This window comes from Pithys albifrons, chromosome 6 (genome assembly GCF_047495875.1).
Source record: "Pithys albifrons albifrons isolate INPA30051 chromosome 6, PitAlb_v1, whole genome shotgun sequence".
NCBI classification, from domain to species: Eukaryota; Metazoa; Chordata; class Aves; order Passeriformes; family Thamnophilidae; genus Pithys; species Pithys albifrons.
The window spans coordinates 41,820,029-41,963,572 of record NC_092463.1 but is presented as its reverse complement, the minus strand read 5'-3'; the positions used below and the strand labels follow the sequence as shown (position 1 = coordinate 41,963,572).

Below are 143,544 nucleotides of genomic sequence, written 5' to 3'. Positions count from 1 at the left end.
ACAAGCAAGGTCTGCAAGGACAAACAGTATCAGCATCACGCAGTGGATACCACAAAAAGAAACTATGAATACTCTGTTAAAGGGCACTGAGGTGTCCATCTGCCAGCCTGATGGGGAATAAGGAGAGATGTGGTGCCTTTTGGGAGCTAAGGCCTGAGACGTTGCTGAGAAGGTGCCACAAATTATCAAGAACACAGACTACCATCCACTGCAACTCTTTCTTGCAGGCATGAATAACACCACAAGCCAGAACCTGGCCAGGTAATCAAGGAAGACTACAAAGTCCTCAGGGTGCAAGTGAAAAATGCTGTTTCCCAAGTTATACTTTCTTCCATTTTACTAGTCAGAGAAAAGGGGGCAGCCAAAAATAGACATATAATACAAATCATCTTCTGGCTTCATAGCTGGTGCCATAATGAGGGTTTTGGCTTTAAGATAATGGGACATTCTTTAATAACTATGGCCTTTTAGAGAGGGGTGGGATCCACCGATCTAAAAGAGACAAAGGAATTTCTGGTAGCACGCTGACCAACTTGGTGAAATGGTCTTTAAACTGAAGGACCCAGGGTGTGGGCTCCAAAGTAGTGAAGCTCACACCAAATCTACCTGGGGAACAATACAGGCCAAACAAAGCAGTTCCTCATCTGCCTCCCAAGATGATATTCAGAAGGCAAACCACCTCAAGAATATGTATGGCATCTAACTTGGGAAATCTAAGTGCTCAATTACCTCTCTGGAACGCCGGTACACCAGCACATGCAGAACGGGAATAAACGGAAAGAATTAAGAGATCTGTGTATGGTCATAGGGCCATGATCTCATTGCAGTTACAGACACATGGTGGGATAGCTCACATGACAGGAATGTTGTAGGAACTTTTTAGGAAAGACAAGTCAGCAAACCAAGGGGGTGGAACTGCTCTTTGTGTGAGAGAGAAACTGGGATTTATTGAGCTCTGTTGAGGGGTGAATGAAGAAAGAGTCAAGAGCACAGGGGCAAGAATTTTGGGACAGGCTAACATGGGTGACACTGGTGTGGCTGTTTGCTACAAGCCATCCCACCAGGAAGTGGAAGTTCTAGAGACAGCTGGAAGGAGCCTCACAGTCACAAGCCCTGGTGCTCATGGGGGACTTCAGCCATCCTGATCTCTGCTAAAAAGACAACACAGCCAGGCACACACTGTCCAGGAGGCTCCTGCAGAACATTGATGATAATTTTTGGACACAGGTGGAGAAGCCAAAGAGTAGATGTGTGCTACTTGATCTTGTGTACTGACAAACAAGGAAAGACACATTGGGAATGTGAAGGCTGGGGTCAGTCTTGGTTGGAGTGACCAGGAGATGGTGGAGTTCAGGATCCTGCAAGGACGGAGCAGGGCTAGAAGTAAGATTTGGTGGAGAGGAACCTAAGGAAGTTCAACAAAGGCAAATGAAGGGTCCTGCACCTGCAGAAGAATAACCCCCTGCACCAGTACAGACTGGGGGCCAACCTGCTTGGAAAGCAGCTCTGCAGAGGAGGACCTGGGGGTTCTGGTGGGAGAAAAGCTGTCCATGAGCCAGCAGTGTGCCCTTCTGGCCAAGAAGGTCAATGGTATCCTGGGGCTCATTATGCAGAGCATTGCCAGAAGGGTGAAGGAGGTGATCCTGCCTGTCTACTCAACCCTGGTGAGGTGGTACCTGGAATATTGCACCCAGTTCTGAGCTCCTCAGTTCAAGACAATCAGGGAACTATTGGAGAGAGTCCAGCAGAGGGCTACAAAAGTGATTAGGGGTCTGGAGCAACTCGTATGAGAAAAGGCTGATGGAGCTGGGCAAGTTTAGCCTGGAGAAGAGACAACTGAGAGGGAATTTGTCAATGCATACAAATATCTTAAGACTGAGAGCCAAGAAGATAAGGCCAGATTCTTTTCAGTGGTTCTCAATGACAGCATAATGGGAAAAATCTGAAGTCTAGAAAGTTCCGTCTGAATATAAGGAAAAACCATTTCATGCTGAGAGTGACTGAGCACTGGAACAGGCTGCCCAGAGAGATTGTGGCATTTCCTTCTCTGGAGATGCTCAAAACCTGCCTGGACACAGTCCTGTCCAATCTGCCCTAGGTAAGTGCTCTAGCAGTGGAGCTGGATCACATGATCTTGACAGGTCCGTTCCAACCCCAAGCATTCTGTGATGTAAAACTAATGGGAATAGCAGTCCCCAGTCACAGAAACTCTGGTAGAGTGTTAAACCTGAAAGGGCTGCCTGTCTGTTGACAACTTAAATAGGCACTAATCTGCACCTGAATGTTGGAACAGTTCTTGCAACAGACTGAGAACCAGAAAAAAAGAGAGCAATCAGAGGTGGTGAATCTTGAATAGATTTTGCCCATCTGAAACTGAAATTGTTGGTAAGACAGTCGGGCCAGCTTGCTTAAACAGGTGGTCAGGTTGAATCATCCTGTGTCTTCTGGGTTTGAAAACTTGGAGTCTATAAATACAGAGGAGAAAATCACATGATAAAATGAATTATCCTTTTCATATTTTTTCTGCCATAGTCTAATAAGACTACTTGCGTAAGAAACTGGACAATAAAATGGCACAAGCAGTCAGGACCCCTGTTATGGGTTTAGCTAGGAAGGCCTAAAGTTAGGCTTTACATTTCAGACTAGGCCTGGGACTGTCATTGACTTGAGCTGGGCTGAGCTAGCTGACAGCTGACTTCTTCTAGCCAATAGTATTCTATACCATATTCTGACATCATCTCAAAGTGTAAGAGCCAGTGTGGGAGTGGCTTGGTCAGTTCCTTCGTGGGTGACGTCCCAGGAGGGACAGGAGGCCCAAGCCCAGCACCGGCTTACCATCATGTTATCTTAGGGAAGTAAAATGTTTGTTCTTAGTCTTTGTCTCTGCTTAAGTCTGTCTCTCTGGGGACTGAGTTCTCTGGAATGATTTGTAGTTAGAATGGTGAGATTTGTGTTTGCTGGGGAGTGGGGAGTTATTTCTTGTTATTTCTAACTTGTGTGTGTGTTATATTGTAGTCTACTTTTAATTTTTTTCTCTTTTCTGTATAAATATATATAATTAGTTCAGGTTAAAACCTGTTTTGAATTTTCAGGGTTTTTTTTTCCTTTCTTCCTTTTCTCAGGGAAAGAGAGGGAGGCTCTGACTCTGTGTTGGGCAGCTGGCATTTTGCCAGCTCAACCCAAGACAACCCCACATCTTATCAAACAGTATGCACTCAAGTGGGTATTAGGGCTAGAGCCAGGCACTATGGTTATTAATGCTGCCTTAACTTTTGCTGAGCCTACGAACAGCTCCAGTGCCAAGAAAACCAGACACGTTGGGGTTCATTTGAACCAAAGTAAGAGACTTCTTTGACCTAAACAAGTCCATTTTCTGATGCAAGTGCTAGCAGACTCCAAGCAGATTTTTTTTGCCTGATCTTGGTTCAGTCCTGTTCACTCATCTCTCTGCCCTGAGAGACCTCTCCCTGTGAAGCATTTCTTGCTTTATCACCTCAGTCTGCTTCTGTTGCTATGGTTCTCCCAATGTGTCTGTTCTGCTGCTTCAGTCGGTATGCTCTCCCTCCTCCTTCCTTATGCCTTATAACTTGCCATAACACATTTCTTCTACTTTCCTCGAGGTCAATGTTTATTGTGTTAATTTCTTTCATCTTTCTTTCAGCTTACCTGTCTCACTGATGTTCATCACTGCTTTTCTCCAAGGAATGTGAGGAATAATGTGTTTGCTCACAGGGCTACTATGAGCTACTGTGAAATTTATTATAATTTTAAAATCAAGAAATAATTTTAATGACAAAAATTCCTTGACTGAAACACCTTCCAAAATTAGTGGTTGCAATTTCTTGGAGCAAGCCAAACAGCGAGGAATTGCCAAGGCTGAGCAAGCTGACGAATGGTACTGAATTTTAGGGCTGCCTCCTTGCAACTCCACTCCAGCTCCCTGGGATGTGTCCCTGCCTACGCCTTGGCAGAATGTTCAGCAAAGCCAAGCTAAGGCCTCATTTATCACCTGCTCAGCTGTTGCATCCCTCTGGATATAAGGAGTTGGTTCAGCACGTCTGATCTGCATGGGTTCAGAAGTTGTGTAAGTATCTCTTCATGCCCTTCCCTAGCCCCCATGCTTTTTCCATGCTCTATTTAATAAGCCTTCCTGATAGATGTTGTTAGGATTTACAGATGTTCTTAATACCCTGGAAAAGATGTGCAGCTCTGGAAATAACAAGCTAAAATGCTTATTATTGCAGGTGCTGTTTTGCAAAAGCTCCTGAAATTGTTGCTCCTGTGCTTACAGCCTAGCTCATAAGGTCTTCTGAAGTTCAGCAAAACACTTGCCCCATCTGTAACCCATAGATATGGTCAGGTAATCCATCCCCATACTGACAATCTGTAAAAAACTGTTCACCATGAGACAGTTTACTATCTACTAGCAATTTAAAAAGGAGTCTTGCTTCCTGCAGATGCTGTCTTTGATAGGAGACTTAAAAATGTTGTCTTACATGTCTCTCTCTTTGACTCTAATGGTAGGACCCTTTTGCTGCTCTAATGCCAAAGATAAAAACGGACTGCTTCTCTTTCTCATGCTGCCCAAAGAACCTTTCTAGTGGAGAGTTGCTTTAGGCAGCCATATGATGCAAGTCTGATTCATGGTCCCTTTAGCCCCAAGCAGAGGCAGATAGTGAGGTGAGGTGAAGAGACGGATCTGTCCCCAGCATGCTGCTGGACCACAGCACAGAATTAGTTTCAAGTTCTTCCCCTCTTCTCTCCTGTCATTGTTAGATCTCAAAAGCTCTCTGCTCCAGGGGAAGAAAAAGAATTTAAAGAAAATTTAATTTAAGAATCTAAAGAAAACTGTGGTCCTTAGTGATAATATACACCAAAGGTACAGGCAGTCTTTTTTCTTTCTATCCACAGTGAATGCAATGCCTGCAATTATTTTATTCACATTAAATACAACATTTACTGAGCCCACAGGCCGTGCCTAGGTTGCTGTGATTATCCAGTGCTGGGGGCCTGCTGAGTTTTCCAGCTGAAGCAGGGTCAGCGTTGCACTCCTTCAGATCGATAAGCTTGTGCCTGGCCAATGTCTCCCTGTGCCAGACTCCTTGGCACAGGGAGAGCTGGCAGCAGTCTGCTGGGATGCCAGGATTGCACCAAACCAGGAGCCTGGCCTGCTGTGATGTTGTGCTCCATGGTGCTGGGCAGCCTGGTAGGGTGGTGCAGGATGTAGGGCTCTCCTAACTTAAGGGAGCAGAAATGTGAAAAAGAGCAGTGTGATGAGAGGGTGAGGCTGATGTCTAAATAAAACGTTCATTTTACAGTGCAGAAAAACTCAGGCAATCTTATGGAAATAGGGGTCCGAGAAGAAAAGCACATGCCAGAAAGGGAACGAACCAGAAGAAGCCTCAGTGAGTGTTTTCTCAAAGTGGACAGAACAATGGGTCCCCAGAGTAGGTCAGAGTTGCCTTTCTCCAGGGATATGCATTACTGTCTTCCAAAGCCAATCTGCTGCCCACCCACCCATGGCTCATATTCTGTTCTACATGGGTGGAAAAATTCCTCTGCTTATTCTTAAAACTCCTGGGGCCAAGTAAGTCCCTGCATCAGGGAACTTTGCCATTAGACAGAAGATTTCATTAAACAAGTCCTCTCAGATCAGGGCAGCCAGAGAAGAGAAGCCTTAGCTGCCACAGGCTGTGTGTGGGAAGGGATTCCAGTCCCACTGTCTTGAGTTTTTTTAACCTTAATCAAGCAACTGGGAACAGAAATTCATGTTTAATTTCTAGAGATTTAATTTTTCAAAACAAATGGCACATATGAGGCTTTTCTGCCTCCAGCATAAGGCACCCCTCTTAGTGGTCAGCACCAAGGCTGAGTGCTGTCTCTCTGGGGCAGCAGCAGCACAGCCACCCCAGGCAGCCTGGCTGCACCGGCTCTACCCCTGATGGCATGGGGAAATCCAGGGGGGAACATGGTCCTCTGAGAGCAAAAGAGAACAAACACTGCAAGGACTGGCCTAAGGAAGCCTAAGTATTGCTGTGAATGCAAGAAAAAAAATGGAGGCCAGCAAAAGAGCAATTCTGTGTTAAGCTTCTGAATTACTTCTGGGAGGATACACCTCCCCAGGAAAGCTGGGCCAGGAAAAAATGTGCTTTTTTCTCTTTCAGCAGGTACTGGCTAACATTTGCCAGCAAGAAGGCATTCTCCCAGAAAATATCACACCCTGAATTTGCCCTGAGTGGAAGCCCAACTGGGTGGCTTCCCTTTGCCATAGACTTTTTTAGCACATGGGTATTTTTTCACCATTTTCATCACTGTTTTGCAAATGACAGATCTGCTGGAGTGCCTCACAGATGGTTTTGATTCACTCAAGGCCCAGCTATGTTTCCCAGAATCGTAGCTGTTAGGGACAAAAAACTCCATTTACTCCATCTGTCAGGCCCAGAAGGACTTCTTTTGCACCCAAAAATATAGTTTCCCAACATTTAATTGCTTTGTTTCATAAGCTTGAGGTGATGAGGATGTCCCTGTTCCCTTACAATCTATTGCATAGACACATACGGCTCTACCTAGTCCTAAAATTTCTGACTTTGGAGATGTTTCTCAGCCTCTTCAGCCACTGCTGCTCTCATCAGTTGTAGTGCTAACACCTCTAAGTTAAATATCTCAAACTTTTTTGCATCCACTAAGATTTCAAAGTGTATACTGGTCTCTAATGTATGAGGATCCCTTAACAGCATATCTCAACCCTTTCATAAAAATTTTTCTCTGTATGTCTTACCTCCATTTCAAAGAAATGAGGATACCAGCCCTGTCTTGTAGGTGGTGCAGCTGATGCATAAAGAATCCAAAATTATTTTTCTGAAACCACATGCCAGGTCAAAAAGCAGAGTACTAATCTGGTGCTTTGTGCCACTGATGCCTTCCCAGACCTTGCGGATCATCTCATTGCTCATGCTGGACTGTGATACTCCTCCATTACCTTACTCTGTGATGAATGGTACTGATCTCTGGCACTACCCTTGCCCATGACACGTGTAAATTTGTCCCAGTACCAAGTCTGCTGTTTGCACAGGCCGTTCATTAGGGATAAGTAGAGCAGGGAGCAATGAATGTTGCTAATTGCATATAATTACAGATGCAAATTATCCTATGCTGTGTGTGTGTGTCTGTTTATAGGGCAATTACACTGTAAATAGGATGCAATTATAGTGATCTGTGTAGAAGGGCTGCATTTGTCACTGGGTGCTGAACCTGATGGACTTCAAATGAGCATGCCATCTCCTTTCACTGGAGTTTGCCCCAAATCAAGGTGTTGTCAGGTTCTTCAATTTCAACCCTAACTACCAAAACTAATTTTCATGAGCTTGTCTTTTTCTGTTGCCCTGTGGCAAACAGATGTCTCAATAATGCCCTGTTTCTACTAACTATTCCCTTCTCTTAGTTTTCCTTCTCCTAGTAGTCCTTTTCTTTTGGCTTATGCTTTAGGTCAGGGTTCTCCTAAAATGGGATTTTGGTGTCAGCCTAAGAAGATGATGAGTGTTTAGGTGATGTCACATGGTCAAACTGTTCCTGCGTAAAATGAGTTTCAGTTGTTGGTCTGGAAAGAGAAAATCCACAGTGTGTATCTGCAGTTTCATGGGAAGTCTCAGTGGAGTAAAAAGTGCTTTAATGTCCTGGTCCTGCTTGCTAAAATGGAAGAAGTTATGCATTTTTACAGTACTCAGCAGTAAGAGTGTAAATTGGTTGGTGTTCCTAAATGCTAATTCAGTATGAAAGTTAGGTAATAAGAATAAAGTTGACAGGGAGTAATGGGAAGGGAATATTCCCTGCTGATGCTTTTTCTTTTGGTTCAGTGAGTACATAAACCAAATTTTTTTCAGTCTAGCACTTTTTACCAGAACTGACATCTTAAACAATAGAGATGGTGTTGGGTCAATAAAGCCTGTGCTAAGAATAGCTGTACAAACACAGCTTTGGTCTTTCTGTAACATTTACCTGTGAGCTTCTCACATCCTGTCTACAGACGTTACTCAAACAGGCATAATGTGAACACAACCACTTTTTTTGTCTAACTACAAAAGTAAAACAAATTCAAGTTGGACTTTGGATGCATCAGAAAAATATATCAGATGAACTCTGACTGAAACCTTCCTGACTGTTCCTGAGGTTGGATAAAACTATGATGCGGTTTGAAAGGTTTTTGTTTTCCACTCCAAACTTCTACAGTATAAATCAGTATCTCCATTTAGTTTCTAGCACAGAGGTGCTACTGCTGGTAAACTGAATGGCACTGAGATTTGGAAAGACAGCTATGACAGAAAATAAAAAATCAGGTGTCATTAATTTTCACCCACAGGTTGCTGTTCTCCCAGAGAAGTTTCTGGGTCATTCAGTACAGTCAGTTTGGGACTGCTTCGCACAAACAGTTCTCTCATCACTACCATCAGTAGGAGGACTGTCCAGTTTATAACATCCCTCGAGTCACAACTAGCCCAGAAGGTCACTCAGAGGAAAGATTAGAGATTAAAAGGCCTTTAGACAGGCCTGTCCCTCACCACCTTTTCAGGAAAGGCAGAAGTCACACCTATATGGGTGAAAGCATAAAGGAGATGCAGTTATTGCTACATCTTGGGTGTATCCATGCCTTCCAGGCAAAATAAGTTCTGATTTTTAGGCTTTTCAACTTTATACGTTTAAATGTACCAAGGTTTTTCCTTGAACTTCTCATCAGGAATGAAAGACCTCTCCTCAAGCAACCTGCATGTACTTCCAAGTTATTGGAAATGGGAATGGGACAATGCCATGCCTATTTCTTCATGGTGAACTTGAGGACACTTTCAATCTCCCTTCACAGGAAAGGATATGGAAAGTCAAGAGGTCCCAGGGCAGCTGGTAATCACCATCAGACTGGCCTGCATTTGGTCTGATGAGGAAGAAAATTGAAAATGCTTGGCAGGCCACACATAGTCACAGAAAAAAAGAGACTGAAGGAAAACAGCTTTTCTGTGAGATGTGTTAGTGAACTTCACCTCATTTTTCATTGAAAAAAGTACCTTTTCCAAGACCATTTAAAGTCCAGAGATGAGGTGCAGAGGTGAGCAGTGCAGGTTGGAGCAGAGAGACTCAGTGAAAGACCCGCAATAACGTTTTGACACCATTTTCCTCTGAAAAGATTTAATTCCCTACCATTCATTCTTGATACATTTATCTATTTTTTCTATCATTTGAAGAAAGTACATAAAGAAAATCTTGTCTAGAGAAAAGTACCATGCAGCTATTTGTGCAGGGCACATTCTCTTAACTATCCAAAAACCTTGGAAGTGGGTGTTGAGTAATGTGGGCATCATGCTTGTCTGGGAAGAAAAACAATAGCATTCCTACAATTCTCACAGTGCAAGTATTTGAAAGCCATTAATTGGCACAGCTAGAAACTGTCCATGTTGAGAGTGTTCATGTCAAGGTGTTTGCAGGACGCATTTGGCACGCACTTACAAAGAGGTGGGGGGGGAACTTTAAAAGTTTTTGGTTTTTCACAAATCCAAAAGGAAACTAAATCCTGCCAATAAATGCATCTTATAAATTAGCTTAGGTCGCTCTAAGTCTATTCAGCTTTCTGAGTTTATTACACCAGGGGGTTAGGAAATGCCTATGAAGTTCTCAATTTTGGAGGTAACTTAAAAGAGATGGATGTGACAGGAAAGGGATGAACACAATCATCCTGAAAATGAAGTCCAGTGAAGCTGTGTTTGCAAAGTCCTCTCATTGTGGGTCCCTCCAGAACTGTACTTTTTTCTTGTGCCCCCAGCTTTGGTCCTCCACAAAGAACAAGGGTAGCAGCACCTGCACTGCAGAGCAAGACTCAAAGCCACCTCTCTAAAGAGCCAGAAAGGAAGCTACACAGCACAAAGGAGCGGCTGTGCCAGCGGCTTGCACCTGGAGAACAAAAACCCTGGTTGGAAATGGCTGGCAGGAAACTCCTGCCACCCAATATCATCCAGTATCTTCAAGTTATCTCCTCACAGACTTTTCTTTGCCCTGACACTAGTGCTGGTAGTTAATCAAATCCTGTCTCTCAAGTGTTGGCCCTTTGATAATTTTAACTCTTTTAGTAGGCTTACAGTCAAAGAGCCATGTATTATAGGGGAAATTATTTATAGTAACTAGAAGAACATTATATGAACATGAGTAGTAGTTTACCATGAATGAGTAACTATAACGGGCATCTTACACCATCCTTGCTTTTGTTAAGCTAAGTGGAATTTAGGTAATCAACAAATATTGGAGGTGAGAGACAGAGAGCCAAAATTTTCCATGAGAAAAATGTCAAAAGATCCAGCTTGCTGACAGGTACCAACAGTTACACTCTGCCTTATTTAGACTAAGGTAAGATAACAGAAACAGACTTAATTAAATCACCTGAAGTTCATAATTTAGTTATTGCTTAAGTTTATAAAAAGGAGGTCTCCTATTGACCTCTGACCCATGTCCCTGACAAGGTTCTTATCTGCAGTGGTCAATTTCTTTCTAAAACCTGATCTCTGAGTTTAATGAGGACTTTTATCCTTAGCAAGAATTCCTTTCACATCTCTGAACTAATCTTTACTTGTGATTATTTTTGCATTTCTTGTTTTAATTACAGACCCACATACCTTCCATTTGCATTAATTCCCAACAGACCAGCACATGAACTTACTGTATCACATCTGCCATGCATTGCCCTTTGCTCCTCAGCATGCTGTGAGGTTGGACCATAAGCTAATCTTCTATTCACTTGTTTCCATGAAAGTCAGTTCTATTTGAGATGGCTTACATGAACTTTAATGGCTCTTGAGCTAACCTCTGGGGGTTAACACATCTCTTCTTGAATGCCAACTTCCTTGAGGCAGAAGACAGTCTTTAAACACTGAGTCTGAGATGAGCACACAGCTGCATGTTTCTATTCATACAGACATGGCTGTCTGTCAGATACAGATAATTGGATATTTATCCATATATTTGCATAAGTAATCAGAGGAACTGTCTACAGAAGCAGAGACCCTGCATTTCAGGGGCTAGCTCGTACCCCTTCTGCCTTTAAAATGTCAACCACTGGTAGCTTCCCAGAGGGTGACTCTGTACCCAGAGCAGCTACAGCTGCAGATTCAAGTGAAAAGTTAATTATGAATAATAAAGAGAATGAAGGAAAGAACTCTGTGCTCCTTCCTTTTGGCATTAGGCAATTACTACTCAGCTCATTTCAGAGGTTTATGTTTTTTTTTTCATTTAGCAATGTCTGGCTGATTTCCCCTCATGTGGAAGTAGAGAGCATTGTGTATCACAAGTCTTCACCTTTTAGCTCAGGAGTTCTTTCTTAAACCTAGTGCTGTGTGGCTGCCTCTGGTAAATATGTTTAATAAATACTTAAATTCTGGATGAACTTGATACTCTGTGCACTTAATCTTTTAAAATCATGTTGCTGTCTGAATGCTCCTCCCATGAAGTGCTAGTGGCAAAGTGCCTTATCTCCTCTGAAAGCTTTTTTGACTCCCAGCTGTACTCTCCCTTGTTTTTTAGCCAGGCTTTCAAAGTGACATACACAAACAACCAGCTGCTACATATTTATGTGGAACATTAGCCTTGCAATTAAAGGAAGAGAAAAAGAAGCTCTACTTTGGGGTCCTTCAGACTTTCAGTATTGCCAGTTCTGCTCCATTACTGCATTTCTTTGAAAAGTGAACTATATTAGGGGGCCCAGCTGCAAGCAGATTCCATTGATCACCAGCTGACTAGGGAATTATCCATGCTAACTCAAACAAGTAAAGTTATGCTGAAGGTTATAAGTAACTCCCCAGTCCTATCCACAGCTCTTCCTTCTGATCAAAGGAGCATTGTGAAGAAAAGATCCCAGGCTGAAAGTGGAGCCCATCTTCAGACAGAGGCTACACTGCTGACATTATCCTGCTAGCAGGTTGCTTGCTATGTTCTTCGTAGGAGAAGGCTGCAACGTTGGTGCCTCCTGCTTGGGTCAGACTGATCCATATTCAGACTGTCCTGCCATTTTAACCTGTATCTCATGGACCAAATTTAGCCCACTGAATTTCAGCCCATCCTGTTGGAAGCACTTTTTTACATTTATCACTCAATCCTAAGCAAGTTCTTGTGGGCTCAGCAAACAGAGGTGGAAGGAATAAACTTTGAGGATCAATGATTAGCAATTAAGTGCAGAGCACAGAAAACCACATAATCTGAACCATATGTCAAGCAACTAGGGAAGACTTAGAAAACCTAAAGTTTGTAAGCATTAGAATAGTTTTCAAGAATCTTGTAGCAACCATATTTGCTCTTATGCTGTAGTTGAGGCATCAGGAGTGAACATATCTTCAAACAGTGGTGTATATTCTGATTTCAGAGGAAGCTACTGCGAGAGGGAGTGCCACTGCCTTGCTCATTACAGATGGTGAGCAACCAGAGCTAGGAATCTTCCATCTCCCACCCAAGAGATGGCTCAGTTAGGGCAGGTTTGTGGCTGACAGGAGTTCTTGGCACCCAGTAAAAGTCAGAAATGCAAACAACACAATTCCTTAGGACACAAGACTTGAAGGTCTGTTACTGCTTACTGTGGTCAGTGGAGAAGGGAAGGAAGAACACAGAGCTGACTGTGGGGACAGAAGTGTTTTCCTTCCAGCCTTCCAAATACTCACAGAGCTTCCATGGTAATTTCATCATTTCCATTGCCCATATGAGGAGAATGGATGATACTGTTGTGCACAGAATGAAAAATAATTTTCCTGGTTTCTATTTCTAGCTCTGCATCTAGCTATTTGTCTGATGTCCAAACCAGATACTTATGTTGATCCACAGAACTTTGTTTCATCTCTCTGCAAAACAGAAGTAAAAAAGAGTTGCCCTGCCAGGGGACTATGAATATTCCCCTCACTGCCTTTAAAGCTAATTTTTGTATCCATTTTGAATAATGATGTATATATGAAAATAATTTGTTTATCATTAATTTATTCTTTGTAAAGAGAGAGCTCATGTGGCAAGTAAATACAGTCAGCAAACCTGTCTTGGGTTGAGCTGGCAAAATGCCAACTGCCCAACACAGAGTGTTAGAGCCTCCCTCCTCCCACTGAGAAAAGGGAGAAAGGAGAAAAAAAACCCTCTGGAAACTCAAACTAGGTTTAAACCTAAACTAATTATATATATTTATACAGAAAAGAGAAAATTAAGAGAAAACTACAATATAACACACACACAAGTTAGATATAACAAGAAGTTTCTACCTCCCACCGAAAACAGATTTCATTACTCTAGATTCATAAAATACTCTAAAAGACACCCAGCAAGGGAAAAGAGACCCAGCAGGGCAAAAGAGAGAGCATAACAATAAAATGTTTCTACTTCTCTGAAACTAAAACAAAAACGATGCAGCGGTGGCAGGAGAAAGGCCAAGGACAGCAGAACAGCTGCAGCTTGTCCTGGCTCCACTGCAGACGTGATGGAACTGAGAAACATCCCCTACCCTACCTGTAGTATCTCAAGTTTGCATCATCTGGTATGAAATATTTCTTTGGTTACTTAAGTCAGATGATACCTGTCTCTCCTAATCTACGTAGATTCTCTGAGCCTGCTAATTTGAGGCCTAGCTAAAGCCACCACAAACCCACACACCTGCACTTGCAATCTCACATACTTTGATGGGCTGCTCTCTGCCTAGATGGAGAAGCAGTTGGTGATGGGCTCCAAGAGCTTTGCCATATGACAGGATTTAATTAAAATCTTCTTCTACACATCGGGATGGCTGTCCACACCCTGCCAGCATCAACCCAGACCACGGTGCCGGTGGGAGAGCTCACAGCGCAGGGCCCTGCTGAGGCCAGGTCTTTGGCTTCCCTTCCTCCCTTGGTCCAGGGCCAAGACATCTACCAAAACACCTGACAACTGCTGAGGAGATTCCTCACTTGCAGCAAAGCTGGTTGTGCTAGCTGGGCTTGCTGCTAAGCTGTGGATGGACAAACAAGTGTCGACAGCTGTCTTGGTTTGAGATAAGCAACTGCCAACCCCCCCAAGCACAGAGAGAAAAGCCTCCCTCCTAACACCAGGGAAAGGGAGGAAAAGAGAGGGGAAAGAGAAAAACACTTCAAACTGCATTTATACTAAATCTACATATATTTTTTCACAGAAAGAAAGAGACAATTAGAAGAGAGTACAAATATACACTCACACAAGTCTGCAACAATAAGTTCCCCACCTCAACATCTTAACGAACACACAAATTCTACTGTCCTAACTACACATTACTTAAGAAAAACCTTATTCCCCAGGGAGACAAACTCAAGCAGAAAGGAGAGACCCAGAACAACACATTTTACTTTCCTGAGATACCCTGTAGCCAGTGGTGGGCCTGGTCCTCTCCATCCCCCCTGGGGCAGCATCGTGCGTCCTCCCAAGAAGAGGGCTGAGAAGCAACTGGTTCCTACTTCCCTGGAGATGATGTCATAATGTGGTATGGAATACAAAATTACTGGCTAGAAGAGGTCAGCTGTTAGCTCAGCCCAGCTCAAGTCAGCTGACAGCTTCGGCCTAGTCCGAACTCCAGAGCCCAAATTTAGGCCCACCTAGGTGAACCCATAACAACAGAACAACATTAGAAGGTGCTGCCTCATGAAAACTGAGATATCTTGAGAGGGATACTGTATCGGTTTTAAGAAAAATGTGGATCAAAAAGGGTTTCATAAACATCTTTCTGATTTTCATTATATGTTGATTTTCGTGACCTAGTTTGCTGTCTTTTCAAAAGGTTTTAGCTATTAATTAATTTTAATTGTGTGCACATGTAGCAACACACATGAAAGTTTGTTAAGAATGAAAATCATATTTTCAATATATGCTATGATTTGTGTTAACTTTATGGAGTCAAAGTATTTTTAAATTTTAAAATGTTAACTGTCAGTTAAAGCTATTTCTAAGCTTAGAAAATAGAACAGCTGGGTCTTGCCTTTCCACAATAAATTCTGAAAATACATTTTGCTCCAGCTTGAAAGTCCAGATCTCCAGCTGTAGAAGTTTTCTCTGTTCTGGGCATCTCTGTCACTGACAGATGGAGCTTTCAAAAATGGTCTGTGATTATGAGAGTGTGACAAATACCCATAAATTCCCACAGGTTTTACTTCTACCTGCCTGAGCTACCTTCTTGGCTACAAAACAATTATAACACTCTGTGGTGCTTCCACATCCCCAGACCGCTAGTCATTTAGTTGGGACATGGAGAGATGAGATTTCCAGATGGGACTATGGTGAAAAGCTGGAGGAATTTTTAACAAGTGAGTTTCAGGATGGAAATCATTCTGTTTGGATTCCCTTCACTTTCTTTCACAGTCATTATCTGAAATTTGTGTGTGGAAGGCAAAGGTTCTAATTATACACTGCAACAAGGGAATTTTTTATAAATAGCACCAATTGTTCTGCTGGGACATTCTCATCTGAATCAGCTCCTCTGCAGCTTTGCAGCCTCTGTTTTCCATGAGCAAGAATGAAATGTTTTACTAAAGAAACCCAAGTAGATCACATGTGACACAAAGGCTGAAGCATTACAAAAGGATTCAGGAAATCTGGATTTTGCTGCCAGCCAACAGCTGTGTCACACTGAAGTCACTTCACTTCTCTGTAATTCTGCCCCTTTGTCACTTTTGAGTCCCTGGTGCAAAGCCCTCTGGAATAGAGCTGTTACAACCACAATGAGTCTCACTGCACCTGGGAGCATTACTCCTCTCTGTAAGGCGTTAGTGAATATAACTGCTTTTCTTTCTCTGAAGATGATGCATAAGGCTCAAATGCCAAAGCAGACAGAAGCCCTGTCTACCACAAGTGGCTGTGCTACCATAAGTGTTAGTTACTCTCTCCCCATCACCACCAGACCATCATATCAGCCACTGGGCCCAAACGCTGGTGCCAGGGTAAGAACCCATCTGCAGAAGCTAAACCAGCCTCCACCAAGAGTCCATCCAAGATCTCTGGTCAATCATCTTGGCAGTGTCCATACTAACAGTGGGACTCACATGCAAACATGGCAAGAGACTGTGTGTGCAGGAGAGGGCACACATGTCTAGAGGACACCACCCAGACCCTTGCAGCTGCTGCACCACCAGATACTGGTTGTGCCTCTGCAGCTGAGGGCAGTGGAGGATCACTCAGCCTAGGGCTGAGTCTATCTCACCACAGCAGGTACCCAGAGCTGCTCTGGAGAGCCCAGACTCTGCTTGAAAGCCAAACCATCCCTGATGCAGCCCAGTGTCAGAGGCTGTATTTATGTGGCAATGAATATGTCATGGAGATGACATCTCAAGCATGCTTGGGGCAAGCAATTCACAGGCTGCTCAGCTTATGAATACAGCTCAGCCAGGAGCATGTGTTTAATTGCTCAATGTACTGTAACACATGCTGTTTCCTGCATTATCCACTTGCCCCAGCACTAGAGCTGCCACCTTCTCAAAACAGTAATTTCATGAAGTGAATTGCCTTTCCATAATTATCTTTTTATGCAATTAATATATCCTCAGCAAATCACAGATCACTCTGCCTTCTCAATAAGTAAAGCAATTAATGAGCCCCAGCTGGCAGCCATGCCTGAATGAGTCACTCTGCTGGAGAAAGATATTACCGTTGCATATTCTTCCCTGGTGCTGTCATTTGCCACTTGATATCTTGGACTGAGGGTACTTGTCTGTCATTCCCATGATGGAGCTGGATCAGCTTTGGAGGATACTGGACCAGGACTGGAGAATACCTCTTCAGAGTACTTAGTCCCTTCTCTCCCTTCTCCTGGCCATCACCTCTGCTCCAGCCATGATTGGTAAGAAAACAGTGCTGAAGGCTCACTCCTGGCCAAGAAATAGGTGGGGAAGGTGCCTGCTATAAAATCTTAGCCTGCTTGATTTCTCTAATAGGGTTTATGAAGTTCAGAGAGCTACTTCATGCACCATACATTATGAAATGAAAGCAGTTTTAAGCCTTCTTTAAAGAAAACAAACTGGGACTTCCCTGGAGCAATTTCTTGGTAATTTTTTAACCATATGTGTCAGCCCTATATGCCTTTCAGCATGTATGTCCCAGAAATGTTTCAGTACATACTTCCATTCCATTCCTCTTACAGCCTGCGACAGTTAGTTTTGCTGACTGAGGTCAAAAACACTTTTTATTAACTCTCTGCCATGATGCCTTGCTATCGTCCCTGTCTGACAGAACTAATGTGAAAACTTTTACAGTGTACTAACAGCTGAATTGCCTTCCTGCACCAAGTCTCAAAAAAAAAAAAAAGACAAAAACAACCCACTGAATTTATCTTGTTGCCATTTACCTGTCTGATTCTACAAGAAGTGGCTTGAGTCCCCTTTCATTTCTACTGACTAAAGAAACAGATTTATTATCAGGGGGTTGTTTGGTCTTTTTGTTCACTTACTGTCTTTCCAAACAACAAGAAATTTGATTTGTGGGGTGCATCTGAAGGAGATGAAGGCTCCTGGCTTAGCTCCAGAAAGCAGTTGTGCACGTATCTCAAGAGAGCTGGAAATTTTTGTGCATCTGCAAGAAGCAGACAAGCAAAGAATTTAGGCCAGCAAAATGGACAGACAGCTCCAGTGGAATAAAGAGAAGCATCAGAAGCCCTAGAGATAGGGGTCAGGATTGGGAATTTGAAACAAAATGGGGCTATGTCAGGAAGCAGGCAGCAGGGGCAGGACATGATGGGAGACTTAAATGTGGGTGGGGAGTTTGGGGAGAAGCATCATGCAGGCATTAGTAAAGCCGGAGAAGAAAACATAGCTAGAAGAGTTACCGGTTGCTTTAATGGCAATTTAGAAGGCAAGCAGTGGAAAATCCAGAACCAAGAAAATTTACCAACAGAGAAAAAAAAACCCTATGAAAAATCCAAGTACTGATGGTTCAAATTCCCTTACTGACTCAGTTTGGCGTAATTTTTCCCCTAAGAATATAGAGTTCCCTCTCCAAAGTAAAGGTGGAAGAAAAGCACATAAGAAGGAGGTAGCAATCATAAAAAGGTCAACAAAATCTACTGAATCACACCATTCATGTGTTGTATCTTTGGTTTCACTCACAAGAATGATCCAGGTCTGCCAAGTTCTTATGTGGTTTTTAGTCTGAAGCTGTTAGCCATCACTTTAGTCAGTTAGCAAAGAAATACCTCTGGATAGTTTGTAGATTGTGTTTGTAGACTGTATTAGAGGTGAGTCCAGCTGTATTATGGTTCCTCTGCTCAGGAAGCTTTCCTACAGACTCTCTCTTTGCCCTATTGAAAGTGGGGCTCAAGAGGCCTTGTGATGCCCTTCCCTGGATACTTATATTGCTGCTTATCAAACCAATGACACGTAAGAAAGACAGACCATACATTAGCCTCGTCCTTTCCCCAACATTGAATAAGATTCAGAGAATAATACAGACTTCTACTTTCCACATGGCCCTTCCAGTTAATGTTTCTTTTGGAAGGGGAGAAAATCAGCCCACCATTATTATTTATTAACATCTACTTCACGTCAGATGTGAATTTCTGACCTATATTGTGCTTGAGCAAAGAGCTCATTGAAGGGGAATTTTGCCTAGAGTAACGAGTTCAAGTTTAGACCTATTAACTATTAATTGCTCTATTTATTTATTCAAAAGCCCTGGTGAAATGGGAATATTAGCTGTTTTTCTTCCTCATGAATAGATTCTCTTGCTTGGTCTCATCTGGTTTTGCACATGTTCTTCTCCAAACAAACTTGTCAAAAAGTGTGTGTGTTTGTGGAGAGAGAGGGTCAGATTTTTTGCAAGGCAGGTCAGGGTCCAGTCACATTTATTCTGTTCATACGCTGTTTTGTAGATCAAGCTGACAGATAAAATGAAATACTAGCTTAATTTCCTGTGGATCCATTTTTTTTTTAAAAGCCAACGGTGGAAGAGATTGAATTTAGAACAATAAACACCAAAGCTACAGAGACTCTGCCAGTTAAAGAAAATCTCTTACTGTAGTGTAGCCTTCCCCTGTTGCATTGGCCCAACTGTTCTGCAGTGCTGGAGGTACAAAAACCCAATGTTGACAAGATCTGGAAAGACAAATGCAAAGAGAGAAAGAGGCTTTGTAAAAGTAGGGACAAATAGCAGCAAACTCCACACCATATCCTTACAGCTTTCAAGCAAAGCTGACTCCTTCCAGGCCTGAGTGTTGCGTCTTCTCCCTGCTCATCTTGGTAGCCTCCCCAAATTTGTCTATGCAGCAAGGTCTCTGCCTCGCTGCTGAAGTTCTTTTCCGTCCCAGCCACCACCCTTTTTTTCTGCATACCTAATGCCTGATGCAGGTCTGTGTTTCTATGCTTTAATCCAAAGATAGATTGCTAAAGCATGTGAATGTTGGAATGGCAGTTCCAATTATGACCTATTCACCTTTCTAAGACTAACAGTACTCTGCATAAGTGTTTGGTTGAATAATTTCCAGTCCATCATTTCTTTTCAGATTATTTTGCTTCCATACATTGCTTTTCATGACTGCAGATGTGTAACTGGTCAATAGGCATTTTTTCCTCTCACTGATTGTATACTTGAAATGTTTAAACTGAAGAATAATGACTAGCAGAAGATGAATAATGAATCTCACGCCTCTGTCATAAACTTTCAGGCAAGTAATAACTCATGCTAGATATACTGCAAGAGTTTCTAAACAGTCACCACATTATGCTCAAAGACAGAATTGCTTGGGCTTTGTGGTTTTGGTACAGTGTTTTAGTTGTTGATTTGGTGTTTGTTTGTTTTTTTCCTGAATGGTCCATGTTTCACGCAGTAGGGTTTGGGTGGAAAATGGGTTTGAAGTTTTTCTTACCACAACTACTGCATGTGTTTGGATGCAACTTCCACAAACAAAATCTAGAAAGTTTCTTGATGAAAATAAACTTCTTTCATGAGATTTTTAAGATAAATTTATGAGCTGTTTCCTGTGTGCATATATGTGTGCATGTGTGTCTGTGCACAGGCAGAGAAGAGGCCAGTGGGTATAGGAGCTTGGTCCATGTATACATGGACCAGTATACAGTGGTCCATGTGCAGTATAACTGCATATGAAAGCAGATGTGATGGGGAAAGGGAACTGAGTTTGCTGCACCTCTAATGTCATTTTTGGTAGACAAGGGTTTTCAGAACTTGGTGTAGACTACAGGGAAGGGTGGCCTGCCTTTGCAGCAGCCCATGGGAAACTCAGCCTTGCCAGGTGCAGAGGGCAAGAAGACCCTGAAACCGAATGGAGTTTCCTCCCATATGCCATTGTCTCCCGGCTCTGCTTCTGCAGCTTTGGCTTTAAGGAGGAGCTACAGAGTTTCCCATAGCAACAGTTTTTTAATAACAGGCGAAAAGAACATCAGCTGCCCCTGAAGACACCAAAAGAAGGTCAAATTGCAGGAAGAGTCTTCACACTTCACCCACTTTGTAACTCACTTCTGTTCTCACAGCAACCCGTGGCCCACCTCCATCTCTTGTCTCAGTTCCCACCACATCACCTTACACCTCACTCTGTCAGTCCCACTGGCAGGGCAAGTGAGGAGAGTCTCCTGCCTTAATCCTCTGCAGCCCCAGCAGTGAGGAGGAGCTGTTCTGCAGCACTAGAATTGCTGCACACACCTCCTCCAGTGACGGGTGCCTGAAGAGAATGTGGAGGAACTGTGCACCTTCCCCTAGGGCAAGGGTGCAAGCCTCAAAGGACAGAGAGGTGTGACACCTCCTTTCTCACTTCCTCAACCCTCTATACCTCTTGGACATTCAGCATTTCTTCCACTGTGGATGCTCACTCTCCTTTGAAAGGAAAACAAACGCTGAGCTCAGTGCTGAGATGTCCAGCACTACAGGTCCAGCCAAGTGCTTGCATTCAGTGATTTGCTCACCCTCTCTTTGGTGATGCCACCACTGGCTGGCTTTGCTGAGTTACTGCTGGACCTCAGGGACCAATAAAGAAGATTCAAGCCTATCTGTGTCCATGTGGTAAATACTTTGTTCCTTCTATCCTGTTTCCTACAGCTGTTCCTGCAACAGAGACAGGATTAAGGGCCAGAACAGCATGTTAGATCTAGAGGATAACATGAGGAAAATTAATTGAGTAATGTAACTGCTCGGGATGAAACAGAGCAAAATATAAACCACATTTTGTTCTTCTCCTCTCCTCACATATATATGTTCCATTTTTAATATAAACACTTATTTTTACATTGTCTTCTATTTGTTTACTAAGCCTAAAACTGTACAGAAAAAAATGTCACCCACACGAAAGTACTAAATGCTGATGGTTGTATTTGTAGCCCCATTACCCTTGATGTTTCTTTGGGATAGTGTTGGCCCTGAAGAAGCTGCTACCTTGACCAGAAGTCATGAAGACAAGTTTTGCATCTTCCCAGGGGGGCTAGCACTTGTCAATGGAGAACAACTGGAAACTCTGAAGAAGGACACTTGCTCCAACACCCATTTGTCACCTACACTCACATGCCCACTTCCTTTTTCCCAGGGAAACATTGTGCAGACACTGAAAGGGCTCAAGTGGATGCAACAGCACACAGAGAGGAGGAGCCTCAAGCAGAGGGGTGTTAGACACAAAGAAGCATCTTGCAGTGGCTATTATGTTCCTAGATGAATGCATAATCACAAGCTTGTCAGGCTTTGATTTATTTTGGTTATCTGTCTGAGGCTACAAACATATACATCTGTTTCAGAATTCACCACATGGTAAGATGTGACTTCCTTCACCCCTGATCTTATTGAAAAACTGATTGACTTCAAAAAAGCAACTCAAGGCAGGGCAGAGACTGTGTCTCACAAACTCCCTCCATCTGAGCTGAAGAGAGAGGCAAGGGGCATAAGGGTGCTGGTGAGAAGTCCCTACATGTACCCAAGGCTGATGGGATTGTGAATGTGAGTTGAAGGATGTTTTCTTTCCAAAGTACTAGTCTGTCTGGGGAACACCTCTGCATTCAGGTCCCGATGGTAGGGCAGTCAGGGTTGCCTGGGACCCCTGAGGTTTAGAGGACTAACATCCATTCAGTTTTAGGTTTTGACTGGGAATGGAAAAACCTCCATTTAGATTCCTCAGAGGAAACCTAGCACATTGGCATACAATCTCCCTTTGTCAGGAGGTGAAAATGAAACAGCCCTAGTAGGTCACTTCTGGGCCATTTCCCTCAGAAAAGACAGAGGGAGATTATTTCTTCCAGAACATTTTTTTTCTGACACTATGTCAGTTTTACTTGAAATTTGGCTTTCCTTTTTACCCCTGTGATGCTCTCTCACAACCACACATCCAGCATCCACATGTTCATCTCTAAATTTTATCTGTATTTCCGTACTTTAGTGCTGTCATTTCCGGATGGAGCTTCCTATTAAAATCAGCTAGATGCTCTCCCTCCTCTCCTGCTGTCCCATGAGGTGATGGATGCTATACTGGTGCTCAGCCATAGCTTACACAAGCATTGCAACTTGGCTCATCTTTATGTCACCTAATATGTCTATCCCTGACATGCCTTTGCATCTGCTCTCTAGGTTCAGCCCAGGTTACCAGCATCCTTCTGGTGCCATATACTGCGGCAGCAGATCTCATTCTCCCTTTCCTCAAATAAGTGTGACCTCTGCCCAGAGGGTTTAATCTGGGCAAGTCCAAGGAGAAGGCTCTGAAGAGACACCTGTCAACCCTTCCCATGCTGGGGGTGAGGCAATGGGAGTGCTGTTGGCTGCTGGATTGATGACACATAACCAACAAACCCAGTGACTGAAGAGATTATGAGCAGAAGGAATTAGCTGAGAAAGAAACTATTTGTGGACCAGAGGCTTCTCTCCTAGCCTGTGTGTGATCTGTTCAGTAACATGAGATCCTGTAGAAATATAGCTCCTTTGTCACCACCTAATGCTCATAACACACATAGGCAATTGCTGCTTTTGGCAGAAGGAGCCCAGAGCCTCCCTGCAGTTTGAGAAAGGTGTGTGTTGCTCCCTATGGGGTGCTGCTTCTTAATTACTTCTGTTAAAATTACTTAAATGAACCCTGTGGCTTGTAGAGCCAAGACACTCCTAAGGATGCCGTGATGTGGATGTGGTCAGAAAAATATTATGATAGCAGCAAAAAGAGAGGGCACATTCCTGCCTGAAAAGCTGAGAAGAAAACAAAGAAACAGAGCTCTCAGAGACAGCTGAGATGCAGAGAAGAGATCACCAGCTGTGGGCACACACATGCATCTCTGCAGACAGGATCCATCATGTGTCTGAGAACAGAGCATCTTCCCGCCTGTCAGCCCTGCAGTAACAAGGCAGGAGGCACTGACAGCCAGTGACACCTCTCCACCACTGGCTTCGACACTGCTGTCAGGTGCTACTGGGTGCAGAGCTGGGCAGGACTCACTGGCACAGTGGAGGGAGGAAGAAATGGCACTTTCATGAGTTACCCCCAAGCACAGTGAGGCAGGGTAGAAACGAGGACCTCTGCTGGCACTGCTTGTCCTTCAGCACCTCTGCACTGTGGGGTGTCAAACTGGGGTTTTTCATTTTTTGAATGAAACAAGGCCTGAAAGTTTCAAAGCAACTTGTAATCATAGTTGTGTTTTATGCAGCAGGTGTAATGGTATTTGTGTGGATAAATCCCCTGGACCATTTTGAATATCACAAGAAAGATCTGGAACAATGAGTCATCAAAGGACTCATATTTCCCACATGAACTGATTGTTTGACAAGAATTCCAGACCAAGAAAACACAGTTTCCTTCCACATCTCATATCAGCCAAGTGCAAGATCTAACTCATGCTCTGCTCTGAACCTTTGTGGAGTTTTTGTAGCCAGTCTGTGATGTACTCCAGATGCAGATGAAGTAGTGCCGGTGCGTCTCTTATTTTCCTTTCAGGATGCTGAGGCTTTATACTGGCATCCTTCCCCTACTGGTGAGCAGACCCACTGAAGTCAGTCTGACTGTCGACTGTACAACCATGGCAGTGATGCTCATGCTTTTCAGCCCAGCTCAGCAAATGACTCTGAGCCTCTTCAGGCTGAAAACTGCTCGGGAGGGGTAAAGTGTACTTATTGCTGTGGGAATTTTCATCTGTTGCTTCCTGCTAGAACCCCATCCCCCTCTATTAGTCTCCAGGCCAGCAGCAGCAATAAATGTTTCCTCTTTCTTCCACCCTCTGCAGGGGTTTCACTCTGTAGGAGCAGTGTGAAAGTGCTTCTAAATCCCTTTACTGTTCATGAAAGTGGGTCAGATCAAAGAAAGTGAATCAGATCAAACAAAGTGGATCAGATCAGATCCTTCTCCACTCCTGAGAAGGAAATGGTACCACCCTGCAAACTGGCTTCTCCTTAGATTTCTTTAAATCCTCAAAGAATGGAATATTTTTCAATGTTTTCTACACTGTGGTTTGCACTTTCCCACCAGTCCTGATTTGTGGCCCCTAAATAGTTCAGTTGTCAGGGCAAAGAGCTGCAAAGAGAATTTAGGCACTGCCTTGGGTTAGTTTACCTTTGTTTCCTTTCCAGGGTCTCATGGGAGAAGACCATGGTCCTCCATGTGCCTGCAGACTACAGGCAGAAACCATTTCTGGGCATAGCAAATGCTTGTTTGGGTCATATATTAGCAAGGTCCTTTGCACAGCATACCCGAGCTTCTCTTTACAGGCAACTGTAAAGGCCAAAATTTGTTTCCATTTTAATACCATAATAATTCCAGCAGGTGACTGTGAAGCAGAACAGAACAACTGTCTTTACATTAGAGAGAGCTGAATGAATCAGATATCCTCCTTAGGCCTCATTTCTTTACAAGGTAACATTCACACCACATTTCCGTGCTGCAAAAAAACCAGCCACCCAGGGCTCCATTGTATTTGTTAGGATTTATACTGAGAGGAGGAGAAAGCACAGATCCTCTTGCATTGTAGTGAAGTGAGAATTTCATTTAATTGCTGGAACATGAGGCTTGTGATGTAGTTGCACATTTCTGGTTCCCTTGGAGGGTGGGCAGTGGCAGATACCCACAAGGATATCTGCTTGCACACTAGGGAGTATGTTTATGCAGCCAAAGGCTGGAGACTCAACTGAAATGGGAAAAATTCTTGCTGCAGATTTTCTCTGTGATTTTGGCCACATCAGTTTGTCTGTGACTCATGCCTCCACCTGCAAAGAGAGCAGTAAAAGTGCTGTCTGCCTGCCACTGGCAGCTGCAAGAAGCAACATATGCAATGCGTGTCATGGGTTCAATGACCACTGTGACAGGGAGTGTTAAAAGTTATTCCTCACCCTGCACAACTTGACCCCAGACCTCCAGGAAGCATTGTTGATCTCCTATGAGAAGCATCAGCCTTTGGGCCTCACTGCACCCTGCCTGCAGCCCACATGGCATGGTTTGGCCTAGGCAGGCTCTGCCACAAGCCCTTTGATCCTGCATGAGGCTTTAAACCTGCACAGCTAGAGGGGAACAAGGCAAGGTCCTGTCTGGCACCCTGCACTCTCTGTATCCCTGACATGGGGAGTCTTGTTCTGAGAAGCACAAATTAATTTAGCTGCGGAGATGAACATTTAGGGGCCATCAAAACACATGTGATCAGAACTAGGTTAAATTTGTAGTGGGCATACAGACTATTGTCCTTACCGGATAATTTAAAGATGAGGAACAAAGAGAAAGGAGCCATTTAAGAAAAAAACACACCTTCCCTTGAAATTACAAAAGTTACCTTGGCTTTATAGTAACTAACTAACTAACCAATGTTGGTTTCTTTCAAAATATCCTGGCTAAGGGGAGCTTTACAGAGAGACAATTTCAGTAATATGTATATAGGGAGTTGATGAGTACCTGTGCAAACACATAAAAAAGGGATAATAAGGTTCTAAAGGAAACTGGAAGAAGTGGTGAGAAATCTGTGACTCAATACTATGAAGACAGATAATGTGGATAAAATTGTGCTAAGAACAAAAGAAATCCTAAAATTGTTATAGATATTTTATCACATAATTATACTTCTAATACTACTGCACCAAAGAAAACTCCAGTGTATTCTGAAAAAAACTAGGTGGCATATTAGTATCCTAAAGATTAATGCATTATTCTACTCTATCCTTTACTAGAGATAAATATTTCTAAATCAGGACACCTAGATAATACTCAAAAGATTTCTAAAAACTCCCTGAAGACCTCTCTAAATAGTTAATGTCAATTTTTAATAAAATTTGGGAAAATTGAGATTTGTCTGCAAACTGTAAGGGAGGCATCATTCCATTAGCATTTTTAAATTATAAATGGGACAGCAAGGGAAGTGGGAGATTGAGAGGCAGAGGCAGAGGCAAAGGCAGAGGGAGGCTGTCTCCAGTCCATTCTCTAGGCCACTAGCCCACCACAGGGGAGAAGGATGGAATGTGGAGGCAGAGACAGTTGGGGCTTGGTTATTTTTGCACAGAGCAGGGTACTTTGTGCCTGAATCCATTTGCAGGAGGGAGAATTACAAATGTGCTTTTATACTGGAATAATGCCCATCACTGAAATGGCTAAACTGGGGCTGATAATTCTTTCATTACAAACTGACTAACTGATAGACTTAAAAGCCTTTTCACCAAACAGGAATAGGCAACATGATGTCCACTATCTCAAAAGGTTTCAAAGGAAGTGCATTCCTGACCTGCTGCTCTCCCATACTCCAGCAACAATCCAGAAAGAAATTTAAATTCAGTGTCTACAAACTTCTCATCTCTCACTGCCTGATAGACCGGTAAATAATAAAGATATACACACATAAATTCTGGTTGCGCTGACAGAGAAAAGACTGTGCTCTGGAAAACAGTATTTCTGAACAGCATGGTGAGAGAATGAAGAGACACGGTGATGGGCTGCTAGAGTGCTGCTCTGACCAGTGGAAAGGCACAGTCTTTGATATACAGGCATGATCCTGCTGAGTGGGTGCTCTCACTGGGTCATCCTGCACATGCTTGTGCAAGATAATGGCCAGACGTACAATTTACCAGGAAATGTGGGCAGCTGAAAAGCCAGAATTTTTTTCTGCCAGAGCAGCTCTTCAAAAATGCTCTTCTTGTTTCAAGATGTTACAGAGGTGAATTTGAAGAAGGAAGGGGTTTTTTAAGCATTGCATTATCTCAGCCAGAAGAAGAAGCAGTCTGTGTTCCAGAAAGGACATGGGCAAAGCCTAAGCAGTCCACATCAATATTCAGTTTCTGCTGACTGGAGAGTAGCCTGTGCACAAGCACCTCTGGGAACTGCCAGAAATTCAGTGGCTCATATTCCTTTAGTATTAAGACTTCCTCTAGTTATTGAGATTGGCAGTCTCTCAAGGCACTTAGGAGTCTTATTGCTTCCTTATGATTCTTTTCTTCTTCCAGTCACCTTTCTCATAGGTATCTGACCTGAAGATTTCCTCTTAAACTGGAATGTCTGGACCTGGGTGATTATACCGAAGATAAATACAGCTAAAAATAGATTACCTTCAGTTTCACTGCCTAGTCTGCATCTTCAGACAAATGACATTAACCCTGGCTTGCCTCTGTTCCGCTGGGTTGAACCCATAGTGACCACCCCCGCTTCTTGTGCCAAGTTTCTTAGCTAGTCTATAGCTGCTATGGCTTCTGCCACAGAAGGGGCAAAGGTTGTGCAGCCAGATATGAAAAATAAGATGGTCCTCTCATTTTTCCATGATAACAGGAGAAGCTTTTGCTAATGTAGGAAGGCCCGGACGATTAAAAGGGCTGCATGTTGAGGTATGCTAATACACTTGCACAGAAAAGAGAAGACCTCAAATTTCCTAAGCACTGGGTGAGATGCAAAGAAATCATCTGTGCGAATGTGTGTCTGTGTATCAGTAAGTGTGTGTGTCACTGCCAAAAGAGATGCATTGCTCGCTTTCATGTATATGTTCACTTTCTACTTCTTTTGATACTTGCTTTTGTCAAGCTCTAAGTTTTTCCCCTTTGAATGCTTTTTCCTGAGTAAGAGAGTTATCTACCTGTTACATCTGCTTCTTCAGGTTGAAAGATAAACACAGGCCTAGGTAAAAAGCTTTACCAGTTTTTGACAGAAAGATTAAATGCAAGTGGTTACCAAACCTAAAGCAATCCCTCCATTTCAGAGGCACCAGTAGAGTGAGAAATGTGTCCCACCTATCTGTGATAGTCTGATCCCAGGGAAGAGAAGCTCAGTCAGCCACAATGCTTCTTACTCTGTTGCTGCAGGTATTGTTTGAATGGTCTCTCTCTTTCAGCAGTTTCTCAGAAAGTTGCCCTTTCTGGGGCTACAGAAAAGCAGGCAGCTGGTCCAAGCTATCTCACCATGAGGGAGAGAGTAGTATGATATCAGAGAGGATGTAGGCATTGCAAAGGACAAGGTCATCTTCTCCATCAAAGTTTGAATAATATAAATGAAAAATAATCACAACAAGAAATTTCCCCTCATCCTGGAAAAAGGGTGGTGAGATTCACTCTGGGAACAGAAAAGTGGTAACACCAGTCACAGATACAGACCTATCAGCTCCGCCATTGGCTGAATCCTTACGTTTTCCACTGAATAGATTTACATGGTACCTTGGATCAGAATTTGTTTACATGTTTACATCATGTATTGGATACCACAGCTAGGAACCGAAATACAGAAGGTTAGCCACCTGGATCTGGTTTACTGGACAGGTTCTGGGTCACCCCTCACTCAGCAACACCACACCAGCAACTCACTACATCAGTTGAGGCTGTACCTTCCTCTGCCACCCAACTTGGTACTTCTAATTGGTCAACACAGGGTTGCATTGCCCTTTTACAGTTCCCCCATGACCCCTTCACCACCATCCAGGTCTGAGCTATACACACCACACTCTGTTGATGGCACATCCACCTAGCAGGTAACATGCATGCCTGTGTCCTCAGACTTGATAATGATTTTTTACATCACAACTCTGTCACTGGGGAGCTGGAAGGACACAAAGACAGGAAAAACTAGAACAAACGTCCCATGAAATGTTGATCAGAGCAGCAATGCTCAAGGTTCTGCCATATTCACTAACATTGCCTTGAGAAGGACTGCAGCTGCTTTGAGGCTGCAAATGATGACCTTGCTGCTCAGAACATGAGCGGAAATATTTCATCTTTCAGTACCAATATCTGTGAAACCCTGCTTTCAGATGCACACTTACGAAATGGAATGTGTTGTGCCACGGCAAGTACTGAAGAACCCTGTAAGTGCATAAACAGTAATGAAGGAGGAATACTGTTTTCACATCCAAGTCTGCCGGTCTTTGACACAAACTGGTGTAAACTATCACATAGGAGTAGCATCAGAGTGCAGCCTGCCAATGTATCTTGAGCATTCATTTGATTCAGTCCTTCTAGATGACTCAGAGATGCACAGAAAACTGTTTTGCCAAGAACCCAGCAAGGTGCCGTGAAGTAGCTTTAGGCTTCAGCTAAAGATCTCCCATGCCCCTTGCTGGAGAAACAGTGCCATAACAGAGATCTGGACAACACAGAGAATGGAAACAGTAAAGTGGAGAATAAATGCCAAGTACATCATGAAACTATATTTCCACGGATAAAGAGATTGCCCAAAACTCATTTCCAGTAGTAAAAAATTAAATAATAAAACGCTGCAACTTAAAATGCGAAATAGCATTGGCTTGATATATATTGGCACTGTATGTCTGATGAAATACAGTGCATATTCTCCTGTTTTTAAAACTAGAATGACCACTTCAGAGGCTGTGGTACATGCAAAATCATAATAGGTGGTCATACGGCATAGTGAAAGATGGCATACAAGTGAACTGTGTTGTGGTATAAGGATAGTGGAAATAGTTTCAAAATAACTATTTGGTGTCCTGATAGTACCTAGCCATGCAGTGGTCCACTCCGGGAACTGCATTGCTACAGGCTGTTTCCATTGCTTGAGTCAGCAAGCTCCAGACCAGCTCAGGAGCCTCCACTTGGCATCATCAGCAGTGCTGTGACTGAATCATGGAGAAACCCAAACATACTGAGTAGCTCTTGCACAGAGCCAACTAAAGGCAGAAGAAGAATAGAAAACAAATTGCATTCAACAAAGACAAATCTAAGGTCTTACGCCTGAGGAAACATAATCCATGAGTGCAGCACAAGCTGAGATCTACCTGGCTGTGGAACAGCTGTGTGGAAAGGGACCTGGGGGTCCTGATGAGTAAGAAGCTCAATATGGTTGAACAGCATGATGATGCAGCAGCAAAACCAATGGGCTACATCAAGAAGGGTATCACCAGAAGAGATAAAGAAATCATCCCACTCTACTCAGTGCTTCTCAGGACACACCTGGAATACTGAGTTCAGTTTTGGTCCCCACTGTGCAAAAAAAGATGTGGACAGTCTTGAGATAGTCCAGAGAAGGGCCACAAAGATGATCAAAGGACTATGAAGCCTGACATATGAGGAGGGGCTGAGTTTGTTCATCCTTGAGAAAATAAGGCTTCAGGGAGATCTTGTCATCATGTTCCAATATTTAAAGGGTTGGTAGAAACAGGATGAAGACTCCCTTTTTATAAGAAGTCACATGGTAAAGGTGAGAGGTAACAGGTACAAGTTCTGACTGGACACAAGAGGACAAATTTTTAACAATAAGGTCAGTCAGCATTAGTATAATCTCCTCAGGAAAGTGGTGAATTCCCAAATACTGGACAATTTTAAGATTCAGAGGTGGACAGGGTGCTGAGCTATCTTGTCTAGATCTTACTTTTGCCAAGAAAGGCTGGACCAGATGATGCTTGTATGATTCTATGATACTGTGAACATAAAAAGAGAAGTGATTTTGGATTGTTTCAGTTATGTAGAAAATGTTAATGCTACATTAACATGAGCCAACTGCCTACATGGGCAATTGGAGCTCTCAGAGGGCCATCCAGAAGTCTTTGATGTAGGTTGAGAGACTGGCAGTGCTGGGTGGACAGGGGCTTGTGCTCTACATTGTTCACTCTCTAATACAGGCTGTTCCACTCCCAGAATACCTTCCTGATTGTTCCATCTTGTTCTGACTTGATTCTTATCCTCAGGAAGCTATCTTCTTTGGAAATGAGCTTGGGCATGAAAAATATTAAAAATTCCACATTTAGAGACACAACTTTATTCAGAAATCAATTTGCACCTGCTGACTCACCAAAGGTAAGAGAAACAATGCTGTCCTTTGTGGGAAGAATATTACACTTAATTTGTTATGCTTCGGGTGAAGGAGGAGCTCCAGGGAAAGCTTGCCAGATCCCACTCTAAAGCTCCTGTTCTGCCTGCACAGTCGCTGGGAAACCTGAAGAAAGAACAGGTTTGTTTAAAATATTGTGGGTTTTTAAATCTTTGGCAAACCTTTAATGTGTTCCTAATAGAGCATAAAGTGAGTGGACTCATCTTCTAACACTTCATTATCTCCTTTATTCTTTGTTTATTGGTAGTTATGGCAACTGAGTGGCCTAGAGGGAATTGGCAATTAAATTTTTGTAGCAGCCTAAAATAAAATTGCTTTTAATCTAGGTTGTATATAAACTGATGGATAATTTTCATAGAATCATAGAAACATAGAATGGTTTGTGTTGGAAGGGACTTTAAAGATCACTTAGTTCCAATTCTAAGGGACACCTTCCACTACACCAGGTTGCTCAAAGCCCGATCCCAGGGGTTCTTGAACACCGCCAGGCATGAAGCATCCACAACTTCTCTGGACAACCTGTTCCAGTGCCTCACCACCTTCACAGTAAAGAATTTCTTCCTAATATCCAACATAAACCTGCTCTCAGTTTAAAGTCATTCCCCGTTGCCTTGTCACTTATGGGCCCTGGTAAAAAGTCTCTGTCCTTGCACCCCTCAGGCATTCAGGGCTGCAATAATCTCTCCATACCGTTTGCCTTGAAGCAGTGGCAGGGACAAGACAATCACAGCTGCTTTTTGTCTAATAAGCCCCAAATGCAGCCGGTTTGCTGCTCATGTATCGGCACTGCTGGGCCAGCTGAGCGTCCCTGGCGCAGTGGGGCGCGCTGGGGGTCCCGGCTGCGGGAGCTGCGGGGATTCCGGAGTCTGCGGGGGCAGCGCCAGGGCCGCCCGGCAGAGGGCAGGGGAAGCGAGCGCTGCAGCCGGCCGGCAGGGAACGCGAGGGAAACAGAGGAAATAGGCAACATAATCGTGGGATAAGGGCTTGAAACGTCGGGACGAGCTGCCGCAAAGCTGGACCCCGCACCGCACCCCGTGCCAGGGCGGAAGGGGTGCCCCGCTGCCGGGAGAGGGGCCGAGGGCGGGTCTTGCCAGGAAGGAGCGGGAGCGAGCGACGGGCTGGGTGGGACGGCGCAGCCCCGCACGACCCCAGCAATGGCAGTCGCAGTCAGTGACCCCCGCGGGTTTTCCCGGGATGGAGGGCACCCATCCCGTCCCGACGGGCAGCCAGTACAGCGAGCAGCGCAGGGCAGGAGAAGGGTGTTCCAAACCTTTGGCACCGGCCGGTTTGAAAACGTGATTTGAAGGCAGTAGACACTTCAAACGTGCAAGGGTGAGAGGGGCGGCCTGGGCATTCTCTCCGTTCAGCTTTAAAGTATGAAGAACCCGCACAAACAGGGGTAGGCGCCTATGTGTCCATATGAGCCACACAATGAAAGAGAATATACATAATGTACTAACTTATCAACAAACTAAATTGTGAGGAAATAAAATGCTCCAGCTTTCTCCTGCTCGAAGAGCTAGTTATGAAACCACAACACAAATGATTTTCAGAGAAGTCTGGATGAATCTGATAGTGAAAATTTAAAATAAAATCATTCTTAGGAGGAAAATCCATGGAATCTACTCCATACTGGTAATGCATCCCTTTGCTCAAATGTTCTTAAAACTGACCAAAATAGGAAAATCCATTTTGGTGGATTTTTTTAAAGTTTTGGATCTGGTTTTATTTTGAGACAGTTAAAAAAAAAATCCTAGGCTTTTACTGATTTACTCTTCAGTTTGTATCTGTTTTTACTGAAATTGTTCTTAGAAGCACTTTTGACACTTTGTACTAACCAAACTGCCTTTTTTCAATAAGCTTAAGTAATTAACAATGTTACTAAAGAAAATAGTATTCAGCCTTTTCGGAAACTGAAGCTTTCACTGTGCAAACCCATGATATTTTAGCCCCACCCAAAAATGAAGCTTTAGTCACAAAAAGGAGCGGGCAAAGAAGCTGAGACAAAAATCTTTACTCCTTTTTTCCCCTTTTATTTTTTTCAAATTATAGATTTTGAAATCTCTTGTCCTTCCAAGTGGTACCCATGGAAACACTGTTTTCAGCTCAATGGGCCTTTTTTGATGGATATCTTCAACTTGAATAATTGTAGTGTTCATACTTTGTATAAATTTGTTTGCTTTGAAACTATGCTGCATCATGGTCATTGTTGCTACTTCTATTAGTCCTTACTATTAGTGGTATTAATGGAAGATGTAGAGACTGTAAAATGACCCAAGTGCTAATCAAACACAGAACACAAAAAAGTGGTGCTTGACTAAAACACACTGATTAGGCAGGAGAGCTGGCGGACTGCAGAGTTCAGGAACAACAACAATGAAAGCTGGCCACTGAGCTGCCAGGATTAGCTTTACAATCATGACATTTACAGTAATAATAAAAAGGCAGATGCCTTATTTTTAATTCTAGCTTAGGAATCTTTAAATATTTTGTACAGAAACCCCAGCTTTCTGCAGCCTCTTAGCCAGAAGACAAGAAAGCACTATTTTTAAAATGAAAGTGGAGAAACCCATGTAATCAGAAACTTTAAGGAAAATACCAAGTGTCATGAGAGTAGGCAGCACTGTAGTTCCTTACCACTGTTATTCTTCAGATTCTGTTTTTAATGTAAAATTAAAGTACTTTTGCCCTCACATTCTTCAATACTGTAGTTAAGTGCAATATGTTGCCCTTTAAGTAAATCCTCTTTTTACAAAGCCATTTGATTGTCTTCAATTATGCTGTTATCAACAGATGAGATTAGTAAAAACAAACAAACACAAAGGTGTATAATTATATCCAATTTTCCTCTCATTATGGACAATAAGGTCTGGACAGTCATTTTGCATTTTTGTTTATTATTAGTTTCCAGTTGGAATAATTTTCAGCCTGATGCATTAGAACAACATGAAATGGTTTGAACTGCAACAAAACAAGCAACAAATTATTTGCTACAAAAATCCTTTTTTTTTTTTCTCTAGGACTTCAAAACCACATGGAAGTATTTATTTGATGTAGATTAATTTAGCTACTTTAAATAAAACTTGAATTCAGAGTTAAATTTGATCTACATGTCTCTAATTTGGAAGACAGAATCCTGAGATTTATAGACCATGTTCTCATAATGTAGTGCCTGTAACATAATATGCTAGTGCAACACTGAATGGCAGAGGCTCTGCCTGTGAAAATCTCCTGGAACTATTTGCTTTGGAGCTCTCTGATGTGGTTGTACATTTGTATTAATTTATTTTATAAAATAACCTGCTAAGGATAACACCGGCTAATAGGTAACTGTAGCATGGACTGTAACATTCCAAGTTAGTGTTTCTGGAAGTACAACACTCCTGCCCTGCCCATAAATAAAATATTAATAAATGATGTGTGCAGGAGGCATTCCATCTGATTGTCTTGAAGTTGAATTGGAAGAGCTGCCTGACAAGGGCCATTCTCTCATGACACAGCAAGTATCATGAAAATCCACCCCAGCCTTCCCAGAAGTAGCAGGGAGTACCTGTGACTCCCCAGTAACATGAATGGGTAGAAGGTCCACATGTACTGCAAGACTTGGTCTGAAGCAACAATAACCTTTCTCAAATTGCATCCCCTTCTCAAGAACTCTGTCTCCAGGTACTGCTTAATATGCACGGGACAGGACACACAGAAAAAAAAAAAAAAAAAAAAAAAGACATAGCAGCATCTGGAGCTCTCTCCATACCACAATGTCATGTATCTCAGGAAGGAGCTGAAAGCATTCACAGCTGCCTTCTCAGCAATTTATTGGACCCATTGGGCAGAGGACCAGAGTGTCCTGGGGTCTTACCACTCAGCATACAGCTGGAGGGAAGCAAACATTGGATCCCTGTCAAACAGCACCCAGCACTAAGCTGGACCTGCAGTCCTGCACCACAGCTGAAACCAGGCAGCTGGTGGCCATGTGTATCAGGCAGGCTGCTGCTCCCCTAGCTGCATGGAAGGAGCAGCTGGGATACACTCTCAAATTCATCATGCCCCAAACGTACAAACCCCATGTTAGCTGTGTGTAAGGAAAGAATTATCTTCTCTCCAGCTTAGAAGTAAATGCAAGGAGTTTGTACCACTGGAGTAGGAAGAAGCTGTGTATTGTCACCACACAGAACCTGGTAACTTAGTACAGATGACATTTAATAAATCCAGAATAGTATGATTTATATTAATAATACACTCATTAACTAGATTAAGTACTGGTTCTTTTCAGATCTTAAATCTAAACTGTCAGTTGAGAATCCTCAGCAAATGGGTGACATTGCAGGACTTTCTAAGAAGAATTTACATCTAACCCATTCAGTATCTTAATCAGGGACCAGAAAGTTAAATATAAAATTAGTGCTGATAAAATTCAAAGGTGACATCAAGATTAGTGAACTAGGGAAGAGGAGATGTTATGCTATCTGATCTGAGAGTGCTTGATGTCAGAAGCATGGACCTACTCCCAGAAAGGGGTTTCAGTGCCATGCACAGCAGTATAAGCCCAGGCCATTCCCAAGGAGTGATGGAACATTCCCTAGGTAACAGCAGCTCTGTAAAGGCTAAAAGGACAAACAGTTTCATGGGGAACTTGCAGTTTCATGACATGACAAAATACTATGGTGATCCTAAAAGCAAAGCTGTAGAGATATTTGCCTATAAATATACACATGTATTTTTGGTTAAGTAGATCCTATACAGCCAGGGGCAGTTCAGGAAACAATATTTTTAAAAGAACATTTAAAATGTGAGCAGGGTTCACACAAAACTTAGGAAAACAATATGAGGACTGGTAAGAATATATTTTGGAGAGGTTTAAAGAGAAAAATTTAACCAGAAAGAAATATTTTGAATTGACTAGATGATGCATAGATAATATCTTCTCAGGAAGAAAATACCAACAATGTATCAAAGCATAAAGAAAAGCATAGTAGGCTAGTAGGTGGATGCAGCCAAATTCATACAGAGAATCCACAGAGAGCCCACATTCATAATGCGAGGGTGAGGACAAAGGGAAAGATAAATTCTTTATCCCTTGATTTCTGCAGATTAGAACTCAGTGTCTTTCTTAAAGACAGCTTTATAGTTAAATACAAGTTATTGGGCTCAAGACAGGATAGCTACTTGTGATACACAGGAGTGCACATTCCTATGGACTGACAAAATATGTGATGGATGCCTAGAAACAAACCACTGAATTTTGAAGTGCTTGTGAGCAGAGATATTCCTTGCTTTCCAGACAATGGGCCAGCTACAGAGAATCGTTTTATATGGGAAAGTAGTCCTGGTTATTCATTAAAAGTAAATTCTTGAACCCTAGTGTTTGAAGAAGGCGTTATTTGTATGTGCCTCCTCTAATCCCAAAGATTTCAGGACTGGTCTTGGGCAGGGGATTTAATGTCTGTGTTTCTGGCTATGATTTGAGTGCTCATTCTTACTCCCTTCCCTGCAGCCTGAAGCATGGGCACCAATCTGGGTACCAATATCATGATAACTGAGCAGCTTTCTTCTTGTTTTGGTGGATTATGACCCTGAGAGTAACTCAGTTGGTTAGAGCATGGTGCTAATTATGCCAAAGTCACATGTTTGGTCCCTATACAGGGCATTCACTTAAGAGCTGAATTTGATGATCCTTATGGGTCCCTTCCAACTCAGAATATTCTGGTTCTGTGAACTCAGTTCAGCTTTCTGCTCCATTTTATGGCTTGCAAACAGCCTTGTCAGCACAGCCAGGGCTGGGTAGCTGTGGCAGCACCCACTCACCACAAAGCAGGAAATCTTAAAGACAGCAGTGCCTCAGAGGTGCAGATGCTTAGCTCATTGTTGCCATTGGAAATGTCCAGCTTCACTCTTCTCCCCCAATAGCATGGTCCACCCACCTCCTTGTGCTGATGTTGGTAATTTCCTGGCTAATTCTCTTCTGGATTAGGCATCCAGCTCAGAGGGAGTGGCCCAAGGGAGTGTGACTGCTGGAGTGGCTCTACTGTGCTGCATAATAGTCTATCATCAGACCATACCCTCAATTTTCAATATAGCTCTACAGCATTCCCAGGAAGGACTCCCTGGCATATATATACTGGCACCATATACTATTCTAAAACCCAGACAGGATCGTCCCTCCCTCCCCACTGCCCCTAACAGTGCTTTTTCCCGCTCCCTTGTTAGCACCAGAGCTGCCGTGGCCCTGGGGTGAACAGTCTCTGGTTAGCTCTCAAGACAGTGGCACGACTGGTCAAGCCTGAAGAAGAGAGTAAAGTGTAGAAAGTTGCAACCAGAAGCTTTTTGCTTAGCAGTTGAACTCAACAATGTATATCTGCCTTTGTGAGGAATGGTTCATCAGGCTCAATCCAGTGACACCCATAATCATCAAGGAAAGCATTGCATTGCTAAGGGAATATTCTACTACTGGCAGTGGAAGACTCATATAGCATGATGGGGAAAAAGACCAGCACTGCTGGGTAAAGGCCATCACTGTTTCTATTGTACAGCAGAAATCAAAACACAAACTGAAGCTCTGCACAGTTACATGCTCTTCAAAGAGCTCTTGCCCTGCACCTCTTTCAGTGCCTGTCCCACCCTGCTACAGTAATTTGTAACTATGGGTTTCTGGCTGTTTCCTTCTCAGTCATGTAATTTCCTTTTCTTTTGTGGGACATTTGTAGATTTTTAAAGAGAAAAATCTGTATTCTGTTTCACCATCCAACAACCCATCAATGTGGAAGAGAAATGTACCTTATTTTTGTGTGGCCCCTTATCAGTGTTTTTAATGCTAAAATATGGTTAACAGCTGTCACACTGAGTGAGAGCCTCAGCATGATGATCCCAAAAATTCAAATCTTTCCTCTGTGCCGGAAAGGTGTTGTAACAGCAATAGGACTTTCCTTTCTGCTCACAACAGAGTGACCTTTCCTGGAGGAAAATCAACTCCAAGCCCAAGCAACTACTTCCTTGAAGCTTGGGAAGCAGATGTCAGTCTCTTGGTATTGATGTGGTTATGTAGGATGTTGACAATCTTAAATAAGAGAATATTCAGTAATATCAGGGCTGCTATGTGTGACAGCTTGCAGAAGAACCTGCACGTTTTCCCACCTTTCCTTAGGTACCCTGTTGAAGGCAGCCAGGCATCCCCCACCAGTCCACTTCCAGCATGGGTCCTGACTTCCACCCTCTTTGCAGTGGCCTGAGCCACTGGGCCTTTTCAGGGAGTGATGTGCTCATTGAACAAAATACATCCAGTCTCTTCTGCTGCAGAGGTCAAATTTCACAGCTGACAGATGTACCTGCCGACTCCCAGCACTTTGAGCTCTGAAGACCATTTAAGCATGGTTGTTGACAAGTTGAATTCAGTTTTATCCACTTTTGCATGCATTATTTTTTATACCATTGGCAAAAGCTCAGTGTGAGTAGAGGAACATTTTGCCTCTGCAGGAGACTATACAGCATTTCATGGAGGAACAGATTTGACTGTATAATACTGGAAAGTAGAAACGTAACTACCTCATTCCTAACCAATGTTGCCATTGGTAAATTTTTTTTCAGAGAGCCTGTCAGACAGAGGGGAATTGCTGTGGGTGATGGAGTCGGGGCTGAAGGCACTTATGAAAAAAAAATTAATTCCATGTCTTCTCAGTAAGTAAGGAGGCAGTTTGATGAAAAAGGAGATCCTTTCCAAACCCCAAATGTAACATTTTTGCAGAGACAGTAAATGTTTCCACTGTGTTCCTTCATAATTAGTTTGCAGACACAAAAGATACAAAATCTTCTTCATGGGGATTTTATTGCCTGATGTGATGGGTTGACCCTTGTAGGACACCAGGTGCCCACCAAAGCCACTCTACACCCTCATTCTCAACCTGACAGTGGAAAGAATGTATAACTAAAGGCTCATGGCTTGAAATAATGACAGGGAGACATCACTCACCAATTATCATTACAGGCAAAAATTGCTCAACTTGAGAAAACTAGCTTATTACAAATCAAATCAGAGTAGGATAATGAGAAATAAAAACTAGATATTAAAACACCTTCCCCCACCCCTACCTTCTTTGTGGGGTTAATTTTACTACTGAGTTCTCTAACTCCTCCCCTTCAGTGGTGCAGGGGGACTGTGGATAAGGGCTTTGATTAGATCACATGTGTTCTCTGCTGCTCCTTACTCCTCAGGTGGAGAACTCCACAGAGTCTTCCCCTGCTCCAGCATGGGGTCCCTTCCATGGGCTGCAGTTCTTCACAAACTCCTCTTGTGCAGGTTCCCCGCAGGGTCAGAAGTCCTGCCAGCAAACCTGCTCCAGTGTGGGCTTTCCATGGGGTCACATCCTGATTTGGGCATCCACCTGCTCCTGCATGAAGTCCTTCAGAGGGTAAAAGTAGGTATCTCCTTCAACATGTACCTCTATGTGTTGCAGGGGCACAGCCTGCCTCACCATCATTTTTTCCACAGGCTGTCAGGGAATCTCTGCTCTGGCGCCTGGAGCAGCTCCTGCCCCACCTTCTTCAGCTGATCATGGGGTCCGGAGAGCTGTTTTTCTCACATATTCTCCCTCAACTCTCTTACTGCAATTGCTGTTGAGCAGTTTTTTCCCCGCTTCTTAATGGGTTATCCCAGAGGTGCTACCACACTCACTGATGGGGTCAGCCTTGGCCAGCAGCAAGTACATCTTGCATCTGGCTGGAATCAGCTCTATCAGACACAGGGCAAGCTTCTGGCAGCTTCTCACAGAAGCCACCTCTGTAACTCCCCCCATTACCCAAACCTTGCCACAAACCCAACACACCTGATTATGAAACATATGAATGAAACTGACACACATTAAGACAAGCAACTCCTTTGCAGTAAATTAGCATGCTTGTGTTTACAAAAAGACATAATAGCTGTTATTTATATTGTACTTACATATTTAATTTTCTTCATAAACAAAAACTTTATGCGTCCCTTTGAGCCTGACTTTACAGCCTTTGACTACACCAGCTACAATTAAACTATTACTCCAAATTAGCATGGCATTTAATGTGCATTTGCATTACTTCTCTGGTTTTTTAATTATTATTTTTTTCTCCTGCTTCATTAATCAATCATATTTGCAAACCCATTGTTGCACTTACTACCAATTTAATGTTCTCACACATTTCAGCATGCAGACAGAAACTGAAAACTAGGGCAGCTCTATTAGGATCTCTAATAATTCTGTGGAGTCTGAAGGTGCTGACAGATTATGGTATGTCTTTCCCAGGCAAGTGCAAGTGCCTCAAAGTCCATCTATCTGCAATTACTGGAAGGGGTAAAATTACACAGCACGCTTTTCCTCTGAGAAGGAATCCTCTCCCCAGAGGTTAAAAATGAGGAACAAAAAGCATATAACAGCTGAAGATCTGATCAGTGATACTCCTTTGAACTTCCAAATAATCGTCTGAGCCACACTGGCTGCCTTGCAAAACAAGCTTGTTTTGAACCAGAGTTGATCACCTTCCTTGCTGTTTTGCCAGGTAATTCAACTGAACTGATACATCAAGACCTAACTCTGAAGTTCTGCCACCCCTCAACACTCAGTGACAGAAGTGGAAGCAGCTCAAGGATGACAGAAGAGGGCCTCTATTTTGCTTGGGCTGTGGGTTTTTTCCACTTTTTGTCCTCATTCAATATTATTCTCTGTTCCACACTACACTTTTATAGTAGGCACCTCAGGGTGGAGGATATTAGGAAAGTATTTTATTTCTCAGGACTGCAGAAAATTATGTTTCTCAGGGCTACAGAAAAAGGGAAGTAGTTCCAAGTATCCAAGTGGGCACATTGTCACCAGAGCCCTGTTTGCATACAAGCCCATTGTCAACCAAAGGAACTGGAAATTATGGCTATTTATCTATCCTTCTCTTTACCCCCTGTTGTGCCTCTTTTGGCAGAGCAGAGTAACAGTTTGCATTGTTTCAAATTTAATGCTTGCAGATGGTTTTATTTAGAATTTATTTTATTGGTGAGACATGCTTCCTCTGTTTATTAAATTATGCCTACTTTTTGTCATCCGTCATGTTGCCCGCAATTTCTGTACAGATCTCGAGGGTAGGGCTGGTTGTTGCTGTTGCTGTTGGATGGGTTGCTTTTTTGGGGGGTAATTTGAAATATGATCGAGCTCCGAGCATCAGGGAAGCACCGCTGGTGTTCACATTTTCCTCACAGAAGAGCATAACTCTCCCGACGGGCGGGCAGAGAGCGGGGTGAGAGGGGCGCCCACGCCGGGGCAGCTGCGCCCCTGCCCGCGGCTGGCGGGAGAGCCCCGGGGCACGGCCTCGGGCGGGGGGCACGTCTCGCCGGGCGGGCGGCCCCGAAGGTGAGGGCGGTCCGGTACGAACCTGGCTCCGCGGCGGCCGTCGGGCGGCGGCAGGTGGTGGCCGCGGCCGCGCCCGGAGCGGAGCCCGGCGTCTCCCCTGGGCCGGGCCCCCCCGGCCGGCGGCTCCCCCCGCGCGGTGCCCGCGGGCCGCCCGGGCGGGTTCTGTGCCGCGGAGCCCCCTCGAGCCCCGGGCGGCCGCAGATCGCCGGCGGCTCCGCGCGGCACTCGCAGGCTCGAGAGCAGGAGGTGGGAACCGCGGGCTCTTTGGGTTTGCTCGGCTTCTTCTGGGTTTGTTTGGGGTTTTTGTTCCCCCCCGCTTTGTGCGGCTTTTTGGGTTTGTTTTTTTACTATTTTCGCCCTTCTCTTTTCCCACTTCGGGTACTTGGAAGGACGGCGGGAATGCCGCGGCCCGGGGGAGAGCCTCGGCGATCCGGGCCGGGTCGAGCCGGGCGGGCCAGCAGCACCTCCCCCCGGTTCGGGGGGTCCCCGGGCTCGGCCCCCGAACGCCCCTCTCTTCCGTTCTCCATGTCATTTCCTGTGCTAATAAGATGGTGGTCACGGCCGGGAGGGAGGGAGCCGCCGCTGCCGCCTCCGCCGAGCCCGGCCCGGCCCCGGGACCCGTCCTCGCCTGGGACTAGCCAGCGGGGCCGGGGGGTGGGAGGGCGCAGCCAGCCGGGCTCCCCCCGCCCCTCCCGGGCGGAGCGGGCCCCCCGACGCCGAGGCGGGCTCCCCGCGCCCGCAGTGCCGAGGTGAGTCAGCCTCGCTGGTAGCCAAGGTGGCCACGAAAATGGCTGCGGAGCGCGGGGGGGGAACCTGTCCCAGCCCCAGGGAAAAGGTCCGGCTAAGGGGTGCCCGCAGGGGGCGACGGCGGCGACCCGCGGGCATGTAGCGCTCCCCCTCCCCGCCCCGCTTTCCCCTCCGGGGCGGGCACCGCAGGGCGGGCACCGCAGGGCCGGCCCGGCCCGTCCCCGCCGCTCCCGCCGCGTCGCTGCCGCCCGCGCCGCGGCTGCGCCCGCCCGGCCCCCCCGCGGCCGCCCGCGCGGCCCGTGACTGACGCGGTGCGCGGCCAATGGGCGGCGGGGGCGGGCGGGCGCGCGCCACATTGGAACGCGGGGGCGGAGCGGCGCGGGGCGCTCCCGGGGGCAGCGGCGGCAACGGCAACGGCAACGGCGGGGGGACCCGCGCGGAAGGGAAGGGCAGCGCCGTCGGAGCCGCACCCTGCCCGCAGCATCGCCCGGGCCCCGTGCAGAGCGCCGGGGAGGAGTTGCCCTTGCTCGGCTTAGTCAGGATGCGATGTTAACTCGCCTAGAAAAACTCCAAAGGCGTGTTTTCCCCTCTGTTATTTTCTTTTTAAAGTTACAGAATCTTTCAAGCTTCCTTGAAAATGCTCCTGTATCCCTTGTCGTATTTCTGAGGGGAAAAAGAAAATGCTTCCAGAGTCCCCTTTCATGCCCCGAAGGAAAAAAATCAAAAGCTGGCCTGTGGGCAAAACTGTTGGCTTAGTGTTGCTTCCTCTTTTGCTGTGATTAATGCCTCTCATTAATGGGAGGAGAACTGGCAGAACTAGCTTGAAAAATACCAAACTAACTGTAAGATAGGGTTGTTTTCCAGCACTGCAGGTGTGCTCAGTGTTTTGTTGAGCAGCAAAAGAGTCCTAAGCCCAAATATCCAGCACCCCCTGTATCTGGTCTTGCTGGTGAGGTTGGACGCCCTTCACCGCCATGAGACCAGCAGAGCATGAGCTTGCTGCCTGAGTTGGGGTTCGTGTCTCCTAAATTTCTGTTTGTCCAATCACTAAGAGCATAAGCGGTGAAAATGGAAAGGGAAATTTCTCTCCTGACTTTCTAATCGTTTGTCTGTAAACTACACAGCAGCCACGCATGTCTGATGAGGTTTATATGTTTTTTCTTTTCAAGTGCAATTGAAAACGAAGGTATTCAGGTGATGGGTGTTAGCTTCCTGCAAGGTGTACTTGGACCAAAGGTGGTCCTGCTTAAAAACTAATAGTTTAGCACAGGGCTAAGTGATGTAGGGCTCTTGAGTCATGTGCAGTCTGCAAAGAGTTCAGGCTGTTGGTGTGGCCAGAGGAAGGACCGTTAGTGAAGGAAGAGTTGGATCGCTGGAACTGCTCACCAGGATGCATTTGTGGTAGCCATGGGAGGCGCTGAGGGTTGCCCTAGATAGGTGCTGAATTGACCAATCCCACTGCAGTGTGGAGTAGCAGGACATGGGGAATTCACTGTTCCCTGATGCCTGGGAGTAATGTCAAAAGCTGCTGCTCCTTCCGGTTGTTTGTGGGGCATGAAGGAGGTCCTGCAGCTCCTGACTCAGTGCTGGCTTTGGTGTGGAGCTTTCTAGTTTTGGGATACCGGCCTGTTGCTCATCTGTTTTCTTTGTGGACTGGGCATGAAGCATGGTACTTTCTGAGCCAGTTTATGGGGGGACTCTTTCTTTGTAAGCCTTATTGGTTGCTGAAAGCAATTACTTGCACTGTTTTGCCAATTCAAGGGGAGGATTATTGTGAGAGTAATACTTGATTTTAAATAATGACAGCAAAGGTAAGAACTTCTCTGAAACATTTTTTGTGAACTGAAGTAAGGTCCATCTTATTGGAATGCTGTGGGGAAAGGTTGTTGCTCATATTCCTTGCTTGTAAGTGATGGGCCTGCTTGAGATGGGAGGAGCGGTGTAAAGGTTGTGTCCATGAGCACTGCAAGAGGAGCCTAAAGCAGGAGTGCTCTTCCACTGCAGCAGGCTGGCTTTGTGAGTTGGGGGCTATAGGCATTGTGGTGAGTGGAAGTTGCTGCCCTGAGTCAGGAATTGAAGTGTATATATACTGAGAAGGAAAACAACATGCCTAGGCAAGAACAGGTCTTTGGTCTTTTTATAGAGAGTACCATGTACACTTTATCCTTTTGTGTTTTTTTTTAATATCCCTTTTTTTCCTTTTGTAACTCCTATCTCATGCTGGATAATTCCCAAGTGGAGTTGTGGTTTTTTCAGCTTTTTTTCCCCCATGTGCATTTATGCAAGAGAAGTATGTGCTTTTACCTAGCTCTTTGTTCTTAAAGTTGCTGTTAGCAGGGCTATCCCTTGCTGGTTCAGCTGTAAGTGCTGCTGAACCATTTCCAGAGCTCTTAAAATACAGCCTAATATTTGTGAAGTTTTGGAGTAGCATATTTAAAATTGTTATTGCCAATCCAGTGTTGTAACATGGGTGTGAAAATTTCCACGGAGAAACTGAACATAGTCCCAAAGGCAAAATGTTTTGAGTTTGCTTTTTGTTTGATAAATCATAATACTGTAGGTTAACTGGGGAACCTCCAGAAGGAAAAAGCAAGCTGCTAAAACGTGAAGATAGAAGGTGGAATAGCCAGGAGAACTAATGACTCTTGTTCCCAGTGGTGTGAGTGCAGGTGGGAACTTCTGATGTCAGCTTTGCATTGGGAACATGCATATCTGAGACCTGTGGTTTTCCTAAGTAAAGCCAAAACCAGCAAACATCACTTTTATTCTTCAGTTTGCATTGCAGCTTTCTGGCATTTTTTAGAAATCTGGAGTCAGTTGGATGCACATCAGGGTATGCTTGAGGTATCTTCTTGCATCAGTGTTGATTGACTGATCTGGTCATTCACCTGAGCACAGACCATTCAGACCCCTGGGCTAAGGGCTGCTTGAGGCACAGGCCAGTGAAGGGGAGTCAGCATGTGCAATATCTGCTTGCGTTGGGCAAGTGGCAGAATTCCTCTTGGCCTGCCACTGTGCAGCCCTGCTGCAGGATGCTTGCTTTGCTGCTTCACGTTTTGCTCCTTGTCATGCTTGTGGTGTATTCATCACAAGCGCATCTGTACAGCACTCCTGCCTGAGGCTCCGTTTTAGTGGGTGAAGTTTCTTGGACCAGAGCTCTTGTGCAGCTGCAGGCAGTTTTAGTGCCTCCTCTTGCACTGACCTCTCTGCAGTAGTGAAGTAAAGAACATTTTAATTTCACAGGCTTTCCCGTTCTCCCTGTGGCCTCTTCTCTGCTACTGAAGGTGTTTTTGATTAAAGCCTCTAGAGCAGTGTTCCTTCTGACGCTGCGTAGTGAAATGTTGCTTTCCAGGAATCCCTGCTAGTTAAACTTGCCTGTGCAAGTGAATTCCAGTAGCAAGTCCAGCTGCCCAAAGAAAAAGCAGAGGACAAGCTGAGAAGTTTGCATCACCCTGAATGGCATCTTCAGAAAGAAGATGAGGGAAAAGTGCTTTGGAACGAGAGGAATTTTGCAGGTAAAAGAGGTCGAAGAGCAATGGAAAACACAGAGAAGTTCTTTGAAAGGTGGGAGCAGTCAGGGTGGATGGTGACGAAATGTGGCGAGGAGAGCAAAACAAGCATCCCATCTTAGAGAATTTTAGAGAATTTTTTCTTTATATTGCCCAACATGTGGTGGTTACTACAATACTAATAGAAAAGACCAGGAGGATTGAGAACAAGGAGGCAAAAGAGCAGAAATGATGGGGTAAATTTTGACTTGGCATCTAGAATAATGTTTGCAATGTGATTTTTTTAGAGATCTAGACTCTGTCCTCACCATGTAGGCTTTGGACTTCAGCTAGAATCAGTGAAGGTGGTTATTAGCACTGGCATTTTTCATCCTTCCATTCCAATCTCTGCACATAGTTGCAAGAACCTGTGTTTCTCCAGAGAGGTAGTTGAGCACTTAATATTGACACTTAAAGCTTTACTGTTGTGCTTCTTGGTCATTGAATCATTTGTGGGAGCAGGATAGTTTGTATCCTTCAGAGCTGTAGCTCAAATGCCTCCTTTCTCTGCGATGCTTGGAGACAGTACTCGGGCATTTCAAGCTCAGAGCAGTTTCTCTGCAGTCAGAAGGTAAAAACATTATACATATAATTTAAGGTTTAAGCTGCAGAAACTGGCAGCCTCTGGAGAGAGATCGGTAATGAATACTGCAGAACTGTTTCAGTGCAGTCCCTCGGTCATGGACAACCATAAGTAAAGGGGCCCATCACAAGGGTCTATCACAAGCCCAAGCCGCCCAATTTTGAACATACTCTGATAAATGACTTTATTTCTTTGCACTCTTTCTTCTCTCCTCCTTAGGCTTTGGCTTTTCAGCAAGGCTAGTTTTACTTCACCTGTAGTGACTTGTCCCAGAGAAGGGGCTGCTGTTCTAAAATCTCGGCATCGAGCCCTGCTGGAGCTGCTCCTCCCAGCGGCTCAGCCGGTCTGCTTGTGCTGCTGTCAGCTGGGGGCTGGCGTTTGCCTGTGGAAACTCAGCTGTGGATACTGGGGGAGATGTATAAGGACAGAGTGGTAAAAGTGCATGGGAGGTGATGTGGGGGATTGTCTCCTGCGGCAGCTCTAGAATTGCTGTAATTAGCATCCCCTGAGGGTCAGTGATGCTCCTTCCTTGTGCAGTGGGCAGCTGATACACTGAGCATCCTTTGCCTGTCCCCAATACAAGCCAACCTGCATGCTGCAGAGCACTATCTCCAGACTCCTGACTATGGATCAGGGCATCTGGGGCTCCAGTGGCCCCCACTAACATCATTTCAGGGTGTTGAAGGCTGGTAATTAGAGGTGATACTGGTCAGGGCCATCAGCCATTTGTAGGCTGATAATGAATGTGAAATATTGTTCAGTACATTCTTTTTTTGATACCATAAAGCTTGATTTTGAAAATGTATAATATAAGCTGTATCATAATATGCTGAGAGGAGGTTCTTCAACTGCAGACTAAGTGTACATAGCATCTTCCTGAAAAGATGTCATGAGTTTGACGAGGATTACCGTTCCATTCCCAGCATGTTCCTCTTTACATCTTTTGTTTGAATAAACCTTGACTTCCTCATGTCTGTGTATATCAAGGGGATTTGCTGTTGTTTGGTTTGGGTTTTTTAATTTCTCTTCTTCTGGGGCTGCTGGAGTACTTCATGTGGTCTTCTGTTTTCTTGAAATTGAAGACTTCATGCTTGGAAAGGCTAATGATAATGTTAAGTACACCAGTACACCACAGTTTGCAAAGTCCAGTCCTTTTATTCTTTCAGATGAAAATAATGAAAACATTTGGAAACTGACTGCAGGAAAGATCGATACTGATGACACAGAAATGTACTTTTATGAATAATAAAATATGTTCTGTAGTTGTCATGTTTCACATCTAGGCATGCGGATTATCTTTTCCGAGATCAAGTTATTTCTATCAGCTTTTGAAGAACCTTTTTAATTCCTTATTTCTCTTCCCTTCTTGACTGGAAAGAGAGCATTCTTATGTATGGGCTGTGTGTGGGTAAGTTGCTTTGTTCCTGGAGAAATTTTGCCTAACTCTTGTAGTGAAGAGCCGGTGTATGGGTGTAGCAGTATCTGACCCTCAGCACGGAGGAACACCAACTAATGCCGCATCACTGTTGCAAAGGCAGTGCCTCCAGAATGGTGGATCTACTTACTGTGTCTCCTGGATGCGCTGAGGGCTTGCACCAACTGAATCAGATGCTAATGTATCTCCTCTTTAGGTCTGATGAACTTAACTGGTGGTTGGTTGGTTTTTTTTAATGAGGTCTCATTCCTAGTCAGGTGTTGAAATGTTGCTTTTGCATTCTGTTAGAGTAGTTAATGAAGTTTTGTAGTCCTTCAGTGACTTGCATATGTGAAGTCACTGTGACATCCGTCCTCTGCTTTTTGGACTGGAATTGAATAAGTTCTTGGGCTCCTTCCATGCTTCTGTTAATCAGTGTTTTAAAATTGTCTGTAGCGTAAAGGACCAGGTATTTCTGTGCAACACAATACCTTTATGTAGAAGATGCACTTGAGGAGCGGGGGTTGCATGAATGGACCAGAAGTGCTTGGCCCCTGCTGGAAATTTTTTTCTAGTTAGCTGTGTTATGATCTACAGGGTCTGAACACCTCTCTCTCTGTATGGAAGGGAATGTGCAGATCAAATGGTGGTGGTGGTGAATTCAGCACACGGGTATCTGATTTCTTGGCAGATCCGATGCTGGAGTATCTGGACTCCTGCCTGCCCCAAGGAAAAGGGGGTCGGTGTGACCCACGCTCAACCAGTACTCATCCAAGCCATGTAACATGAGCCCCTAACCTGTAGACAGATTTACCAGCTCTGAATAATGTCTGTTGTGCTGTGAGATCTTATCTTCCTAATGGCCTGCAAGAGGGTACAAATGAAGAGAAATAAATATGGCTCTTGCTTTTGCTTCCTCTGCATTTTGTGGAGCAGTCAATTTGTTCTCATTCTTCCTGCTGTGTTCTTAGTGCTTTTAAAGGACTGAGCTAGTTTGTCAGAATTTTGGGAACAAGTGAAAGTATGATTTGCTCCTACCTTCTCATTTTCCCCCAAATATTCCTTCCCTTTTTGCGGAACAAGTGAAAAGAAAGGAGCTGCCTGCCATGTTCTGAAGCTCAAGTAGAGTGAAACCAGTGTAGCAAGTATAGAGGAACTGTAACGTAACATCCTTCAACAGAAATGAACAGGCACCAATTGGATAAATGGTGCCAAAGCAGGATTTTATCTTTATTTTGTATCTGTACCCACAGATACCCAATGGGATGGGGATCCCCCTGCGCCTGAGACTGCCTGCCTAGAGGTATCAGTGCTGCAGAGGCTTTACAATTTGACATTGATTCCTGAAGCTTTTGAGTTGGATGGTGGGAAGGGGCATTACTCAATAACCAGGTGCCTACTGGAAGTCCAGAGGTCTGTTGGAAGGGTGGGAGTTTCTCATCTGCCTTTGGGATAAAGAGTTTTGGATTGCAATTTGTAAGTAATACCTTCTGCTCAAGAAACTTTCTGTCATGTGACTGTATCAAAGGTGAAATTGTGTTTTGTGGTTCGTGACAGAATTTGAGGGCAGTCTTACAAAAACACTGGTGTATATAACGGCAGAGCAGCAGTTGATCGTTGCTTTGTGCAGGAAAAGGAAGCTCCAGCAAAATGCACTGAATTTTCTGACTCAATGGGACAGTTTGAATTTAGTGTATAGATTGACCATGGCTTACAGATGTGTGTGCAAGCCTGTCCATCCTGTTTGGTCTTCTGACACCACTAAACATTTGCCTCTGGAAGAAAGAGTACTGCAGGTAATCTTTTTTTCTTTGAGAAAAGAAAAAGCTGGGACTTCTAGAAAAATGTTAAGTGAAAGGCTGTCTTGTTAGAAGATGGATGTGCTTTCAGAGGGCTAATTTAGACTAAGGAAATATATGTGGAGCTGATTGCTGGCCAGGTGCCAGTCACTGAAGGGCACCGGAGGCTGAAATGCCAGGCAGTGCTGGTAGTGCTGGCACTTCAGCCCATGACGATTGGGTTGCTTGAATTATCTCTCTGCCTTCCAGCTAATTTTATCCTGTTGATTTTTCATGAATCATTTCCCATCTCTGCAGGTTAGAAATTAAAGTGGAAGTTTGCTAGTCAGAGTAGCCACATCTGCTATTTAGAAACTAGTGTCTGGGGTTTGCTTCTTGCCCACCCCCACGCCTTCCCTTCCCTTTCCCTTTTTACCTCCATCATTGTTAAAATGTGTGAGTCACTAGTGTTACTCACGCACAGAAATTTTTAGCTGACCAGCCTGAACAAGTGCAGGTGTCCTCTGGAGAAGTGTGACCTCACTGTGGATGGCTGGGCAATGGGGGTGGCAGGCGGGTAGTGAGTGCTATGTGGTAGCATCCCAGGTGCACAGCAAGGCTGGCGGGACCTGACTGGGGCATCTTGAATTTCCTGCACGTGCTTTATAAAACATTAGAGGCACTTTTCCCTCTCCCAGCACAGTAGAAGATCAGGAGTGTGGCGGTGGCCTAGCCTGTCACATGCCTACCAAGCACTTCCTCACTCCAGCCTTTTTATCTGTCTGTGGATGAGAATAAAAGGTCATTTGGGCAGTAAATTTATATCTCTGCTTCCCTTTGTTGGGCTCTGTGCCCTTGATTGCCATGGAGGCTGACATCTGGGCCAGCAGCAAGGAAAGGATAAGTTCATTATCCAGAAGCTGAATGCTACAAGTAGGGATCCAGGGGCCCACATAGGACCATAGCATGGGGTCCTGTGGGTAAGCAAAGTTTGCTGGCAGCTAAGGAAAAGGCACATTCCCTTGAAACATAATGAGCATTAGATGAATGAGAGGAGGTCTCTAGCTTGCTGATGTTCATTTTTAATCAGTCTTGGTGGATCACAGCAAATGCAGGAGACTGAAAGAGTAATTGTGTAGGGACAATTTTGAAAATTGCCAAGTGGACGGCCCAGGAAATGATAGGCTGAATAGCATGACATTGATCCTGGGTAAATACAAAGTTATTCATGCTTGAAAATTGGTGTTACAGAACATATCTTGTGCTTCTTAAATAGGTCTGATTTTGTTCTTTAAGAAACTTTACCATTGCTTTAAAGAAAGATCTGTAGATGTGATATACTTACATATATAATGCAGTTAACTTAGTGTTTGAGAACCCAATTAATATCTAATGCCAATCTAATATCAATAAAATATGAGTGGCTTAGGAACTTAAGGTAGTGATTGATACAGAGTCAGCATGCAATAAATAAACTGAAGTGGCAGTATAAACACTAAGGAGGAGGAAGGATACTCTAATCTAAAGGACAGTGTTAACACTCTAATAAGTTAACTGTTTGCAGATTAACTTTAAGGTGAGCATAGAAAATGGTTTTTCAGCATCAAAAGATCACGGTTCTGGCATTGCCACTTTAGATGAGGGGAGCAAATAATCCAGCTATTTTAAGCTAGAGCTTGATCATTTTACAGAAGAGTCTCTGCAATATGATATGTGGAGGCTGTGTTTTCAAAGAAGTAGACTTGATGACTCTTCCCCTCAGATGAAGGGGAGAAGCCAGTGCTGCCTGACACTCAGTGATGCAGAAGAAAGCATGACTCAACACTGACAATATGTGTAGATGAAACATGTTTGATGGATCGTAGTTGTTGATAGGGGCAGGATGGTGTAATGCAGTTTGTTTGGTAAATGGAGCCATTGAAACAAAATCATTTTCATGCAGACAAGTGGAAAATTATGAATCTGGAAAGGCATGTCCTGAACGTGATCTGAGAAGGGAGGCTGTGTCCTGAGCAGTCCAGTGTGAGAACATGGGAGTCAGAATGGGCAGGCAGCTCTGAGGAGCTTTCTGTGCCAGGTTCTAGCTGGAAAAGACAGCCTTGATTTTGGACACAAACAGGGCAGTACTGAATCAGGGTGAGGAGGTAGTGTTTTATGTCTGTAACTCTTATATTTACTTCAGACTCAGTCTTAAATCAGTATGGCTTTTTAGTGCCAGCATCTTGAAGCAATATAGAGAAAATTGAAAGAATTACACAGAAGAATGATGAAAATTGTTGGAAAGCTGAGAAGATGCTGCATGGGTACATATCCAGGGCTCTGCAATATATGTGGTTTAATTCAGTGCTTATCACTGTTGCTATCCAAACACTTTTCAGTAATGCTTTAAGGAAGAAGGCTTACAGCTGCCACTTAGTTGTACACTTATTCTGTCCTTGAGGAGAAAAATGTTGGTGGAATAGCATCTAGTTTTAGTACTAGGCTTTTGTGTCTGTTTGTTCTAACTTTATAAATGAAGGTATATATTTATGTTGAAGAAGCCAAAGGCAAAGAAGTACAACTGGCAGTTCTGACCAAAGATGGTGAGGTTTGTTACAGCCATTAACCTGGGAAGCAATTTTTTCCATTTGCTCAAAGCAGCTTCCCAACATGCTGAGTCTTTCAGCCTTTCCCACCTAGTTGCAGGGCCCTTTGAAAGAATGGCTGACTAGTGACCAGAAGTAGAGAGTAACATATAACTTGTCTGTGATGGGGATTAACAATTGAGATGAACTTCTGATGAAGTGTTGGCTTCTCTTCCTCTTGCTAGACTCAGAGATTTTTTCCTGTTTGTAGGCTAAAGGGAGGGGAATGAGATGTACAGGGGATCAGCAATTCTCCTTCCTACTCTAAACTGTGAGTCTGTGACATCAGTGCAGGGAGCTGAGTACAAAAATGAGAAGTTTCCATTTATTTTAAAATTAGAACTATTTTAAAATTGCAAGTCACTGACATATTCTTTCAGCTATAGTGCCTACCTTGGTTCTGTGGCATGTCACGCTGTTTCAAAGGCCTTTAGACTGCATGGGAGCTTTATGTTAGCATTCTTCTTCTTTGAGTCCTTACTCAATACTTAACATAGGGAAGTCACATCAAATAATATCTAGTTTGCATAGGCCTGTGCTGATCCATGACTGCACATGGATAAGCACATGGATCCTCTACCTCCTCTGAGATCAGCAAAGGGCTAATGCTCCCAACTGACCATAATACAGAATTTTGTGTCAAATCTTTTAGTCATTAGCATTTTCCATCTTCATTAGAAGCCAGCATAAAACAAACTTCAGACAGGTCCAGGTGTTATTTCAGAGGTTCTCTTCCTTCTTCCTTCTCTGAAATAACGTCTGTCATGAAGTAGAACATGGCAGGTGTAGATAACATGTTTTACCAATGAACCACATAAAAGTGACAGTGTGAATACATCTTGCATCCATTTCAAGTGACAGGAATTTCAGGTTAGCAAACAGGAATTTCCCTGTTCCCAACTTGTCTGCAGTCAGAATGACAGCAGGAGTTTGATTGTGTGGCACCCCAATGCTGGGGTTCCTGGTCTTGGGCAAGTCATTAAAACCACTGGGAACTCTCAACTTTCCTTTCTGTAAAACAGGTTTAAGTCTCATGGTTTTGAAGCTTACTCTACGAGCTTCTTCAGAAAGCTGCAGAAAAGCTGTTAGTTTTTCCAGGTATCTTTCATATAGTCCTGACCTTCTTCAGTGTTTTCAGAATTCAAAACTAAAAGAAAATGTTTTATACTTCTGGAGACTTTATGGCTACTGACTGTAGTGGAGTAATTGTCAATGATTTAAACAAGTCCTGGTCACAGCTTGTAGCTACTGAAATCCTACATCATGCATGCCCTATAATTTTCACTAATTAAGTTTGACTTTGTGACTGCTTCAGCGTGTCTCCAGCTGTGCTGGCTACATTCAGCTCTGCTCTGGCTGTCAGAGAAGAGCCCTGGCCTTGCAGCAGGCTGGGAGGCAGGTCATCAGGTCTTACCCTGCCACCACCAGCCTTTGCTGTGCCAGGATGTTGCTCTGCTGCACCACCGACTGGAGGACACCTTCCCCCACAGGAGCATTGTTCTTTTTGGTTGAAAGTTAAGTCAGCACTGTGGCAACTGTGAAGGCAAAAGCCATTTTCCCAGTGGGGCATTGGGTTATATCTCTCTTCAGACAGTGGTCCTCCTCTGAGCGGACTGGTTCTCCCTCTCACTTTGTGGGATCTTTCAGTGTTTACATTGGCTGCAAGCATGAGCAGCATAGCCAGCTGGTACTTAATAAAGTGACCTGGAGTGGTTAGCATAGCTGAAGACCTTGGTGAGTGAATTCACCTCAGGGAGAATGGTCGGCCTGTGTCTTGCATGTCTACATGAGGGCAGAGCTCGGAACCTTTATTGCAGTTCATTATTCTCCCTTCCCAAATTGTCAGTACCTGACTGTTCTGAATTCTATTTCTGGTAATAATCTCCAACTGTAGTAAAAGCATATGAACTCAGGTCCGTCTTTCACCATAGACCTGCGCTTTAAAACATAGTGTAAGCTATGCGTGAACGCTTAAGAGGGGATGACCTCCAAAAGGCCAGCAGTGAGAACTGAGTGAAGGAGCTGTGTGCTGAGGATGGGATGGATTCCTATATGGCTGTTTCACATGCAAGAATGTCCCAGTCTGGGAAAACTGCCAGTAAAATATAAAATTAAAGCTCTGTTTTGGAGGCTGATCCATGCAGATAAGAGTCTGTGACTGTTAACTAATAACTACAAGAGGGGCAGTGATAAAGGCAGCATACTTGAGAACAGGAATTCACAGGTTTGTTCATGTTTAACCCCATTTGGAGGTTTTGTTCCTGCATTAGAGAGTAACAGCTCAGATATTCTTGTGTTTTCTACTTCCCTGATTTTGAGCAATATGGTAAAACCACTGGAAATCTTAACATGTGTCTTGCAGAAATGTGGCAAGTTTTCAAATGTGCCTACTTTTAAAGAAAACAGGACCGTTTATGTGGCAGTGCCTGTGAACCCAGGGACAACCCAGCAACACCTCTTGGGATTTGTAGCAGTCACACTGGTGTCCTGGGCCCACTGAGGACAACCACTGTGCCTCATACCACAACTGCCTTTGCTGTCCAAAAAGCTTGATGTGTGCAAAAGGCACTTGAACATCACAGTTTCCCTCTCACCTGGTGATTGTCCTCTCTGACATACTGCTAGGACTTTGCTGTAGGCTGTGTGCACACTGACAGTGGAAGGGCTGAATGTCTTGATGGGCACAGGGGACATGCATGTGAGAGGCCAAACACCCTCTGGGAATACCCTCAGCAGTAACCAAGGAGCCTTCTCTGCTTATGTCTACATAGTGCTTCTCCGCATCACCTGAAATCTTCAGAAGCTCTTCATACTTAGGTGCTAGAACAAACAGAACTATAAAAATTGCCAGTAGAACCTCAGAAAAATAAAGTGGGGAGATTGAAAACTTCAGAATGTGAACACTCTTGTAATTGTGGAAAACTAAAGGGGGAGGAAAAGGGCCAGAAAGAGAAACTAATGGCCATTAAAATTAAGACAATTTAAACACCATTTTGAGTACATCAGAAGCTAAAAGGGTCCTAAAAGTACAGTCATCTACTGAGGTCTGGAACTGGAGAAACGTAGTATGATTCTTTTCTGGAAGAAGAGATAGAAGGTAGTACCAGTTCCAGCAGCACCATAATGCTCTCTGTCGTAGCAGTAGCTTGGGAAATTATCGAATAGCAGCTACTATTGCAGTACATTTTAAAGTTTGCTGTTCTGGCTAACTTGCATCTAGGGATTTAAAAAGGGCTGGCTGAGCAGTGCTCTGGGCCATAAACACTAATTTTAAAATAATTTTTAAAAAGTATACATAATGAGTTAGACTGAAAAAATGATGTGTGTTACTCATAAGCAAGTAAGCCAATTTCAAATTTAATTGCACAGACGAGAACACTGGGCTACCTGCAGTCTGATGTTTTCTTCCAGTGAAACAGTGTAATAGCTGATACGAATCGGATTGGTCATGATTTAAGGGAGTGTTAATTGTAATAATCAATCTCTACAGATTTTTAAAAAATCATTATTTTCTAATACGCTGTGGTTTTCTGGTGTTGCTGTAATTTTACTTGATAAAGGTAACTGTTGGTATGTCTTGCATGTTTATGGTTGTGCCACTGGGAATAAACAGGTAGGATGATCCAATGTGTCACACACGCTGTTGGAGTGAGTCCAGAGGAGGGCCATGAAATGATTAGAGGGCTGGAGCACACTTGAAAATCTGTATGTTCCTCAACAGAGCACCTCTCCTGTGAAGACAGGCTGTTGGAGTTGTTCAGCCTGGAGAATAAAAGATCTGGGGAGACCTTCTTGCTGCCTTTCAGTACTTGAAGGGTGCTTGTAAAAAAGCTGGGGACAGTCTTTTTTAGCAGAGCCTGTAGCAGTAGGACAAAGCGTCATGGCTTTAAACTGACAGAAGGTAGATTTAGATGAAATATTAGGAAGAAATTCTTTACTGGGAGGGTGATGAGACACTGGAACATGTTGCTCAGAGAAGCTCTGGCTGCCCCATCCCTGGAAATGTTCAAGGCCAGATTGGATGGGGCTTTGAGCAGCCTGGTCTAGTGAAAGATGTCCCTGCCTGTGGCAGTGGGATTCGAACTAGATGATCTTTAAGGTCCCTTCCAGCCCAAGCCATTCTGTCATTCAATGCATAAAGGAAGAGTTGACTAAATAAAAGGTCACATTGGAAAGCCATTGCTGATGGTATAGTAGTGTCAGCTGGGAATAGTTTCTTTGGCTTGATGCTAATCAAGAGGCAGGAGTTGGTCTCTTCTATCATTTAAAAAGTGATAGGATGAGAGGAAATGCCTTCAAGTTGCACCAGGAGAGGTTTAGATTGGCTAACAGGAAAAATTTCCACACTGAAGGAGTTATCAAGCATTGGAACAAATTGCCCAGGGAAGTGGTTGATTCTCCATCCCTGGAAGGTATTTAAAAGACATGTAGCTGTGGCACTTAGGGGTATGGTTTATTGGTGGACTTGGCAATGCTAAGTTTATGGTTGGACTCGATGATTTTAAGGGTTGTTTCCAGCTTAAATGATTCTGTGATTTAGTGGTGTACTTGGCAATGCTAGATTTAGGTTGGACTTGATAATCTTAAAGGTCATTTGCAGCGTAAATGGTTCTTTTGGTGTTTGTTGGTGTCCTGGAGAAAAAGCACAAAATTAGATTATATTTATGGGCAACATAAGGTCTGGGCAAGTCACAGGGAGTGAAAAGAGAGGAGTCAGTGGTAGAGTTGGGATTGCATGTATGGTGGGTGAGACAACAAGGAATTGTGTGACAGAGCAGTCAGCTAGTCTCAGAGCAGGTGAAAGGGCTGATGGGGTGCATGGTGGCCTGGGAGCTTTTGCAGCAGAAAGGGCTCTTATAGCAGCGTGGCGGCTCACCAAAAACATAACCCCAGCTGGGCTCAGTGGGCAGAAAGTAAATGCATTGCTTGGACACAAATATGGAAATCCTGAGCAGGGCCAGGGTGTTATCTCAGTGCAAGGTGCTGCTCCTGCCAGCACAGGAGTGCTGTGGCCGGTGCTGTGCAGGATTGTTGCTGATAAGTTGGAGGGAGTTCAGGGGGGACCACGAAAGGGAGGGCTGAAAAATGTGCCATACAAGAAAATGTGGAGCTTTGTGTGTAAAATAAACACTGGGTTTCTTCTTTCTTTCTTTTTTTACGTTTTCCTTGTTAGGAGGTATGCTGTGGTTTAACTAGAGGTTTACTGAAGGAGGCATGGACCTCCTGCCTTGGTAGGAGGTCAGACTGTCATCACAGGGTTTCTTTTGCTCTCTAAGTCTCCATGAGGCAAGAGTGGGAAAAGAAAAGCCATTTTGTCTTCAGAGACATGTGTATATCCATCTTGTCCTACTGAAGCCTTGAGGAATAGGGGTGTTTTAATTCCAGGTGTCCTGTCTTCCAGGCTTCCTGTATGGAAGCAGTTGGTTGCTCAGACTGAGAGCATCTGCCCTGCAGCTGGTAACCACCTCTCCTGTGTCACCTGTTCTGTAGGCCCCACAGGTAACGAGCTCTGGGGCAGCACCTATCTCTTCTTGTCTTTTAACATTTTCCCCCTCCCCAAGTTTTTTCCCTCTTCAGCCACTTTACTGCAGACTTTCTAGGAAAGACTTTTTCTTCTCCTCTGGGAAGGGCAGGTAGGTCCTGCAGCACCAGCATGAGTACAGGACTGGAGAGCTTCCCTCTTACTCCAGAGAGTGCAGACAAGGGACTCAGCCTGCCAAAATAATGAGCTTCTCTTTGCCCTTGGTATTACTTTCCTTCTGAATGGCTGTGGTAATTCTGAAAGAAAATGTATCTTGTTTTGGACATCCTATAAAGGCTTAAAAGTGCATGTGTTTGCCTGTGTCTAGCTGTACGTACACTGAGATTTTGCTTTCAGATCACTATATGAATATTAAGTAATGCTCCTTGATACAGGCTTGATAAATGTCTTTCAGGTCGCACCTTGACATGTGAGAAGTAGGACTGGAAAAACTAATCATTTGTCCCCTGGCACAGAGAGGAACCAGGAGGGTTGGGAATAGTCTTACTGCAAACAGGGCAGAAATGCAGACCAGAATTCCATGATGTTCAGGCCCATACAAACATGTGTGGAATAAAAAAATTCCTGTCTTCAGAGGTTTGTGACCTTAGAACATGAATTTAGGAATGCCCTGAGCTGAGTTATGATGAGGATGGGCGCTTCCACTAGCTACCCTGACAGAAGGGGTCTGATCAGCTGCCGAAGCCCCTCCATCAGCACTGCAAGTATGCAGCATAACAAAGTGTGTCATCGGGCAGCGGACATGGAAAGGAGGATCTCAGGGGACTTTGAGGGGAGCAGCTGTGAAACCTGTCTGATCTGGTATGGTACCTGAGAGCAGCCAGTTTATGTGCCTTGGAGGAAGTCTTAAGATGAATGCAATGAAGAGATGAGCAGCACTCAGCTTTATTCCTCTTCTTAAGCCAGGATGCTCTTAAACTTAGTGGCCCTCCCAAAAATCTAAATTAAACACGTTCTGAATTGTCGTCACATGACACATGTATATATTCTCTTCAGCACCACCCCATGATGGGAGGAATAGGGAAGTGCTACAATTTTGAAGCTTGCTGTCCTTAGACATCATTAAGGGACTGATGATTCTCTAAAGTGGCTCCTGACTCTTGTGTTGAGCAGAGGGAGAGGCATTTTCGCTATGGCAGCCTTGTGTGTTAGAGAGTGGCTCAGTTCTGGACCTTGTAAAGGACAGGAAGATTGAGAGCATAATTTGTACAATCTTGGTGGAGTCCTGAAGGGCACTGTAGGCACTTACCTGTTTGTTAGAGGTGTCCAGAGCACACTGGAAGCTCTATCTGCAGGGGTGTAGTACTTTGCACTCTGTTCCCAGATGGAAACTGGCATCTGTTATATCTATAGACGGATCCTGGTTCAGTGCTGCAGTCTGTATTCCTCTTTCTTGTCATTTTGTCCCCAAAGACCTGCTCTGAGGTAGTGGTGCTTTGTGTTCCCATAACATATCACACTCATCAATCTTAAATTCCATGTAACATTTTTATTGGGCACTCCAAAGCATACTTCAGATTCTCCATGCCTCGGGTTGCTCCATGATGTCTCATGCTCTTCATCTGACCTAGAGCTGAACTGCTCTTCCCTCCCCAGCACAGGAAGGCTTTTCCACGTACATGCATGTGTAGGTGCTCCAATATGTGATGGTAGCTCTTCATGCTGGGAGGGAGCCTGCTCTGCTGGAGGAGACTGTGGTTCCTGGGGGAGGAAGGTTGTGATTTTCTGGCTGCTCATATTTCTCCTCCCTTCCTTCATTCTCTTCCAGAACATGAGTGAGAACTTGAAGGACTGTTTGATCCAGACCCAGGCTTCCTTAGGGGAGATGGTGACGATAAAAACAGAAGCCTGCTCTCCATGCCAGGACCAAGAGTATGGACAGCCTTGGTATGTGGCTGAGCTTTGGACTGATGTATTCTAACCCCTGCTCTCCACCTCTCCCTCAGCTTAAAGGTGGTTTTGAGGAATATATTTGAACTTCTTGAAGTTAAAGCCCTCTCTTGTGAGGTCTGCCTTGGGATGTTTGACGGGGTGGTCCCTTACTTGTACATGTACACTACCTGCTGTAGGCTTTCACTTTAAGCTATCTCAGGTACCAGCGCTTGGCAGGTTGAGTGGCAACTTGAATTATTTCTCCGCTGCAGGTGTATAAAGGAGTATGTCAGGCCCCATTGCCTCTGCCCTTCACTGTTTGCAGTCCCAATGTCTTGACATCATCTTTCTTTTGTTCCCTTCTCAGCTCTGGGAGGCCTGACCCACAGTGCATAGAGATGGAGACCAAGAAACTGAAAGGGAAACGGGATTTAAGCATGACCAAGAGCTTTCAGCAAGTGGATTTCTGGTGTAAGTATCTTGTGAGTGAGGGAAAGCACCACTGCTGCTTGTATGGACTTTGGTTTTTCCTATTGGTGTCCTACTGGTTTGGGGCAGGAAGCAGGGGAAAACAAAGCCAGGGACAAATTTGCATGCTCTCTTGGAAAGACTGGTAGATTTGGTAGGGGAGCTGTTGCACAAAAGTGGCTTGTCCATGAAGGAGATATGCAGCAGTAGGGAGGTATGTGGAGAGTGAACTAGAAACATGAAAACACACATTGGAAAGTCCTGACAGTCTGAAACTGCATTGTGCAGATGACAACTCTTTTCCCTATATTCTGGAAAAGAAAACTGGTGCCACATACACATATGTACAAAAAAGGTAGACCTGCTTCCCTATTTGGACATGGGCAAAGTGCCTTGGGATCTGTTTCTCTCCCAAGCACAGAATGAAGGCTATATGATGAGGGCACTTGTTTTCAGAGGTGTTTGTTTTAACTCCCCTCTGGTATGTGGGAAACCAAACTTTTGGTTGGAGAACTTAGCTGCAACTAGGGATGTGCAAGGAGCCCCTAGCCTCTGTTTCTGCAGGCAGTGATGGAGCCTTTTCCTGTTATGCAGCCATCAGTAGTGAATATATGTAGAGCACCAGGGCTTGTGCAACTGCTGGTGTTAGTTAGGCAGGTGTGGCGTGGGGCAGAGCCCTTGTTGAGAGACATGGTGAAACAAGGGAGCAGCCAGTGAGGTGTTTGTCTATGTGTGGGCTGGGTTTTGGGGAAGGGGCTCAGCTGGGCATGGGGGAGGACAGGGAGCTGGCCTGAGTGTTGTGCAACCTGTGCTCTGCGTGAGCCTGTACAGGCATCATGTCTGCCCAAACTAACCCCTGCTCCCTTTGCATCTGCAGTCTGTGAGTCCTGCCAGGAGTACTTTGTGGATGAGTGCCCAAACCACGGCCCCCCAGTGTTCGTATCTGACACCCCAGTGCCTGTTGGCATTCCTGACCGGGCAGCGCTGACCATCCCACCTGGAATGGAGGTGGTTAAAGAGCCCAGTGGGGAGAATGATGTGCGCTGTATGAACGAGGTGATCCCCAAAGGTCACATCTTCGGCCCGTATGAGGGGCAGATCTCTAGCCAGGACAGGTCTGCAGGATTCTTCTCATGGCTGGTGAGTGACAAGTTTCCTCAACTAAGTGACACCTCTGCCATGCAGCTCAGAGCTGGGGGAGTCGTGGGCTTGTGGAGCCAAACCTTAGCCATCTTCCCCCTTCTCTGAAGGTCTTCCACTGACCCACATGGGCATAAATATTAGCAGATTAAGGGTTTAGATATGTGAAAGGAGTCCAGGTGCCATGGTACCTGAGTTCAGGTCACAGTTGTAGGAAGCAGAACTTGCTTCTGCTGTCACTCTTGCCAGGTTCTTCCATGCCCACTCAGTCTCTAGTTGTCCTCTAGTACTTTGCTCTGCTCTGGTCATCATTTTGAGGATGGAAGAAGGATTCTATCTAGTGATTGCAGAGCTCTTTCATGGGCCTACAGCACTTCCCCCGAGACTGTCTGAGCAGAGGAGGTGGCCAAGAGGCCATAAAAGAGATCCAGTCCATCAGTAACTGATCTACATGCCAACTCCAGCAACAAAACCTTTATTTTTGCCCCTCATACTACAGGTTTTGGTTAGCATATGAGATAAAGCTGTCACTAAATTGACAAATGTTAATTATTATGAAAAATACAATGTGGGACTTGAGTTATAGGTGAGAAAAAAGTTGAGCTGCTGATATTAAATGCTTCTCACACTTTTCCATTTGTAAAATGAATATGCATCTCAGCCCTGTCCTGAAAGGGAAGTTAATCTTTTATGTCTCAGGATTGTTACAATTTTGTCAACTGCATCCATAGTTCTGTTACAGATAATTTTACATAGAAAAATGCCTCTTTAGTAGCCTCCACACACACATCCAGGTCAGCAGCCTGTAGTACCAGGAGAGCTGAGATTCACGACAGTTTCACATCTTGACTTAAGGCTGGAACTGAAGCAGTGCTCTGAGATTCATACACCTTTTCCTGCCTGGACCAGTTAGTTGACATGCTGCATCTGTTCTCTTGTTCCATAGATCGTTGATAAGAACAACCGCTACAAATCCATTGATGGGACAGATGAAACCAAAGCAAACTGGATGAGGTGAGTCCAGTTCTCTTCTGCCTTCCCTTTTGGGGCTTTGTCTTTGAGAGAGAGGCCATCAAACACTCCTTGTTGTTTTGTGTGTCAGGAAACAAACAAACTACCACCACCCATTTGGTAAATGGTGTGCTTATGGTCTTTCACTATTTATTGTAATGAGCATCCTTTGGTGTTAGATTCAATGAAAGGGTCTGAAACAAGGGAAGGATGTGTGTATGAAGGATGACTGTTTTCTGGAATGAGGGTAAATCATAAAGATGATCCTATTTATCCACTATTAAAAACGCTGATAGGTCTCACTCCATTTTTTTATTCTTTTTTTATGTTATGTTTAAATATTTGCAAAATGCTTTGCATTATCCCCAAGATAACATTTGATGCAGTTTGGGTTTTATTGTCCCTTCCTATGTGACAGACAATGAAAGAGGTGCTTTTTTGTTTTCTTTCTGGACTTCATTTGAAACAACTGTCTGTGGTAGCTGTCATTTGGCAGTGTCAGCTGTCCTGTGCGAGGGAAAGGCGAAGCGAGCTGCTGCAGCGCTGAAGGCAGACCTGATGTGTGTGATTGCACTCCCTCTGCCGGCCCCACGCCTCAGCAGAGCCCGGCCAGAATACCAGTCAGCACTGAGCCAGGAACGGGGCTGACTCTGGTTTGGGAATTGCAGCAGGAAGGGAAAGTGTATAACCATGATGCAGTGTTTCAAGTATTGGCATATATCTGCAAAGTGTAGATCACTGAGGCCTTGTATATATGGTGTGTGTCACCAAAACACGACATTGCTCTGTACTGAGGCTCATCACAATCAGACCAATCCTGTTTTCAGGGGTGAATTTTGGAAGCTGTTATTGTCAGGAAAGCATTTCCTGGAGTGTAAAGCAGCGTGGAATTACCTGGTTTGTTGGCCTGGATGTCTAGGTTTTTCACCTGTGACTCACTGAGGGAATAAAGAATATAAGGTACAGGTAGATGCAAGATTGACCTAACTGGTGAGGTCTAGTTGCCCTACTTTTGTTCCATGTGAGTACTTACATGGATAGCAGCTGTTCCAACATTATGTTCATTAAGTTCAGCAAAGGATTTAAGTTTTCTATAAGAATTAAAGTTGTTCACTACTGGATGAGAGAAAACACTACACCTGGACTGAGGCTGGGGTCATCACTCCAAAAGGAAGCAGTGGTACAGTGGACAGACGGGTAGGCAAACATATATATATATCTTGGAAATAAAGAATGAAAAGTTCAAAAATCAGAGTGAGATTTTTCTGCATAGATCTGGGTCTTTATTTGATCTGCATGACAGTGAAGCTGAGGAAAAACACAGTCTTGGAAAGCAAAAATTCTGTGATGAGCTCTTTTTTCTACTGCCATGAACATAAGTTTGATGTCTGGATTTAAATGGGCACTACTTGTGGTCCTAGCACCAAAACCCAGAATGTTCTTGCCTAAACTTGCATTTGCCATGACCAATCTTGAGATGAGTGTGGCCTGGGCTGTTGTGTACAGCCTTGAAAGGCAAGGAGGTTATGGCTTTGCAGAAAGGGTATATTTACAACTCTTCTGGGAAAGAGTGTGCCAAAGGATCTGTGCAGGCTATACCAGTGTTACTGGTCTTCCTGATTTTACTCTTGAAAATTCCTTCTAACAGTAGTATTATGTGGAGTCTGACAGTTCAAGTGGCAATAGAGATCCTCAAAAAGCCTTGTTTTGTTTGTTAGTGCCTTTCAAACTGATGTGTGTGCAGTATTCTGTGCTAGAACATCACCTGAGATTGCCCACAGAAACCATACTTTCAGAATGCTGTAGACAGTGCTCATTTTGGTTTTTAGATGGTTCTCTTTCCTGTCACTCATAGATGGAGTACTTTGCAAAGCAGATCTACTCACCCTCTGGGTAGGTGGGTATGGCATGGGGAGGGCAGCCTGTGCTGACACCTCTCTTGTATATCTTTGACTCTTGTTTGAATACTACATCTGAGCCCATTTTCATGTTCCGACTGAGGACAGTATGTACGCTGCAGCACTTGCTGGTTTAATTTCAGGTGACTGTTTACCCAGGGCAGTGGATGACAGGGAGAAAAGAGTATGAAGCATAGCAGGCGGTGTGACAATCCCCATGTCCTTTCCCTCTCAAGTCAGTCAGTCAGTCAGTCAGTCAAGGCAAACTCCTGATGCTGGGAGCACGTTCTCTTCAGCTGGCTACTAGTGGAAGAGTAATGCACCCTTCAACTCTGTCCAGAGTAAAGGGCTGTTGTTTGCATTACTTTATGGAACTACATGGCTTTGAGTTGTACAAACATCTTCCTCTGTTTTTATTTTTCTGGGGCCTCATTACTGTGGATCTCAGCAAACCTCAAATGAAATTATTGTTTTCTTTGACATAAACTGTAAATTGCTGCTGATGGGAGTTCTTGGGGCTTCTGAAGGGTTGCAGAGAACCATCCATTTTCCTGGTTGCTTCTGAGGAAATTCTGTTATTCACTTGTTGATGTCCTCTGGAAATAATGGATTTGAGCAAAAAATGAAAGTAATTCAGAAAGTCCCAGAAACATTGCTCTGAGTATGTATCACTTGGCCCAGACTGGCCTGTAGGTTGGGAAGTACCAGCAAATTGGTGTTGTCTAGCTGAACTGTTGGGAGTGCAATGCCTCATGTTTGGAGTTTCCAGGCTAGTTTAGGCATTTATAGTCTGTATCGCTTCCTACATGTGAGTACCTGAATTCTTGGGGTTTTGGCACAGTTCAAATTAATCCTTTCCATCACATGGGTATGTGAAAAGGTTGGTACAAGACTTCCTCACTTCTTTTTTCCTTTGCCTTCCTTTCTGCCACTTTTCCTTTCCAAGCACAGTAACAAAGAGGTCATGAGAAGCCAGACTGTTCGGTAAATCTTCCTCTATCTCTTTATAATGGAGATGTCTGTGATTCGATCTTCATACAATAATAGATCTTGGAAGTGAGTTCTGGTCAAGTGTTGGAACAGCCTGCTTAAAGCAGGACCAACTTAGATCAGTAGATCTTTTAAGTACTGAGCTGCTGTTTCAGCTTTACAGGACCTTTTATATATAAACATTAAAATAAAAGTCAGGTTTACTGTGACTGCCCATATGTTCAGCATGAGTAAAAACCATCAGCCCCTATGAATGTCATTTTGTTGAACTTCTTAAACTGATTCCTGTTACCTTGCAGCAAGTGGAGTAAATGTTCTTATCCGTTACATAGTCAAATTTATGCAGAACAAAAGGATCCTAAAGTACTATGGGACTGTGAAAAACCCCAAACTACTGCAAGCCCTGGGAAAAGTTATATACTTGTTTCTTAGAGGCCAAGAAAAATGGAGCTGGTTGTTATCTTTGTGGTGTGATAATTAACTGCCCACTGTTCATGTAGTTCACAGTGTAACATGTGTTTTTAAAGAAGTAGCTGTACTGGCTTGCACCTTCACATTGACGAGCTAAGGTGTGAATTCACAGCCTCACAACTGGGGCTCCTCTGGAGCTTGCTTAAAACCCACACAGCATCCTCACAGAGGTACTTGCAAATATCAGAGACTGCCCCTAGGGATATCGTGCATGCTAGAGGAAAGGCATGAGGGGAAACAGATCTCTCTGCTAGTAATACTGCCTACATTTTTATAAGGAGGAGGTTAATGTTCCTACTAGGAACCCAACATTAATTGAATTTGGGATTAAAACTGGACAGCGCTCATTACTCTCTGTGTGGCAAGTTTGTTACTGGAATACATAAGTTATCGTAGATTGTTTTCGCCCGAGTCATGCTGGAGCAAATGAGTGCAAACTCTGAAATCTGAATATCCAGACCTACCACAGACTGTCCTAAGTGCACTTGGTGGGATACTCTGTCTGGGAAGAGAAAAAAGAACTCTAATTCCCCATCAGTACAGCTTTGCTAGGGACAGCAGCCATGAGTTCAGCAGAGAAGAGGGGGCATCAGGGTTCCTGACCCTGCAGCTCCTGAGAGACTTCTGTTCTGCAAGCCCACTCCTACCCAGGGCACTTGCAAAATATGGTTGCTCCTTTTCACCAAAGCAGCTTGTTTCCACTACATGGAGGTTTGTTTCCACTACATGGAGGCACTGATGATACTGTGCAGTCATGTGTATCTGCCAAGAACATACATGAAGCCCAGTTTAGGTGAACATGATAAAAATCAAACTGTAATTATTCCCTTGCTCAATGTTCCATGTAGCCTTTTCCCTCCTTCCAGTGTTCAGCTGGGAGAACTCCTTTTTCCTTTTAAGTTTGGTGAGGGTTTCTGTTGAGGTTTTTTGAGATCGGTGTAGCAAGTGCTTTGCTGGCTCTCCATCATTTCATTACCATCTTCTCTAAATGCTCCTTCTTTCCCTCTGTAAATGAAGCTCCACCAAAGCAGTATTCAAGCAAGCATTTATGTCTGTTCCAATGAAATGCATCTGTGCACTTAGGTCCCAGGTCTCTGTATGTGGCCTGGATCTGAGCAGCTTTTCCTACTGGTTTTCCAGCTTTAACCAGGCTTCTGACACTTGCCCTGATGGAGGGCGTCAGCATCAGTGAGATTGATTAAACAACAGTGTTAACAGCATTAAGGAGAAAACAGAATTACAACTGACAAGGGTCAGTGCCTTTCTGTAGGTTTTCCTTAGTCTGCAGCCCACAAGTACCTTTCAGACGAGTGCCTCCCAAACTGCTTCTCTTGTGCTGGGCCACAGCAGCGCTGAAAGGCATCTGTCTCTGAGGAGGAGCCAGCAGGGCCACCACAAATATAGGGCCTCTGCTTATACCAATTTTTCAGAAAGTACTTACAGGGTGGCTTTTGCGCTGCGGAGACAGCAGTGAGCCAAGATCCTGTGGCTAAGTGTATTTTTATGAATGAGAAGGATCTGAGCTATCCTAGCCAAAGTTTATTCCCTTAATATTGCAATGATACTAACAAGAGATCCAAAATTAAATTAAATCAAAGGTTCTGTCTACTAGTAATAGCATCTTTGGTTTTATTTCATTTGGGACCATAAGGAGAAAGAAACTGAAGACATAGAGAAACCAATAGGTTTTCCCTCCTATGGTGTCACTTCAGAGATACAGTTGATGAGTGTCCTAACCATTAAGGTATCTTATTTCTTGTATGTGGCCTCTGATCTCCTCTGTGCTGCACTGCATACATACACACAAGTGTCCATTGCCCAGGCTGCAGATTATTCCTCTGTCTGCAATCCCACCTTGTTTATGTGCAAAACTGCATGTTCAGGGAGTCTGTTTTCTCCTTCCCTACTGAACAGTTTTGCTGCCTTTTCTTTCCCCAATTAGAAAGCATAGTTAGGACTAATGTTTTGTTTATTTTTAAAGTTTTCCTTGACTGTGTGTGGGAAAATTAACACACCCCTCGTTTGGACAAAACTGCTTGTTCTCGGGATGGCAGCCTCTTCTTTTCAGAAGGGCTGAGGCTACGAGTTGTTCATTTGAGGCACCAGAAACTGAATGCAGGCTCCTGTCAGTGGCCATTATGGAAAGCTTAGCCAGGAAAAAGTGGGTGGCCTCATTCCTTTTGAGAACAATGGGAAACAGCAACCATTTCTTGGTGAAACAAGAGCTTGCTCTGAAGCAGACAAATGCTGGATGGTGTAGTACTCTGATGCTGAAAAAAAGACCTTTCCTTAGGAAAAAGGAGTTGCAGAAATTGCCCATGTGTCTAGTCAAAATCTCCCTACCCTAAAAAAAAAAAAGCTATTTGATACAGCCTCTGCATGACACCCTGCAAGTTGTAACAGAAAGAATGGTATAAGTTTCCACTTCATGTTGTACCAGGCAGAACAATAAGATATGTTTCAGACCTCTAAATTTCCTCTAAATTTTGAGCAATGTCACCTTAGAAGCTAATTCATCTCTGTGATTGAGAGTTCTCATGCTTTTTTGCTGTGAACAAGGCAGCAAGTGATACGAGGCTGAACTGAAATTCTCATGTAAGTCAGGGCATCAGACGAAATGTAAAATCTCAATTTAACTGTGAAGCTGAGAAGGCTCCTTCACGCTAGTGTTGCTTGGTGGTTTTTTTTCTTAAGCTTGAAAATTGCCTCTTAAAAACAAAACGACTGCCTTTTCCTGGTGCAATTGAGGAAAACAGAGGTAGTTGCGGGTGGGGGGAGCTGGATCCCACCGAACTCAACTGCCCCAGTGCTGCACTGGCCAAGTGGTTGGATGCAGGGGGCTGCTTTGTGCTGACTTCCTTTTACCCAATTATGCTTTGTGGCATGTTCAACCCAAGGAACGTGGCTGAACGAAAGAGGAAGCCCAAGTTTTCCAAGGAAGAACTGGACATTCTGGTCACTGAGGTGACCCGAAATGAGGCCTTGCTGTTTGGGAGGGCGACAGTGCGTCTATCCCATGCTGACAGGGACAAGATCTGGGAAGGCATAGCCAGGCAGATCACATCAGTCAGCCAGGTCCCCAGGTCTGTAAAAGACATTAAGCACAGATGGGACGACATGAAGAGAAGGACCAAGGACAAATTGGCATTCATGCAGAGGTCCCTCTCCAGCCCCAGCAGCATGGGGCGGCCCTCGGCCATCATCCTGACCGCCCATGAGAGAGCCATCGAGTCGACGCTGCATTCATCACACCAAAGGCACGACTTCCGGAGAGCAGATCTGGATGTGGCTGACAGCCTGTCAACAAGCTGTAAGTATCACTGCCTTAACACATCTTTGTCTTATGCTTGCATACCTCAGTTTGACACCATGAGAGTGTTGTGTGTTGTGTGAGGTGCTGGGTTGCTTGTCAAGACAGGTCCTACTGCTGTGGTTGGTTTCAGGACAGGCTGCTCTGGTGGTTGTGTTGTTTTGAGGCAGATTGTTTCCAAGATCATCTTCTTTATCTGTTTATCTAGTTCTTTTCCATACTGTCTTCTAAGGCTAGATAGTGGATTAGAAGTCTGAACTAATCCTACAAGTGAGGGAACATTTGTAGTTGAAGTGCAGCTACCTCCAGTCTGTTGAAAAAGTGCTTGTAAAGGATTAGGTGTTCTTCACCCTGATAAAACAGCAATGTTATCAAGCTGAGAGTCATCTTCCAGGCACTAATGAATCATTTCCAAGAGGGCTGTTGGTAGTCTCAGTGATCACTGGTGTTCATTGCTCTGAGGTTGGGCCACTTACAGTTTCTTGGTTGTGGTCTGAAGGATCAGCATACTGTGAAAAAAGTAGACAATAACAACTCCTTCTTCACTGGTTTTAAAGGAACTACTGGCCCTGCTTTTGAGTTTATCTTCTTACTCTACAATTCTCAGACACCTTCCAGTGCTAAACCACAAGCTGCTTTTTGCAGGTTCTTTCTGTAGTTTTGTACACAGATTTTTCCTGTGTGGAGGTGCAACTTCTTGTTCTGTGAGCTTTTAGGGGTCCAAAGGAGACAAAGGGATTAACTTCTTGGAAAGTGAGTCAACTAATACCTCATGAGTGTCACCGTCCTATCAACTGGGTCTGATCTCATATGTGAAATAATGTTGTTAGTGGGAAAGCAAAAACAAAACTCTTCAAGAGCATACAAAATGGGACTTGGTCATTCTTTGCATCCATCTTGGAAGTCAGTTGCACTATTTCAGAGGTAAAAGGAATACAGCTTGTGGAAGGAGATGGTGGGAAGTTGCAACAAGTGAAGTCTTGTCTCTTCTTACTCTTGATGTGCCTATGCCTCTGCCTGTGAACTGGCACATCACGAGATATTTGTCAGACTAATGAGAACTTTCCCTGGTGTTTTGCTTCGGTTTTGATTTTGCATCAAGTATACTTACCTGATTAACACAGGGTCCTGTTGCTGCTATGCGTGACGGCCTGCTTATTTTAGTGATGCCAAGCTACATAGTGGCTTTGCAGTACATACTTTGCAAGCAGCAAATACTATATCTTCTTTCCTCAGTGCAGGGCATGTAAGAAATGACATGGGAGCAGGATTTTTGCGTGAGGAGTCTGTGTTCCTCCAAAATATTGGAGTGTGCTAGCTACTCATGGTTTTGGGAAAGGGAAGTCATTGCTACTGTCTGAAATAGATTTTTGTTCTAGTAATAAACAGTGCTGTGGACAGGATGCCATAATAGCTTGGGCTCACCTATTCTTCAAGCTTCTTATTGCTAAGCTTCTCACCCAGATGCTAACATTGCAGCACTTGCATGTTAAGTTATGCATTAGAAGCTACAGGCTTGTCTGAAATGACAAACTGAGGGGAGGGGAAAACCCTTTTTCCATGTTCCTTGTGACACCCTGAAACAGAAGCCAGAGTTGTAAGGGATTTCACACTAATAATTCGTGCTTCCTCTTCTGTTTAAGCTAATGAAGATGAAGAGATGCCAGGCACTTCTCAGGAACACCACTTCGCTTCGCTGCAGAGGGCTGGTGTTGGAGTCAGTCAGCTCTCCGAGCCCTCCTTCCTCCACACTTCTTCCTCATCAGAGCACTCGGAAGCTAGCAGCCAAAGGCAGGAACTGCACTGTGCATCCCCGCGCACCACCTCGTTCTGCAGACCCCCGCACCCCTGCACAAGGAGCCCACCCCTCTCCAGCTTCAATCGCCAGCTTCTTCATTCCCATGTACAGCAAACAGACCTGTTCAGGCAGTTCTGCCAGGAGCTGGTGGCCATTCACAGGGACATGGCAGACAGCATGCATGCCGTCAGTCAGAGGATGGCTGACCTCACCAGCCAGGTTGGCCAGATGTGCCAGGCATTAACAGAAATACGTGATGGGGTCCAGGCTTTCCATAGGATACAAGATCCTGGTGTCATGCAAGAATCTTGTCAACAAGAAGCTTGCTCTAAACAGCCCCTGGAGCCTAGTGCAGAGTCTAACCAAACCCCTCTAAAACTGACAACTTCTGCACGGTCTACCAGGTCACAAAAGAGAAAATATCATTTTTAGTCTGTGTTGTACAAAGTAAAGAAAGGTGCCCCTTTCTGAACTGCTGCATGCTCACATGGCTTCTCTATGTGTATCAATATTCTGTGGGGAAAGTCAACAGCTGACCCAACACATCCATCCCCCTGCTAACTAACAGAGCTGTATGAATTATGGCAGCTAAATAGTAGGACTATCCCTCTGCAATGGCAAAGAGGAATCTCAAATATTATAGAGCTTGGAATGTAGGACATCTCTCTGTGCATAGAGACTAGAAGTTTTCACTGACTTCCCTGTGCTTTAAATACTGTATAAACTAAGAAATGCAATAGTAATCATAATCTGGATCTCTTCCCATGCCTATGAAATGTTATTTATAGAGACAACATGGTATGGAGCTCCCTTTGCAGTCAACTAACAAATTACCTTACTACTACCTTCCCATCATCTTCCTGAAAATTCGTATATGCAGTGTGTGCAGAAATACAACCTTAGGAATCTACAGACTTATTGCTTGGGTTTTTTATCATGCATTCAGCGATAGTGAGCAATCTGGGACTTACTGTAACTTACACACAGGTCTGGGGAGAGACATGTAAAAGTAGGACTTAGGCAGGGAGGGGAAAAGGGGATGATGCTGAGGACAGGTCTGAGCAGTGTGTGGTTTTAGACTTTTGAGAAGGGCTATGATGCATGGGCCTGGATCCTGCAGTACCACATGCACTTATATTAAAGAATTTAAATTTTGTTTGTTCCAGTTGAAACTCCTACCTACCCTTCATAATTGCAGTTAAAATAGAATTATTTCATAATATGGCATTTAAAGGTAATTGTATCATATTATTTTCTTGCATGTTGTAATCTTCAGTTTTGAACCATCTCACCCTCTATGAGAGACTGCCTGGAAACAACAAAAGATATAGGGCCCCTGCCTATGTCCTCCAGAACAGTTTGGTTTTGTTTCACTGCAATTCTGTCAGCTTCAGTGCATTACTCTGCAGTTAGTGTTATTAGGGTAGGATCTGTATTGTGGTCTCCTGTGGTGAAGAGTTTACAGTCTAAATCTACAGCTGCAGGTTAAAATCTTAGACATGTTGGTTTTATACTGCTTTCTTTTCCCATACAGATGCAAGAAAGAACTGTGTTACAACATCTGAATTGCTTTAGTGCTGTATGCAGTTCCCATGTACAACCCTGATTCTGGAACTAGGCTTCAATAGTATCACCTCAAGTGGTGATAATGCAGAACTTGCTCACCTTCCTCTGAGGATGTCCTTTTATTGTAACATTTGTATTCTGCAAAAGTCACAGATGAAAGGGAGATTGGGAAATCTGGCAGAAGTGGATCTAAAGCAGTAGCTTTTTTTTTAACATATCTGTTTTCTCCTTGATTTGCACATCTGCGTCTACCATGCTGCCCTCATTTCTGGAAAAATCTGGATCATTATTGTATGTTTCAGCAGGGAAAAGGGCCAAAGTGTTAACCACACACAGCACCCCACTGATCTCCTGGCCATCCTGTTTGTGGAGGTGGGTTGCAGGAACCTATTCCAGTTAATATGAGTGTGCATCAACATGCCATGTCTGGGTTACAAACTTGGCCAAAAATTTACGAAAACTTCAGTGGGAATTGAACACAGACAGCATGATATAGCAGAAGGATGGCTTGTTTTGTGTGATCTTTAAGGATCTTTAATCTGTCTGGCCTGACCTTTGAAAGTATAGTGCACTAGCTTCTCTTCTGGAAAGTTCATTCATCTGCTGTCAGGAGTTCCTGATGTGCTTTTCCTTTTTTTTCCCAGATGTTCTGTAATTTTTATTTAAGTAATTTATTTTTAGTGATGCAGTAAAAGGCCCCTACTCAAGGAAGCAGTGGTCTGGCTAGGAGAAAAGCCTTCTTTCTGAGGAATGACCTGACTGGTTTCATGCAGAGTACATTCCTTGTAGTGCTGGTGCCAGACCAGGGTAGAACTTGCTCAGCTTCCTCTGAGGATGTCCTTTTACTTCTGTTGTAACGTTTTCATTCAGCAAAAGTCACAGTCTGTCTTCATATGAAAGGGAGATGGGGAAATCTAGCAAAGTAGATCTAATTTATGAATCAGGGAGAACTGAAAAAAGGGTGATAGGTTTTAAAGGCTTTCTGAGTCAATATGATGCTGCTATATGTTAAAAGTAGTATTTTATATTTTTATAATATTTGGTCTCTGCTGATATTCTCCCATGGATATACTGATAAGATTAGGGTCTCTGATGTTGTCCAGGGGGAATCTCTTCTGGGAACCCTCAGGTTTGCGGAGAAGGAGACTGCTGCAGGTGCTGGGAACTGGAGGGAATTAGCATCATTGCTGCCATCAGTTTGCCCACACAGATGTGCTTAGAGAGAGAATCATAGTGAAGGATGCACAGCCCTCAGTGCAAATCCCCACAGGCTGGGCACTGGTCAGGAGAAAGGACCTTTTATAGTAAACTGCATGATGTCTCCCCCAGTTTCCTCTGTGGACTATTACAGATTGGCCCAGATCTGGGGACGTATCTCCTGCCCTGTGTAGACCCCTCGGTGGAGTGGCTTTTCTGTACTGGCTCGCAAAGGATACTTCCTCCTGCACCCATCATGTTAACTGGCTGTTGAAGTAAGTGCCTGTGTCAAAGCAAACTGCTGTGCTTAATCGCAGTATCTCCATGTCTTGTACATGCTGAAAAAAAATCTCTCTTTAAAAGTATTTTTGTTAAGAATGCAATAAATATATAACACTTTTAACACAGCTGCTGTTGAGTCATTTGTTTCTCTCATACAATTTTTGCCTGAGCTAGTAACAAGCCTGACAAGATGTGGGTTTCCTGGAGGCACTTGGCATCAGAGTGCTGAGGCAGGGTTTGTGGGTATGGCATCCCATGGCATCAGCATGGGCTGGTGGCAGCTCTCTTGCACAGGATCTCCTACCCTGGCTCTGTACCTGATTTGGGAAAGGCCCGTGGCCTGTTCCCTGTGGTGCTCTGCCCTGGCAGGATGTCCTTGGAGCAGCCCCAAGGCAAAATGAAAGGTTAGCAATGGAGAGAGCAGGAGGGATGCATGAGGCAAGTCCAGGTGGATAGCAGAGAAGAGGAGGGTAGAAGCCTGATCCTCCAGCTGCAGAGGTCTTCTTTGCTGTCTCTTCTAGATGCTCTGTTCATCCCCTGGGAGGAATGGCCATAGCTGCCAAAAAATAGTTTGGCATTTTTCTGGGCATGCTCACTCAGCCATCCCAAAACTTTGCAGTTTGGTGTCCTGAGCGGACTGTGGCTTATGAAAAAAGGGAGATGATGATGTTTATTTGCCACTAGCTAGAAAGTCTATGGGAAAGGTGGTCCTACAGAGCAGGGAGCTGTGCCTTTGATAGCGATGGTGTTGATTGAAGCCCCAGTAGCTGCAGATGGGTCGTAACTGGTCTCCATTGGTACAATGGCTGGTCCTGAGTAGCTTTGGCAGGATCTGTGGTGTTCTTGAGCCTGACTAGTCCCAGGGACTGGGCAGGACTTGAAATGACCTACTTGCAGCTGATGGCAATGCCTCTTTGCAGGACCAGGCGCAGCTGAGGGTGGCTGGGTCTGCCCTGGGACCAGTATGACTCTGCTTGTCCTCTGGGGGTCGCAGTCTCTTGGAAAACCTGCTGTGCTAGCAGGGCTATGCCCATCTGTGTGCATTGCTTGGGTCGGCCTAACCATGCCTGTCCTGGGTATCCAAAGCAAGGTAGCCTCCCTGCCTCAATCCAGATTGAGTATTTGTCACTGGGAGGGGGACTGGGCACTTTCTAGCCTTCACAGGAATGGTTAAGTTGTTCAGGATGTGAGCCCTTTGGCCACAAGATGTGTCAGTGAAAGCAGATCATGCAGTCTCTCCTCAGCAGACAGTTTGTGCCCCTGATTCACCAAGCAGGCTGCCCCTCTGTTGAATGACCTTCTCCATCCTAGGAAAGAACCTGCCTCTGACCTGTGGTGCAGCAGTAATAGGTGTCTTAGACCAATATGAAATTTATGCAGTCCTTGTAACCTGTCTTTTGAGCCTCAGGATACTGAAGCCTGGGGCTTGGCAGCACCAGTTCATTTGTGTGAATGATCTCATGCCATTTACCTTACCTCACAGAAGTATCACAGGTGGCAAGTATCCAGGAGGGTAAACCACTTCCTAGCTGGGAACAGCTGTGAAGAAATATATTTGAGACTGGATTATTCCACAACTCTCCTTTAAGGGCCCCTGGTGAAATAGGCAGCACCTGTTGCTGCAGGAGGCTGGACAGGAATGAACGGCCAGGCAGGCAGCATGCTGCAGGGTTGCAGCAGTGCTGCAGCTTGTGCCCTCCTGCTCTCTCCTCCCAGCTCCCCAGTGCTCCAGGAGGTGGCCAGAGCTATGGAAAGTAGGCCAGCAGAGCTGAAGGACACTCTCAGGCAGAAACTTGGAGGGCTGTAGAGGCAGGAGAGCGGTGAATAGGAAAATCATACTCATACTTAACAAAATACTTCATAATAAAAGTGAGCTCTGGTGGGAATAGTTAACCAGGCTTTCCCCTTCCCGTTTAAAGTTGTATTTTAGAGAATTTTCTAAATTTCACTGTCGAATGCAATTTTCTGTGACTAGGCTGGACCATCCTGGCACTGCTCCATGAATTCCTCAGTGCTGCTGGGTGCGGGGATGTGGGTCCTTTATGTTGTATTAAGGATCTCTGAGTGACTTCTGGTTGGTAAATCTTTGCAGGTAGCCAGGCTCCTTTGCAGGGACAGCCTGATCTTGTTACTGTTCTGTTGTAGCCAGTGGGATGCAGAGCAGGGTCTTTCCTTAGATGATGCTAGGAAGCCTCCTGACATTTTGTTTGGACTGGGGAAAGCATCCTCTAGGATCTCCTGTGCTGCAGGGCATCAGACTGACTGCAGCACATTGGTATATTTCAAGGGTTGTGTGTCTCATGGCTGTCTGAGCCTGATACACCTTTTGAGGAGTGGTCACTAACACCTAGAAGCAACAGCCTAGCAGCTCTTCTAGACTCCTTCCCACTGTACTGGTCCAGGTCTCTCTTCCTTTACAAATACAGAAACTGGTAATTTAAGAGTTCTTTTGTTTTGTGACCAAAAGTAAAATAAGTGTTAATAAAAGTCAGTTTTGGCAGTGCCAGAGTTTACTGTTTCATTAATTACTGAAGATGGTGGAGAATCCTGGGTAGCACATATTAGGAAAAATACAACTGCTTGCAGGCACATGCACAGTTGCTTAACGTAAATGCAGAATTGCTGGAGTCTCGGGCAGTCTGAGATACTACAGACTTGCTTTCTGTGTTTTATGGGAAGTTTCACCAAATTTATTATCTTATGTGTGTGCATTAGTGTGATCATGTGGAAGTGGTCTTGTGTCTTTTTTTGTGTATTCACATGCCTGGAGAAGGGCAGAATATGCAAGGAAAATATTGACAGATATCTTACACCAAAGAAATACTTGTGTATATATAAGGGAACTTGGGCAAGCACTAGTAGCAGCAGATGTCAGAGGAGCCATATGCCACTTGCCTTCATTAATGTTGCTGCAGCAGGGAGTGCTGAATAATAGAAGACGAATGGCATAAGAAAAGAATAAGCTTTAGCTATGAAATGTTCAGGTCTGCTCTGGGGTCTGTACATGCCATGACAGGTCATCCTCTTGGTCCTGAGTAGGTGTTGCAAGCTAATGCTGGTGGCAGCTGGAGCCAGTATTACCAAGCCTTTTTCTTGTCCTCTAGCAGGAACATGAGTAGTGTGAGAGCAAGTAATATGACCCTAAGTGATAGATCTGTCTTAGCAAGTTGCACAGAGGGCCTGTTGCTTGGAGTGGGAATAAGTATAGTTTGCTGGGCTGAAATTTAACTTTTTGAAATCAGGAAAATCCATGCCCAGAAGGAGGTGTTTCTGTCAGCATCGCCAGCAGATTCCCACAGTGTGATGCTGGGCTTTCCACTTCCAGAGCTCTTTGTATTTTTATGTCACACCCTGCTGAACTCTCAAGTGCAAAACCTTTCAGTACTGGCATGTCCTTGTACATCCAGCACATGCCCCTATGCACATTAAGTACCCGTGTTTCTGTCCTTAGAATCTCAATTCTGCTTGCCTGAGAGAAGAGAAGCAAGGAAATCTGTTACCTACTAAAATGGAAGGCAGTGTATCTGGGGAAGTGGACATGCAGAGGAACCCTGCCATATTCCAGATGTTCCTGAGAACAAGGAAGGAAGCTCTTTGATATGAAGTGATGGTGGGGAGTCCAGAAGTTCTTGTTTCCATCACTAGGCAAAGATTTCTGCCGAGGACAGTCTATGTCACCCTTACTGGCAGATACCTCTTCAGGCTGAATGTGCATTGTTGTCGTCCCTTCCCCAGCAAGAAAGGGACCCACTGGCTTAGTGCTCCTTGGGTGTCCATGTTCATTGTTCTGTATCTCTGGAAATTTGCACACCATTGCTTATAACTCCATGCTTTCCAGTCTGGCTGTGTTGATGGCTCTCTCTGAAGGTTATTTGGCTTCTTCATAGTTGCCATTCTGATGCAAGAGGGGGCACAGGAGAGAAGTTTGTTCTTCACACCTGCCTTGTCACCTCGCCCTCAGGTATGTCATCATCTCCCGGGAGGAGAGGGAGCAGAACCTGATGGCCTTTCAGCACAGTGAGAGGATTTACTTCCGTGCCTGCCGTGACATCCACCCTGGGGAGAAGCTGCGGGTCTGGTACAGTGAGGATTACATGAAGAGGTTGCATAGTATGTCCCAGGAGACTATCAACAGAAATTTCTCAAGTGGTGAGTCCTTTCCCTTGCCATCCTCTCTTCTGATCCCCTTGGGCTGCCTAGTTGTTGGGTCAAGTGGGGTGGGTGAAGTAGGTGATGCACAGGTTGTGTCAATAGAGTTGCATTTTTAGAAGTAGAACATCTCTGGTTAAGTGACCCCAGCTCTGCTTGGCATGGATGGATGGATGTACAAGAAGAATAAGATAAGCACTGTCATGGAGATCGTGAAAGAAAGTTTTGTGTTGTGGTGTGTCATGTCACGTGTTCTGTTGCATCTTGTCATGTGTGTGCTACAAGGTCCTGATGCAACACCCAGGGCCCACAGAATACTCCTGTCAGAAGACTTTCTGATCTTTGGATTGCCAAGCTGGTGATCCTACAGACAGCATTAGGTTTTCCCTCTGAACATGCTGCTCCCTCTGGCTCCTGTGAGCAGCCCGTATGAGGGAGCTCCAGCTGGTTTCATGTGCTTATGAAAGATATGTCCTTGGTGTTTTTGTATGTCCATATTCTTCGTTTAATTTATCTCCTCTTTCTTCAGAAAGATAATTTGGGATCAGCGCGACATCAGCTAGAGACTCCTTAGTCTCACAACCTTAGAGTACATGTACAACATACAGGAGACTTTGTCAGACTGATTCTTCCTTGTTATCTAAAGAGTACCAATGTTGGAACAAACCCAGCGGTCCTGTGGACCAGCATATTGTCAGCAATATAGGAAGCTTTAGAGGAAAGCAAAAATTCTTAATGTGTCTGTTCCTCTATTCAGTGTTGATACCTGAAGTTAATTAGAAGCATTTCCAGGCTAGATACAAAATGTCAGGGCCTCAGAGGGGCAGCCACACTAAACACAACTTTATAATTAAGATTCACATATATGTTATTACACAGCTGCTGTTGCTGCCTTGACTTGGTAAAAGGTGTCTCCTCTTCAGTTATGGGGTGGACAAGATGTCCTGAAAAAGCTGGTTATCTTTATTACCTTAGGATTATTATGCACTTGCAGTGTTACATTGTGATGGCTGTACTTGGGCAATTCCCACTTCTCAATGAACATCGGTATGAATTTGCTTTTTTATGTTAATGAGCATCGCTGAGTGATAGGGTACAGGCTTCAGGGATTTTACTGCAATAACATGCACACATTAGTCTTCCAGATGGCTAAGTACTTTCTGAAAGTACAGCAAGACAGTCTGTGCCCTTGGACCAGCTACTCTAGAGAGGCACCAAGGTTACAAGCTATTGCTCTGGCACACAGACATGCCTTTAGTCATGGTTTGTCATGGTGTCATGATTTGTGTGAGCTGAAATGTTAACTCACATCCTACTCTGTGCAACAAGTGCGGTGAAGATCTGCCTCTGGACTTGTCAGAACCTGCCATAGCCTAACACATGCTCAGGTAGAAACGTATGTAGCTGTGGAGACCATTTCAGAAACCCCCTGGCACCTTGGTGGGCTCACTGTGCTGCTAGCTGGGCTCTGCCTGTGTTCACAAAAGGAGCATAGAGATGTTAAAATGGGGCATCACTTGGGCCATTTCTAGACTTGTGAGAGACATCAAAGCCTCAGCTGTGAGGACACTGGGAGGTAGCCAGGAAGTGGCACAAAAATTTGTTGAGTCACTTTCTATTTAGAAGATTTCAAATGCCCTATAGATGAGCCTGTCAAATGAAGTGAAGTGGGATACTTTATTAACTCAGAAAAATAACATGCTTCCTGGGGTTTGTTTCCGTTGATAATTTCTGACCTGCCTCATCAGTGGAGTCGAGACCAATAATATGAGGGATTATCTTGTGATTTCTAGCTTTTCTATTGGGCTGAAACACTCAGCTGGTTGGGGAAAAAATCACCAAGAAAGAAGAATCTATTCTCTAAATCTCTACCTCTGACAGGAGTTGTTATAGTCTGTAATAGGGGAAATACTAGGACAGAGACTCAAAGCTTTGTCTATAGAAATTCTCATCAGTGTGTTGAAAATGAGATCTGTTGTTATGGGTTCACTAAAGAAGTGGCCGAGATTCCCAGCCAGCATCCAAACCCAGTGCAAAATCCCATCCATTCAGGCAGCCCTTTTTACAGTGCCTTTACGCTAACTGTTTTGAGTCTTGCATCTTTTCTGCGTTGCTCTCCTTAGAGAGGGAATGGTAGCATTTGCTCCATAAGTCTTATGAAAGCATGAATACACTTTAAAAGCAAACAAAACCAAAAAGCAGCGTCTTGTTTGGGAAGCCATCAATGCTTGAAGTTATTTACAAGATAGAAGAATGATGGAAATTGAGACAAACCTATCATCTTTTGAATTTCCAGGTAAGGAAATCTGGGTATTCCCTTTATTTTAAGCAATTAATAATTTGTATGAGGTTGCTTTTATTATTTTTTTTTCCGATTATTGAATGGCCATGCTCTCAGACTACACTGGGACAAGCTACATGTGCCATCCTTGGCAGGCATTTACTCGTTGTAGCTCAGTTGACAATAAGTCTTAGGTTTTTAAGAGTTCAACTTATTTTTACTCCTTTAGCTTTGCATTTCTGCAGCAGCCTCCAAATTGAAGGAGAGTAAAGAGGCTTGCAAACTTTATGCCATGGCGTTCACAGATGCTGGGGTTGTCATGAAATGGTGTAAATCTCTCACTGCACTGCTGTACACTTGATACCTTTTACCAAGTCAAAACAGGCACAGGACTTCCAGCCAGCCAAAATGGCGCTTAGGCTCTGGGTATTAGGTTCCACCATGTCATTCGCCTCATAGTCCTCTTCCAGCACAGGTTGGTTATACCTTTAGGTTAAGCAAGCTGCCTGTAGTTTCTCTTCTCTTTAAATTGTGTGGGTTCTACTCTGCTGTGGCTACCCAGGACTACCTCTTTCTGCAGCCATGCCCATTAGCAGGGCTTCTCCTCTTGCAAGCCTCAGTTTCCACTGAGTTGTGTCAGTTCCCTGGCTTGTAACACAACATGCAGACCTACAGGGATTGAGTCTGCCTTTTTGTTCTTTTTGGTTTGAGTTTTAGATTGAGGGATGTTGCCCAGTTCCCAGTGATAATCCCCACCCCCATTTTCCTTTCTAGGACACAGAAAGTTACAGAGTGAAAAGTCAGAAAAGAATGTAGAAAATGAAGAGGATGCAAGGGGGCCACTCCAGTTCACCACCTTAAAACAAGGGAAGAGTCCCTATAAGCGCAGCTGTGATGAGGGGGAATGCCACCCCCAAACAAAGAAAAAAAAAATTGACCTCATCTTCAAAGATGTCCTGGAGGCTTCTTTGGGGTCTGGCAAGTTTGATGAGAACCAATTAGCAACAAGTACACCACTTTCCATCAGAAAAGCATCTAAATACCAGGCTGAAGACATCTTTGAGCAGTGTGGCAGTGCCATGCAGCATGGCTCCCTGAGCCTCAACAGAAACCAGAGTGAAGGGGAATGGAAGATCCCCCACAGCTCCTCTTTTGTCTCAGCCAAGGATGTGGGCATCCTTGAAGATGAGGAAGAAGAGCCCCTGTCACTCAAAGCAGATAGCCCAACCGAGCTGTCACTGGCCTCTGCACAAGGGAACTCCCATGAAATACCCACCACATCCTTCTGTCCCAACTGCATCCGACTGAAGAGGAAAATCCGGGAGCTGCAGGCTGAGTTAGACATGCTGAGATCTGGGAAGTTACCTGAGCCACCTGTGTTACCGCCCCAGGTATCCGAGCTTCAAGAGTTCTCAGACCCCACAGGTAAGCCTTGCCGAGTTAGAGCAATCTCCAAACCCTGCCTAAGGAGAGTAGTGAGATGCCTGTATGCTGTGTACCCAACTAAAGCATTTTGCTCTGAGTATTCAGGTGAACCTGTTGTTCCATGGAAGGTTTGTTGTCAGGTTTTGTGACTGGGTGGGCCAGGAGCTGATGCTGTGGGTACAGTGGAAAACGCTATCTGGGAAAGACTCTGTATGACAACTTGCTCTATTTGTTGCCATTGTAATCAATAATGCACTGCCAATAAAAATGACATTCCATTGCAGACACTTTGTTTGCTGTATTTTTGATGCATTCTCTTTTCAGTGGAAGCCCCTCCACAATGCCTCACGTGCTACCAAGAAAGTCTGAATGACGCTGTGGTAACACTGAAATGTGCTCTCTTTGTGTATAAAATGATGTCCTGCTGTGTCCCTTGTTGAAATCGCTTTCTGTTTCCTCCACTTCCTTAACACAACCATGTGTCCCTTTCCGAAGATACATTTCATTTCCTCCAGCAACATGCTGCCAAGCAGCCAGGAACCTTCAGTAAAAGGAATATTTGAGTCACACAGTGTATTGTTCAAGTGGCCAGGATGTAGTGTCCTTTCTTTCTGTTCATTGTGGCATGTTGGAGGCAAAGTTCATATGCAGAAATATTGATTTCTTTTCCTTTCAAAGCCGTTATTCAAATTCTATCCATAATGTATTCTGGGCAGGAGAGGGGAGGCTGTGGCCAGCTCACTGGGCAATGGTCTACTGTCATCAGTAGGATGCTTTTCTAGCTCAGCAACTATATAAATACCATACTTTTTTTTCTTTTTTTATTGTTTGTTTTTGTTTTTTTTGTTACAGCTTCAGAAAGCATCATCTCAGTTCCCACCATCATGGAGGATGATGACCAAGAAGTGGATTCTGCTGATGAGTCAGTTTCCAATGACATGATTGCTGCTACAGATGAGCCTTCCAAGATGTCTTCTGCGACAGGCCGGAGGATACGGCGGTTCAAGCAAGAGTGGCTTAAAAAGTTTTGGTTTCTGCGGTACTCTCCAACATTGAATGAAATGTGGTGCCATGTCTGTAGGCAGTACACAGTTCAATCCTCTCGGACTTCAGCCTTCATCATTGGCTCAAAGCAGTTCAAGATACACACAATAAAGCTTCACAGCCAGAGCAACCTCCACAAGAAGTGCCTGCAGCTTTACAAGCTCAGGATGCACCCAGAGAAGACAGAAGAGATGTGCCGAAATATGACCCTGCTCTTCAATACAGCCTACCACTTGGCCCTGGAGGGCAGGCCCTATTATGACTTTCGACCTCTGGCAGAACTACTGAGAAAGTGTGAACTCAAGGTGGTGGATCAGTACATGAATGAAGGAGACTGCCAAATCTTAATTCACCATATCGCCCGGGCTCTTAGAGAGGACCTGGTTGAACGCATCCGTCAGTCTCCCTTCCTCAGCATCATTCTGGATGGGCAGAGCGACGACTTGCTTGCAGACACGGTTGCAGTCTATGTGCAGTACACGAGCAGTGATGGGCCTCCGGCAACTGAATTCCTATCTCTTCAGGAGCTGGGCTTTTCTACAACAGACAGTTACCTCCAAGCATTGGACCGGGCTTTTTCCAGCCTGGGAATACGATTGCAGGATGAGAAGCCAACTGTTGGCTTGGGAGTTGATGGTGCTAACATTACTGCCAGCCTGAGAGCCAACTTGTTCATGACAATCAGAAAGACCTTGCCCTGGCTTCTCTGCCTGCCCTTTATGGTGCATAGGCCCCACTTGGAGATTTTGGATGCCATCAGTGGGAAGGAACTACCGTGTTTGGAGGAGCTAGAAAATAATTTGAAGCAGCTACTCAGTTTCTACCGTTATTCTCCCCGACTCATGTGTGAGTTGAGGGTCACTGCTGCCACTCTGTGTGAGGAAACTGAGTTCTTGGGGGACATTCGAGCAGTGAAGTGGATCATTGGGGAGCAGAATGTGCTCAATGCTCTAATCAAGGATTACCTTGAGGTTGTGGCCCATCTCAAAGATGTCAGCGGCCAGACCCAAAGGGCAGATGCTTCTGCCATTGCCTTGGCCCTCCTGCAGTTCCTGATGGACTACCAGTCAATTAAACTCATCTACTTCCTGCTGGATGTGATTGCTGTGCTTTCACGCCTTGCCTATGTCTTCCAAGGGGAGTACCTTCTTGTGTCACAGGTAGATGATAAAATAGAGGAGGCCATCCAGGAGATCAGCCGGCTGGCAGACTCTCCTGGGGAATACTTGCAGGAGTTTGAGGAAAACTTCCGTGAAAGCTTTAACGGCATTGCTGTGAAAAACCTACGCGTGGCTGAAGCCAAATTCCAGTCGATCAGAGAAAAGATCTGCCAGAAGACCCAGGTGATCCTAGCCCAAAGATTTGATTCCCGTAGCCGGACATTTGTGAAGGCTTGTCAGGTATTTGACCTTGCAGCTTGGCCCAGAAGTACTGATGAGCTCATGAGCTATGGGAAGGAGGACATGGTGCAAATTTTTGAACACCTGGAGACAGTCCCATCGTTTTCCAGAGAGGTTTGCAGAGAGGGGATGGACACCCGAGGGAGTCTGCTGATGGAGTGGCGAGAACTTAAGGTGGATTATTATACCAAAAATGGTTTTAAAGACTTGCTCAGTCACATTTGTAAATACAAACAGAGATTTCCCCTTCTAAATAAAATAGTTCAGATCCTCAAAGTCCTTCCCACCTCTTCAGCCTGCTGTGAGAAGGGGCGCACTGCCCTGCAGAGAGTTCGCAAGAACAACCGCTCTCGGCTCACACTGGAGCAGCTCAGTGATCTGTTGACGATTGCTGTTAATGGGCCTCCCATTGCCAACTTTGATTGCAAAAGGGCACTAGATAGTTGGTTTGAGGAGAAGTCTGGCAATAGTTATGCGCTATCAGCAGAAATGCTGAGCAGGATGTCATCTCTTGATCAGAAGCCAATGTTGCAGAGCATGGACCATGGCTCTGAGTTTTACCCTGATATCTAGGAAGGAATGCCTCAGATAAAAAAGCCGTTGAATAATTTTTTTAATCTATACTCTAAACTTTGATATATTATATAAAGTATATATATTATCTATATTAAGGAAAAACCCACACTGAAAATTTAAAGTTAAGACGATGTGCGTCTGATAGAAGCTAAGCAGAATTTTAAAGATTGAGACAATGTTTAGACATTTACTGATGTCTCCAACTATGGCAGCTGCAATGTAGGTAGTAACATTTCATTCTTTAGAAGCATGTGCTGGGGCCATACTCTACATGTTCAAACCTAACAATCTATAAGCTAAACAACGGGTCTTTGTCAGCCTCATCCTCCTGGTGGTTTCCTTTGTATGTGTGTTGTCAGTTTTGGTTTTGTTTTGTTTTCAAGTTGTTTGTTTATTTGTTTTCCCCTTGGTTTTTATCTCTGCCTCTCTTTCCATTGTTCAGTCCAGTTATTGAGCCATTTGAGCCTTTTGTTAGCAAACGTCAGATTTCTGATTTCCGACAGAGCATCCCGTCTGTTTGTGTTGCCATCAGCTCCCCAGCTCTGCCCAGTTCACTTCTGTTGAGTGGAAGCTTTCTTCACTCAAGAGATTACTGGCAGGAGGGAAGGGCTGGGGGCATGATTTTGGGGTTTTATTCTGATTTAGAAACAAATGCCTCCACTAAACTGTGATGCCCCTTTCTCAGTTCTCCCTACCTTTGGGCTGTAGAGTAATACTTGGCTTTCAGCTCCTTTTATGATAACCATAGTACTAATCTATCATACATATATTATAACATGATGCCATGTGCAGACTATAAAATAGCAAAATAGAGAAGGCAGGGGGAAATTTTTGCATTTATATTTTTATATTGTATGAGATAAATATATATATATATATATACACACACAACTATTCATTCAAAACCAGGGCTGCTGTGGAAGCTAGACAGCCAATGAGTCGAGAGCCATCTCTGGGCGGAGATTCACAGGCTTAAAAAATTATATTCTAATTTACATTATTTATACTATGTCTTTATAATCCTAGATTGTTGTGGGGTTTTTGTTTTGTTTTGTTTTGTTTTGTTTGGAATGACTGAAAGAAAAACCTGCTGCAGTTTGGTGGCAGGAGCTATCAATGCAAGATTATCTTGGATTATATTCATGTGATGATGTCCTACAAAGGTTCATGTATTCTCTTGTGACCAAGGTAACATGTTCCACAGCACAGCAGACTGATGACAGCAGGAAAAAGGGATGCTCTGCTTCTTCCTGCAAAATATTTCTTCCTTTCTTAAAGGAATGCAGAGTCCAGCTAAAATGTGAATGGTGGACTTGCACCTTCCATCACAAGGAGATTGTTCTGTGGGCTTGGGGCATTTCTTTGTTTTATTCTTTTAAAGTAAACAAACTCCAGGCATCCACACAGTATCACTTCAGGGTTTAAAAAAAGAAAAACCAACCAAAAAAACCCCTGCAAACCACATAAACAAAAAAGGTGCAAAAACTCCACAGATGCTAGTGCCTTGCCCTGCTGATGTGGCATGGATAGCACCAACCTGACTAGACCATCATGGGAGTGAGGCCTGTTGGCCAAAAGGTGTCCAAGCCAACATGTGCTCACTTCCCAGAGGGATGAGCTTTGTGCCAAGCTGTGTTGTTTGGAAACGTGATGGTGGTATCAGCAACACTGAACCTTTCCTTTCTCCTGTTACCCCCCTGCCCTTGGTCTTGGTGCTAAGATATCTCTAGAACCGTTGCTGCTAGTTGATAGCTTTTCATTTATATAAAAATATACATATATATATATAATATTATTTTATTTTTTAAAACGTTTGTGTTTCTTTTCAATGGAGATGTAGCATGTTTGGAACTGATCTCTCTTGGAGTCACTTTCACTGCCAGGGTTCACACACTGTCTTCCCCGGGAAAACACACACTTATACCTAGGTCACACTCACCTCCTGCTAACCTCTTTGCCTTCAGCAGAACTTCACAGCCAGCACTGGGCAGAGGTGTGCAGCCAAGCCACTATGGACTGGTTCAACTTTCACACCCTACAGGAACAGCTAGACTGGTGCTGGTCAGAGTTTTGGAAGTGTTTGTCTCTGTCCCTATGGGACTGAGCCCACCCAAAGCACTAGTGGTGGCCCATCCTTCTGTCCTGACTCTGCCCCCCTGGCTGTAAAACAGGGGCTTTTGGTCATGTGGTCTGAGTGGAGTAGAGCAGACCCTGCGAATGTAGCAGTGAGGACTGGTCAGGCAGCATATCCTCTGTAGCACTTACTCCCTCTGCCTTACCTCTGGCAGCATGTGCAGCCTGAGGGTAGCTTGGGTAGGTGGGGGCACCTGTGCCAGGGCCACCCACCTGCTGCCAAACCTGCTGTCAGGGGTGTAGGCACTGGATGCTTTTCCCTGTTGTCCTCAATGGAAATATCACAAGCTAGGTCAGGGCATCACACTGTCACAGACAGGAACATCGATATGCAACACCTTGCAAGCAAGAAAGTGGCTTTGTTTGCATTTTTCCTGTTTTTCCTTATAAATTATGTGATCAAATTGACTCATTCATCCAGAGAAGTAAATATTAAACTGAAAACCCTCTGCTGGCTCTGCTGACTTGGGCAGTTGTTTGCCTGACCATAAAGTAGGGATTTCTCTTTAGAAGTTTCTTGTAGCTCTCCAGGCCTGGTGAATTGGCTCTGATCAGGGTGCTGCCACAAAACTCCTGGAGCCGCTGCCTGTTGGGGACATGGCAGGCTCCCTCGCTTTTAAAATCTCAAGGAGATGTAAAAAGACAAAAATATTAGAGAGATTGCTGGTCTGTTAGTTTCTGACCTGGATATGGGCAAGGTGAACATAGATCATTGAATCCATAAACTCTGTAACTCTTTGTGGATGGAGTGAAAAAATCACCTGCCTTTCTGTTTGCAGCAGGAAAAGCACCTTGGCACAGAAGCCCATCAAAGTGCCTGGTCCATGTGAAAGGAAGGGATACTTGAGGACAGACTCCAGACACCTTTGGAGGCAGGAGTGCTCCCCAAGGCCTTGTGCTGAACCACCTGAGGGGCCTGTTTACTATTCCTGATCTGAGCCTCCTAGTTTTTGCCACTGGGGAGGATATGGTGCCTTGCCTAGTCGGCAAGAGCTGCCAGAGGCCTGTTCAGAAATCATTCCTCCAACTTGTCAGTCCTTTCCTTTGGTTCACTTGCAAATCCTGCTCTCATCAGTGACACCTTTCATTGGCAGCCCTTATTTCTAAAGGCAGAGTGAGATTTGCAGCAAGGCAGTCAGCTGACACAGGGAAAGCACTTGTCTCTTCAGCAAATAACCTTGCTTGAACCTGCAAGCAGTGTCAGTCGGATGTGTGATTCCCTGCCACTTGATGTTGTGGATACCCGTCATGGGAAAGATCAGAGACCCCTTGTGTTGGTGATGGGGAGAGATAAGAGGTTGGCAGAGCAGCCAGCCCAGCCCAGGCCAGCGCCTCCAACACAATTCCCTGTTGCCCCCATGTCAGAAAAGAAACGTGGCCTTTGTCCTAGGCTAATGCAGGTCCTTTGCAAGCTTTCCCTCCAGTTTTAACCACCTATCTCAGATCTGTAGCTCTTACTCCATAGATAGTCTGCGGATGGAAACGTGCTGGCATGAGCAAGATACAGAGGAGGAGTAATACCAACGTGAAGTGCCCCTGGCTTCCCTGTGCCCCCCAGCCTTTCCCAGGAGCAGATGCATTTCTGTGTCCTGTTTTCCTGGGCCTGGTGTGGTGGCTACGAGGCCAGGAGGCAGCAGCAGACATAGGGAGGGCCCAGTGGAGCACAAAAGGAGGCTTCCTTGGCTTGGAGATCACCATGCATCGGGTTTAATCAATGCCTTTCCTGCTGTGTTGAGCAAGTGGGAGGAAGTTGTTTTGAACGTGTTGCTCACAGCATCTTGAACTGGTTTGGCTGCAAAGACAGAAGGATTCAGTTTTTCTCAAATGAGCTCTTTATTCTCTTACCCCCTGCATCTTAGATATGACATCTGACAGTGAATAATGCACACTTCTCCAGACCCTTGGGTTTGTTTCTCTAGCTCATGGGATTTTTTTGGTTGCCAATTTCCCTTACCCACTTTTTGCTCAGGCTCCTTGCCTCCTTTACCCTGCTGTGAAGCAGAACTTTGTGAAGCACATTCAGACATGTCCTTCTGCAGGGCTCACCAGTGTCTGCAGGGGTCCAGGCCCTCCAGCCGTGACACTGATCTCAGCAGGGATAATCTACACAAGAGACCAAAGCTCTTCCCATACCAGCAAAAGCACACAGGAGTTACAGGGGGTTGTGAGAGGATGTGGTGGGCAGTGTCCTGGTTTGTTGTCTGCCTTGAGTCTTTAGTTGACTGTGGTGATGTCCCCTGTGCTGGTCACGCTTTTGCTGATATGGCTATTCAGATGTGATTCAGGCTTGGTCCATCTCTTTCTCACAGCACAAACTTAACCAGGTGGTCCGTGGGGCCTTTGGGTTCCCCCTCCTTTCTTAACTCATGAGGATTGCTGTTTGTTTGACCAGTGCGACAGCTGGCTTGCAAATAAGTAGCAACAGCCTCTGCTTTTGCAGATTCCCCTCTCAGCCCTATCAAAAGAGGTCTTAAAAGCAGAGAAATGGTACGTTGATTCCCCCAGCCATTGTATACAATGCAGTAATGCCTATGCAATTCCTGTCTCCCTTGGAGATATGTATGATATGTGTGCATGTAAGTTCGTGTATGTATACAGTACATATGCATATATATTGTATATACGCACATTCCAGTACATATGCACACAGTACAAGAGATTAAAATCACATGCTTATATAAATAAAATGCTATATATTTATATATTTCTATGTTTTCAGTAGATATAAAGATATAATATAGAGATAGACTCAACCACCCTTGTGTAAGGCTGGCCCTGTGTTCTAGCACAAGGCATGTAACACTGAAGACTTTGGAATGGTTTTAGCCATACACTGAGGCCTGTATTTATGTGTACAGCACTCTATGGAGAGGGGCTTTGCTGTGTTTAGGCAAGGGGTTTCCCTGCTGGCATGTTAACCAAGTGATAAATAAGATTTGTTTAATAGGGGAATGTCTTGGTAGGGAAAAATGCTCGAGCATCCTTGTCTTCTCCCAAGTGAGCCTCTTGCTGAGGTCCTGTGTGTTCACACTTGGACAGATACATATCCCACCATCATATGCACTTTTGTCTCTCTGCACTGATGCAGCTGACAACTGCAGGTACTGGTGCTGTGGAAACGTGGTTTTCTGCTGTTGCACCTGGCATTCCTCGGCAGTTGCCAGCAGAATTCCAGGGAGACCCTGCGCTGGCCAGTGTTCACACAGCACCCGGTGAGAGCGTGGGTTCACTTCAGGGCATCGGTCAGTGATACAGCCGTGGTGCTGGGATAAGGGCAGCAGGAGAGTAAAGGTGTCACTGAGTAGAGGGAGGGTTACTACCACATCAGAGGTGGCAGGTATGGTGTATGGAGCTGGAGCAGCGTGAATGAGAGGGAACCATGAATCTGGTGCAATATGGATGGGAGTGTGTGTTCCTCACTGGGAAGGCACGTTCAGCTCTATTGGGTCAGGCTGGCTGCTGTTCTATTGCAGGAGCCGCTCTGCTCTCTCAGGTCTCACAGCCACTCCTCAGCTAGTGAGCAGCCTGCCTGGATGGGGGCCCCGGGAGGTTTTCTAGAGGAAAGGGAATGATGTGATTGTGTGGAAGACATGGTCAGTGACGCATGTGTGCCTTTGGGCCCCAGCACACTGCGTATGGACCTTGCTAGGATGAAGCACCGAAGGGCTCAGCCCTCTTGCCCTGCCCATGCAAAGAGTTGCTTGTTTTCCCATGACCAGCATTTCCATGCTAGGAGAGGGGTGGATCCAGAAAATGGATCAGCCAGGTGTCTCCCAGTGCCTGTGGAATGGATAGCTGCCACATCCCTCCATCCCTCCCTTTACACACCTGCTCATAGGACACTGACCCCGCTGCATCCTGAAGCCTTTGGCTGACCCCCGAGAGGACCTCAGAGGTGCCTCTGGGCAGTCTGGCAGCTGGCGGTTAGTCAGTGAGCTGCTTTCCCATCAGGGTTGAATGATGAGGTTTGCTTTTGCAGCTTCACGCCAGGCCTGGCAACCACTGCTTTCCTTGCCATTTGTTTTATTTGTTGGCTTCAGTCCGGAAAAGGGTGAGTTGTAATTCCAATGTCCGAATGACTCGTTACACTGGTATTGCATGAACAGACACTGTGCAAGCTTTCCCCAACCCCTGTCACACACCTCAGTGCCCTCTCCCAGGCCTCTCCTCCACACAACTGGTAATCCACCTCAGCCGCCTCCTGCCTGGCGGCAGCTCCCCACTCTGCTACACCCCTCAGCTGTGCAGCACTGGTGGGGAGCTCCTCAGCACCTGTTCCTCACAAACCTCAGAGACAGTTTTCTCACTCCCAGCCCACTCCTTCAGATGCCACTGACACTCGGGTTGAGTTCAGCCCACAGCCTCACCTCCCACTTGCCTATGCTGGTGGTGCTGCCGCCCTGTGAGGGGCTCCCATGCACTGCACCTCATGTCGAATAAGCTCACTGGGCTATGTGGGGGAACCATGTCTCATATGCTGTAATGTCCCAAATGCTATAGGAGGGCTACAGAGTTTTCTGCCAGTCATGGCATCCTCATAGAATCACCCAACAGTTAGCAAAAATGCATTTCTACTTCCAGAAAGCAAGAGGTTTTGCCCAAACCTCTCTGTATCCACATCCAAGCACAGCCCTGCTGAACTGTTTCAAGGGATCTCTCACCCACCCACTCACCCACCACACACACATATGAAATGAAAGAAAAATATCTAGACGTCTATTACTACATATGTATTAATATGTTAATATCACTCTTTTGGAGAACATTAAAATGTTATTACTTTACAGACTATGCTTTATAGTACCTGTGTGAAAGAACCTAGGACACTGGATACGAATAGAGCTATGTTGATATATCATAGTATGTACACGAGAACTTTCCTTTTGTCATATTATCCTTGTAATGTAAAATGATTGTTAATAAAAAAAATTTATCAAGTTGGGTTGCTAATTCTTTAAATTTTTCTTGAAGGTTAATGTCATTTTCCCAGACCAAGGGCATCTAAGCTGATGCATTCTCGCTTCCACAGGCCAGGATTATAAGGAGCAGGAGCAGGATTGTAATTGAGAAAGGTTAATTGCAGCCCCCTGAGGTGCTGGTAGCTCTCTCTCTCCTAGGTAACTGGTTCTCTCACATGCTGAGTGTCACTGCAGCCCCGCAACATCCTCACCTTGGTAATCAAGTCCTGCATGTCCTGTGATGGAGCTGCATCATTTCACCGTGGGCTGGGTTATGCCAGTGCTGTGCCAAGGCTGCAGCTGGCAGAGCAGGAGCTGACACCTCCCAGCAGCTCAAGGCCACCCTGGGTCAACACTGGTGCAGCTATGTCAGAACATGCTATTTTTGAGTATGGGTGCAGAGAGAGTGCTCTTGAGGTTCTGTGCTCCCTTTCTAGTCAGGTATGGTAGCATTATTACTGGCTCTGATGTTGTGGGCTGTGCTTTTAATGCATATTGAGAAAACCTCTCATGTGTGCCTGGTTTGGTCTGAAGGATGAAGAGACTTACTGAGCTTTACATGCTCCAAATTCAAGGGAAACTGGACTTTTTCTATCCTTAAAAGAAAGGGCTGGCTTAACTTTGGGTTCTTCTTCATTGATATGAAGTTCAACTTGAGGCTGGGTTCACAGAGGAACTTTTAAAACAGTTCAGTGAAATGCAAGTAATCTTGTACATGGAGGGTCTTATATTTGCTAAATCAGAGCAGACTAGAGAGACAACCTGTGAAACAAGTACATGTGTCCATGGATTAGCATTGGGCTGTAAGTTGTGTTTTCTGATCAAACAACTGAAAACATTGCCTCCTTGGGCTGAGCCTGGCTGCTGCTGGGGATATACCCCACAGCAAAGCATCACAGAGATTATGGGCCATCCTTCGCTGCAGCTCAGGTTTGCATGGCAGTGATAGCAGGGACAACTTTGCAAAGGTTTAGGCCACCCCTGCTACAGAGTGGCAACCATAGCTAGAGAGAAACATAGGCAGAAAAAAATCCCCCTTCCAGCACAAAAAGTTGCTCGCTCAGCTGCAAGTGTGTCCATGTCTCAGTGTCAGGAACAGAAAACAGAGGAACAAGCTGTGCAGCCGATGGTATGGATCCTTTGTGTGGGACTGCATACTGCAAGTGTTGATACCAATAGTGTTGCTGATTTCAGTATGTAGAGATGAAAGCATCCACAGGACTGCCTCTTCTATTTAATAAGATCTGGGGGATCAAAGTTTTCCAGTTGGTCTTAGGAATGGAGCCACCAGTGGATAAGCAAATGATAGATGAAGTGGGCAAGCAGTTTACCCCTCTGGCAACAGTTTATGCAATAGATATATGTGGTATAAAAAGCAGTTTGTGCTCAGTTTGAGGCTCCATGGTCACAGAGGTGCTCATAGTCTTGGGATTTAACCTGATGTCCAGCTGTGTTGCTCTGGTGGCTGTTCTGGTTGCAAGATGCCAGTGCAGCTTGCTAGTTCTTGCAAAGGAGTGGAAATTTGGGTGGAAATTCTGGCTTTGTGGGAGGTTTGGGCTTCCAGGGCTCTGGGCCCAGGGATAGCATGCATGTGGACCCATCAGTCCCTGCAGGTAATGGGCTGTGCAGGAATTTTCGTTTCATAGTGAATGCCTCCAAATTTTAACAATGGAGAGTAGCCACAGGAGCTGTTAAGTGAATGGCAGTTTTTAGGCCGAGAAGTGAAAATACTCCCAAATGAGTGATCCAAAAGAAACAATTGTTTTACTGACTGCTCCGAGTCATCCTGCAGTCCACATATTGCAAACTGTTTGCCATTTTCTGGCAACTTTCACTGTAGTAATTTAAAATAGTTTAGTTTTGAGCAGTAAGAAAGCCCAGCAAAATCCTGGTGGTTGTCAGGGCTTAACTCCAGTTTAATGGGCACTGGGTTCGCTGGACACTGGGCAGTCAGCAGTTGAAACCTCATCTCTGGGGTTTTGCCTTTGCCAGTCAATTGGCAGCACACAGAGCAGGACAAAGCTTTACTTTCAGCAGCTCAGCCATGTGTTAAGAGTCAGAGCTGCTTGTGAAATGCATTCCTATAGGCAGTTTTGTGCTGTGGCCTCTTGTTCATCACCATTGGCAGTGATCAACCTCCTTGCTGATAACTTCAAACCAAGGACTTAAAAGCAAGATCCCTTAAAGAAAAGTACAGTCAGAGCTTTTGTCAAGAAGGGAAGCTTGCACAAATTCATCTGCTCTAGGGCTAAAGGTACCCTTCTTTTTTAGGAGCACTGATTCTCATGTCAGTATGAGCGTAAAGGAAATTGAAAAATTCCTCTGTGATGGTTGTCATGGCATTAAAGCCTGGTGCACTCTTACCCAGCTCTGCTCGTGTCCTGGACATGCTCCATGGAGATGGCTGTTGTCAGCAGCTGGCACTTGATACTTGATTTAGCAAAAGAACTGAATGTGTTGTTTCTTCCCGGAAACAGGAGGACAGGTGCCTGTGATGCTGGGAGCTTGCAGGCATAATGTGAGGGGGTTTGCAACTCTTCCTGAGGGCCGTCTTCCCTATCTGACTCTCCTGAGGTGGAAGGGAAAGCACAGGTACCTGAGCACATATGGGGGTTTAAACAGGTACCCTCCAGGATGTTTAAACCAGAGAGCACGGGCAAGTGTTTGGGTAATGCCAAGTCTGGCTCTGTGGTGTCACAGAGCAGTGGGCACATAGGACCAGAGGCTGTTTCTGTCAGAGCTGTTGCCACATAAATAGAGCTGCAGCTCATTTGCAAGTGACTCTAAAAATATCTGCAGGATAATCAAAGGCTCCCACAGAAAAGTATATGCACTAACTAGACTTTTTGACTCTCTGAAGTCCCTGTGTGAAATTGTTATGATCAAGAAGAAAAACAAATGTGGTGTTTGCATAGCTGTCAGCCCTATTTCTGGGGATGCTGGTGCTACCCCTGAAGGCACACAGGGGTGGGAGAGCCTTACAGAGGTCCCAATGCTGTGATGTATAGCTATGTGCAGCAGGGGGTCAGGGTTTGCAGAGCTGCACTCTGGGCCACCACTGTACTTTGTGGTACTTGACAGAGCTTTCTGGACAACTACATAATGTGTAGGTTTCAGGTCTGACCTGTCTTCTCAGGGGCATCTTGGTGCCCCATCCTCACTGATCACTAGGAGCTCAGGGAAGTGGAGGAACTGGCAGCCCACCTTCAGAACGAGCAGTGGCAATGGCTGTGATACAGCTGCTGGATTAGGTTACACTCAGTCCTGGCAAACAGAGGATTACAGGACAGTCCCATTTTAATTTTTAAATACTGCAGGGGAAAAAAGCTTCTAATAAATCTGAAGTGACAATAAACAACAGAGTTAAGAATGGTTCTGTGGTAGCTATTACAGCTTTTCAATATGCTGGGCTGGGAATTACTGAGGAACCCTCCATGAATCTCCCTTAGGCCAGGAGGATTGTCCCTGACAAATGCACCACTTGCATTCAACTACCCATGAAACTACTTTCCCTTCACCTCTACAGAAAATTCTTCAGCAGCATCAGCCTTGCTGTGCAGCTGACAGGCTGGTGGCACCTCTCTCTATGAAGCCAGTAGCAGCCTGGGGCTCTGGCAGACTGCCTTTGTTTATTCTCCTTGTGCTTTAACACTGACTGTGATGGGTAAGAGTGCCCCCAAACTGTCAATGAGGTAAATACTTCCCACTCTTGCTCCAAAAATGTTTTCTCTTACTTTTATGTGCACTCTTTGATCTCTGTGTCTTGTTAGGAACCAGCTAATTCCAGTGATGGTATTAGGTCAACTAAATATGTATTCCTCCTTATAGATGCATGGTTTACAGAGTATCATCAACATCACCAGTACTGAGGCTGGCAAAAAAAAAAAAGGGGGGGCCGGGGGGGCAGAAATCTAAATTGATTTCTTAGTTTTGTTTCAGAGATGGAGCCAGTGTCTGGGGGAACCTGGTTCCCTGATCCTATTCCCTAACCCACTAGCAGCTGCTGGAAAGACTTTGTAGCTTTGTTTAGCTGCTACTCTGCTGCAGAAGCCAATAGATTTCCTATGCTTGCCCAGGATAGGACTGTATTGTTGACTGTTCCCCTTCTTACCGCACACCCAACCCTTGATGACACTCTTCAGAGGATCCTCTGTTAACTTCTCCCAGCACTCTGTGCCCCTGACATGAGCTGCAAGCAGAGGGGACTTACCCTAGAGTAAACAATGCAGACACAGTGTTGGTACAGCTTGGAATTATTTACTTGCAGTGTTTGACATGTTGTGCTTAATATTAGACACAATGGATGAGCATCATGCTCTGGTTTTGTGCTTTGGATTGTGAGAACAATATAAAGTCTTGTCAAACAATAAACATACTGGGACACAAAGGACCAAGTAAGCAGAAAAGCCTTCTCATGCTGGAAGGCCACACATTACTACTTCACTTTGCTACTATTCTTGTGCATTTTGAAAACAGAAGAAATAATATTAAGTATCAAGTGTTATTATTTACTCATGACATTTAGCAAATGAACCTTTTAGCAAATGAACCTAATACATTTTAATACCTAGTTAAATTCTGAAACACATAAAAAATGCTGTCAAAGCTCTGTCCTTCAATTCAATCAAACTTCAAATTGACCTTCAAAAGAGTTCAAGAAGCGTGGTCCAAGCCACTTAGCTTCCAGCTCATATGAAGTCATTGTATTCAACTCCTCTTAGACATCAGGAAAATTTGGGCAAGCCTTGGGCTGTATTTCTAGAGCTCGAATTACAACCTACTTCATTCTGAAAAAAAAGAAAAAAAGCCCAGTGGGTTTGGATGCTACTGCCATATAATACTGATGACAGATGCAAGCAAAATGCATGGTACTATTCAACAAGGTGTGGAAAGCACAGTAGGATCTGAGAGAATAGTAGAGCCTGAAAAGGTTCCCAGCCCTGCTGAAGGGAATTTTCCATTACTTTCTGATGTATGACCTCTTTGCAATGCAAACATGGTTCCTATATCCATGCAAGAATATTTGGGACAATTGAGGGTAAAACTCTGCACTGGAAAAATGTTACCCTTACAGGAGAGCAGCTGTCCCCTTACACCTGGGGAAGGATGCTGAGAGTAGTAATGAGCCTAAAACATCTCAGAGGTGTTTTGGTGACTGTTGATGATTTCTGCTTATTAATCTTTCTACTCTAGCACAAATGGCCTAAAATCAAATTAGATAATTTCTATGGGAAGATCTAGCTCTGTGGGCAGATTGAGGCAAAACAAAATGTGGCTACAATCTATATTTTAACCAAGCAACTCCTTAATATAATCACAAGTAATTTCCTCTGGCCTCTCAGACCCCTCCTCTGACCAGAGGTCACATCAGGAAACCATCTCTCCCAGACGAAGCTGGATACAATACGGGAGCCGCATTTCTCATTCTGTTCTAGAGTAGGCACATTGTTAGAGTTTTGTCACTGGATGAGGGACTGTGGGTCTCTGTCCTTAAACTTGCAACTCTGGCCCTTAATGTAAAGGGTCATTCATCATTCATCCTGATCAGGTAGACCGCCCCATGCCTTCCCTTTTGGTTTTTTTCTTTCTTTTTTTTTTTTTTTTACTTCCACCCTACAGTCTCTTGGCTCCCAGCTTCTTCATGTTAATTGTTGTGTCAGGCAGAAAAATCAGTCCAACCATGCACTAGCCACTGGCTGCTTTTGGTCACACATATAGCTTAGGATCATTTTTTTTTTTTGCTTTTTATCGTATGATGCAATTTATAAGCAGCACTGTTTAATTTAATAGATAGTGGTGTTTGCTGATCTTCCTATATTTTCAGCTTCAGGAGCTGAAAACCACTGCGCTGTCTGGTTCTGTCCTCTGGCCTTATTGCACTTCAGGGATGCTTGGACAGCTTGTGTTGCTGAAGCTGCTTGATGCAATGACATTTGCAAATACTTTGCATTTATAGTCATGACGTCATCTACCAAAAGCGCTCCCGGTCGTTTGGTTGCTGGCACAGTTTAGCACCTCCGGCCTTTCGGCCCTTCGGGTGCTGAGACTCAGGAGCACACAGGTATTGCTACACAGGCGGCTCGGGGGGATGAGGGCAGAGCCCTGGACAGACGATGGAATGCGATGGCAAACGGCTCCTATTAGAGTTCAAAAGAGCCCGGCTGGGCGTCCCAGCCCCTCCGGTACCACACGTACGCAGCATTCCTCACACCCATTACGTGTCCGCTGTCAGGCGCAGCGAGTGTCTGCCTCCTTCCAGGAACACCTGGCAGCCTGTGTTCAGGCTGCACTGATGGCGAAGAATATTCATTCCAGGCGAAAATGCCAGACAGAAAGAATGATGCAGCCGGGAAAGATGCATGCATTTTCACTCCTCTCTTTCCCATTAAATCTCATTGCAGCAAACGACGGAACAATGCCATTCACTAACACTGATGGCACCACTTTGCTCCTAAGACAGATTTGTGGTTAAGTAGTGTCTATACATGTATTCTGCTGTAAAAGAGAGGACATTGTTTTGTCACAGCTAAGTCAGGTTCTGAGGAGCTATGCTTTTAAATGCTGCAGATAATGTTGTTTACAATCAGACATCAAGATATTTTAAAAGGCTCAGTAAAATAAGCAGGATGCTTATTGTACTCTCTTGGCAGCAAGGCAAATATTTGGCCCTTCAGGCTTTCCAGCACCAGCCAATTGTCATTATCCCTAAAAGAATCACAGTACTGCCAGGAACCTATATGTAGAGTAGGCCAACATTCCAATGAGTTTTGCACTTCAATGGAAATAATTATTCCAAATTTATAGGTATCACGATGACAGAAACTATTGAGAATTCATGATCAACTAGACCCCTGTGTCTAGTTTACTCATAGTATCCTACAACTTTTTGTTAATAAACAAAACTCCATAGAGCAAAACAAGAAGCCAATTTTCTTTTTTGGTTTACATCTCCCCTAGGTCAATATCAGAGAGGGAAACAACGGCTATAAGATTCATAAGATACTTAGCTTTTCTGTTTGTCTGTTTGGTCAAAGCTGGTTTTATCATCTCTTCAAAATGATCCTGTAACCCTGACTACACCACTCATAAAGGGAATAGTAGTGTAAAGATAATAGTTTTCAGTGTGCATCAACATTATCAATCTCTTCACAGAATCACAGATCTATTACTGAGGATACAAAGGGCCTCTGGAGATTATGTTGCCCAAAGCCACCCCCGCTCAAAGTGGGATAAATTAGAACAGGTTGTTTATGCTCTATCTCATCAGATTGTGAATGTTTCCAAGGATGGGGACTCCTAACAACCTCTCTTGACAACTTGTTCCAGTGTTTGACTATACTCACAGTGAAAAAAGGTTTTTTCTTTAATTGTTTTCATGTGTCCAAATGGAATTTATTATATTGCAATTTGTGCCCTTGCCTCTTGTCCTATCACTGGACACCACTGAAGAGTCTGGCTCTATCTTCTTTTGTCCTCTCCCAGATCAGGTATCTATACTTACTGATCTTGAAAGTTCCCGCTCTCTGAGCCTCTCCTCTTACAGAAGATGCTCCAGTCCCTTAAATATCTTCATAGCCATTTGCTGCACTCTTTCCAGAAATTCCATATCTTTTTTGCACTGGGCACTCCAGATGTGCCCTCATCAGTGCTGAATAGAGAGGGAGGATCATTACTATTGACCTACTGACACTGTTGGCCTTCTGTGCTGCAAGACCACACTGCTGGCTCATGTTCAGTTTGGTGTTCACCATAACACCCCAGTCTTTTTCTGAAAAGCTGCTTTCCAGATGGTCAGCCCCCACCCCTTCACTGGTACATAGGGTTGTTCTTCCCCAGGTACAGGACTTTGCACAACTCCATGTTGAATTTATGAAGGTTCCTGTTAGCCCATTTCTCCAGCCTCTCAGCATCCCTCTGAATGTCAGCACAACTGCCTCATGTATCAACCAATACTCCCAATTTTGCATCACCTACAAACTTGCTAAGAGCATGCTCTGCTCCATTGTCTAGGTCATTTATGAAGATGTTGAACACTTTCAGTCTCATTACTGGCCTCAGTCATCATTAGTTACTGACTTTCAGCAGAACTTCATTCCCCTGTTCATAACCCTTTGTGCCTGGTGCTTCAGCCAGTTTTCAGACACTGGTTCTGTTGTTTTCCCTTTGCCAACAGGATGGCAGCCTTCACTTGAAAATCTGCTAGACTTATTTGACTTATTTGACTGCACCATCAAAATGGGATGGGTACTAGGTAAAGCTTAGCTTAATATTTTGATTTAAACAGAGGGTCAATCTGACCCTGCAAATATGAAGTTCTCTGAGATTTTCAGTGCTATGAATTATATAGTTTTGTTTTCAGATTTGGGGATGCCTTGTCCCCATGGAAGGCCCTTAAAGTTGTATCTACTACTTGAAAAAAAGTAGTAGGACAAGCAGTATGCTTATGGGACATCATCACTGCCAATGCCAGACTTTCAGTCCATCTACACGCAAAAATAAAGGGCAGTAAAAAGTAACATTTAAGCCACATGAAATCTTCAAAGTTCACACACACAAAAAACCCAAAACAAGCCCTAGAGAATCTATCTGGTCAGTGAATTCCTTCTGTCTGGAAGTGCTGAAATACATGGCAGTTCTTGAGGGTTGTCTTCTAGTAATGTTGCAATGAATGTTTGAGTGAAATAGTATCTGTCAAACCAAAACCATCTATCAGCTGCTAAGGTATGACATGATCCCACTTCTTTTGCCTAGTTTTAAATGTTGCATGGAATATGTTTAGAGTATTTGAAATTTTCTATCTCAGAAAAACCCAAACAGAAAAGATGGCAATAAACAGAAAGATTTGGTCCAATTTTTTGGAGGTAACATAAACAATTCCCTTTTTCTCATGTTTAGGGTCTTCCTGGGTGACACTGTAGAAAGATAGGATACCGGCATTCTGCTAAAGGGTCCTGAAACATTCATATTTTCAGCAGTTTTCATGAATCCTGAATAGAGGGTATCAAACTTTCCAGGAAACAGAAGTAATGGAACGTGTTTGACTTCTTATTTGGCAGTGTTTGCTTCAAAGGCTGCACAGAATTATGGTGTTGACTGTCTCACCCTTTCTTCTACCTCTGTTCTCTCCCTTAGTTCTGTGTCTCTTTCTAGGTATCCATTTCCTGCACGTTGTCTTCACTCTCTCGTTCATACTGGTACTTTATGTCTGCCATGAAAGTTCTGTGATCTTCATTTCTCTCAGTCTTGTCAGGTATTATGGAAAGCAGAGACTGGTAAAAACAGTTGCTTGTTTGTGATTGTGGGGCCAGCACTCGTCAAGGAACTCGAGGACAGTGATGCCAAAGAGTGGCTTACATTTCCATGATAACTTGGCTCCCCTCTGCTCCTCTACAGACATAGAGATCTCACAGAAATAACAATGGGCAGGCTGATAATGTTAATTCATGTCATTCAGGCAGCCAAACTCCTTGTTCGAGAGAACCACTTGAGTAAGTGAGAGATTATCCTTTAAATACCTTTTCCAAACAGTTTCCTTGGCCAGGATTGGCAGGAAAATCAGAGAAGGGTGGTGTACTAACAGTTCTGTGCTGCGAAACTTTGTGGAGGAGAAGATGGAAGGTGAAATGCAGCTTATTTCCCCAGGCTCAGAGGCCTGGTGTAAATCTCGTTGTCAGTAATCATGATAAGCCTACATGTGGAGCTGGTGCCACATAGCTATCTGTCTCCTGGGATTCCTCAGCATTTCTTCCCAGTGGTTTCTCTCTGTGCCTGTGACATGTAAGCCCAGATTGCATTTGCCAATCACGTGGCTCTGCCCAGCACCATCCTGGCTCAGCATTTCCAGCTCCACGCTGGAGGCACGCAGAAGCTCATGAGGCACCTCAAACATGATCATCTCATTCCACACAGGGTTGATCTTGTGTTTTGCACGTTTGGTCTGCTTCTTCTTCAGCTTCAAGGACTGATGCCTCAGTGTCACCTTGACAGAGACATCTGTATAGGAAGTGGAAAGAGACACCATATTAATGAGAGAGGAGAGGAGAGGAGAGGAGAGGAGAGGAGAGGAGAGGAGAGGAGAGGAGAGGAGAGGAGAGGAGAGGAGAGGAGAGGAGAGGAGAGGAGAGGAGAGGAGAGGAGAGGAGAGGAGAGGAGAGGAGAGGAGAGGAGAGGAGAGGAGAGGAGAGGAGAGGAGAGGAGAGGAGAGGAGAGGAGAGGAGAGGAGAGAGGGAGGGGAGGGGGAGAGGCTGAGTTGGAAGGGACCCATCAAATCCAACTTGTGCACCTGTGCAGGGCATCCCAAGAATCACACCATGTGTTTGTCCAAACACTTCTTGAACTCACACAAGCTTGGCGCTGTGACCACTTCCCTGGGGAGCCTATTCCAGTGCTCAACCGCTCTCCAAGTGAAAAACCTTTTCCTGATATCCAGCCTAACCTTCCCCTGATTCAGTTTCATGCCATTTTCTCAAGTTCTGTCACTCACTGGTCATGAGAGTGAAGAGATCACAGTGCCTGCGCCTCCACTTCCCCTTGTGAGAAGGTTTTAGACTGCAATGAGATCTCCCCTCAGTCTCCTCTCCTCTAGGCTGAACAAATGAAGTGACCTCAGCTGCTTCTCATAAGGCTTCCCCTCCAGACCCTTCACTATCCTTGTGACCCTTCTTTGAATGCTCTCTAATACCTTAATGGCTTTTTTTATATTGTGGTGCCCAAAACTGCACCCAAAAATACAAGAGAATTTACACTGGTGACATCAGACTGAGAGAGAGCACATTAGAAATATTGATCTGGGACATACTTGGTTTTCACCTTTTAGAAATTATTCAAATCTCTTTGGTGTTCTAAGCCAAACATCAACTTTGTATTTTTTTTTTTTTTGCCAAACATCACCCTTCTACTTGCTTTCTGGATTTACATAATAGCAGAAACAACAGTCTGTTTCCCTGCTATTACACTCACCACTGTCAAGTAGATCTTTCAGCTGCTTGGAGTGGAGATTTTTAGCCTTAATGATCACCACCAGAAGGCGGTTAGCTGCTGGCAGGTAGCTAATAGAGAGCAGAACCTCCCCATGGCCCGTGGATGGCTCCTGGAAATGGAGAGACAGAAGGTTAATTTTTTATTATAATCTTGGCCATTACATTAGAAAAACTAAGTAGTGCAAGACTGGTGGAAAGCCATGGACCAATGAAGTTGCCTCTCTGTCCTTGTACAAACCTGCCAAAGATGTCTGAAAGGTTCCTCCACTCATAAGGCCCCAGTCATGTGAGTTACTGAATTTTTACATTGCTGGAAAGTAACTGGTTTCTAGCATCGACTTTTAGTGGAATATTTAGTCAGAAGAAGAAAATTTGGGTCTGGAATACAATGAAAGTAGTCAGCTACTCCTATTTTGAGAGACCATCTAGCTGCTCTGTATTTATGCCCACTACTTCCATTACTGCTTATTATAATTCACTTTTTGTTTCAGCTGCTCCATTTCCCAGGATGCTCTGACAGGATATAGCCCCCAGCCCACGCTGCCCAGCAGGAGTGTAGAGCTCCCTGGAAAAGCACAGGTGATGCCCGGGGCTGAGTCAGACCTGGAGCTGGAGCTACCCTTTTTCTGACACCCTACTTGGTATGGGAAAAAACCCAGCCAAGACAAAATCCTCTGAGCTTGTCACAGTACTTTACTCTTCCTTCCCAACTGCCTTCCCTCAGGACTGTGAGCAACAATCCCTGCTGCCCCTGTAGGAGACATCCTTTTCCTTTTTCCCCATAACCACCCTTCTGTCCCACTTGCCCTGGACAAGCAGCCCTTGAGGCAGAAGCCTAGAGACAGCCACGCCTCCACCACTCTCCTCTGGGACAGCAGTGCTGTTTCCTCCTCAGGATCTGGTGCGGAAGGAGAGAAATCCCACACTGTGAGCTGACAGCCTGTGGCAATGGATGAAAGTGGAGCAGTTATTCTCTCAGTGAGTGGGAGCTTGTGACAGAAATCTGGTTTAGTGTGAGGTTAATGACCCAGAACAGTTCTAAAAAGCCAGTGTCAATCCAATGGACTCCCTTTGGACTCCTTAGCATGATCTACATCCTCTAGGGCAGACAGCCCTTCTGTAGGCCATTTCTGTGCTCTGCGTTCTTAATACTAAGTGAGCCATAAATATTTCAAATTAAGTTTTCAGACGGTTACTTGAAACATGCAAGGACAGGCCCCTGTATGGTCCCTGTGAGCTGATTGACCCTCCAGAAAACATGGCTGTCATTGCTGTCTGGTTTGAATGACTAATTTGTCCTGCACAAATCAAGTGGGAGGACATTAGCAAGGGAACCTGAAATTCAATCCTAGTCAGCCCAAGTAAATCATTTTTCATGCACTCAGGTAGTAATGAAGGGCTTATATGCATTTCACTTACATAAATCCTGTATTAAATCAAAGTCAGCCTTAAACAAAACTACACATGAAAACAGAGGCAGATTCAAATGCCTGTATATCCCCTACAAAGTAATAGGGTTTGTACACACAGGAAAAAACCCAAACACCACCTCAATACAAAACCAGAGTTTAGGTAAGTCGTAAGCTGCTTTTATTTATTTATCCCCACTACATCTCACCAGATCCCAATCTATAACTCTTGGCTAGAATTTGGTTCCTGTAGCTCCAGGCACAGATAGATACAGTGGAGACTGGGAGGGAGTAGGTCTTTGTATGCACACAAACACACACATTGTACACAGGTCACATTTTGTGCTTATGATGCTCTAGCTCCTAGTACTCTGATCAAGTTTTTGACTAGCTTGTATCCACATGGAACTAAAACCTACAGTGGTTGGTCTGTGGTGGAGCTTTGCATGAAGAGGCCAAGCCAAAGGTATTTTTCCTTCCCCCTTCCAGGTTTTGTTTTCTTTTGATTGGGTTTGTTGTTTTTTTTCTATTAAATCCTACATTTTATGCTGCAACCTTGCAAATTCATACAACCATCAGAGATTTAGTCTTCTTTTTTTCCACAATAAGGATAAAAAACATCAAGAGGTCATCAGTGAATTACGTGCAGGGCACCACGAAATCGCAAAAAAGAAGTTGCTATGCAAGAACCCACTATCATCACTGTCATTAGCAAAGCAGTGGCAGAGAAGGAAGACAAGATAAGGTTATCAGTCTACAGTATCTGTGCTTTGCATTGCTCACAGGACTCCATGAATTCCTGAATGCTAATTGCACTACCTGGTTAGCTGTAAGCTCTGCTCTGAGCTCCTTCCCTTGTGTGTGGGAGAATTACTGGTAAGGTACAAATGAAATTTCTGCCCTTCCTGGCATTTCAAATGTGAGACTTTAAACAAAGCTCACTAACTTTGCTCCTGGATGGATGCTGTCAAAAATAGCTCCTCTTTTTTTGATCAACTCTTCCTCACTCCCTCTCTCCGGTTCTCAATGAATGATTCAGGATCTGTATACATAAGCTGTCTGTGCAATGCTTGGCTCTCTCAGGTCCCAGATGACGCAAATTCAGCTTTCACTGCACATCCTCAGCTCAAACTGGGGCACTGTTCAGCAGTACTGTTGGTGCTAACCTTGTGCTGTCAGCCTGGAGAAGAAATGAATTCTGCCCTGTTTCTGTGTGTAGTAGTGAAGCTGGACCAAGGCAGAGTCCCCAGTATGTCAGGACTCCTTCATGTGCATTGAAGTGACAACTGCCCATTGCTGTGAACAGGCTGTTCCTTAAGTATTGCTAAAAAAGCAGATGCTTCAGTATGGGGGTCAGGGGGAAGGTTTACAAATATTAGACAAATATTCAGCCTCATGCTTGAAGTTTATTAAACTAATTCAGAGTCCATACCTTCTCTGGGCTCTTTAGCCTTTCCCATTGGGCCTTTCCAAAGGATTCCTCCATCTCAGCAAGATTCAGTTTTAGTTCCCCCACGATGCTGTGTCTAGAGAACTTGTCGCAGTTTCTCAGGGTGAGAGTCAGTATCCCTTCTGGCCTCTCCTGCTCCATTAATGGGAATCGCAGGACTTCCTCCCAAAGGGTGTGAAGTACTTTCTTCTTCAGCTCTGTCTGGGCCTCAGCAATACCAGACTTGCTCATCAGCGTGCCCAGTATGTAGCAATGGCAGCCGGCATCTTGGTCTGCACTCATTCTGCCATGCATAGCTGGAAAAGATTGATCGTAAGGACCTCTCACAAAAGAAAACCCTCAAATATCTGGGGATAAATTGCTTATTTCCTGAGAGCCATAAAATAAAACAGTTGCATAGACATTGACACCTGTTCCTACTTGCATGGGGCAGACTAAGCCATGAGCCCATGCTGTGGTGTTTTCTTCATGCTGCACAATGTCCCTGTCCTTCTTCCACTGCAAAAGGATGCTACTAATGTTTGGGAAAGCAACAGCTGTGTTCAAGGCAGCATGCTCTGTTGAAGGATGCAAAACAACAATGGGATGAGATGGTGTGCCACAGGGATTGGCAGCTCTTATTTACTTTCACCTTGGCAAAAAAAAAAAAAAAGAGCTTCTTACAAAGACTTTAAAAGCAGCAAGGTCAGTCACAGATATTAGAGATGGTACAGACTTCCCCTTTGGCACACATACACCCCCACAGGGCAGTGGAGGATAAGTCTAAGGGTTATTGCATTTGGTTTGTTCAACCTCTGATAAATGAATCCATCAGAAGCCATCCCACAGCCCAAAAGATCTGTGTCAAGACACATTAATCCCTAATTTTATTTCACTTTTATGTTAAAAAGCTTAGAATGAGAGTGGCATTTCACACTCCTCTTCAATTGCATCAACAGAATTGCAGTGCCTTCTACACAACAAGAGGAACACACCTTCCTCCAAGGGGTCATGGAGTATCAAGGCTTTGTGAGCAAAGTTGCTGCTGTTGCTGCAGCCAGTCCAAAGGCAGCTGCTCCTGAGCTGCTGGGACCACAGAGCATGGGTCCCAGGACTCTCCTGGCTTCTCGGGGGAGCAGAACTAGGAAGCAGACCCTGGTCCTGGTGGCAGTGGAGCATGTGCAGGAGTGCCAGGATGGCAGTCAGCAGGTGTCGGTGCCCACACAGGAGAGGAACTGGGCTTGCTGCTGGCAGAAAGCCCACAGCAGTGGCTGCCATTCTGCAGCTTTTCAATTCTCACTTCAGAGGGTGTGATTTGATTAGGTTTCCACAGAGATCTGCACTGTGCATGAATTATTCAGTCAGCTTATTTTGCTTTCCCAGTGGAACTGATGATGCTCCAGCCCTGAGTGGAGATGCTCTTACTGTTGTCAGTTCTCACTTCAGAGTGCAACACAGACCCTGGCTGCCTGGCCAAGCACAGCCAGAGCGGCCTTCCTTAAAATGTCTGGCATCTCCAGCTCAGCCTTTGACTTGACTTGAGGAAGAGGCAGTAGGGAGTAGGTCAAGTTGAAGAATGAAAGGTAGAAAGAGGAAGGAGATGGTAACCCCCTTCCCCTGCCCCCCAAGAGAAAAATAGGAAGAAGAGGTTGCTTTCTACCATGTCTGGGATTGGAGGAGTGGATCCTGGCTCCTGAATTCTGTTTTTGAGCTGTGTAAAGAATTGTTCCCAAGCCATGCCCAGTTCCCTCACTTTGAGCAGTGACATTGCCATGTATTTATTTCAGTTCTGCAAGCCCAAAACCAGTGAAACATCCAAAGGTCCTGGGGACACATGTTGGTTCTAAGGTAGAGGAATTTCCCATAAATGTAATCAACAGGTGTCTTGTACCATTCAGATCACAAGAGCTCTGCCCCTTACCTTCCAGAAGGGCCACACGCAGCTCAGGCTTTTGTTGATCATACACAAGGGAGTAGTGCAGCTCAGGGGCTTGGTTACAGCTGGCTGCCCTCTCGGGGTTCAAGTGCTCTGTGACACACACATCCTTTACCACACCTGGAACTGAAATAACTCCTTTAGCAAGCAGATCTTCACCTTCCCAAGAGAGCAAATCTACTCTGTCTTGACCCAGCTTTTCTAAATATCTTACTATTCCTGCACCTTGGATGCAGGAATATAATTTATTTTCCTTCTTCCTTCATAATCATATCTCCTTTTTACTCTGTTTACTCACACTTTGAGCTTTTTCTGCAGTACCTGGAGAAGCCTTTTGCAGTCCACCACCTTGTTCTCTGTGATGGTTCACACACTTGCTCTTTTACCTTGTGCCTAGGCCAAGGTGTCTAAATGACACTCATTAGTTGTTATACTGTTTTATTTTGTTTTAACTTGCATTGTTAAATTAAATCTTATGTTCTCTCTAATGAGAATATGAGTCTGCTTTTGAGCTGCTGTGCAACTCTGCATTAGGTCAGACCTCTCTAAATTGTTTTTCAGAGTTTAATGAAGTCTTTGTCATGCAAAAGACATCTCATTCCATAGCACCTGATCAGATTGAAGACAATGATCTTGGGAATCCATGAGTCAGTTTTATCATGTGTGATTTTGAATCTGAGTATGTATTTCATATTGAATAAACAGGTTGCAAGACTAAAAGAGAAACCAGAGATTTTTGTCATCGAAAAATGTTATCTGCCAGGTCAGTCCTGATTCACATGGAAAACAATAGTGGGACCAGCACATTTCTTCCTAAAAGTCTCAGACACATGGTTCAAACCAGTTCACTGGGGCATCAAAAAGAGAATACAATTCTGGCTTAATCTTAGCACCACTTGAGCTATGAAATCAGTCACAGCAGGAAGGAAACTTGCTTGTGCCATTAGCAGTGCGGAGAGGCCCTTACACCAACACACTTACATAAAGCTTTAGCCTAAAGGCGGCCATCATTCTTCATCCTCTTCACCCTATAATCTTCTCTCTGTCACCTAAGGATGTGGCTCAGACAGTCTCTTCCTCCAACACAGCTGCTTCCCATAGTACTTTCTTGTCTATGCTCACAAGTCTCAGGGTGAAGGAGCGAATGTAGCAATTGTCCTTCCAGAAGGGCAAAAATATAATCTCAAGCAATTAAAAAACCCTAAAAAGAGTATTCAATAAAAATCATGATAGATGGCATTGGCTCTCTGGCAAATCTTTAGGAAGGTTTTATTGATGTGATAGCCAGAAGAGTCAATTATCCCGTTAAAAGATAGCTGTGAAATTAAAAATCAGTATGGAAGCAACCCAGACAATGCTGCCAGAGCTATATAACTGACACTGCATTTTCTCTCAGGCTCCAGAAATCTTATATTTCAGATTTTGGAGTGTTACCCCTTGAGCTGGATGGGAAACAGGTATTCTGTGTGGCAAAAATTTTTGAGGTGTTAGCTTTCAGTTTCACTACACATTACAACAAGCCAAAACCATCTCACCAAACTAGTAGAAAAAAAGGAGCAGAGAAAATTAGAAGCTTCAACCCCCACTGTCCCTGACAAGGATGGTTGCTGGACAACTAACATTTGTCCTGGAGGAAATACTCTGCCAAATTTTTGCCAGATATTCTACATATACTCTGTTACCTGCTCTCAGTAAAACTTTTCTACAGACTGTTTTCTACCAGTGAACCAGATTTTTCAACAAAAAAGATGTTAAGGTTAAAAAAACCATTTCAACAGGACAAAACTACAGCTTTGTTATCTGAATATCCTGATGAGCTCCATAACTACCTTCTATTAAACAAATCACAGTGCTCATGATAGGAGAGAGAAAATCATCCCATGTCTTCATTTTCACATTTATTTCTGTAACAAAAAGCATATTATGCTCAGAAGTATCACAGATCTACACCTAGAAAAGCAATTGTTAGACTAAAGACCAAAAAGTTCCTACCGTTTTGAGGGAGAACAAACAGCTCTTCATTGACTTGTATCTTCATTCTTTTCTCATCCAAACCAGTATGTTTTCCAGTAGCTGGTTCTTCTGTTGTCTTCAGAGAATACTGTGTGTAGTTAACAATTTCAGGTGAAGTTACTACTGGTTTGGGGCCATAAATGTTGGGAAACTTCAGGAGTGCTCGAGGCTGGACTGGCTCTGCAGTTTTCTTAACGCTGAACTGAAAATTAAAACCTTGTTTATTACTTTGAACTAATTGGATTAATTCTTCCAATTCTCTCAACATTAAATGAGCTGAGACAAAGAGAGAAAAAGTGGTGCCTCTGGCCAGTCCTACCATCATTTTTTCTTGGGTTGTAGAAACCGTTGCCTGTATGTCCTGAGATTTTCTTGCCAAAGGTAATACCCTTCTACCTGGTGTATGTCTTTTCAGATTTATTCATCAACAGATGTTTGATTGCAACAATAAAGATATGTTTTTATAATTTGATTTTTCTTCTGTTTCTGTACCAGTTAATACTTTCATAAGTCTGTATTTCCCCTTAGCATGGAAACTAACAATTAAGTTCATTTTTCTCTGAATGACATAGGGTAATTTTGACCTTGATGTTTTAAGTCAAATGTAAAAGCAAGAGGCTATAGCCACCCACAGATTTTGTACTATTTTATGTGAGTGCATAGTAAGTATTAGCAATGCAGACAGGTCATAGAGTCACGTGAAGCAAGTACAACCATGGTGTAGTAAGACAAAAGAGAACTGGTTGAACAAATGAGCCCTGCAATGGAATACCAAGAGTAATTGATACAATGGTTGTCTCAGCCTCTTGGACTGTCCCACGGCTCTGTAGACACGTCTGTAGATATGCATTTCCCCTTTATTATACTGGGATTGACATTTAAATTTATTTCTGAATTTGTTCTTAACACTTCAAATCCATGCTGAATCATGAACATGGAATGAGCCGAAGAACCTGAAAGACAGTGCAATGCCCAGGGAGTCCAAGCAAAGGCTGACACAAAGGCATAATTATTCTCCCTAAACAAGGAAAAATATTTTAATGGAATGGAACAGTCCTCTTTATCTTGTGTCCCAAGAAAGAATCTAGTCTGTTTACAGCTAAAATCATTCCTGATACATGTATATTTGGATTCATCAATGGGAAAAAATAAAAGCTGACCAGTAAATTACTCCAACCCTTGCAACAGATTATATTAATGTTTCCAAACATGAGAGTCAAAAAGCAGAAGTAAAACAGCCATTTTGGTTGATTATTGTGCAGTGGGATTATCTCCACATACTACCTGCCAGCCTATATTGTGTCATGATTGAGGGTGAGACAGAAAAGGTTCAGAATTGTAATTAAGGTTTTTCATTGGTCTTAATGTTTCTTATTGATAATGACTGTAGATGATGCCCTGAAGCACTTGGCTGTGTTGAGACTTCAAGGTCCCAGCTTGTATGCCCAGAGGAATCATACCTATTTCTCAAGAAGCAGAGGCTGAAGAAAGAGCAGTCTTGGATGTTGGCTATTTAGTTATATTCTGCTTATGGAGATCATATTTCCGTAGTTACATACACTTGGCAATGGTAGAGAACTAATTAGAGCAGTTACTTCATCTTTTCAAGGCAGCCAGTGCATCAGTGTTTAGGAAGTCTACTATGTAACACAGCATTTTGTCTTATCTAATTTTAAGGGCTCTGAATGAGAAGTGGGTTGAGAAAGAAAGATGTCACTGTGTGCCATCCTCCCTAGCATTCAGCTGAGTTTAGATATTATGTAAGTCATATGGTGTAGATCTGTAAGTGAGATCCCTCTTCCAGAGATGTGAGCCTCATCAATCCTCTAGGGAATGTGAAGTTACTCATCCAAACCTTAAATGCAGTTTTACATTCTTCTACAATGAAAGCAAACCAAACAAGCACAATATGTGAAGAATCACTAGATAACAGCTTGAAAAACCAGGATGCTTTTGTTGTGCAGAGGCATTGTATCCAGCACACATGCAGTGCCTGACATGGTGGTCAGTCTGCTGTTCTCTCTCCCGAGGCTGCTGCATAAGGCTGCTGTCCTGCTAGGCACTGGCCATCACACCAGAGCCACACACCAGCATTGTGCTGCTAGCACATGAAGCACTTTGAGATCCTTTGGATTGAAAAACACCATACAAATTCGAGGTATTGCTATTACAATCTTTTCTTTCTCTTGCTAAAAGCCAGGCATTTAGTCAGGAAATCCATCAACTCACAGCAACTAAGAACTCCACTGGGTCTAAATATTCTTCTTGTCTGTCTGCTCTGCAGAATTAGAGATGAGAGGCATATGCAAGCACAGTGGGACTAGCCCACCCCCTTTCCAACTGCATCTGCCTCTGTTTATTATTTTGCTGCCAGCTCTTTTCCAAAGTGCTATCTGCTAACCCAGTTACATAGCAGTGCTCTGTGGAAGTTTTCTTTGCAAATCAGTGGCATGGTCTTAAAGAAAGAGATGAGTAGGACAGATCAGACAGTTTTGCAAAAACACATGAAATCAAATACACTGAAAGTAGCAAGGAGTCTGCAACTGACCCTTCTGTGTCCCTGCTCAGTGTCACTCAAACAAAGCACCAGGTTGTTGCCATTTAAGAATCTTCATTCTGCAGGCTTTGCTGAGACTTTGCATATTTACAGCAGTTTTTCATTGTTCTGTAGATGTATCTTTGTGTTTGAACTCTTCCTCCTCACATATCCAGCGCATGTCCCTAGGGAGCCCCTGCCTATAGCAGATACAAGCATTGCTGTCATGGGAGACATGCCAAGTGAATAAAATGCAGACTTGTTTCATCTTTCTTTTGTCATCTCTGTTTATCAGAATCAGTGGCCCTGACAGGCTTCAATAATTAGGTATGTCAAACACTGCCTAGGACATAGTGTGTACTAATGTAGTCAGAACAAAGTCTTGACAGAACAATTTAAAAACATAGACAAAGATAATTAAATTTCACAAGCTCTGAACTCAAATTGAGATTAATTCCTTGAAGGTATATAAAGTGATTCTGAATCAGTGACAGCATAGGAAAATGCATGTTCCTGGCAAAAAAACTATTTTAATTGGAAAGAATTGCTAAACATACAGAATATGCAAACTAAGAACATTTAGCACTTTCTGTGATGGAATATTCACTCGGCTGCTACAATTTGGCCAGATTTCATTAAAAACACCCAAAAGCCAGTAACACTAGAAATAATGCTTCAAATTAAAAAGTCTACAATGCTACAAGAATGCAATCACTCAGGTAATAGTGTTACATTGAGGGCAGGTTGAATAATTTGATGCCCTATATACTGAACTAAATCATGGCAAAACTTGATGAATGTAGAAATATTGTGAATACTGAATAGCTGCTGGGTTCTGGAGGCTTAATTGCACAATATCGAGACTTAGTACTTATTTCAGGCATGCAAGCAGAATAACACCCCAGTGGACAAGGTCCAAGATGGATTGACACTTTCCCAAGACATTTCCCAAAAGGTGTATAAAAGAAAAAAAGTCCCATCTAAGGATGGAGTTAAAATAAAGATTTGAGATGTTCCAGAGTTAGCAGATCACAATAACAAAGTCTCTCACAGAAAGAGCCTGATGGTAAAGTTATCTGTGGGTAGTGTTGCTCCAGACAACAGCTACAAAAATTGCTATGCAAAGTGATATGGCTGTCAAAGTTACACATTTGTCACTCACATTAACAGTAAACTTGGAAAATCTCAACATCATTGTACATTCTTATACACAAGTGTTGGCAAATCCCCTGTATAGAGTAGAAAAGACAAGAAAGGAGCCTGAAAAGGACATAACTAAGCTACCAAACACAGTAACAGGTGAAATTCGTACTAGGCAAATGCAAACTGGTTATTCACCATGCTCATGGATGAAGGCTCAGAATATTAGCAGTAATCTCTTGAGAAGTCCTAAATCCCATGCAGATGTTAATCCGTGGTCAGTTGAGCCATCCTCCCTTCCTCCCTTACCTCCCTTCCTCCCTCTTGCAATCACAAGTTCTGGTAATGCCATTCTGTGTATCTGCACCAGTTCTGTCAATACAGTTTGTAGATTTGGTCATCTTTCCTCAGAATAAACTGTAACAGGACCATGAAGATGCCACGTTTCTTTCCTACTAAGAGCCTAAGAGTGGAAGCCAGAGAGAGATTAAATATTTAATTACAAACATTACAGAGGAGTTCAATTAGGACTCCTGCTACAATCTTTAAGACTACAAAAATAATAGGCAGCTCAAATAATTAAAAGGCAAACAAAGACTGTTGTACAGTGGATCACTGGCCTTTGGAATTGGCTACTCTGGCATAACACTTGGCTGAATGGCTAAGTGAATGTGAAAAAGGTGCAGGCACAAACAAATATCAGGAACAACAGCCAATAGGTAGTACTTTCAGAGACTGACCATAGCTCATGATAAAGACCATAGTCAACCAAGAAAATCATCTAACATTTCCCTTTGAAGAAGAGATTCCCATTAATAGGTATATTAGAAGTGCCCTATGATTTGCCTTGCTCTCTCTTGCACTGAGCTCAAGAGTAAATCAGAGCATTTGGATTCTAACAAGAATAAAAGAGCACACAAGGATACCTGACACTCTTCATACTCCACTGCTCTTACAGTAAGTGAAAAAGAAATTCAGTGTGATGAGATTGTCTAGTCATCACAGTCTAGATTCTCACCTGCTTTTTATTATAATTACAATGCATTGCTTTAACTTCACACATAATTAACCCCCTCAGTTAGAGGGGCAGAGGGAGGAGGAGGTAAGGCTTTCACAAGAAACCAGCTGTTGATGAGGAACTGTCCCACAGGAACTGTAAGATACTGTGAACAGAGTTAAATAGCTGCTATATGAGATCTCAGCAGGAGTCATCACTTCTTCACAATGCTGCATGTCACCTGGTACAGTTCAGTCTTCTCTCTCAGGAAATTATTTCTCTTGTGATCTATCTATCTCGACAACTAAGCATCACTTCCAGTCCTTCTTCCCTATTTTTGCCATTAGCAGCTTTCTCTTTAGCAATGTGGTATTTGTCTCCTCTTTGGTAATTCTGTGTGTTACACAGCTCATCTCTGTTTTTCCCTCACTCCTCCTCCTACTAGCATGTTGTTACATCCTGAACACAGTAAGCAGATAAACAGGCAGCAAAAATCACATGCTGAGTAGCCCAAGAGGAAAGTTGCATTCCCATCATCTGCATTTAAAGAAAAACCACTGAATAAATAAAAGACTGTGTCTTACTTGCTGGACTGGCTGAAGCACGCTGGGCTTAGTGTTTTCCGTCTCCTCCTCTTGGTCCTTTTCTGAGAGTCCTTTCCCAGGTTGCTTGCATTTGCAGAAGCAGGTGAGACCACAGAGGGCAAGGATGCTAGTTGCAGTCCCTAAGGTAGCCCCCAGAGCTATAACTGGAGCAGACAAAACCATTGTCCTGCACTGCACAGGAACAGAAAGCTCAGAAACCCTGTGACTCTCCTACTCCCTGCGAGAGCAGCTCTCCCAGTTTCACTCTGATTCTAGCCTGGCTTCATTCTCCTTGGAAGTCTGAAAGCAATTCTGTTGTGCAGCAAAGCAAAGGGACCAATCTAGAGACACAGATAAATCATCCCACCTTTGCTAGGCAACAAGGCTACCTTTCTATCCTGATGATGGAGGTTCTGCTCCAGGTCAGGTAAAGGAAATAGTGATTGTGGTGCCTGCAATCTCCATATAGCTGCAAACAGGCAGTTTTCATTGAAGCCTGTTCTCCAGCTCCACTGGGAAAAGTCTGATGTGTGATAGAGAGGAAAGACGTCAGCAGAAGGGGCTGGCCTTGCTAGCTAACTCACAGAAAGTGCATCAAAATGTTTTATTAGCTCTCTAGCAATATTTCTCAGGCTTGGCTTCCCAATATGCTCAAGAGGTTGGATTTTTCTCTTTTAAGGCAAACAGTGACTGCCAAAAGCTGCTGCCATGCGAAGCCCTGTTATGATAACATTGTATGATAGCTCTATAGTCAGAGTAAAGCCTGCATGTAAGTCAGGCAAAACTTTCTCATTCTTCAGAGGCTGAAGAACAAACACAGGCAAGAATTAAGCACTGTCGCACACCTCACAACTTTCCCATTAAAGCACAGAGTCTGAACCTTTTGGAGCTGCTTTCAATAGGATCAATGCAAAGCAGCACCTCTATTTAAAAAGACAACATAAAATCCTACCAAATAAGACACACTAGTCTGTAATCTGCTTCCTCCAGAGGGAATGAGAAAGCAAACAACATATGCTAGATATTAGTCATACTGCTTACCACACTGGTGTCAGGCAGTGGGCTGGTGAGCATGGGAGAAGAACCTACATGAATAGACTTGAAGGGCTAAGTGTCTGTCCCAGTTTTCTCTTCAGGTGACAGAATGATTATCTTTCTCTGACTCAATTATTTTTGCCTTATTTCTCAGAATGCCCAGCAAGGGAAGGAGGATAATAAATGCTATCATTTGATATGTTTCTTGGGAGATGTATAACCCTTTTCTGGGTACCTCACAAGAAGAATCTAGTGGCCAGAAAATGATTATAATTCTGGTTGCTATATATCTGGGCCAGAGTGGAACTAGTAAGCAAGATGCAAAAGATTCTTTATAAGGCTCTGGAAAAAAAATGCCCAGTTCTACTGGGAGTTTCTTTGTCTTTCTATTTTGGAATACAGTTGATGCCCATGGATCAGGGGAAAAAATTAACTACATACAGAGAAATGTTTAGAAATTCAGGATTTTTTTATCTTTGTGGAGCTCAGGTTCTGCACAGATTTTTCTTGCCCCTTTTTTTTTTTGATGTTTCACATCTTACTCATGACAACTTACTCAGTTTTTTTTCCATTATAGATGATATGTTCACCTCCCTAGCACAAGAATTCCCTTACGCATCTGACTCTCACTTTAATTGTTAAAGATTTCTCTGTAACACTGCAGCATCCCAATGGATACAGTGCGCATTCTGTCATTTTGCCTTCTCCTTGTTCTACCAGGCTTGTCAGATACATTCCACCCCACACTTCCAGCCCTCCTGACTCCCCATCAAGAACCAAATCACAATAGAGTCCTTAAGCAGAGACAACTCCCCAATAAATTGCTGATCCCATGGAAACTGGTCTTCAGCTCAGCCCATGTAAGGAATACCTCCTGTCTTTACAAGAACAAAAGATGGGCACATCAGTCTGAACCAGTGGCACATCTCTTGCTATGCTCACTAGTGGGAAGAACATCATGTAGAGGAGATTGAGAAACCTGACTAAACGATCCCTTTGCTTCTTGCTTTTTGTGGCTCAGGAGATTCCAAAGCCTTGAGCACCATCCTCGTGCTTACCTCTTCTGATCTGAATTTTCTCTGCCACAGGTAGAGTGTTCCAACAATTTGCTGACCTAGCTAACAACTGCTTCATTCACCCCATAACTGAACAGGTAACATGGTAATCATAGTGCCATGAGGTCTTATCTTGAATTTGAAAAATGAACTATATTTTTATGGGATTCTACCACCACTCAGAGAAGCAGAAGTGAGGAGAGTCTGAAAGATGACAAAAAGGATGGACACACTCTTTAGGTGCCTTTGGTTTCCTCCACAGGATGGGTTCTTCCTAAAAGTGCTAATGAAATCAACACAGCTAGATCAGAGACCCCTGAGATTTGGAAACCATATGAAAAGGAAGAAGGTTCTGTTAAGGGTAGAATACAGTGAGAGTGATTTGGACTGAAGATGGCATTCAGTCCAGTCATGAGATGCAATCATGAAATGCAATCTTCTACAGGCTGTTTGGAGAATTATATAAAGGTTGCTTACAACATGCTGTAGAAGGAAGGTCACATCAAAATTTCTCTGTAAGACAGTAGTTTAATAGCATACTTTCTAAGATGCTTTCCACCTGCTTATATATGAAGATTAAGTTTTCCTTGACAGAAATTTTATTTCCTGTGAAATGTAAGATGTACAGAATCATTGTCAGATATCATATTTTAATAGTAATAACCAGGCATTAGCCTTTTGCTGCTATTACTAGGAAAGCTAAACAGCTCTTACTAGATATTGAATATTAGTAGTATATGAGTTTCTACAGGAGTAGACAGAACAAGACTTCAGAATTTTGTGTGTGCACTGATGCACATAACTGGTACAGATACATAATTTAACTGTAGCTTTGGCATGTACCACCTTTGCATCTATGTGTCATGGTTTCTTAGTTTTAACATATCTCGTTCTAAAAAATTTGGGCCATAAATGTATTTCAAAGTCATCTCTACACTTGCTTGTTTTAACACTAAATAATTAAATTACTTCTTTTTTTAAAGCAGTAGTGGGATAAAATGGGTTCAGGCTAATGACCTTTCTCACTCACCATCCACACTGATACTGTACAGAATCACATAGCTTTTTTATCTGTCACATCTGCTATTAGAAAGAGACTTACCAAGATAGGAAGATGAAAGCCTGTTTTTGCAAGCTAGAATTTAGGGGCAGGTTCAGGCCTGACAATATATTTTACAGTCACTCTCTCCACATATTTTCTCTAGATTCTGATAAGACGTGTAAGAATGACAAAAGCATATACGTGGTTTTCAGCTCCTGATATTTCAGACAGGAATATTCTGTGATGACAAAATAAAAGATACCAGTCAACCTTAGGTGCTTATAGATTCTTTGTTCCTGCTCTGTGCAAACATACATCTGAATGAAAGATGGTTGCAAACTACTTTCCCTGAATCAGCCCACTCCATCCAGGGCTGGGATCAGACTCACTCTGTTTCTTACTGAGGCATTTCACAAGGCCAGAAGTGTGAGTTAACAGAAGACAGGGGTTTTGTTGGTTGGTTGGGTTTGGTTTGCCCGTTTGTTTGTTGTTCTCCCCCCCCTCCCCCACCCCCCCCCACCCCCCCCCCCCCCCGGAAATCCTTGTGACAGTCAGATTTAGCCTGAAGGTGTAAGCTTGTATTTTCACTTGTATTGACTTGTTATGTGATTGTGTGCTACAGAAGCAGGACAGCTTGAACAGGATGGTGGTCGAAAATAACTTTCCATATCATAGTATTTATACTACCCAACTTTAGACACTGAAATAGACAGTTAGTAACAGAAGACCACGTATGGCTGTCATGAATTTTGGTTAATAAGTAAATGAAGCATTGTGAAAACAAAAGTGAAGGTGAAAGGTTTGTGCTTGAAATGACTACATCTTACTCCTTATGCTTCTGTATGCTGTTGCCTCAGCTTGTAAAAGCTTTAAGAAATGGATTTTGTCTTCCTCCAAGTGCTGAAGTATTCCTCCATCAGATGATGAAGTATTACTAACCACTGAAATAATCTTTTGCAGTGCTATTAAGACAAAGCCACTGTCTCTACATATTCATACACAAAAAGAAAATAAGAAAGGAAGATTTGAGAGAGGAATGCCATCTTGGTCCCCCCATCACTGTCACTGAAACAGACCTGTAGATATAAACCAAGTAAATGAACTATTTAAGGGAAGAATAAAGAATCATTTTCTAAAAGGAAGATATACAATGATCAACCTCAAGAAAATGAGCTTCAAGCCATGGTGCTTCAGCTGGTGTTAATGGATGTAGAACTCCTGAAGCCTCCAGACTTGCAGGAGTATCTGCCAGCTGCGTGTGTAGTCTTTTGCCACACTGCTACCCTCAGGGTGCGGATAAGGATTTAGCATGCAAAAAGGCACAGCTAGTTGAATGCATGCACTGTAGGGTTCATGGTTAATGATTCTGCTCTAGCACACTGAACTGTCCTGAGACCAATATTTGTGGAATTCAGGAGATCTATGGAAAAATGTGGCTGTTTACCTGTTCCAGGAGGCTGCCATGTACCCCCTCCCACCAGTAACCACTGTAAACCTGACTGTGATATATCTCTTGCTTTCCTTGGAGCAACATTGGACAAACCATTCCAGAGCATGGGAGAGTCAATACTAAAAAGTAGGGAAAAGGGGAAAAAAACAAAAATGGTCAGGAAGGATAGTATGATCTACAGGAGGGAAAGAGAAAAAACATTGGGCAGGAATAGAAAGAGTCTGTAATATGAGAATTAGGTATTAGTGTGACTTCTGTAGAAGGATACTGCACACCACTCTGTTCAGCAGAGTACCAATGCACTGGGAAAATTGAAGGCAGTTCAGAAAAGGGCTACATGAATGAACAAAAGGGTGGAAGGCAGTAGATCAGACTGTGACTCAAGAAGGTCAGTCTGTCTATGGATAAAAAGGCTAAGGGGTTTCTTGGCCAAAATCCTGGAGTACCCATTTGTGGAATAAACCTTTGATGACAGAGGTCCTGTTCTGTTGAGCAAACAATGTGTTAGCAGAAGCTAAGGGCCAGATACTGATGCCAGATAAACTCAGCAGAAACATGTTGCAGATTTTCAAAGGCGGGCAAACTTTTGGTGGAAGCAGTATCTCAGCGATTGTGAAGGGTTATCCATCATGGGTAATTGAAATCAAGACTAGTGTTGTGCAGCTTGTTTTTACAGGACTACTTTCATTCCTTTATGAGCTACGCTGATATTAAGCCACCAATGACACCACTAGTGTGGTGTCCTCTGTTGTTCCATGTTTACATAAGACCTACTTGGGATGTGAAGAGAGTATTCATGTGTAAGGTAAGTTTTTCAAAAAATCACAATTCCTCTGAGAGCATTAAAGGACCAGCTACAAAGAGAAAAGCAACTGTGCTTGAGATGATCACATCATACCACAAAGCCCAGCAGAAAAACGTTTGTGCTTTACCAGGTGAACTGCTTTACTTTGAGGTCTCAGCACCTCAGTAATGGAGATTCAGAAAGAAAATGCCAGCTCCAGCTCAGGGCAGACCTGGGTGAAAGAAAGAAAAATAAATCACTGCAAATGCAGCTGAGAGTGTTGTTCAGTGAAGTGGCAGACAAAAGGTTAAGTGTGAGCTCAGTTGTCAGGTGAAGTTAAGCATAAGAGCAAATGCTTTCCTAAATGGGGGAGGGTATCTTTGTGAGCACAGATAACAACTCAGATAGATATTCTGCTTCTCCATCTAAATCTGCTAATTTGCTATTGAAAATCCAGGGGAGAAAGAAGCTCATTTAATGCCTTACTATATCAATTTCATCTGAGAATTGCCTCTTGCTGCCTCGAGAAGCAGAGCTTATTTTTGTGCAGGTAGTTCCACTGCAAGTATACGTTTATTGTGAGAAACTTCAAAACCGTCTAAAGTGCCAGACTCCAGATTATGTTTAGTATATTTACAATAAACTGCTGCCTCCTAGAGGTGACAATGTTTTTCTTACAGTTTCTGTTGAATGTCCACTAAAATACTAGTTTCAACTTTTTGCAATGCCAATGGTGTAAAGGTTATTTTGCAGAGAAAAGCATTGGGATCTTGTGCTTATAGTTAAAATTGTATCTCTAGCTCTGTTAGGGCTACAAGGCTAGGAAATTCAAGAATTATGGTTGCCTAGAAGGGCTCAGTTCTATCCACTTCCATGTCAGCCTTGTCTTTAAACCTTTCAGTACAGGATAACAAAATTTAATTTCTAAATGAACTACAAACAGTTTGATAAGATGCACTCTGGTGATGAATCAGTGTTATATAGTGAAACCAGCTTGGTTTTATGTGTGTCCCCCTCCAAGGAAGAATAGGTAAAGAAAAATATGTTTCCAGATCACTGACTCATATTACAATTTAAGCAGATGAAAATATACACAATAATTACACGTGTTCTTTTTCTAATTGAATTTATAATCAATCTGGCACCTTGTGGTCTGACATACAAAAGAACTGAGTGCTCACTTCAGCAACAAAATTCCATGTGAGTCATGCTGGAACATGTGCAGCAGTGTGGTATTAAGCATTCTGAAAAAAATGATCTACAGCAGGTATTTAGGAGATTCCATTGTGTGAAAAACCCCAAGGAGGCAAGCAGCCCTCTATCTAATCACTCACTGTGTTTATTGGGGTTTTTGCTGGGTACTCCAATCAGTAAAAGCTGCCAGTACCTCAGCAGTGAGAATTCTTAGTGTCTAACGGTGAATCACTTTTACTCCTTTTAATAACAAGAGCAGTGCAGGAACGTTTTTCCTTAAAATGTGGTTTCTTGATATAGGTCCTTGACACGGAGACAGAGAACAAAGAGGACGAACTAATCAGAGATAAGAAAGATTCACAGTTTCTAGTTCTGAACTTGAAATTATATTCTGTTCATGTACACCTCTAGCCATTCCTTGTGACCCACAAGATTCTTTCTGGCTTTGGAATATTTTCTATGACACTGATATATGAATTTCAGCCAGAACTGTGATAAAACAAGTTGGTACATATGATCATGTAGCCAGACATTCCAGTCAAGAGAAAAACACCCTCTGAAAAAACAGCCTTTTCAGAAAACAGCCTCCAGCCATCAGGGTAGGTGCCTTCCACTGAGTTTACTGACACTGGGTTAAGTGCAAAGAGTGGCATGGGTCCATGGTATCCTTTCTCATATACTGCTGTGATCTGCCTGGCCCCATGCCTTCATTTGCAATAGCTGAGACTGGGAATTGGTTTTGTTGTCTGCAGAAATATATGCTATGTTTAGCTTTTCAGATCGAGATCATGGTAAGATCTGACCTCATGCTGGTCAAGTCTGACAGGTAATTACGACTCAGCATCCATGTTGTCCAGTGCAAAATAGAGCAAAGGGTCTTCACACTTTACTGCTATCACCTTTGTTGACAGCTTTGCAGTCAGGCCTAATCTAAATGATCTTGAGATAGCCAACACCTTACGGATTTAGGCACTTCTGTATTGGAAAACACAAGGGCCTGTGTTTGCCCCAGAGAACTGTATGTGCTTTGTACACAACTTTCAATCTCCAAAGTAGTTGAGGCAGAACCTTCCCCTAATAGAAGACTGAAAAGTTACATCTAAGTTTGAAAGGATACTTCCCATGTGTACTCCTTTCAGTAGCTCTGGGGAATGGTTTTATTTTCATAACTGCCCAAATTACACTTCAGAGGACAGTCTTCTCCCCAGTGAGTTCCTTGACTTGAAGCCCTATGTCCTCATCTGTTTCTTAGCCACTCTCAAAGCTCCAGAGAAAATTGTCTTCTAGCTGCAAAATTGCAAAGGGCGTCAGAGGCTCTTCCCTGGGTAAAGTAGGAGAAAATCTAATTCGGTTATGGTGAAAAGTAAAACCCTTAATGCAAATGGCCTTACTTGACTCAGTTGTTTCTACTCTGGTTTCCACAGTCCCTACTTCACTGCTGTGCTTACACTGACCAACTCACTCTGTCCTTTTGTTCCTGGACACATTTGTGACTTTTGAAACTCAGTTATATCCTCCCTCTGCTTTCATAAACTTTTCCCTCCTCTTTCTCTTCTTACTGTTCGTTTTATAGGTCATCTTCTCTTTCCTTCATGATGTAACAGTCCATTATCTATTGAAAGGATAGATGATTCTTCTTTCTCTATACCTTATCTTCACCTAATCTTTTCCAGACCCATTCCTACTGTCATATTTCATAAATAGGTTACAGATCCCATAGCAACACCTGACTGATCTGTTTCCTTGCAATGTGAAATCTCAGGTTGACACTGTCTTCTCCCATGAGACTTCAAATGAGCTTAAATATAACATGGTCACACTAAAACTCATGATTTTCCCATGCAAGTTGCCTTCACCATCCAACATCTTCTGCCACACCACTAGCTACATATCAAAACCCCTCATCACTCAAGTCCATACATCTTGGATGTCCCTACCATGACATACCACATCAGCAGCAGTTTGCACTTTCTTGGTCACTGTCAGGCTCTTCTTACTGTCTGTACAGCTTAACTCCTCTGATGTACAAATTCCACTGAAGGTATTTCATGGCATTATCAGACAAATGTATGTGATATAGTTTTAATCATACCAAAGCCATGTTTAAGGAGAGAAAGAGGTTTTGTTCCAACAAAATTTGAATTTTGCATTTCACCTAAATTGTGGTGAAACACATTAATCTTGTGTCAAAAATTCTGTTCAAAGTTGAGACACACTTGGTACCAGACAGTAGGAGGGAAAGGTCAGCCTCTGTCTCTGGAAGAGGAACAGTTGTGTAATCTTCAGTGGTTGCATTTCAAGGTAAGACAGATGGCTGCCTACAAGTTTCCCAGTTTGGCTTGCTCTGCACAGATCAGGACACTGAAATGATCAGGACACAGAAACCACACTGTGATTCAGACTTTACTGATTTTTTTTTAATAACTGGCATGTAGATGGTCTAAATGTCCTGAAAATCTTGGTAAGGTTGTTCCAGACACAGTGGAATGCACAGTGCCTATTGGGTTCATACTACTGACTCTCAGAGGAAGTTCCAAAACCTCCTTCATCTTATGTCAGAGCCAGAGAAAAGACAAGGCACAAGATACAAGTCTCTTTAAAATGTAGTACCACATACACACACATTGTAATGCTGTACGATGCAGCAATGCCCAGGTAGACTAGTGAGAGGGAGCTCAGATGGACTCTCTCTGGCCACAGCCACAAAATTTGTAGCTTGACCTTCTAAACCAGGTCTCTGGAGTGTCATGAGAAAGGAGAAAAAACTTTTGCCTCTCTTGCCACAAGAAGAGGAACATTTCCAATCACGCCAATCATCCTAGTCTCTGGCAAAATCAGAAATTCAGCTGCTAGAGTGATCAGAAGACTAAATGAAGCTGCAGTTACCAGACAGCAAATGTTGTCAGTCCTTTCTGATGTATGCATAACCAGCACATGGCGACCTGTCACCTCTGCCTCTGCCCAGTGATGCTGCTGACAGGCAGGACAGGGTGCAGAGCCCAGACCTCAGTTAGGAGTAAGTCTCCTTTCCTCTGCCCTGCAATGTAAGGAAAGATGAGGGGCACAGAATGCAGATAAGAAGCTACTCAAAAGCAGAAGCTAAAAGAGTGGCAGTACCCCATTTTCTCTCCTGGTTTTCTGTCATTCCCTTCCAATCAGGCCAGGTGAGCCCATTCAAACATAAGTGGAGGACTGCAAACCCAGACAGTATTCGGCATAAGGATCAGCCGGTGTTTCCCACACTTCTCCAGTTTTACTTAACAGAAGGACATACAAATAAGATATGGGCTCCAAATGTACTCAGACTTTCATTCTCAGCTGCTCTTCCTGTTACCAGGAAAAAGAACTGCAAGTCCTTGACAATTTCAGTGCCATAGGTCAGGAGAAGTGCTGGAGAGGAGAGAAGTGAGAGACCCCCTTGACCACCTGCAGGAACGTGGGATGGAACAGGCTTGGGGGGAAAGACCCTTGTGATTTGAGTGGAAACTCACTCTCAAAGTGCGACAGTGTCTGTCTGTTACTCTGGAGAAGTATTGGAAGGAGTGGAGAAGTGAAGAAATGCTTTCTGTTTCCTAGGCTTGGTTTTTTAATCCCAGCAAGTGTCTGATAGCAAAAACGTATGTATAAGCAGCAGAGTAAGAAGAATTCAGATGGAGATACTGCTTAATGTAAGGCCACTCTAAATCACCCTAGGACAGCAGTCAAACCATGTACTGTAGTAACTATACAATGGAGTATGAAAAAGATATCATTGTCTCATAACAGCTCATAATATGGGACCAGTGTGACAGCAAAGAGCATCACCTAGAGTTTCAATCTGTGAGTGCTTTAATCAAGTACACCTATGAGAAGAGATGCATGTGGTCCTGCTTCTATGAGAACCGGTAGGTCAGCAAGTCTGCTGCCCAGTTAGTTGCATGACTTGGCAAAACCCAACAGTTTTCTAGTTACTTAGGTAAAGAGGCTCACTTGGCTATTTGATACATATACTTTTTTTTCTACTTGCATTTTACTTTTCTTTTTAGTTGTGTCATCACATAAACCAGCACCTTAGTCCTCGTTTCTTTGACAGATCTTAAGATATCAGAATTGCAGTGGTCCAAGGCTACAGCCATAATTTCTGTAATAGCAGGCTACAGCGACTGCCTCTATGGCCCTCATAAATTCTTGGAGAGATGAACTCTACATTCTTTTCTCCTTTTTATGATGGTCCAAAATGAGTATCTTGTGGGCCTCTCTCTCTTCTAGATCAGAAGAGATTATCAAAATAAAGAAAGTAATAAATACTCCACCCTTCTCTTATATGCAGATACTAACCACTTTGAATATTCCATATCACACACTTTTTTGATTTCCTACAAAAAAATTTACTTATTTAAAGAAGGAATACAAATATCCTCATAGATACTGTTTATGACATTTCTTATCAGAGATAGAAGGCAGATACTTGTGTAAAGGATGGAAGCAGACCTCTAAATAGAAGCTTTCTCAGAGTGATTGACCTTGATTTGTTGCTGAACTTACACAGTGTCATTTGCAGATACACAACGGAACCATCCCTGTAAAAAAAACAGAGCTGCAGTTCAAGTCTTCCAGTACAAAAAATGGTTTTCCCGCATACAAACTTGTGAACTGAGAGCCAAAGCTGAATTCACTAAGGAGAATTGAAACTATTAGCAAAGATGAATCTAAAGCCTTCAGATTAAAATTTGGCCGTGCATGATTCTATCAGCTAATTATATAAATCTAAAATAAATTAAATATGAAAACATAGATAGGCTTTTCCCTTCAGCAGTAGATTTTAAAGCAGCCTCTGTAATGTATTTCAAATGCATGTTCTCTATGGAGAGGGATGTGTTCACTGACCAGCAAAAGGAATACTGATAAGGGCTTGAGAAATGGTAATGGTAGGTAATATGTCAGTGTGCATTTAATGTGTTCAGTAACTAATGGCATAGTCACTGCAGATGAGCAGGAAAGAAAGGCCTCTGTGGAAGCTTTTCCCTTAAAGTAATCACAGCTATAAGCTAAGGTTAATGTAGCCCCAGCTACCCTGGGAATCATCCTGGATAGATAAGGTCATGGTTTGAGTAAAGGCCATTTCCTGTTCCCTCTTCAGTCCACTCTTCTTCAAAGGAATAGTGAAGGCACCAGACCAGCAGCCACCTCCTCCAGGATCCTATGGTGGAAGGCCCTGAAACTTCTCATGACCTGAGGAAAATTGGTAGCAAGAACGGAAAGAGGCATGGGAATATGTGTACACATTCAGCTTCTTCCGCTACAAAATGGGGAAAATTTTTCATTTCCTCTCCAGATGGAACCACTGGAAGGGTAAATCCATAATGGTGCATTTTTTTATACGTGCTGCTAATGGGAGCACTAACATAGCGCAAAGAAAGAGGCAATCTTCTGCTCCTTGAGGAAACGGCGGCCTCAGAAACTGAGAGAGGGTGAAGGGTTGTTTTGCTGTGTGACAGGTGATATGGTTAAATCTTGAATTGCAGTTGTAGATTTTAAAACGTTGATTATTTTCTTGTACAAGCTAAACCACAGAAATGAGAGGTGGTTAGCCCAGGCTGAGGATGTACTGTGCAAAGTACCCCAGTGACTGACAACATGGAGCAGGAAAGCCTTTGGCCTCCCACCCTTCCTCTTCTACCCACTGCAGCTCTTCTAGTGCTGCTCCAGCCTTCCTTGCATCAAACCTGCTCATCCAGTCACTCTCCCTGCCAACCCCAGCTCTGCTGCAGCTCGCCTGTCCGACCTGGTGGGCAGCAGACCCTGCCGGTCTAGCCTGGATCCTAGGCCCCCAGGGCAGACCATGCCCCTTAGTCTGTCTGACACCCACCAGGTTTTGCTTTTATGCTCACGCAGACCCCTAGGAAAACACACTGTTGGCTGGCACCCATAGTTATGGTGGTCAAAACTGTCAGAGATCAAGGGCTTCTTCTTTGGAGGCAAATGGTCTCTTTGGCAAAAGATTCCAGGAACAGCAAGCAGACTGTTTTAATAACTTGGAGTTTATTGTCAAGTAATCTTTCCAATGTTAGTATTTAGTCACTAGTATCTACCTAGATATCAGGTCTCTTAAGACAGGAGTTGTAACAGCTATGCTTTAGCTTTTCCTATAGAACTTTTCTGGGGATCCAAATAAAGTCAGAAGTACAGGGGAAGGTATCCAAACTCACCAGCCCAGGAGACACAAGAGCAGCTACAAGTTATCCTCCCAGAGGAGGAAGCAAAGCCATACACTAACCTGGTGAAAGGGTGTAATTCACAGTGAGGCTCACACTGTGCAGGAAACTGACATTCAGAAAAGCACAGTAAAATTGAAACCATCTTCTCTAGACTCCCTTGAAATATTAAAAAATCCTGCCAAGAGGACATCTGGGAAGCCAGTAAGTAAATGACTACCAAAGGTGTTGAGTCGGGCAGCACAGCCTTTCTGATGAGGTATAAAGGAAAAAAAAGAAGTCAGTGAAATGCTACCAGCTGATGGTATTTGAGCGAGAGATATTGACCAGTCACCAGTGAACTCATTATCAGGTAGATCTGTGTACTGTAGAGGCAGAGATGTGGTGCTTTTCACTCACAGCACTCATAGTCAGGTTCCCATGCACTCAGCTGAGGCAGACATGAGAGGACATTTTATTCCCCTTAGTTAAACTGCTCAGAAAGCAGGGTAATTTTGATGTCATTGTTTATGTAACCAAAAGCTACCTGTTGGTAATAGGACACACTTGCACACATGAGATGAAACCAAGCATGGGAGCTGGCTGGCATTGCACAACCTATCACAAGAGACCTCCCCAGTGCTATACCCGGGTGGCTGGGGCAGCACTGGGTGATGGCATGTCTCCCTTTGGAGGGCAGAGAGACCAGAGATAACCCCAGGCACTCCTCAGACAGCTCGCACCTTACCCCATCAGATGGATTCCTTTGCAATCAGCGTAACATTGTTCTGCGGGCTGGAAACATCATGTAAAACCTTTGATCTATCCTTTCTTCACCTAAGGGCAGCAGACGTATCATATGGCTTCTCCTGATAAAAGAGAGGAATTTGTTAGGGTTTTTTTCCAAGGCAAGCATAAGTTCTTTACTAGAGTTGTCCAAATAAAAGTTCCAGGTTCATCACTTTCATTCCCCTTCCTCTGCTGAAATAGTAATTGGATCATGCGTCATTACAAATGCTAGTTTAATTGCTAAATTATGCTTTGCTGAAATAGGGTTTGAAATCTGATTTTGTAATTAAAATCAATTTGTTTCAACTTTTGTTTTAGAAGATACAATGGTGTGACTATTCCAACTTGCTTCTTTGCTAGTTTGGTTTTTTCCTAACTGCATATTTTTCTTTTGTAAAGAAGAATTCATTGCAAAACAAAAATATTTTTCTTCATTGTCCCTTTTCTTCTGATGACAGACTGAAGTTCCAAGTGCCTAGGTTTGGCTCTTTGCATAGAAACATGACTAATCAATAGCAAGACCATGTTCGTCATTTAGGTTTGAGTTCTTTTGACAAGCACTGTCAGGGCTTGGAGCTGCAGCTGGAGCTAGTCGTTAATATCATGGAGGATGTGTCAGTGTTATGCTAAAGAGTCTGCAGACCATGTAGATTCATTGCTACAGATGGTGTTAGCAATGACATGGAAGTCCCACAGGAGTCACTCAAAAACTGAAAACATAAAAGAAGTGGAATAGGAATCATGCTGAGGTACTCCAGGTCTTTTCTGGGAGGTAGGATCCAAAGAAGTGTGGAGAGGGAAATAAATAGCAAGTAAATCTATGGATTCAATAAGTATGGTCTTGGGCATTGGAAAACAGCTTCTGTCTGCACTCTGCCTTGTCTAGAGTTATCTTTTAAGACAAGTGTCAGTCTTCTATACAGGGACTCAAAGTCAGTGCTGGTTAGTGGTGAAACCCTCAGAAGCTGCCAGTGCATCATTAATAGTCTGCAAAGTGCAGTACTGGCAGACAAGAATTCCACTGAAATTATCCACTCCTCATCACTGCACTACCAAAAAGATGCAGACAATTTCAAAGGAATTAAAATGCAATTGTAGAACCAAGAGGAGCTGAATTATCAGACTAAAGGGCAGCAGGACCTTTAAGCCAGCTCAGAGAAAGCTTGTGTGAGGACTGATTTAAATCTGGAAAGTGTCTGATCATAAAGACACCAGAGAAAAGGAAGTGATTTCTGTGTGATAAGGACATTTGGAATTAATGAGAGGGAGACAAAAAGCACTGAGCTGGATGCATTGCATGGAAGCAGACTTCCTGATCAGAAGACTGGGATTCAGAATGAATGAGCCCAGAGTTCAGCAGAAACCAGAATTCCTTTCCCAGATGAAAGTGAGGCAAAATACTGAAATGCTACACAAAGCAGACATTCCTAAGAAATGATACTGAGCAATTCTATCTAAAATAATATAATCCTGGTTCAGATTTGTCATTAACCCCAGACTATATATATGTAACTATGTAGTGTTTATTTATGTGGTGCCAATCCATTGCAATTTCAGTCATATGTTGTGGCCCATACCATTGCTTCAATGGTTAGTTTTGGTAAAGCCAGATGATCTTAAACCTTTAAGATTAGTTAGTATCTTACCACAAATCAGCTATGATAGCTATCACATAACTTCCATACACTGTTCAACATAAACATTTCTATTTTCTTAGTTCATGGAATTATTTTTTCCCTGCATTTTACAACACAGCAATTAGTAGCAATTACTGCAACTTATTTTTGTAATTAGATCCTATAGGTTTCCATTATATTTTGGGAGTTGCTTACAACAAGTGACTCCAAAGATCATAACTGTGTTACAGATATGACTAAATGACATGACTGATCAAAATCTGAAAGATTTCCACCAAAGTGTTGTACCTTTTATACATCTGTTTTGATTTTGACTGTGTACACTTTGCAGTGAACTCCCATCTGCAACAGAAGAGAAAAGGCATTTCTTTAATTGGTATGTCTGTGTATTATTTTTTTGGTTATGCCTACAAATTTCTGCAAACCAGCCTATGTCCTCCAAATTTTGTAGTGGTCATTCAGGAGCAGTGCTCTTTTTGCTGAGAGACTTCTTGCAGACTATGACACTGTCCAAGTAATTCTTGACATTTTACTGTTGATTTTGGACATCTGCTAATCATTGTTCCTGTTTTCAAAATCTATGTGGTCCCTACTGCCCACCAGAAACTGGGATACACTGACAGGAAAACTCAGGTCTGACAAAATTTTCCACATGCTTTTCTTCTACACATGCAAAAATAGCTTCTCATTGCTAAGCCATGGTTTGGTTCCTAAGAGTTCAAAACAATTTCTGTGGCACTATTTCTACTAGAGGTACCAGCTTTACTGTATCTAACAGGCAATATCTCAATAAATTAGGTAGTGAAAACAGGTCTGCTGACAACTCTTTGCCCATGAATAAAACACTTAGAAAAAAACAAAATATTGAATATAGGTATCAGTCACAAATCAAAGCTAGTAAGGTCTTCATGACTGGTAGCAGCCAGGAGTGCCAGCACTCCGTCTTGCTCTGCTGTGTGTACTTTGCCAGCTGCAGCATTTACAGACGAATTCTTGATCAGAACAGCAATCTCCCCCATTAGCACTAGTTGTTAGCATACTGAAAACGTGACACGCAGCAATTTATTTGATGAACTGCTTAGTATGTCAGCATATTAACATGTCCAAGGTAAAACGTGCAGCATCATTTTTGCCAGCCCAGTTACCTCACTCCTTCCTGAGCACAAGCAGCTAATCAGTCATTCAGGGGGCTGTAGTACTTTCCCAATAACATGTTGCAAAAATGCTAAGGTTACCAACCTTCCTAACTTGCTTTCTAGGTCTATTTTATGCCCTCACTACCTCTTTTGTACTTGGACTGGTTTCCCCTGACAATGGTCTGATCTCTTCTTTCCCCCTAAACTCTAATGGAAGCAGATTATATATGCAAGCCCCATTTTACAGTGTGGTTCTGGTATGGTTTTGGCATACCAAGGTGTCTGGCATCAGAGACTTTTGTTTTCCCCTTGTGTTGAGTCAGAAACCTGTAGAACCATTCTAGCACTGCAGACCAGAGCTGCACAACTTCGCTTTAGCTCAAGGAAGATTTTCATCTGTCTGAAACACAAATCTGTTAAAAAAAAAAAAACACTTAGCAGTGCTAGTGAGAATATTTATGTGCACAAAGGACACCAAACTGCCTGTATCAGCAGGATTAGCATGCTTACAATGGCTGCTTGATCTTTGCTCTTTCATGGTCACAAGGACCGTGTGCTACCCTGCTGTTTACTATCCGGTGCCTAGGGCATAGCTTACTTCAGACAGGGTGCAGGGACAGAAAGGGAAAATAAATATCCCCCTATGCTGCCTCCCTGTGGGGGATGATAAAAATTTATCCCCGGACTTTGTCCATCCAGACTTTCTTAAAATAGTCAGCAGTGTGTACTACGAGCTTTCCTCCACTAAAATAAAGATTAATCCCCTCCAACACAGTTCAGATTATGTTTCCATGTAACTCCTACCCTTGACTGGGTATAATTTGGAGACAGATGGAAAACCTTCCACTGCTTCTTTTTTCATTCACCAACATGGATAACTTCGAGGACAACTGATTCAAACAGAAATAAGGAATAACAATGTGAGTGGGTTTAAAACTTACTCTGAGTGTATCTGAACACTAACATGGTCTAGAGACAGAATTAGTGCATTTTATAAATTCAGTTTCCTTCTCCATGCATGGAAAATGTACTCTGACACAAAACAGATGTGTATCAGAGACCAGACAATTCCCTAGCCACAGCACCTTCATCAAATGTTTCACTAAGCAGAGCTTTGCTCTGAGAAGAGGTTACTGCAAGAAGAGGTTGCTGTGATAAGAGGCTCAGTGGTTGTTGGTTTGCCTCCTACAAGAATTTCTTGCTAGGTCTGCTCACTGCTTCCTATATCCACTTCTGGACAAGTGCACTCCAGCAAGCAGCAAATCTGTTAATCATTCTCAAAATGAGTAAGTGCTGCTCACACTTCTAATGTTTATCCCCCCTCTCTGACTGCTGGTCACAAAGCTCATAAGGGCACCTATAACTGTCAGACTGACAGAAATAATGGAACATGGAAAATGTTCCTGTATTTCATCAAGAAAAACAGGAGGAAGCAAGAAATTCTACTTATAGAACCATAAGCTGAGAAGATGAAGAGAATCATCTCAGAGAAGACACAGTCACAAACTCACCAAATAGCCACGTGTTGTATGCTCTAAAGCAACACAATACTGTCACGGTCTTATGTGTTTTCAGTGACAAAAAGGAAAAAGTCCCCTACTCTCTGAAATCCTAACAACACAGTACTCTGGAAAGTTATCCAGGAACAAGGGCTTCCTATGTGGTAACAGTCAAACTGAACACTTCAGGTAAGATCTTCCAAGAAGCAGAGGAAGCACAAGCATGAGGCCAATCCAGCTCTAGAGAGCTGCATGAATGACAGTGTGATGACTGGGGATGCTGTAGATCACAGTGACAGCAATAGCACAGCACCAGGGGATGCCCGGGGGCTAAACTGGCTTTTGAGGCTGCAAAAGAAGTTTGCTTCCTGCTGAGATTCCCATTGGCTGGGGCAGGATTTTTCAGCCCTGGCAGAGCAGGCTCTGCTGGTATATCTAGCAGCAGCACTCCTGAGTGGGCAGAGAAAAGGACTCGCACTGGTGGTCTGTCAGGATTTCAGAATGGAGCTGAAGGTGTTCCTGGTCTTCACTGCATATCTGCTTCACACTTCCCTGGGCTTTCCTATTCAGGTGAGAGCAGCTCCATGCAATTGTTCTCTGTCTTCTAGCTGGAGGTGAAGCTGTGAAGACCCATTTTGATAAATTCCCTGCAAGAAAACAGTAGATATATAATAAAATATAAAGGCAATGTAATAACTTAGTTCTTCCCTTCAGCCTGGTTTTGGTGCTGTTTTTTCTGCATTTGTGAGCTATGGAAAAATAATGCCTTTTATCTATTGATTTTGCAGGAGAACTATGAAAACAGCACCACAAGTAAGTAGGATTTAGACTGTATTTTAAAGACAACTGTTATTTCTTGACTGTGTATCACACGCTTTGTTTTGTCTTGGCTTTAGAACATGTGAAAGCACTGACACAGGCCTTTTGAATTAGGCTGCATTTCATAATTTGTTATTGAGCTGAAGGCAGATGTGTTTTCATGAAGACGTGCTTTACACAGACTTTTGGGGTATGATCTGTTAGGTTAATTTGGATGTGCATTCACAGGCTTGAAAATAAAATTTCAATAGGACATTTTGATACCTTTTCATTAAGCTGAGTGTTATAATAACACTGCTAGTAACTTTTGTCCTTGCTTACCTTGGTGCAGCAGTAAAGGAAAATGATGTCAGGCATCAAAGAAAGCTTTGCTTTGTTCTGGGATGGAAAACAAATGGTACAGGCTTAGCCGAACAGCAACTTGCAGAATACAAGGACATAACTGCAGATATCCAGAGATCAACAGGAAGGAACCTATAAGTAGACTTTAACTACATCAGTAAACTCTGAGTAATGTGTGTGAGAGGAAGACACCTTGGAAAAATTTGCTTGACAAATTCTTCTTTTGAAGTGTCACTTATGGCATGGAAACAAAGTGATGTCATAAAATTACTGCTCGGTGTATTTAGAAGGGACCAAGGGATGCACTCAACTTCAAAGTCAGTTGCTAGAATTCAAAGTTACTGGGACAAATACAGTAAGTTTTAATTTCCCATTGTTACTGCTTTTTCTGGATTTTGAGACATCTTTCACTATTTACAGTGCAGGGAAAACGTGAGCTGTATAATTTTGAAAGCTGTATCACACCAGATGTTCATTTCATCAAGGAGCTGACAGATGCCTTCTCCGATGTCTCATTTGCATTTTAAAAAGAAGTTACAGGCTTTATGTGCCTAGGAATCTGCAGCCTAAGTTCTACTGACTTTGACTACCCAATTAATCTAGTGCCTCTTGGGTGCATAAATTCTGAATATGGTCAACCCATCTCAAAACTGTTCTTCCCTGCAGAATGTTTGTAGATGCCATGGATCTCTCTGATGCAGCTGGTGGAAACTGACTGACCTTTTATAATAAACCACCATCATTACAGTGGGTTTCCATTGCTGTGTAACTGAAATAACAGTCTGGAAAGACAGATTGAAGTCTTTTTAAACACAGATAGGCTTGGAAATAAGAACTACTTACGTGAGTGTTCTCTGTGTAAGTGTTGAATAGGAAAAAAAAAGAAATTGCTTTATATTTTGACAAGGAAGAAACTGAAAGAGATTGCCAGGCAGGATTGGAGCATATCCATCATAATTAAGAACAGGTTAAACAAACTGTGGACAGGAATAATATAGATAAAACTGTTTCTGCCTTAGGGAAAGCAGACAAATTGATGACCTCTGGAGACCCTTGCAACTTCTAAACTTTATGATATTATAACAATGAAGTTAGAAATTTATGCATCGGGTCAGATTTTAATGTCTAACTTGTATCTAGAAAGTGGTATTTGGTAAAAATCAAGAAAAGCCACCTTAGGACTCAGAATGGTACCAAGCTGCTGTCAGGTACATACTGAAGCTGAGATTATTTTCCCCATGTTAAATTATAGCCTTCATCCAATGTTATAACTTTGCTCTCCGACACTGTGAAACCAGAGGGTATTATTGAGCTAATTAGCCTGCACCTGTTGCAAAGAAATCTTGGGATATAGAGATTTTTTCTCTCTGGTTTCTTTTGTAATTTTCCATTCCGAAGCTGAAAAAATGCTTTGCTGATTCTTTGGTGGTAAATGACCAGAATTCTGTCCCTCAACATAATCTACTAAGAATTTTCATAGCCTTTTGTCCAAATAGCAAGTTAATTTTTGTCCTATGCATCAGTTAATGCACTCCATTTCCCTCCAAGCAAAGAGATCTGCCAAAGGCATTTCCATGACTGAGGAGGTTCATGCTATTGAACACTAACAAGTTGTATTCAGAATCTAATTTGTCCTTCTTGCTTGTCTTTTTTTTTTCCTTGCTTTTGCAGCAACAGAACCTACTGAGGTAAGGACAGTTAAATAAGTTCATCTGATCACTTTGGCATTCAATATTGTGAAAAGTAAGGTCAACACTCTTCTATTCCACCCATATCTCCACCAGTGCAATAATGTCTTCTCAGATCAACAGTGTGTCAGCATGTATCTGAAACTTATTTGACACTTCAGATTGCATTTCCCTTTATGATATCCATATTTGCCAAGATATCAAAGTAGACTATCTATCATACTATGGTGCTTCTTTACAAATGTACGGGATATAAAAGCTCAAGACTCTGCACTAGTGAAAGATACATTAAATGGGGTTGGACACTTTTGATACTTTGTATGTTATATTATTTAACTTAATGTTATATTATAAAGTGTAAAATAGTACTAATGTTTCATTCTTGCAGGTTACTACACAAGAGGATATATATGGTATGTATTACTCCATCTACAGGTACATATTTGAGAGGATATACTGGTTGCTAGCTACTCAGACTCTAGAAAATAATACATGCCTAACACAAATTAACCTTAGGGAAGGAATTTTAAATGAATGTACTCACCACAATATTTCATGCAATGCAGTTTCTTGGTTTTGGCCAATTGCTTGGCATTGCTAAAAACTTCAGTTGTTACTTTTGCTAAAAATAGTTATGCTTAAATAATATCCTCATTTGAGTCACTTCCACAGGTTAGAGAAAGCATAGAGGTCACATGTTTCAGCTTTTTATTAATGTCAAGACTTGTTGCATAATGCTCAGAGTTGGCTGATTTTGTTTGCAAGGCCTAGGAGTCCCTGATGTTGGACTCAATACAACTCATCAAATAGCAATGCAATTCCAGTTTCATTGGTTTCAAGTGTTTTTCAAGAGGTCAGCATGTCCAGCAGGAAGCAGCAGGACTGCTCTCCATCTGTTTTTGCTTCTAGTGTCTTATGTTGGGGGGTTGAGTGTAAGTTGCATATGCTAAACTAAAACTGCGGTGTGAGGCCTTAAAATGCTATGACTATAGAAATAAAGAAAACAAGAGAGGGAAATAATTGAAAGAGAGTGACTCTTGGGACTGAATTAATGCCAAAATAACCACAGTTAAGGGGGTCTCGAGATTGTGTCACTGAACAAATATCTACATGAGTGTACACCCTGCCAGTCCCTAAACAGGCTGTGTAAGTCACGCATCACTGGAAAATCATCAGGTTAAAAATCAGGATTCACATTTTTCTTATGAATGAGACAGTGATACTCTTGCATTTCTGCACAGAATCTCCATTGCCTACAGAGACTGATATTGAGGACGAAGTTATTTTTAACAAAATTCTGAAAATTAACCAAGGTAATGCCACCAAAGCCCAGTTTATAATGGGTCTATCTTTGTTGCATTTGGGGGGTGATGTGGGAAGGTACAATGTCTTACCACAATATGTGCAAATATTTTCCCTTCTTATGCTCCACCATGTCAGAGATACCCAGAGACAGGCCACTGGGATTACTGCTGAGGCCTTATAGTATCTCAAACCTATAGTGTTAATATTGAAGATGCTACCAGGTGTAGAGACAACTAAACTGCCCAGCTTTAGCTTTCACCATCTTTGTCATTCTTTGGACATAAAGAGAGAACGTGGATATTTGGATGCTTTGTTATTTAATTGCCTTTTACTTGAGTCATCATGTGGCTTTGCAGTACAGACTCCTAGATGAGCTAAAGTCAGTTCCATGCTCCCTGCTCCAGACTTCCTGTTCTTTGATCCTTCCAAACATTTCTTGATCTATCAGCTTTTCTTTCTCACATTTTTCCCTTCAGCAGTCACTCAAGTAGCTTTACTACTGTCTGTAGAAATAGAAACCAAACATCCCTACAGTTTTCTTCTGACTTTTTTCTGGTTTTGGTTTGCTCACCTTCTTGGGTGTCCTTAAAGGCACCTTCTGCCTTTGCCCGGCATCCTTTATGGGGAGATATTTGTTGCCATTCATTCAGTGTCACATGTTGGATGATTAAATAGTACCAAAGTACAGCATCCCTCTTGCTATTGCAATTGTTTTCAGTCATTCTGTGTCCTGCCTCAACACCACCCAACAGAATTGGAGCTTCTCACATTTCCTCTTGGCTAAGGACAAAGCAGCAAAGTTAGGGAGGCAGATAATGTACATCTAACCAAATAGCCTGTTTCTGATGCTAGCCAGGAGCAGATACTTAGGGAAAAATAAGAAAGGAGGATTAGTACAGAGTGACACCTTTCCAAGAATGCTTAGCAAACATCCAACAATCTATGGCTCAGATGTTTCCACCCTTTCTTTCTCACCACAGACAGCTCTCAGCTCTTGCAAGAAGGAGACATAGTTCCACGAAGAAGCCGCAGTGCCATCAACTGTCGCAATTGCAATTGGCCCCAGTCCAGTGATGGGATTGTTCGTGTTCCCTATGTCTTGGATCCTGCTTATGGTGGGTTTAAATTCCAAAAATAAAATTGTATTTTATCCAATAAGTTTCAGGTAGAAACCTAAAACATGTTTTTAGTGACAATACTAACAGTTGAATAAATTACTTCTAAGGATTTACTTGTGCTGTGCAAGCACAGATGAATTTTAAGTTACAAAGACGTGAACCAAGAAAAGATCAAATGTCTTTGAGAAGTTTGCATCCATAATGTTTTTTGTCTGGTCTCTTGGAGACAAGAATGGTCATTTCCTCTGATGGTACTTTCCAGAATACCCACCTTTATAAGGTACATGCCTATTACAGTGTAGCTATGATGGCCTGCTCTTCATTAGCAAAATAGCTTCCCATGGTAGTCTCCAAGTGTCCAATAAGAAGATACATCAACAATCATCATTATAATTAAGATAAAGTGGTTGGAAAAAGTGCACCTGAATCCATTTGGACAAATAATGTGGATAAAGAGGATTTTGTGTTAGGCTGTTAATATCTTAAATGGAATTTGGTACTGAGCAAAATGCAAGGAAAGCCTAGGCTAATGTTTCTGTCTCTCATTTACCCTGTTTTTGAGAACAGGTTAGATTTTAATGGCACTTGCCACAAGTCTCTTGTGATGCCTAAAATTAACCCTTTCTTCTCCAGAGCAGAACCACATAAAAGGGATTCATGATGCTATGGCAGAATTTGAAGCACTGACTTGTATTAATTTTGTGAAGCGCAAGACAGAACGTGATTACCTCAGCATTAAATCTGCTGATGGGTGAGTTCAATGATAAAAAACAAGTTATTTCTACTCTGTTTCTCAATTCTTTACTACAGTTATTCTCCATGACCTTATAGAGGCTCTTGTTTTATCACAATGCCAAGGTATCCTCCTTGGATACCTTACTAGTGCAAGGACTAGACAGGTACATAAAGAACTCACTGCAGACACAGAAGTAATGCAAATCATGGAAAAGCTCCATTAAGGTGGAAAGAATATCTAAGCTTATGTTTTCTGTGTGGTATAATGCGCACTTGAGCACAACATATATTGATTACTGTAGGTCTTATTTACATAGGTAAACCCAGTTTCAACTTATGAAATAAAGTTTTCTGAATCACACATTTGTATCTCGAGCTCAGAATTAGAACCTATGAGAAAATTGTTTGACACCTGTTAGCTTGAAAATGCTATTCATCCTTGCTCTAACTCTGATAGTGTTCAGGACTTTGGAAAAAAAAAGTTATTTCAAGGGAGTTAAAGTAATTGTAAAGTCAGAAATCAGGAGCCTCTGTGTTAATGAAAGTCTTCCAGGAAGATTTAGCAATGATTATATTGTTTGCTTTTCTCTACGTCATGGTCAGTTTTGCCTCTATAGACTCTGACTATCACAGTGGAGAGGAAGGAATCCTCCCACTCCCACAAGATATGCATGAAGTTCTCTGTTCTGCCCCTTTGCCTGCCTGACAATAAAAATCCCATAATCCAATGCCTCCCTCAGCTGCTGGTCCAACTATGGGAGAGTAGGAGGTGGACAGACTGTCTCTGTGATGAAAGGAGGCTGCTTGTGGAAAGGAGTAATTCAGCATGAACTGGAGCATGCTCTGGGCTTTTTGCATGAACACTCTCGAAGTGACAGAGATAAACACGTAAAGATCATGTGGGAGTACATCAGTCCACGTAAGTACTTTGAATTCCTCAATGTAGAAAGTGGTGTAGATACATCCTGTTGCTCCCATAACTCCCTTGTTCACCAAAGGGAGTAGTTTGGAAGCATACTCTAAGTACAATATTATGTATTACAGCTGACAGACCAGACTTCAAGAAATTTGAAAACTCCAATAATCTGGGTCTTCCATATGACTATTCCTCAGTAATGCACTACGGCCCGTAAGTAGCAGCATGTCATTCCTCTTGCTGGAGCTCAAATCTTACATGAGAATAAGTTTCTATCATAACTCTCTCCTAACTACCAGTTTTCTCAGTTCCCCTTCTAAGAAAAGCACTATGAGTCACTTCAGGCAAACCGCTTCCTAAGATTAATTCAATATTCCTCATATCCCTTAGCTCTCTGTTAGGGAGCCTTTCACTGCTGAGCTTGGGAGCAAAGGAGAGCATCTGAACATTGACTCTGCTTACTACTGGACATCTCAATAAAACATATTTAAATAGCACTATTGGTCAAAGCAACAGCTTATGTACAATTCTTGTTCTCCCTCCAAAGCATGTCATTGAATCCTGAAAGTAGTTATGGTACTTAGAGAACATAATTTCTCATGGGTTTTTTCAGATACACATTCACTAATACCACTGGAAAAGCAACTATTGTACCAATTCCTGATGGATCAGTGCATATTGGACAGAGGCAGGGCCTGAGTAACTTGGATGTGGCCAAAATCAACAAACTTTACAACTGCAGTAAGTTTCTCAAAGCCATCATTCATCTTCAGCTCAGACCTGGATGTGCTGCAGAGGCAGCAGTTTCTCACCAAAGACTGTGAGACTATTGTAAATTTGTTGTACCCATTAGGGTTACACTGGGAGGGAATGCAAAGGTGAAGCTGGAGGCACATTGTGGTTAGTGAGAAAATGCTTTCTGCTTCAAATTAAGTCAGACATAATCACTATTGGTGTAAGTGGCTGCTGTGCAACTGGACAAACTGCATATCACTTTGGATACTTCAATGGGGTAATTTAATTTCTTACAGTTCAGCAGACAACTCTTAATCCCAAAAGAGCCAGAGATCACTGTTCCTCATGGTAGTTGGTATTTAAGACCTGAGCTAACCCAAAACAGCTGTAGGTTCCTCTGACTGGAACAGTTTCCTATTGCCTTGTCCAGTTTTCAAATGTTTAAGCTGTCATTTGAAATTTGTATGTTTAAACTCCTTAAATTTAACCTCTGCTAAACTACAGAGCTAATAAATAAAAAGTAATGCTTTTTTCCAAGTACTACTTTGCTTTCCTCTTTGATGCATTATGTGAAAATTAGAGCAAGATGATTCTTCATTTTAATCAAATATATCAGTGCTCTGAAATGAATGATGGCAGATTAGACAACTGAAACCAGTCCATTCTGAAATAGAGTGTAGGTGTAAATGAGTGAAAGCTTCTGCAATCCTGCTGCTGAAGCCAACTTTTTTTTCTCAGGTCGTTGCAGCACTATTCTTGATGGAGCTTCTGGGACACTGAGGTCTGCCAACCACCCAAGAAATTACTCAGACAATATCAACTGTGTCTGGCTCATCCGAACTCGATCCAGAAGGGTAAACACAGCTTAATAGAGGTCTTGAAATGCAGCTGAATGTCTTTCTGTGTTAAGCATCTTGCTCTTTCTCTGCACAGAAGTTGCCAGATGGGATCTCCATAAGAGAAATTTTAGACTAGTCTCCACTTCTTGTGTCCTTGAGCCAGGTATAGGCAAAGACAACTGCAGAGCTGTGATTTTGGAAAACCTCCATACGTTGGGCTTCAGGTTTGCAAAATCAAGACAAAGCAGTCAGTCATTAGATTTGAACCCTGCAACCTCAGGGAATGAGAGACAAAACTCAGTAAGCAGTTCCAGTTTATCCTTGGTTACAGCTTAGAGTCTTGTCTGTTTTAAAGGACACTCCATGAAAGAAGTGTACATGTATATTAAAGGCTGATTTTCTCTTCCCTTCCAGGTTTCCCTGCGCTTTCAAGCCTTTGAGCTGCAGAAAACCAGAGGCTGTCAGGGTGATTACGTTAAAGTTTATGATGGATCCAGCAAGTCTTCTGCAGTTCTAATGGACAAGACCTGCGGATCAAAGATACCCAATGACATAGTTGCTTCTACCAATCTTATGCTGGTAGAGTTCATCACAGATGGTGCTGATACAGCTTCTGGTTTCCAAGCCACCTTTACAGCTGGTAAGTCTGAGGATAATAAGAAAGGCAAAGAAAAAATGTCTTTGTTCACTCAGAAAAATTATTGAGAAACATGTGGGCCATCACTTCCTGCCTTGCTTTTGATATAATGGATCAGTTATACACTGATACCATTTGTTCATTCATGCAGATGGGGCCACAGTCAGGATAAGTGGTTGAGTGGTGTTATCCAGGTGAGTGACTGTTCACCTGGCCTCTCAAATATATGCCATTCCAAAACATGTGCCAATAAGTGTGATGCATTTAATGTTACAGCTAGATTTACTAGCACAGTAGAAATAGAATAAATCACAATCCAGCATTTAAATACAATGTTTCTCTGACAAAGATGCAGTTTTTAATCAGAGAGTTCAGAAGAGACATATCTGTGGCGAATGAGGTCATCCCATGGCAAGAAGAGAGGCAGAAGTTCTATGGTCAGGATCCCTGGAATGTATCCAGCTAAACACGTTTTCTTCAGCCCTGTTTAATTAAGAACTAAGGCCACAACTATACAGTTAGGTTACCACAGGCTTACAAGTTAGCATGTACCAGCTGGAATAAAAAAAATGCCTTGCAACTGTACAATGGTGCAGCTTGTATTAAAAAGAAAAAAGACTCAGCTATGTCATATGACCTTGTATTTACCATGGGATAAGAAAAAACACATAGAGTTTGCATAAATCCACTGAAATGCAGTAAGTTGGCTGTATATTGAAACCAAACCAGCAATTTTGCACTGTCTCTAGGTAGTATCTATTTCTGTCCACTGTAGCTATGGAAGGAAAGAAGAATAAGACAACTCCCCATCCCACTTTGGTGTGTCCACAAACATGAAACAACCTAAGCTGCCAGACAAAATGTGATTTAGTATATATGTATTTTAGAGATGCTATAGTTTGTTCAGATACCTCTGAAAGCTAAATATTCTCTTATTTCACTTGCAGTGAGTATGCAAAGAAGACCTAGAATCCACAACTGACTTAAGGAAGAACCTATTCTGTGAATATTGAAATGATGTGTTTCATACATTGCTCCTATCCTGGCTTGGATCATATGAAATTTAATTCTATTAAGAATCACAGTTTTCATCTTCCTGGGAAAGTTTATGTCCCAAGCCATATAAAAGTACAAATTCTATACAACTGGTGTGCTTATCTTTTTGTCTGCACAGTTAAGTTATTGCTTCTTTCTATTTAATAATTGAATAAAAATCTTAGTTAAAACAAAAGTTTCTGTTTCTGTTTTCTAATAGTCACTTCCAGTCAAACACATTATCAATGTGGTCTGACTTCTTAGTCCCCCTCTTTCAGCCACTGGGATGTCTTTTAAGTATACCACTATCATCATCATTGGTTTGGTGAGTTGTCTGAAGAGCCCAGCTCCAAATTTTAAAAATCCATTTCATGATTTTCAGTCTTGAGCACAAAAAGATCTTAGACACAGACTCTTATTCCAGCTTCACATTCAAGCTTCCAAAAATGATGTCTCTCTTCACAATTCTGTTGCATCTTTAAAATGCTAAAAAATGGACAAGACAAATCTTTTGCCAGTAAAGGACTAGTACTTTTTATTGCAGTTTTCCTTGTATAGTTCTGGTAGGCAGGAGACAGCTAAGTGTGCTTTTTTAGCCACAAGCCATTTTGGGTCCACAAAGATGATTAAGCTTATCACAGGACAAGAGATGGACCAGATAAGGTTGTTAGAGTTCATATATATGTTCAGGGAAGAAATTTTTTGTCAGGGAAGAAGCTAAGTTCTCTCTTCGTATCTCATAGGGAGGACAGAGAGCCGAAAGTGTGTCAGAACTCCTGGAGAGTTAATTTCATAGACTTTGCCTGCAATCA

At 43.5% G+C, this 143,544-nt stretch overlaps 4 protein-coding genes across 12 annotated transcripts; 2 read left to right on the top strand and 2 right to left on the bottom strand.

Moving 5' to 3' along the window:
- The first annotated feature begins 41,601 nt into the window (after nt 1–41,601).
- On the top strand, nt 41,602–91,719 carry PRDM11 (PR/SET domain 11). Of its 8 annotated transcripts, none has more exons than XM_071558603.1 (8): nt 41,602–41,787; nt 59,546–59,664; nt 60,017–60,120; nt 60,995–61,257; nt 62,204–62,271; nt 77,742–77,929; nt 80,985–81,635; nt 82,488–91,719. In XM_071558603.1, the coding sequence occupies exons 2-8, from the start codon at nt 59,549–59,551 to the stop codon at nt 84,650–84,652; spliced, it is 3,555 nt and encodes a 1,184-aa protein (XP_071414704.1). In that variant the 5' UTR covers nt 41,602–41,787; nt 59,546–59,548; the 3' UTR covers nt 84,653–91,719. The 8 variants fall into 8 exon arrangements, with proteins under 8 accessions (XP_071414704.1, XP_071414703.1, XP_071414705.1 ...); XM_071558602.1 differs by lacking the exon at nt 41,602–41,787 and adding an exon at nt 42,094–42,290; XM_071558604.1 differs by lacking the exon at nt 41,602–41,787 and adding an exon at nt 49,455–49,629.
- Nucleotides 42,097–43,264, bottom strand: LOC139673552 (artemin-like). The gene is made up of 2 exons (XM_071559309.1): nt 43,259–43,264; nt 42,097–42,819 (listed from the first exon to the last, which is right to left on the bottom strand). Exons 1-2 carry the CDS (start codon nt 43,262–43,264, stop codon nt 42,097–42,099), a joined length of 729 nt encoding a protein of 242 aa, XP_071415410.1.
- Nucleotides 91,720–97,322: 5,603 nt separating the features above from the next.
- Nucleotides 97,323–115,285, bottom strand: SYT13 (synaptotagmin 13). 2 transcript variants are annotated; one of them, XM_071558600.1, is made up of 6 exons: nt 114,770–115,285; nt 109,492–109,714; nt 107,485–107,625; nt 105,567–105,880; nt 102,706–102,835; nt 97,323–101,739 (listed from the first exon to the last, which is right to left on the bottom strand). In XM_071558600.1, exons 1-6 carry the CDS (start codon nt 114,950–114,952, stop codon nt 101,435–101,437), a joined length of 1,296 nt encoding a protein of 431 aa, XP_071414701.1. In that variant the 5' UTR covers nt 114,953–115,285; the 3' UTR covers nt 97,323–101,434. The 2 variants fall into 2 exon arrangements, with proteins under 2 accessions (XP_071414701.1, XP_071414702.1); XM_071558601.1 differs by having other exon boundaries at nt 107,485–107,619.
- Nucleotides 115,286–133,064: 17,779 nt separating this feature from the next.
- On the top strand, nt 133,065–142,679 carry LOC139673551 (astacin-like metalloendopeptidase). Its single transcript, XM_071559308.1, has 13 exons — nt 133,065–133,133; nt 133,352–133,376; nt 135,396–135,412; nt 135,801–135,825; nt 136,654–136,725; nt 137,698–137,832; nt 138,469–138,586; nt 139,311–139,489; nt 139,615–139,699; nt 140,100–140,227; nt 140,960–141,075; nt 141,475–141,700; nt 142,645–142,679. Exons 1-13 carry the CDS (start codon nt 133,065–133,067, stop codon nt 142,677–142,679), a joined length of 1,230 nt encoding a protein of 409 aa, XP_071415409.1.
- Nucleotides 142,680–143,544: the final 865 nt, after the last annotated feature.

Bases quoted from the DNA above. Each gene is read 5' to 3' on its own strand.
- SYT13 (XM_071558600.1), bottom strand. From the start codon at position 114,952: ATGGTTTTGTCTGCTCCAGTTATAGCTCTGGGGGCTACCTTAGGGACT. The intron at 102,836-105,566 runs GTATGGACTCTG...CTCCATTTCCAG, and splicing joins GGCTAAAGAGCCCAGAGAAG to GAGCCATCCACGGGCCATGG. The intron at 101,740-102,705 runs GTGAGTGTAATA...CTTCCTATACAG, and splicing joins GAAAGATCTACTTGACAGTG to ATGTCTCTGTCAAGGTGACA.
- PRDM11 (XM_071558604.1), top strand. From the start codon at position 49,540: ATGGCTTACAGATGTGTGTGCAAGCCTGTCCATCCTGTTTGGTCTTCT. The intron at 49,630-59,545 runs GTAATCTTTTTT...ATTCTCTTCCAG, and splicing joins TGGAAGAAAGAGTACTGCAG to AACATGAGTGAGAACTTGAA. The intron at 59,665-60,016 runs GTATGTGGCTGA...TTCCCTTCTCAG, and splicing joins CAAGAGTATGGACAGCCTTG to CTCTGGGAGGCCTGACCCAC.
- LOC139673551 (XM_071559308.1), top strand. From the start codon at position 133,065: ATGGAGCTGAAGGTGTTCCTGGTCTTCACTGCATATCTGCTTCACACT. The intron at 139,490-139,614 runs GTAAGTACTTTG...TATGTATTACAG, and splicing joins GTGGGAGTACATCAGTCCAC to CTGACAGACCAGACTTCAAG. The intron at 141,701-142,644 runs GTAAGTCTGAGG...TTTCACTTGCAG, and splicing joins CCAAGCCACCTTTACAGCTG to TGAGTATGCAAAGAAGACCT.